Raw genomic sequence first — 143802 nt, forward strand, 5'->3', positions numbered from 1 at the left:
CCATTCATTAATGGCATATTTATATATGGATGTTTATGTTTATAATCTATAGTATATGTTGTGTATATCTACCATCTTACAACATGTTCTGAAATGTATGAATACCCTTCCATAATGATAGGCCATACTCATGTTTGCTTGCTATTATTATTAGTATTATTAATAATAAAAATTAGTTTTTTTTTTTCGGGAAAATGAAACCCTTGGATTTGGTTTCATTGGTCATAAGGCCAGGTCAAACTTTGAGAAAATGGTCGTAACTGCCAGATTTTTTGTGTATGGGCATAACTCTTGGCATGAAGCTTAATGCAGGTACTCAAAGTTAAAAGCCTGCTCTGAAACTTAGCCAGGCTCAGTGGTCTATGCATGGCTGATCTGCAAATACTCCAAATACTTACTAGTATGTGCAAACAAATAACTTCCTCTTAGAGGACAATAAAGAATCTATCTGTTCCCAGGGCTTTCCATATCCTGATAGACACACCCCACTTCCTGTTTTACCTACATTATTCAGTGTGCTATTGAATGGTATATGTTATTCAATGAATTTTTAAAGTAAGTTCTAGCCTAGATATAGGCCACCAGTTGTCTCTTTTGGTTCTTTATTTTTCACCCCTGCATTTGGTACCCTCTGCCCCAGACAGATGGCACCCTACATGGCTGCCCTTGTCCCCTATGCCTTGTGTTACTTTCCGCTGCATGTGTTACAACAGAGTCTTTTGCTTTAGCCCACTGAGCCATCCGCTGTCAGTGATGATTCCACCAATCAATCGTTTCATCAATACACGTGGCCCCTTCTTCCCAGTGGCTCACAAAGCCACACGCGGGTTTGCCACTCTGTGCCTCCACTAATGGAGTTGGCCTCTATGACGCACAGGATGGCAAACCAACTGTGTTGTGCCTTCATGGGTAATACTGTGTTATTGATCGCCTCCTAGCGGTAAGCAGATACAACAGGTTGAAGGTATGCTGTGGTCTGTTAGTTGAGTGCTCCTATAGTAAAAGCCACAAATTGCATACAGTCTCTGTTTCCATCATTTATTTGAGTCATGGATATAACAGTGGCAATGAGGATGAGATCTAAGAACAACAGAAAGAAAATGGACCACGTGTGAGTGAGTGAGGATAAGGATTCAAAAACACAGAAAGGAAAAAAAGCATACTGGTGACAAAGGGAACCGGGTATCTAAGTAAAGTGAGGCTAGTGCTGTTAGCATCATGGCATCCTTCCAAATCGGTAACATTGGGGGAAAACAAGGAATCGCAAGATTTCGACTCATATATTGAGAAGAGAAGATTTTTGACAGAGCGTGATTTAACTTTCATGACTGCTTGTGACATTGTGAGCTTGAACACAGTGGAATTCTTGGAAAAGCTGAGAGAGGTGTCACAGGTGCATAACGTGTTCAGCCAGAAAACAAGACGGGAGCAAGCAAGGCGTTCCAATTCCAGTGGCAGCCGCCTGGATGGATCAACAGCAGACGTGAGCAGACAGCTATCGCTGCAGGGGCAAGCATGCAGCCTGTGTCTGTAAGTTTAAGACTGAAAAATGTAATTATTGTTTGAAAATGGGACATATTGCATGCATGTGCAGGAACAGAAACTAAACTCTGAGAACACAGTACACAGGAACACAGACCTTAATGATGGGGACAGTGAAAATTAACTGTTTGGCATTTACACAGTGTGCACTGCTATGGATGGGAACGAAGGCACTGAAATAGTGTTGGACATTGAAGGCAGCTCAATTTGGGTGCATTTAAACACTGGAGCTGCAGTGATATTAGAGAACCCTAGCAAATCTACCACAGTGTAAATGCAACTTGATGTTAACCACATTCACAGGAGATGCCATTCCTTTTAGGGGCCAAGTGAACGTAGCAGTACAATATGAGGCGCAGAGAGAGACATTGCCACCGGTCATAGTAAAAGGTGATCGTCCAGCACTGCTTGGGAGAAATTGGTTGAATAAGCTGAAACTAAAATGGGCAAATGTATTTGTGGTGGAGACAGGAGGTGACATGGAGCCTGAGGTGTTGGCGGTGCTGGAGCACCATCAGTCAGCGTTTGATGAGGGGCCCAGCACAATCCGTGAATTTAAAGCACACATCAGAATCAAACCAATTGCAAGCCACTATTCAAGAAAGCCAGACTCCTGCCCTATGCCTTAAAAGAGTATAGAAGGAGTATATATGGAGTATAGTATGATTATAAGGTCACCATCAACCAGGGTGTGGCTGAGGAAACCTACCGCTACCTAATACAGAAGACCTGTTCACAACATGGGAGGTAGGCTGTTTTCAAAGCTGGATCTGTCACATGCGTACAAGCAATTGCAACTGAGTCCAGAGTCAGAGAGGTACTTGACAGTGAATACTCACTGGGGGTTGTATCGGTACCATAACCTGTGGGGCCATATGGGGTCTCCAGTGCGCCATCAATCTTCCAGGGGGTAATGGATCAGGTGCTACAGGGCCTGGATGGAGTCACCTACTTCCTGGATGATTTCCTGATAACAGCAAGCGCAAAACAAGCCCACTTAAAGATATCGGAATAGGTCTTGATCAGACTCGAGAAGTTTGGAGTGAGAACAAAGTGAGCAAAGTGCCAGTTCATGAAAAACAAAGTGCAGTACCTGGGGCATCTCATTGATGGAGAGGGGCAGCACCCCGCAGAGCAATGTGAACGCCTCAAGGCCCAATAATGTGACTGAGCTGCAGTCCTACTGAGGTCTCATAAATGACTATGGATGCTTCCTGAAAGACCTAGCCACACCACACCACAAGTAAGATGCTCCTTGGGAGTGGGCCTGTGAGGCAGGCTTCAAAAAGGGAAAGGCACAGCTATTGGGAAGTAAAGAAAAGCCAATTGCATTAGCGTCCCACACCCTGACTGAGGCAGAAAATAAATATACCCAAATCGAGAAGGAGGCACTAGCGATTGTTTTCGGGCTCAAGAAGTTTCACCAATGGCCTACACCTATGAAATAGAATACCGCAGATCAGAGAACCACGGAAATGCAGACGTGTTATCACAACTGCCACGAACAAAGAAGGATGACACTGTTGGAGAGCAGGGGATCTTCTATTTCTCTTATGTGAACAAGCTGCCAGTGCAAGCCTGTGAAATAGCAGAAGGCACCAAGAAAGATCCGGTTCTCAGCAAAGTGCAGCATTACATCTTGGAGAGGTGGCCCGTTTAACTTCCAGATACCTCACTGAGACCCTTTTTCAACAGAAGGACTGAGCTGTCAGCATATCATGGATGTGTCCTCCGGGGGATAAGAGTTGTCATTCCATCCATTGACAGACAACGACTGCTGAATGACCTACATGAGGGACACCAGGGCATCTGCCATATGAAAGCTTTAGCTAGAAGCTGTATGTTGAGGGCTCAAATAGGCAATGAGATTAAAAACAAAGTGTAGAGCTGCAGAGCTTATCAGGCTGTGAGAAGTGATCTGCTTGGAGGTGGCAAAGGATCCACATTGACTTTGCCGAGAAAGGACAAGCAACACCACGGTGGTCGTGGATAGCCACTCAAAATGGCTTGAAGTGGTCCACATGACTTTGACAACAGTGTTCAAAACCATCAAGGTCCTTTGCAGACTGTTTGTATCTTATGGATACCAGAGGAATGTGTGAGTGATAATGGACCTAAATTCACCTCAACAGAATTCCAACAGTTCCTGAGAAACAATGGTGTCAAGCAGCTTACCATCCTGCCTCCGATGGGGCAGCTGAAAGGTCAGTGCAGACGCTGAAGACGTCTTTGATGAAGCAGGTGCTGAGTGATGATCTTGCAAGCCCAAAAAGTTCACTGCAGCACCATCTAGCAAACTTCCGGCTCATGTACCATAGTACACCACATTCAGTCACAGGGTATATGCCAGTTTAACTGTTTTTGAAACGCCAGCTGAGAACCCGGTTCAGACTTCTCAGGCCAAACCATGCTCATGTTCATGGAGGCACAGTCGGCCAAACAGAAAGCCCACCATGACCGACCCTCATCTATCCTGCTAACCCTAAATTGTGGTGACCCGGTCCGAGTGAGAAACTTCCATGAGGGCAAGTTGAAATGGAGTCAGGCTACAGTGGTGAAGCATCTGGGTCCAGTGACCTACCTGATTCATGATGGTCTGTGAGAGCACATTGTTCATATTGACCACATGCTGTCATCCAAGGAAACTGGGGACTGTGCCAATGGTTATGAGAGTGACCCCGCTCACCTACTTGAGACAGAGCTCACATCTCAAACTGTGAACTCCAGGGGCTTCTGAAGGCATCGAGATGGATGAAAACACAACACCAAAACAGCCACCAACATACACACACACTCCCGCATGCACCACCAGTCATGAGACAGGAGGTGACATCTCACAGAAACCACATGCACCACCAGTCGTGAGACAGGAGGTGACATCTCACAGAAACCACATGCACCACCAGTCTTGACACCTACAAATTACCCTGAAACACAGATATACCCACAGAGATACCACACTGTACCAAAGACACTGGACTTGTAATTGATCTGTTCTGTTATAAAAGGAGAGAGAAATTGTCCTGGTGATTCAGAAGTTCTGAACAAGGGGATTAAGTCTTGGTGACAAATGTAATGATGTCATGGCTCATGACCTTAAAGTTAAAGAAGTTAGTTCTGTAAACATGAATGGAAGTTAATGATTAACAGGCTGTAATGTTGAATTGCTTTAATTCTGTCAGTAGTATTAGAAGAATTTAAGGTAATGAGATGTTAAAGCCACAGCAGAGTTGTTTCAGATAGAATTTTGAAGAAGAGGGACTCCTTAATAAAAAGGGGTGGAGGGTTATGTACCTTCATTGGTAATACTGTGTAATTGATCACAGGTTGAAGGTATACTGTGGTCTGTTAGCTGAGTGAGTGCTCCCACAGTAAAAGCCACAAATTGCATACGGTCTCCATTTCCATCATTTATTTGAGTCACAGATATAACAACAACATTTTCCTGAAACATTAAACTAAGAAGAAAAACTTGGAACAAAAACAAATGGAAAGGAAAAAGTGGGAAGTACAGCAACACATCTGGAGATGTTCTGTGACCGCCCTGACTTCAAGCTGCAAAGTAAGAGAAGCAGACCGTTTCTTTTTTTTTGGAGGGGAGAAGAGGGTGGGGTCTTTTTTTATAGAACATTTTAGCACTATTAAAAACACACAGACCAAATCCTATTAGGAAGAGACTTTTCCCTAAATGATGACTTGGTGCATCAGAGGCCATTATTAACAGGCAAAAAATGCAAAAAAACAAGGGGCGTTACAAGGCTTGTCCTGGGCATATCCCCCCTTAGTCACTACACAGCTCTGACCTGCCTAAGGCTCTAGCTCACAGGAAGCTCTTTTAATTTAAGCCAAAGGATGCAGACGTGCAGTTCTGCTTGGAGATGGAGGAAGACTTCTCCCTAGCCAGTTTCCAGAGGGAGGAATGGGGTAATTAAAAAAAAAAAAGGTTTTAAAGATTTTTCAATTAAAAGGCTTTGCCCCACAAATATACTCCAAATCAAGTGGGACATAGACCACTCAGTACCATTTCTAGTCCGAGGGGTAAATTGAGTCTCCTGGCGCACTCACTGAGGAGGCCCCTAGTGAAGGGGAGGAGAGGTGGTGGTGGCTGGGGAGGGGAGGGGGGGAGGCTTTTACTGGGACTGCGACTGCCTTCAAGCCCTTCTCACATCCCAGCAGTTCTTCCTGTGTGGCTGCGGGAGTCCTGGCGCAGAGCACACCGCCAGTGGAAGGTGACCCACTTTAGAGGTCCTGCCTCCCCATTCGTCTCTGGAGACATTTTTGGCCCCATTTCAAGGGTTTAAGGTTCACAACTGGGCGGGGGCAGGAGGGAACTGAGTGTGTGTGTGTGTGTGTGTGCGTGCGCCTGCATGTCATGCATGCGGTGTCTGACAGAGCCCTGCTGCAGCACAGCGATTTCACCCGCGTGTTTCTGACATGACGTGGCATCACGTCTCAGAGGGGCAGCGAGACAGGGAGGGACCGCAGCACTGGGCTGCTGTTTGCATTAAGGGTGTGGATTAAGAGTGATTTTATATTTGAAACTCCACTTCTGTCTGTGTAAATAATGACTTTCTGCAAAGCGGTCTGTGTTTGATTCAGGGGAACCTCAAACTAGGGTCCCTGAAGAAGCCCAAGTGGGTCATCCACAAAATAAGAAAAACAAGGTCCCCTTCGAAAAATATTTAGATTTCATATCAAAGGTTATATCTTTTTTATATTCAGATAAAATGGTTTATACATCCTTGGAAGAACTGTGATCATTGCTATTAGAAAACATTTTTCCAATAGGTCCATTGTGATTTAGACATGCTTCCATATACTAATGTATGAAATAAACCCCGCATACAGTGAGCTCCATAATTCATTCAACAGTGACACATTTTTTGTTATTTTGGTTCTGTATTCTAGCACTTTGATTTTGAAAGGATACAATGACAATCAGACTGTCAGCTTGAATTTTAGGGTATTTTCATCAATATCGGATGAACCTTTTAGAAATGACAGCACCATTTGTACATGGTCCCCCTATTTTAAGGTACTACAAGTATTTGTTGAATTGGCTTCACAGATGTGTTTCGCTAGGCAGGTGTATTAATTTGTGTCATTGTGAATAGTGAATGCAGATGAGAGCTTTTGATGTCAAGTCTTGATTCTAGACTTTGCAATTACCTTTGGAGATTGCTGTTGGGGTGTGACAGCATAAGGAAGACAGCAGTGACAATGTAAATTAAGCTGGCTGTTATAAGGCTCAGAAATTAAAATCAATCAATAGGGAACATTGCAAAAACCCTGGGTATGCCCAAGTCAACAGTTTGGTTTATTATTAACAAGAAAAAAACTACTGGTGAACTCAATCATGTCAAAAGACCCGGTAGATCAAGAAAGACCACTGTAAAGGATGACCGGAGAATACTCTCTATGGTTAAGAAAACCCATATGGAGAAGAAAATTAAATGTCCATTATCCAAAGCATACCATCTCATTTGTGAAATATTGTGGAGGGGGTGTTATGGTTTGGGCCTGTATGGCTGCCAGTGGAACAGGCTTACTTATCTTCATCGATAATGTGACTGCAGACAGAAGTAGAAAAATGAATTCTGAAGTGTACAGAAAAATGTTATCTGTTCATATGAAACCAAATGCCTCTAAACTTATTGGATGGAATTTCATCATGCAACAATGATGACAATGACCCAAACCCTACTGCTAGAGCAACAAAGGGGTTCTTGACAGCCAAAAGGTGGAAAATTCTTCACTGGCTAAGTCAAACACCAGATTTGAATCCAATTGAACATGCATTTTACATGCTGAAGTGGAGATTGAAGGCAAAAAAAGTTCCTGAAACAAGCAGGAACTGAAGATGGCTGCAGTGCAGGCCTGGCAGAGCATCACCAGAGACGATACAAGTGTCTATGCCTTGCAGACTTCAAGCAGTCACTGCATGCAAAGGATATGTCTATCCATCCATCCATTATCTTAACCCGCTTATCCTGAACAGGGTCGCAGGGGGGCTGGAGCCTATCCCAGCATACATTGGGCGAAAGGCAGGAATACACCCTGGACAGTCCATCGCAAGGCACACACACGATTCACTCACACACTCATACCCATGGGCAATTTAGACTCTCCAATCAGCCTAACCTGCATTTCTTTTGACTGTGGGAGGAAACCGGAGTACCCAGAGGAAACCCACACGAACACGGGGAGAACATGCAAACTCCGCACAGAGAGGCCCCCGCCGACCGGGATTCGAACCCAGGACCTCCTTGCTGTGAGGCGGCAGTGCTACCCACTGCACCATCCATGCAGGCTACAAAGGATATGTGAGCAATATTAAAAATGATTACTTTATTTTATCATTTACTTTATAATTATGTTAAACTATCCAATATTTTTTGATGTTCGACAATGGGGGGAATATGTACAAAAGGTTCTATCATTTCTAAACGGTTCATCCGAGATGGATGAAAATGCCCTCAAATTAAAGCTGACATTGTCATTGTCTCATATCCTTTCAAAGTACAAGTGTACAGAACCAAAATAAAAAAATATGTCACTGTCCAATGAATTATGTCTGTATGTTGTGTCTTGGACTAAAGTATAAAACATCAACCATAAGGTAGATTAAAAGTCTGCAAACTCCTGGTTAAACGCAAGCGTTTTTTTGTTTGTTTTTTTAGTAGGTGCTAAAATATTGATCTGCGTAACTGGTTGATGTCTTGAATATTCAAGTTATTGGTTTGTCTTATCCATTCTCTGCGGTAATCCTGCTATATGTGTGGCAAAGCCAGTTAGATGTTATCTTGAAAACCTATGTGATGGGTGTGTATCTGTAGTTAATCTATTTGAATGTACTGTATATACATTTTCTGCACTAGAACCCCCACCACACACCAGTTGGGGAGAGTAGATGCATTTGTCCCCACAAAAAATTGCTAACACAACTAGCGAACACCACACAAAACGTCAGTCAGATTCAACGGGAATAATCTGCATTATTTAAGGAAACCTGAGAGGGTGGACATGTAATTAAAACGGTGCAAGAGCGCACAGTTGAAGTAAACGTGCGTCTGATAATTAGTTAAAGTAAGGCCTGGAGTCGCTCCAGACACGCTGGATGGAGATTGAATTGGGTTACACTCATCTTTAGACAGGGTCAGGTTCCAAAATGGAATTTGCTCTTTGTCAGCTGTAGCATAGTGCCCAATTGTAACACTTAAGCTGTCTTAAAAGGTTACCAATGGTTGTTATTGACTAAATAAATAAATAAATGAATAAATCATCATCCATGTGAATGTCTGATTCCATCTTTGACATTCGTGTCAAAATTCTGAGCGCAGATCCAACTTCAGAAGCTGACGCTTTAGGTTTCGTGAATAAAAAAATAAAAACAAATAGTATAATATGCCAATCACACACGAATTACGGAAGCCAACTGTAAAAGACAGCGGTGTTTTCAGTTTCTGCCTGTTAATGGATACTTATTCTCACCTACCGATCTCTGTGGGCGCTCACACCATTAAGAGGTGGTGTTGTCCACAGGATAAATCTTTCATCTCTACCCACGAGAGAAGCTATTTTGCTTATAGTTCCAACCGGTTGACACACTAACGATAATATCCGTAGCATTGCAGACTAACTCGTTTATTCGCCTGAGTGTGTGAAGTCCAGAATATATTTTAATTGCAGGAACAAACCTCTCACACAGAAAAACTGCCATATATTAAACTAAATAAATAAATAAATAAATAAATATTGAAAATATTGCCCATTGTAATATGTTAGTGGCTTTTCATACTAGACATATATTGCAAAATATACATATTTATTCTGTGTAGAGCTAGGCTACTTCAAGGGACATGCGTCCATCGTCTGCGTCGCAATTGGGACGCAGTAAAAATAAACCTAATTAAACACGTTAAAAACATGAAGTGGGATCGCTTGTTTGGTGGAGGAGCACAAATCCAGCGACAGCAATCCAGGTGCAGAACCAATCGAACAACTTCACCGACGTGCTTTGTTGCAAACCACAAACTTTGAGTGCACGGCCCGCCGCTAGAGGGCGATATACGATTGTTACATAATGTCAAAAATGGAAAAAAATACTGACGATCTCTTACAAAACATGAGAATATTCGTTTAAAAACTCTAATTAATATAATATATAGTGCGTGTTAGTGTGAAAAACGCAGCATGATACTTTTTGTTTTTGTTTGTTTTAAGTGCAAATATTGACTGGGATGCTGATGATGCTGTAGTGGGCTGTGTGTAACATCCGAGTCTGGATGGTTTCACATCGCAGTTTTCCAAACTCTTGGAATTACATGGGGAAACAAAAACTGTTCCAGTGTCAGCAACTTCAAACTACATCTTGAACTTTTTTCTTTCATGGTAGCGGTACCATAATTGAGAGCATTTGTTGCTGTTCAAGACATTTACAGATTTTCATGAAGCTTCTGATTTCAAAACGAAAGGGTCTATACTAGCAGGGGATTTGCATGCCTATACATTCATTTCTGCATCTTTTGTTCTTCGTTGATGGCGTCTTTGTCTAAGACAGCCAACAACAGGTGGTCGTTCTTGCGCCATCTACCGTACCAGTGTGGATCAAAGATTCGGGGAACTTATTCAAAATACAGTTTGAAAAATGTCTTAGCTAAATTTCATACATCACATTTCGCTGAAAATCTTTCCGCCCGACTCTGGCTGTAAACAGACGGCCCATGAAGTAAATCATGACGTTACTGCACCCACGTGTTGTAGGCGGGTCTGAACTCCAACCCCTGTGTATCATTTTGCCGGGAATGAAAATACCACGTGTCTTGCACCGGCCCTATGCTGTTGCGGAGAACACGCTTCCATTGAGCTGCATGATCATAGCTGTAAGATGGCGGCGCGGTGGGGAGTTGGCGAGGAGAGTTTAACCACCGGCAATATGGAATTTTTCACGACATATTCCCTTGAGGAGGTACGTTATTGTTAAAAAGACGTGTATGTACTATTGCCGAGACACAAGACAGTTTTTGCTGTTTGTACAGATGACGGTTATGGGCTTTGGAACGCTGTGTACTTTCGCGAGTGACACGTGGATGCAGTAAGAAATGCATGCTTGCTGGGAAAATGGAAGAAAAAACGGACACGCTTTGTGTGCCGTGAGTGCTTTGAAAAGCTTAACGTCAATGCTTCATTTGTCAGAAATGCAGCGTTAACTGTCAATACGTGTAAAATGCCTTACAAATGCTGATGTGTGCCTTAAGGATATGTCCGTTGTCTAATTAAGGCAATCGGTTAACATAGTAAGCTAGTTTTCCTGTTTACCGATAATCATGGGAAAATATGTTTATTTAACTCGATCTCGCATATAGCTAGCTAGATAATCTGCTTGCTTGCCAGTGTTGTCAAAATGAAAGTTTTCGGCATGTTTGGGTCACATTTTGATGCTCATAGACGCTAGAGAGCTTACTTTGCTAACTACTTTATAGCTACTATTTTGATTTTCTTCCTTTACCAGAAAATGGCTTGGTTTCCGTGACTTCATATTTTAAACCATTGGGCATTTGCGATCTATTGGAATGTAATTTTCAAAAAATCATGCTTTTTGAACCGAAGTCATGTTATTAGTATCATATTCCTTGTTCATAAAGCTTGCTTCGTAGCTTATGGTGTGACTCATTTGTGAGGAAGCAAGAAGTGACTTCCTGTTAGTCCCACATTCAGTTTCCATGTTTTGATTCGGCATGAGACGTGTTTCGATTAATTTTTTTTCCTTTAGTATTGAACTTTCACGGTTTTCTGTTAATGGCATGCATTTCTAAAACTTTCTTTATCAACGAGGCTTATTTATTTGCTAGCTTTTCGGCTACGTTTTCAACAACACTACTGCTGCTGGGAAAACGTGGTTTCATACATTGACTATTGTAACAGTGCGAGCCAACATGTGTCCATACATTTGTGTAACACGCATCTCAAAAATGTCCTTCATTGCACAGAAACGCTGGTTTACGTTAGTTTTAAAAAGCAGAGTGAACTATCCCTTGGAGTTGTCCATAAATGTACGCACATGTGTAAATGTAATTAATTGGACAGAAACCTACACAAAACATACATTCAATCTGAAATGACAGCTAAAAGAAGCACAGAAATGGAATCATCCCTTCGTTTTAAACTGCTTGTTTTCATGCTGCCTCTTGTTAGCTGGGTTCAGGTTATAGCTCCGTGACGCTGACGGAAGCGTGCTAATGTTGCTGCAACACGTGGTTTGAGTGTGCATGGTGACCAGGGTTTAATTTCTGTGAAGTTATGTGATATAAAAGGCAACTTATTGCTGATTTTAATAAAATACGTTTCACATTTCATTGCATATAACTACCGCACAATTTTAATTAATAACAAACTGTTCCCAGGCCACTTTAATGCTTCTAAATGGCTATCAGAACTGCATGGGCCTGCCAATGGTAGTCAATGCTGTATTTTGAATTCAATCTATGACAGCGTCTTCCTTTTAGCGGGCCATGGAAACGGCCGAGTGATGCGTGATAAGAAGGTCCATATGGTACAACTGGATATTTTATCTGTGGTTCAGCTGAATTGAGACGCAAGGAACACGTGCCTGATTGACAGCATTTTTTTTGCACGTGCTCACATGTCATTAGCATAGGCTTTGCGTTTAGGTTGTGTGCGGTCTACCACCCATTTGTTTCACGAATAGTTTTGTCATTTGAGGGAAAAGGGAATTTGAATGTTTTACACCGGTTTGTTTTATGCTCTGCTGCCATTATGAATGTTTTGTCAATTGCATGGTTATTTGTTTGACTTCTAGAGAGCATTCTTATAAGAACACCTGCATTTACAAATGTACCATATACTCTACCTGGATGGCAGGTATCCTGGATTAACAGCCACAAATTGGATTAACAGTTATGGATTCTATAGGACCAAGGATACTCCTCTGCGTTCCTCACAGAAATCACCACAGTAACTACGGACTCAGTTCTACATACCCGTTGGCTTCATATAAATAGTTTGCCTACAACTTTGTTGCCACATAATAAATACCTAAATGTATATTTTGCACATCTTGCTGTATTCTAAAGTTTATTGTATAATTATGGTATTTATTATGGCCAATGGTCTTTAAAATGTGTTTCATCGGTGATTTCAATTTGCCATGCTCTTTGGGTGTAAGCCAACATTACATTTCATTTAATGGATGCACTTTGCTTGGAGTCAAATGAGTGTATCCATTGGGATTATGTGACCAACTGTAACAGACCCCCACAGACCTGGCTAGCAAATTTCCCAGAACAGTGAGTGCAAGTGCCAAAAATGGAAAACACTAATTGTAAGTTAACTTGGGTAAAGAATAGGCATTTTATAGTTTATTTTTAGTCCAAATTAATAGCTACTTTGGCAAGTATACAAATCTTTGCTTGATTTGCACTTGAAACGGCAAATTCACCAAGTGATGCAATTTTTATATTTCGCCAGTAAATATAAATGCACACTTCAAACATTCAATTTGAGGCTCTATACTACAAATGTAATGTGCATTAATTCCTAATCATGCAGAATAATTATTGCGTATCATCAATGTCTGGGCGTCTAGGACAACAATTCTTGGCTTAAATAATGGTTACTTTTATACTTATGAATTCCTCATCTTCCTATAGCTCTATGTATTCTGATTCATTTAAGTGCTTCATGCTGCTACTTGATCTGCTGTTATTTGGAACAACTTTAGTACTGTATGCAGTGGTCCGAGGCACACATCTATACATTCATATACTTTATTATATGTAAAACATATATACTCTGTAAGAAGGGGGACAAAAGGATACATTTGTTAATGTATTGTGGAGCAAAAGGCACATTTTCACACCGGGGCAATGTTTCTGTTCTAGCAGTGTTTACTTTGTCGTACATGGTCTATGTTTCGGTGCATTTGATAAATTTTGATACTAATAATTTCTCCTCTAGTATGTCCTTACGAATGTACAGAGTAGCCTGTAAGTTTTGTATTTGAGTAATTTATTTGTCTTTTTTTAAATATATAGTACTGAATCTGGCCCCTCTCGGGACCTTTCAGAGCTCAGCTGCTCACTTGTGAGCCATGCATGTCTGTACAGGTTTTGATCTTGCTCTGATGCAAGCCTTTATCTGGGAGCACAGTTCATCAGACTCCAGGTTTAATGTGTGCTGAGCGTATAAAAGGAATTAACGTGCGGCCTCCCCTTCGGCGCGAAGGAGCCATGATGTGCATTTTAAGTGTCTCACCTGTCTGTGTGGATGAGACCAGCAGGATTCTACGATTGTTGGAGATGAAGTCCACTCTCTAGCCAGGTCCTTCAGTTTAGTTGGCCAAGTCTCAGTCCGTTATTTGTCGGTGGTTGTTGTATAGATTATTGCTGTCTTGTCCAAACCAATTTAATATTTTGAGTAGCTTTCGATATGTTGCAGCCATGTGCATAGGGAAACACCTGCCACAAGAGCTGGAGGAATGAATACAATTGTGTTCACTTCTCTCTCTGATTTCTGGTTTTTGGAATCTTATTTCCCACAACAATATTGCAACAGTCTGCCCAGGTTTGTTGTGAGAGGCAGGTTTGAAAAAGTAAACCTTCCTGTCTGAGATGAACACAGCCGACAATGGTTCAATGGTTGTTGTTTTTTTTCTCTCCCCTTTCTCCCCCCCTCCACCTCTTTTCTTTAAAATCCTCTCTGGAATGAGAACGGATGCTGGAGTGCAGTGTCGCACACAAAAAAATGGCTCTCCTGACCGATTTGGTTACTGATGCCCTGTCCAGTTACCCATACTGAACCTGGTTCTTTATCTGTGCCGTTCAGGGCCACCTGTCTGGGGAGGGCAGCGGCCTGACCCTGGATGCCCGGCTGGACTCTGCTGATGGGCTGGAGCCCTTCCACAGCTGCCTGGATCCATCAATCCTGTCAATCTTTGAGGACTCTGTTACAACTGGAGAGGTTAGAATCCCACCCCTTCTTAGGCCACACCCTTTTTGGACACGCCATCTTTAATTAGAGGTCCATGCTTAGTAACTTAATTTTTTTTACATGTATATTTTAGTTGTTTGCAAATATACATGTAAAACACATGTAGAACATGTTAAAATGTGATATTTCCAGTATTTTATTTTTGGTGTCTAATGATGCCAATTGCATGTAATTATTGTGGCTTTTTTACTCACTGTCACACTTGTCACTATGTCATGGGTAAAACTTATCTTTTTCACTTTCACAAGTATTTGGTCCTTGGAGTGTGAGAGGGTTGCAATACGGTTTTCAAGCTTTTGTTTTGATGCAGCTGATGTATTGTGGCTGATGGGATTGTTTTAACCGTGCTTTCATAGGCGAGAGGCCGATTGGAAGAGGAGAGTGAAGCAACGCTTCTCACGGCTCTTACGGAAATACTCGACAATGTTGACGACGAGAACCTGTCCCCCTTTGACACTCTCCCGGACTCGGAGCTGTTCTCTGGCCAGAGGGGTCGCGAACCGTCTCCGGTGAGTGCCCGGCTGTGTCCAAAAACCAGATTACTAAGCCCAGCATGCTTTGTTTTGTCTGTGCTTAAATCTTTATAAAGCTTAATTTGAAGTGGCTAGTTATGAAGGTGGTTTTCAAATACAGCATGTTAATCCTAGAACAATTTATACGCTGGTAAAAATAAAAGAAAAAAAGGTATTTTACAGCAAACTAAATGGACTCTTTACATTCAGGTATAGGTGTATCAGTGGGTTGATGTTGCTGTGGCCTGGCTGTATTACATTCTGGCTTTTTAAACTGAATTTAAACTATGTGTCTGTCACATTAGGAGTCATTACGATTTATTGCGGTTAAAGAGTCAATTGCGGGTTAAACACTATTGTCCTGTGTAAGTACCTCACTGAAGTAGAAATGTTAATGCTAAGTCTGCAGTAAAAAAAACAAAAAAACAATAGCATTTATCATAAGAAATGCTAGTATTATGGAAATGGAAAAGAGTCTTAATGAGTTTGTCTTGCATAATGATGCACCAAAGATGCTGTTTGAAGTCAGGGTTTTCGGTCTGTTAAGTGGTGTACGCTGACCTGGTGTTGCCCCTCCATTTCCCGTTACAGCTGAGAAGGCTCTTGACTCTGGCCCGGTCACCTCCTGGCAGAGAACCTGTACGCAGCCCCAAATCTCCCACCCCTACCCCGGCAAAGGTGAGTGCCTCTCCCCGCTTGTCTATTTGCTTGCTGCTGAGCTTGCTATGCAGGGTATTAATGCAGATTAAGATCGGCTCCTCCCATAATCCCACACCCCCTGCACTTCCTGATCTCTCGGGCCTTCACAATGGGCTCTTTGCTCCCTGTTCCACTACTGAATCCTGACAATAGCCCACTGGCCTGCAGGGTGGGGCATAATTGGCTCTATTTTCACCGCAGCTCAGAAGGTTTTAGTCTGGCACATTTTCTTGTTGCATCCCACTGGTTACCCCCGGCTGTGCATTTCTGTGCACTTCTCTTGGAGTGTTCTTATCTGCACTCTCCCAGTTGTTCCCTGTTCCTGGAGATATTCTGTCCTGTAGGTTTTTGTTTCAACCTTAAATTGGCAAACCTGATTCTACTAATTCACAGCTCAACAAGATCTCTCGCTGTTGAGTCTGGTTTGCTTTGGCTGGAGTGAAAACCTACCAGACTGTTTGGGTACCACTGGCCTACTGTATGTCAGTCCATGACATTGCAGTGAGTGAGAAAATCAAATCTAGGATATGAATGGACTATAATAGTAAAAGAATGTTGTTGGCCTTTTGCAGTTGGAGAAAGTCTCTGTGGAGTGGGATCAGAAGACCAGGGCACCTCTGAGGGTGCCAGACGTTGCTCTCCAGAGGAGCGACGGTGAGGAGGAAGAGGAGGAAGGGGCCGGGAGCCTAACACCGAGTTCAGAGGGTCCCTCTTCCCCCGACAGCACAGAAGCAGGAGGTCTGCTGTCCCTGGACCAGGATGGGAGGTGTGTGGCCATGTCCCTGAGCGACCTCGTGAAGCACATGCACACGTACTGCCTGGAGGTCAGCCTGGAACCGGGAGAGGGCGACGGGCTGCTGCCGGAGGGGGCCATCGTGCTGGAGGTGGTGGACCAAGGCGAGGAAGGGGAGCCGGTCTTGGCGGTGACGTCGTCCCTGGGCCTAATGGAGGCTCTGACTGCAAATGAGGAAGCAATGCCCCAGCAGGAGGAGGAGGAGGAGGAGCAGCAGGTGGGGGGATCGTCTTCTTCGGCGAAGGAGAACCGGTCCCTCCCAGCCCCTGTTCCGGAGGCGAACGACGATGAGAATGTGAGTGAGGAGCGGCCCAGGGTGGAGGCGTTTGGGAAATACCCCACGGGCCGCAAAAAGAAACGGAAAAGTGACGAGGGTGGCGGTCCGGTCCCTGAAGGGCGAGTCCTTAGGAGCGCATCGCTTGCTTTGGTGCAGGGGGGTCCCACCGTGCCCCAGGAAACGGGCCTCAAAAGGAAAGCCATGCCCGGGACGAAGAAGAAGAGGGTGTCCTTCGCACCTGTTTTGACGTCTTTCCTTGAGTCACCAGTCGACAGCGGGTGTGGGAGTGAAAGTGTGGAAGCCCCAGCATTGGAAAAGCAGCAGCCTATTTTGGAAGACTGCAAGTTGGCTCCCGCACCCGCGCCAATGTTGCCAGAGATTGACATGCAGCCTTGCGAGGCACCCTCCATCCAGAAGGAGGCGCCAGTATCCCAGCCTCTTGAGCCCAAGCAGGTGGCACTATCTCAGCCTGTTGATCCCGAGGAGGTCCCAGTATCTCAGGCTGTTGATCCCAAGCCCAAGCCCCTCAGCCTTCAGCAGTACCGGCTCCTGCGGCAGCAGAAGAAACCAGCTCCAGTAGTGAAGCAGGAGGACCAGAGCACCAAGTGGCCCTCCCTGCCTGAACCCCCAACCGAGCTGCTCCCCATCCCCTGCCTGGTGGAGCCCCAGCCACAGCTGGCCTCCAAGACCACCACCCCTCCCACGGAGCCGGTCTGGCAGCCTGTGGGCACCGAGGCCCCGCCTACTCCCCAGGCCCTCCTGATCCCTCTCGCATCACTGGGCTCCGCCAGTAAGGCCGCTGCCACTCCTGCGAAGCCTGCGTCGGTCCCCAAGACTCCCGAGGTGCCTCAAGGCCCAAATCCACCACGCGAGCCCTCCGCTCCGCTGTCCCAGAAGCTGGTCGAGCCCAGCTCTTGCAAGCCACTGGAGCCCTCACGCCGAAGCCCCCCTCCAATCTCCGAAAGAGCGCAGTCTAACGGGAACGCACCCACACAGGGCGTCAGCCACCGCCAGGGGAACCAGGAAGTGAAACTTCAGCAGCCCCGCCCTTCCACAGGGACAGTACAGCTCAGTGCCGTTGGAGTCAGGCATCAGGCACAGCATGCGCCTCCACTTCAGGCCTCTATTCAGACACCCAAGTTACAGGCCATTCCCATTCCCGGGACGAAGGCTGTCCCAGCCCAGCAAACAGCTGCCCCTGCCCCCAGCCCTACCCCAGCCTTTGGCCCCTCTGCCCCAGGGAGGCCCCAGCGTGCAGCCCAGAAGAGGCTGTCCCCTGTCCAGATGCTCATGTCAGGAAAGAGAAACCCCAGGGCCAGCCAGGATTCAACAAGTGAGATTGGTACGTGTTTGCATTACGTTTCCATTTTACACTGAATAAGCTTTTTGGACTGACAAACCCTGCTGGCTTGCTAGTGTCCTGATGAATTTAATACATCTTGGCTAAGTAAACACCATCAGCTAACCTTAGGTCACAGGCCATGTTTACTCTGTGCATCAGTGTTTAGTCATTGTATAATTAATAGGAAATTGAGTAAAAGTGTGTTCATGTTGAGTGCAGAAGCTCTGCTGACATTTCTTTGAAGACACAAATGTATCTAAGAGGGAATTAAATATACATTTCTTTCTGACAGTTGGTGCTAAGTCAATGTACTCTTGGCCGGTTAAAATATACGGTCTTGACACTTTAGACGGTGCTTAAAATTATGAGCCTGGATGGGCTACATTGCATACATTGTATGGGAATGACTTCATGTATATGTGCCTTGTCTTGCAGGAATTGAAGCCACTGATCTAACAAGCCTACTTGAGCAGTTTGAAGAGACGCAAGGTGAGTGTAAAGTGTTATTTTTTGTGTAAGATCAGTGGACTGTCGTTAAAGTTTGCTTGTTGTGTGTGGGAAAGATGCATAACGTTGCAATACTGTTTTTGGGGTGCTATGAGTTGGCTGACGTGCCAGTCGTAATGTATTGCTCATTTGAGAGTTTATTCAGAAGCAGGGCCTATTGGATACCGACAGAGTATAGGAAATGTATTTAAATATGTCGTTCTGTCTTTGACGTTGTCTTTTCTAAGTGTTTCCTGATATTTTAAATTCTGTGCAGAAGACGTATCGGAATGATTTAAAGTTCTTGTAATACAGGTGCCAACCAGAGATGGCGCTCTGACCTTGTGCTTTGGTGTGTTGGACCCGCACAATGGCCTGTGAAGTGAAAGTGAAGTTTGTCCACGTTCCCAGTTAATAATTAAGGAGCCTAGTCTCTCTTGCTGATGTGACAGAATGCCCTCTTGGCTTTATTCGTCTTGGCGCGTGGGCGTGACTGACCTGAACTGCGCTGAACTGTGCTTCGTTCTTTATCTCCTTGAGAATGTGTGCTTTTAATTGCTTTATGATTTAGTGAGCATCGGGAGATTAAGCTTGTGAAGGGAAGTCAACAGGGAGCTGGTACTGAAGGGCACTGCGGTTGCGGGGCTGACGTGTCTATACCGGTGCAGTAGGGCGGCTTTGTGTCTTACACCTTGTCCCGGTGACGGTTATCTAAATTGCTATGCTTCTGCGCTGAAATAGTTTTGCTCGAAGACCTCGTTTGACAGTGGTTTCTTGCTGAAGGCGTGTTAAGTGTTATAAAACAAATTGTACACTATTTGCAAAAGCATTTAGCCATTCGTTTAAGTGGTCGCAGCTCCTAATTAGATGTAGTTGCTTAGTTTTTGCGAATTGAATGTCTAATGGCTTCTTTAATATAAAATTGATCATCTTCAAATAAGAAAACAAGGTAAACGATCTGCATTACTTGTTTGTTTGTGGAAGCCTTTGTTTCTCAAACTCCGTACTATTCCATCTGTTTGAAATCCCTTTGAGCATTTCATTTCCACAAAGGGGGTTGTCAACTGTTGTATAACCCAGATCAGTGTGCAGTTGACTACTGACTTGGATAAACCTTTCTAGAGTTCGACTCAATTGGAAACGAGCATGCACACAACCAAATCAGAGGGATAAAGGAGAGGTCGGTAATTGGCCCTGTCTCTTTAAGAGAAGATGCTGAGCGGCTGAAGTTCATGGTCACGTGATCAAGGGGGGGCCACTGCTTTTCTGCTCAGTCTGCAATTCCATTGGCCCTTCATTGCCTTTTTTTTTTTTTTGTTTTGTTTTTGTCTGGAGGTTCCATGTGTCTCTGATATCCAGACCCCAGAATCACAGCAGCTCTGCCCTTTCAGAGTGTGTGTGTGTGTGGTGGGCTTTCAGCTCGGCTGAGTCGGGCCCCAATGTGCAGATAGGGGCGGTCGCTGCTCCACTTTGTTCTTCACAACAGGCTTTGGTGGGCCAGTGAACTGCTTTTGGCGGGCCTTTTGGCTCTACTCCAGCACCCGTCAAATGAACCAATGAATATGAGGTTAAAGTGCAGTCTTATCTTTAATTTGAGGGTTTTTATATCCATATTGGGTGTAGGAATTGCGTCCCTTTTTATACAGTGTTGTCACTGTATAATAGTGTTTACACCACAAAGTGATGGTCTTACTTCCACTCTTGTACAGGAGTACTAAGCGGAAAAAAAAAAAAAAAAAAGTCACTGTCCAAATAACTATGGACTGCACTGCACGCATTTTGATATTGAAACCAAATTTCATGCCCCTTGAATCTCCTGTTTCAGTCTGTCCAGGTCTGATTTCTATCCCCCCCTCCTTCCTAAATGCACTCTGTCCTGTCACTGACTCCTCATGTGACCGGGTGTCACCCCAAATGCCCCCCTGGCCCACACACTCATGTGCCTTCACTCTCTCCTTTCCAGCCAAAGAGGAGCAGAGGGTGCCAGTGCTCTGTAACAGAGCAGCTGCTGTAGGAAGCTCCAGGTGAGTTACCCTACAGCTTTCGCCCCTGCAGCCCCCGCCCCTGCGTGAGTATGCGGCTTGCGTTTTTTCGCCACGAATTACCGAGAGCCGGAGAGGTGACCCAAAACTCCGGAAGGTGCCGGACATCCAAGGAGATACTAATGCATGGTTTTATAATACTTTCATAGTTTTATAGTGTCATTGTTAAAAAAAAAAAAAAAATTGGTTTCAGTGTTATTATTTAATGAAGTAACATTATGCAATGGTTTTGGAAACTGACAGTTTATCATTTTGTTTTACCTGCATTTACTTCAGAACTGTTACGGTTGTGGGTTTTACAGTTTTAGGTGTGTCTGTGCGTGTGTGTGGTTGGCCTAGTCATGAATTACTGATTAGATCCCATTTGCTTGGTCGTGGTAGTGTTTTTATACAAACGTATTCTGTCTTGTGCTGTATATACTGTGAGCAGCACAGAATTCAGTGGGCTCACCTTTTTTGTCTCAACAGTTTGGAGAGGCAACCGGACAAAAAGCCACTGGAGCGTCCACGCGGACCTGACCTAGGGAGCACCGCTGGTGAGTTCTGCTTCCTGTCCTCTTATTTTTATTAAAAATATTATGTTTTATGGGTTTATTCTTAAAGGTACAATAGGTAATATGTTTTTTGTGTTAAAACATTGTTACAAGACCATACTAAATCCTTTCTGATCATTGAAAAAGGCTCACTGACATGTTGACTCACCCTCTGCCTGTGTTTATAGCCCTTAAGTTTGGGTTTCAAAATATACGGTTGACGGGCTGACACTGTACCAAAACATTGTATAACTGTACAATAATTCAATCTCATTGGTTGAAAATTGGTTCTAATTGCCACTGACCACCCCAATGGCGTTTCAACTTCAGCACGTTTACAGAGAAGGGGGAGGGATGAACAGTGTTGTGGTTTGACTGTTAGATGTCTGAAATTACGTATTGTACCTTTAATGCTTATATATATGGAACTGTACGCTGGTACTTGCGGTTTTTGTACTCGGTGCTCTTGCTACAGTGCGATGCATCTACATTTCCGGAAACCTCTCTTATGCAAGAATTAACGTTGGGGGGGGGGGGGGGGGGCATTGTTGCGTTTCCGTAGCAAATGATGAGTTCTGGGGCCATGTTGTTCTCGGCACAGATCCAAGACTGTCTGAAGTTCTGCTTTTTTTGGTGTCTTCACTGCCTGCTCTCCTCTCTCAAGGCCTCACCCCCCCGGCCACCCCTCCGCACCAGGTCTGGAAGCCCCTGACCCCCGTCACCCTGCTGGGGAAGGCCAAACAAGTCGAGGGCGCAAAACCGTCGCCTTCCAAGGCGGCGCAAGACATCAGCCCCCAGCTGCCAACGGAGGGCAGAGCGGCCAACAGGTCCCCAACAAGTGCCACTACCCCCTTCACCCCAAAACCCGCGGCCCTCAAGGAGCCGTCGGCTTTCACTGATCACGACTACTGCCTGCCCACGGAGAAGAAGGCCGCCGAACCCCCGGAGGGCCAATGTCATAGCGGGAATCCGCAACCAGGCCCCGCCATCAAAGCCACCCCTCGCACAATGGAGACCCAGCGCGTTGCCACCGTGACCCTGAGCAACGCCATGCCCGTGTCCGCGCCGGCCAAGTTTGTCAGCCAGCCGCTGGACCACAGGACTCTGACGGGTTCCGTCCTGCTGTCCCCTGACAGCTCCCCCTGCAGGCCGGAGGCTGCCCCTGCCCTGAGTGTAGAGCAGCCCAAAAACCAAAGTGGGGGAGCCCTCCGCTACTCGGAGAGCCCCACTAGCCCTCGGGGCAGAGAGAGAGGCAGAACGAGGAGGCAGTATCGCGGGCGGTCCTCCAGCTCTGAGTCCAGCAGCTCCGGGTCCAGTTCGCGGTCGTCCTCCAGGTCCCGGTCCCGGTCCAGCTCCGGGTCGACCTCAGGGTCTAGATCCCAGTCCGATTCCAGGTCTCCTCCCCGAAAGAGGTGGGTAGACTGAAGCTCTGGCTTTTGTTGTTCGTACGGGCAAAATGCTATTGTCCCTCCAAAATGAGAATTTACAATAAAACACTAGTTGTGTTCGAAACCGCATACAACTTGTACATTATTCAGGCAGATTTTTCATTGAAATGTGGTACAAGTATTAAGCCAAGTATGCAGTTTTAAACACACAACTGTAGGGGCCAGGTATGACCATAGTGTGCTTGTTAACCTGTGGTTTGAGGCTTCTTTACTTTGGTGTGACCACTGTCTGGTCTATACTCCTGTAGGGTTCAATTGTGTGGGCCTGTGCTTAAAACCCCCTCCCCATGCCTTTCTTCCTCCCCTTTGTCCATGCTGCGTTGTGTGAATTTAAAGCGTGTGGTTTCTGTCTTGTTTCTTTGTTTTAATGTGATTGTAATCATTGTTCTGACTGATGTAGCCTTTTGCCCCCTCTCTCTGCTGTTCTCTCCCCCTCTCTCTGCTGTTCTCTCCCCCTCTCTCTGCTGTTCTCTCCCCCTCTCTCTGCTCTCTCTCTCCCCCTCTCTGCTGTTCTCTCCCTCTCCCCCCTCTCCTCTCTCTCAGGTTCCGCTCCCGTTGCTCTGAGAGCAGTTCCAGCGGTTCCTCCCGCTCCAGCTCGCACTCTCCTCCGTGCCACCGGTACTCCTACTCCAGCTCACGCTCCCGGTCCTGGAGCCGATCCCGCTCACGCTCCTGCTCCCCGCCAGACCCGCGCCGCCAGTGGTGGACGGGGAACCGCAGGTCCGTAGTGCTGGAGCCAGTGTTTTTTATACATTATTCATTATTATTATTTAGTTTCCTGAGATCAGAAATTTTTTTTTTTAGGTGCTAGTTAACCATTTCAGTCCCAAGAGTGCCATATGGCTACTCTCGATCTTTTCAACCAATCTTTTGGCCAATCAAAACACTTTCTTTTGAGTCCCTATTAAATGCCTACTAAGTTCTCAACTTCCTCAACCAAAGCCAAAACCCCTTCGGATTTGGGTGGAGCTGCTTCATATTTGGCTTGAGACTGAAAGTGTTAAACTAATCAAAAGGTCAGGTTATATTTTCAAAGGGTTGCGCGGTGGCTTTGTAATCATAGCTATCCTTCACAAGCCCAGATTGAGTCCCACAGCTGTGATGTCAAGCCTGGGATTTGCCATTATTATGCTAACTGGGAGTGATTTTGCACAGGTGGGACACGTTTAGGTTGCCAGGGAAAGGGTGGGTTATATCGGGTTACTATTGCACTGACTTCTCCCAACGGACTAGCAGTTACACTCATTCTGATTTGTGCTAGCTCCCCAGTGCTCTGTACTGGCCTTAACCAAGTCACAATTGTGGATAGCAAAACTGTTCATTCCAATTTGGTTAGAAAAAAAGGTTTTAAAAGAAATGCCACTGTGCTGATTTGAAAGGACACTTTGGGTGCCTCAACAATAAACACCTGGGGAAAGTCTTTAGTCTGAAACACGTTAATTTACAAATGGGACGTGTAAGAGACCTTGACTTGTGTAAATACTTATTTTCATACCCGTACAACCCGTACAACAGAATTGTGTGTAGATGACAGTTGTAAAGCTGATGTATTGATGGTCATCTAGATAAGCCATTGGTCTATTGATAAGGGTTGGGTTCTGATGACAGAGTCTCCTCTAAAAGATAAGGAACACACCTTGAAAAAATGTAAGCCTCTCTGTTCTGGACAGGTTACTAAAGCATAATATTTGGAGGTCTCTATTCAATAAAAACTGTCAGGGATCCCAGGGTCCTTTAAAAAAAATTGTTTGAATGGGGTAATATTTGGTCAGTGAAATTTTGGAGGTGCTTAATGGATTGAAGAGTTGTCTACAGCTGTCCTTATGGATGTGCATGTAGCTATCCAATGGAAATAGTGTGACAATAGAGTGACAAACTCAATACAGTGTGACAGTAGCGTGGTTTGGCATACGTGTTTTATTGATACAATCTCAATACATCGTGTCCTCTGTAAGATTCTGTTACATTCAATTTAAGTCAGGTTCCAGGACTTGGTTCCTTGAAGTGCAAGACATTCCTGAAGTGATGAGCGGAGTGGGTGCCGCCGCTCATGAGTTAATGTCTCTCCACAGCCCGAGCTACACACGCAGATATCACTACAACCCCAGGGAGTGCTACCAGTGGCAGGATGTAAAGGATCGCAAGGAGAAGGCCATAGTGAGTATCATTGAGCACTTTTATGACTGGGATTGTCGCCTATCTTTCATAAACATGAATGTTTTTTTTATTTTATTTTATAATTAACATTAACATTTATGGCATTTGGCAGACGCTCTTACCCAGAGCGATTCGGTTGATTTTAGACTAAGCAGGAGACAATCCTCCCCTGGAGCAATTTAGGGTTAAGGGCCTTGCTCAAGGGCCCAACGGCTGTGCAGATCTTATTGTGGCTACGCCGGGAATCAAACCAGCCGTGTACCTTAACCACTACACTACTTAACCACTACACTACAGGCCATTAAAGCTGTGTGGAGTCGGTGTGGTGATTAATGGGCATTCCATCCTAAAATGATCCCGCCTGTTTCGTCTGTTGGGAACCACCAGGTCTTTAACTCCAGTTAATGTCGGGTAATTTCATTAAAAAGACATCGGTTTCTGTGAGGTTTCCTGTGAAAGGGCAGGACGTAAATGTGGCGTGGTTGCTTATTGGTAAAGACCCACTAGCCTTACCCCCTCGCCATGTGTTCTTTGTAAGGTGAATAATGGCGGTCACTGCGCATTAGTCCTCTGGTGTAAGTGCTTGCAGGTGTTTGGGGCGAGTTGATGAGTTGTGTGCGGGATTTGTCGGGGTTTGAAGGGGGAGGCACTTGAAATTGACCCCTCTTTCCGATGCCTTTGATTACAGGAAGAGCGTCGAGTGGTGTACGTGGGAAAGATCCGGGGCGGGATGACTCGCAAGGAGCTAAAGGAACGCTTCTCGCAGTACGGGGAGATCGAGGAGTGCACCCTGCACTTCAGAGACTTTGGGTACGTGATCTCCCCCCCCACCTGCAGCTGGAGTACAGCTGGCACTTTTACATGCACTTTTCCATCCTTTATACCAGTGCTATGCAACTCCACATGCTGCTCTGCAGACCCTGCGGCCCACAGGACGTGGAGTTGAGTAGTGCTGCTTATTAGAGATATTATATGCCTAGTTTCTCATTACCAAAGCTTCACCTTAATGTTCAGCAGCAAAATATTTCAGCAGAACGCATGAGGTTGGGTGGGTCCTCAGATTAACATGGTTTCTGCATTGCAGGGACAACTATGGCTTTGTGACGTACTACAGCACGAAGGACGCGTTCAACGCCATCGAGAACGGCAGCAAGCTGCGCCAGTCCGACGAGCTGCCCTTCGACCTCTGCTTCGGAGGGCGCCGGCAGTTCTGCAAGTCCAACTATGCTGATCTTGGTGAGTCCGGGTACAACTACCCCTATGGTCATCTACAGACGCCATCTACAGACACCGTTATCCCTCAATGTGACAAAGAAAAAATAACATTTTTCATCTTTGTTTTTTTGCTTTTACAGATTCCAATCGGGATTACGACCCAGCACCTACTAAAAGCAAGTATGAGGCACTAGACTTTGACACTTTACTTAAACAGGCCCAGAAGGGACTGAAAAGGTAACAGGAAATGCCGGAACAGGAACAGGAAGAGGAGAGCTAACCATGCAATTTACCTCAGAGCTGCAATGTGGGCTCACACCTTCAGGCACTGCCTGTTCCCCCCCCCCCCCCCCCCCTCTCCCCCCTTAATGTTTCTTTTACAAAGCTTACACCTTCTATTGAAGTGGAAAATTTGTAAGAAAACCCTAAATGGTATGAAAAAAAACTGAATAAAGTAATAATAAAAAATAAAAAAAAACACTTAAAATGCTATTGAAGAGTTTTTAAGAATGAAATTATTTAAGGATTTGCATTTGATAATTTGCATTCCGAGAATGGTATGCAAGTCTCGTCTTGTTAAATAAAGTAAAAATTTAAAAAAAGAAATACTTTAAGTTGGGAAAAAAATGGAAATGATCCTGCATATGGTGGAAAGGGGGTTTTGCAAAAGTGTATTGCAAAACATAAATAAAAAAAGTCTGAAAAGTTATTGTTTCCTCTCTCTTTACTGTGTTTTTAATGCTCAACCACATGTTTTGAATATGAATCTCAAGTGGTCCTTGTCAGAAAGTGTAAAAGATGAGTGGGCTGTATAGTGCCCAACCTAGTTGGGAATGTTTACACTCCCGAACTGATAAACATGCACTTTCCTTCCAGCCTCATGTTGCTGTCAGCTACTGCTTTTCACCCACAGTCCACCAGCTGAGCTGCGTAGTCGTTGCACTGAATAACTGACTGACCAAGACGCATTACTGGTGTGCAATATCGAAGGTCATCATGGGCACCCATGTGCTACTCTGGCCTTCCTGGCTAATCTGTGAGATCCAACAGGGCATGGTACCAGACAATGGGGCACCTTTGGTTCAGTGTATTAACAATCAGTCACCCAGCAGTCCCAACTGTTGTACCATGATCATGATACTTGACCTGAATTGCGTCAGTAAACGCCCATTTTTAAGTCTCCCATGATGGAGGCTTCCGGTAAATTAACCGAGATACTGGTATGACTGAATTGTGTGTATTTGATTAAGAATTTTAATTGCAGTTAAGCTTAAGATAAATTTGGCTCCCTGAAGGTGGTGATAGTATAGTTCCTTTAATCTTCATTAAATTGTGTAAAGGGATGCTCATGTGGCGATAACATTTTTTGATGTCTTGGTCTTTAAACTGCCTATTTAAAATGGTTTGTTTTGAATTGCTCTGAGAATTTGTTCATGAAGAAAAATATTTGAGGCATGTTTGATGTGCTGGCTTTACAATGGCAAGTTGAGGATGTTGTAGGCGTGTGGTCTAAGGCAACAACAGGCACTTCAAGTCATTCAAGTAGCATTGTTCTTCAAGGTTTGCTTTGAAGTTGCCGGAAATGTATTTTCTTGCCTTGGGCCACAAACTTCTGAATACCCAATGTCTGCGGCGCCAGCAGGGATTATGGGCCCCATTGAACGATCTTGCATAGGCAAGGCCAGGGGTCGGCAACCCTGGTCCTGGAGAGCCGCAAGGTGTGCTGGCTTTCGTTGTTACTTGCCATTAATTGATCAATGAAAGCCGTTGATTACACAGTTAACCTACCTCACCTGGTTTCTGAAGTGGTCGCTTATTTTAAGGTGGAGACGAAAGCCAGCACACCCTGCGGCTCTCCAGGACCAGGGTTGCCGACCCCTGGGCTAGGCCCACCATCCCATGTTCTAGTATTTTTTTGAGGGCCCCCGTCACTGAGGTTCCCCTGCCTGCCGATGAAAACTGAAATCTCGATAATGCTTTGTCACACACAACACGTGTGTCTGGACCAATCAAATCATACATACATTTCACAATTACTTTCAGTTACCCTCTAATGACACAAGACCAGGGTGCCTAATCATGTGTCATGGAGTTTGTGGGTTTTCATTCCAACCAATCGTTACGCCCACTGATAAATTCAAGCCTCTCTGTTGGAAGATGTGTTAATTAGTGAAATCAGCTGCTGTAGTCATTGGTTGGAATGAAAACCTGCATACTCTGCCCCCAATGGCACATAATTGAGCACCCCTGCTCAAGACAATGTTATGTTATGCTTAACATATACCCATTGTTAAGGTAATTTTCTCTCTTGCAGCGAGTACATTTTTGCTTGTTTTACATACATTTGACACCCACTTTAGCTTTATTGTATTTATTTGAGAGGATTCTGAAGAGATTAGTTTTCCTTTTAGGGATTTGATCTCACACCATCAATAGTTTTCCAGGCTTTATATGTGATCTTAACATATTTTACGTCACGTTGCTTTGAAAATATGAACATGATTCAAAATTTGTATTGCCTTTTATTTTGTACACCTTTCTATCACCACCCACGCAGTCCAGTGCAACGTCTGGTTTGAATAGAAACGCTACCAATCCATTGCGTAAATATTTATTTTTTATTTTATGACTATGAGATACAGCAACATCCACAAGAAAATTAAGAATCAGTTTAGTTTTCTCTTGACTTTATTAAACCATCTACTTGCATTTATCTAATTACAAAATATTAAATGGTCTAGTCCGATCGTCATGGGCTTGGCCATATTGTGTGCACTTCATGAGTCTGCGCAGTCTTTGTAAACAGGAAGAACTGTAAGGAAGTTGAATCAGTTGAACGAGAGAGTTCTCGTTAAGTGGACGAGTCAGTGATCTGTCGTGCAGCTGTACAGTTCCACATTGGAATAGTAAACAAGCAGCTTGGCACGTAATCCGATAAGATTTTATAACCACCCAAAAAAATCGCGTTCAGCAAGAGCGTGATATAGCAAGCACAAAAGAGTCTGCCTCTTGTTGTGTATCCAGGTTTATCACTTACTCGTTATAACAGTTTCATGTTGCAGCTCCTATACCGTTTAGCGTACCGACAACGCACTGCGAGTACAGTACAGTAAAGGTTCAGGAATTCGAGACTATGGAGGCAGCGCGGCGTGAGCAGGCGGAGCGCAGCGGCACAACCGGGAGTCGGACGTTTATCAGCGGAGTGGTTGAGGGTGAGAGAGTCGTTACTTTCTTTTTGTGTGCGTAAATATACGATCTTTGTAGTATTATATGTTGTAACCCTGAGGGTACAATGTCTTCTGTAGAAATAATAATACATATTAGTGTCCTCCTAACATTTGTGTTAAGCTTAGTTTTTTGCGTTTATCTGGAGCAAATCTCTGTTTGACACAGGTTTCTATGGGCGACCTTGGACTATGGATCAAAGAAAAGAGCTTTTCCGGAAGTAAGACTTCTTACTTATATGAATTCAGTATAGTTTACTGGAGGTTGCATCCCAATCTGAGCCTGAGGGGCTGATGCGGGGACAGGATTTCCTATGGGATAGGATCCTCAAACCTAGAAACCTGGCCATTGAAACCAATGTAAATATCATGCAACTTACTAGTTTTCCCACATTTCTGCAATGAAATAATTGCAAATGCACTACACGCCAAAGAAGAAATCTGCTTTGTAACTGGAATGTAAGCCTGTACACATATACAGGAAGGGGCCAATCTTGCCTATTCTAACTAAAATGCTGAAATTAGTGGTGAATATGAAATAAATCAAAAACTATTTAATAGCCAAACTGTCACATGTTTGGATGAAGACAGAAATTTTAATGATATTCTATCCAAGCATGAATAGAATGCATCTTATTTTTATCTTACTGTTGGTAATTTTCCAGTCAGTATCAGTGTAAATACTGCATTCATTGTACAACATACAAGACTAATGGCTTGGCATTAGTCTTCAACTTTATTATACAGCCAAAAGAATACACGACTCAGGAGTAAGGGGAAGCCACAAACAGGGATTATTCATGTGATCCTTTTTAATAGTCGTTTCTAATGCCAGACCGCAATGGTTGGCACAATCCATCTCCAGAATATCATTATTTGATTTCTAAGGGCGCACCCCTAAATGTATACAACCAGCCTCTTGTATCTCTTGCTCTGATCCCTTAGGCTGAGCTGTATAGGTATTACAGACAGGTAATGGCTTGCCAGTTAACCGGGGCAGTTCTCTGCTGAGCAGTGAGGCAGGGGATTGAAGTGATGAGGTCAGTTTTGTAAATGGTAAATGGCAGGCATTTATATAGCGCCTTTATCCAAAGCGCTGTACAATTGATGCTTCTCCATTCACCCATTCATACACACACTCACACACCGACGGCGATTGGCTGCCATGCAAGGCCCAGGAGCATTTGGGGGTTAGGTGTCTTGCTCAGGGAAACTTTGACACAGCCCGGGTGGGGCAACGAACCGGCAATCCTCCGACTGCCAGACAACTGCTCTTACTGCCTGAGCCATGTCGCCCCACAAGGTCAGTTATGTATCTCCTCCCAGGACTCTTAGACAGAGTCATCACTGGCATGGTCAAGATTCAGCCCTGACCGTGGACCACGTCTCTCACTGTAGAAGAAGGGGTGCTACTGCTGGATACACAATACACCACTGAGGAGCTCGACCGATACAGGATCTTTCTTTCAGTGATAGTACAGTTTCCTGATTCAGGCATTTAAAATTTATATGCTGTGGTTCAGTTACCAATACAAAAAAAGCAATACATTTTAAAAAAATTAAATGGGGGGGAAGGGAAAAAAGTTTTTGCCATCCCACTTATCATAGTTTTAATAACTATTATAAAGTAATTCTAATTTAATTAAAGGCTTTCTGTGTCTGCATCCATGTGCTGTAAATAAGCTTTCAGCAAATTTACTTGATTTACACCTAAACTATTGTATTTCTTAGGGAACAGAAATGGGGATTGAACACATACTTATATGCTCCAAAAGATGATTACAAGCACAGAATGTTTTGGAGGGAGATGTATTCACCAGAAGAAGCAGGTGAGAAGTGATGTCATAATAATGTCAAATTCCAATGAATTCTGAACTAAATACTTCACATACAATCTTGTCACACTGAAGTACACCATATAAAAAATGATTAGGAATATAACTTTAACTGTTTCACTGCACATTGAAAACCTGGCTGATACACTTTGCTGCCGATTAATATTCTTGCCACAGAACCAGTTAATCCTGTCCTGGTGATCTTGCATTAATAAATCATCTTTATCTTTTGTTTGTCAAGGTGTACTCCTTTGAACTCCCTGTTTCCTTCGTAATTCAAGGGAACTTTTTAATGAGCACATTATGTGGAACACTGTTTAGAAGCAGTAGAAGCATGTGTAATTTAATGTTTGGCAAAGTGCCTCTAATGTACTGAGTTTGACTGCCTGCTATTGATGAATTTTTGATTTTATCTTCACTCCCATCAAAGAGCAACTTCGGACCCTCATTGCTGCTGCAAAGGAGCATGGTGTGGATTTCATTTACGCCATCTCCCCTGGGCTAGACATGACCTTCACCAACCCCAGAGAGGTTGGCACACTGAAGAGGAAGCTGGATCAGGTATGAACAGGGCAAAAACACGCACAGGCTGCAAACAATGGTGCTAAAATGAATTCCATTATTACCTTCTTTGGAATTTGTTTAACATTCACATAAAGTCAACTTCACATTTAAGACATCAGATGAGAAGATTGGGATCAGTCCCACTTCCATTTTGTCAGTTGGCAGAATTTGGCAGAATAGTTAAAAACGGAATCAAATCAATATTTTTTGTGACCACCCTTCGGCATTAAAACTGCATCACTTCTCTGAGATGGCCAACACTGTCCTACAGTTCTATAAGGCAATCAGCAGGGAGGTTGTTCCAAGCATGTTGGAGAACTTGCCACAGTTCTTCTACAAACTTTGGTTGGCTCCTTTTTTCTGATCTCAGACAGCCTTGATTAAGTTTTTATGTAAAAAGTCAATTGCTTACAGTAATATGTTGCTTTTTAAAATTAAATACAAAAATGTATCTAAAATTAAATCTTTTGGAAAATGAATATTTGGAAATGTCAAATGTGTTACTAACACACTATACTATCACACACAAAAAAATAAGCATATATATAATAAATTCTAGGGTGCCTAAGACTTCTGCACAGGACTGTATTTGGGTGCTCAATACAAAGTGCTTGATGATCAATTTTCATATTAAACAGTGGTTAAAAATGACGCACGATGTACACTGAGAAATACCGAGAGTCTGGAAACAAAGATCCCACATTTCAGTTAATGTAAGGGGTGTAGGCTTCCAACGTCAGACATATACGTATATTACATTTCAGTCTTAACACAGGACTATTTTAGTTGAAAATATTGAATTGCCCAAATGTGATCCATTACAAGCTCTTATACACAGATTAAATCCCCATCACTTAAGAGCTGCTCACTGGATGTTTTTTTTCTCTCTCAGCATTCTCTTCATACTCTAGAGACGGTTGTGTGTGAAAATGCCAGATCAGATTTACCTAGTGAAGTGTTCACTGAGTGCATACTTTTTTAATCCTGCAGGTGTCTGGCTTTGGGTGCAGGTCGTTCGCCCTGCTGTTTGACGACATTGATGCCGAAATGTGCGCGGCAGACAGGAAGGTGTTCAGCTCCTGCGCTCACGCCCAAGTTTCTCTCACTAATGAAATCTTTCAGCACCTCGGGGCACCCAAGACATTTCTGATCTGCCCTACAGGTAAACTTCAAAGAGATCATTAAAATCATTACACAGGTATGAAACGTGGGTGGAGGCATATTCAAGGATACAGTCATAAGCACAGTCTCCACCAAACAGCCGAGACGAGACAAGACAAGAGAAATCTTGGAACGACCGTTTTTAGACTAGGCAGTCCACACCAAAGCGCCGAGTAAACAAATAAATGACTGTTTCCAGGACGACCTGAGTTGACTGTAACGTTAATAGAGATTCTGTCTAATGTGATTGACTGAAATGCTGTACTGTGCAGCGCCAATGCTAATAGTCTTAACTATTTAACCAATTTAGCCAATGGTAATAGTCTAGCTATTTAGCCAATTTAGCCAATGGTAATAGTCTAGCTATTTAGCCAATTTAGCCAATGCTAATATATTTTGTTCCCTAATGTAAAAAACCCACATTCTGAGCATGAAAAGCACCACCAAAGCAATATAGTTAACATGTATCTGGTCAGGAATAGAGATCACACATGAAGAAAACTCTGAAACGCATAAACCATGAATTCTTGCTGTTGAGGGCCTTAATATTGATGGTAGAGATATGAGGGCCAAATGTGCAATGACATTATGCAAAATGCAATTAACTCTTGCTCTGATGCAGAGCAACTTACAAAAGAAAGCACATAAATATTTTATTTGGGTTTCATAAAGGCAGCCAATGTAGTGCCAGGTGGTTATGGTTAATACCTATGAATGAGACGCCTCTCGTCAGGAAGTTCTTAATACATTGTTGTCATGTGTTCCATAAACTATAAAATGATTTCACGATTTTATGCTTAATAATCCCTGAGCAAACTTTTTTTCACTCTCTGAAAATTAGATTACTGTGGGGCATTTTGCTCTCCCAATGTTCGGGAGTCACCTTACTTGCGAACCATTGGTAACAATCTCCTTCCGGACATTGATGTGCTTTGGACAGGTAAGGACAGAACAGCAAATGTAATTATTTCCGGAAATCATTCAATAATCACATTAAAAGGCTGGCTAAAATATTACAGTATACTGTGTGTGCCATGCTCCAATAAGATATTTGAGGAGCACATCATTTCTTGATGAATGACATTTCAAGTACAATAATTGAAGCCACAAATGAGTGTCAGTGTCATTGGTGTGAATTCTATGTAATCTCTGTTTACCTCTTTATTGAAAGGGCCCAAAGTTGTGTCAAACACTATTCCTGTCGAGTCCATCGAGGAGGTGTCTAAAGTTCTGAAAAGGGCACCGGTTATTTGGGACAACATCCACGCCAATGACTATGACCAGAAGATGATCTTCCTGGGCCCCTACAAGGGCAGGTCTACAGACCTCATCCCCAGACTGAGGGGGGTCCTGACCAACCCAAACTGCGAGTATGAACCCAACTTCGTCGCCATCCATACCCTTGCCACTTGGTGCAAGTCGCACAAAAACGGCATACGGAAAGATGTTGTCATGGGTAAGCAAAGCAACCTCTTAAATTGAGCATTTTCCCATAAGTTTCACAAATATATTTAGTGCCCTATAACATATTTATGACACTAACTCATTTTTGTCATTTTGTTATAACCTTATAATTCTCAAAATAAGGTTTTCTTACCCCCTTGGTAAATCCTGAAATTAGTAGAACTCTCTCGCCTCAATATTTTAATAGAAATAAGATTTTAAGAGAAGATATGACTTAAATACTTTTTGAGGCTGACTTATTTGTATTTGTTTTTTTGCAGTGTATGATGTCTGCATTGATATTATCCATCTCAGTACGGGGCTAATTGTTTTGGTTGTGTAACTAATTAGGAGAAAAGAGTTCAGGGCAGTAACTGTAAATAAATATGGTTCTTTATTCTGTAGAATGGAAATCCTTTCACACAAGAAGATATATGTCCACAGTCCCATAGAGGCAGTCCCCTATGAGCATGTATATCATTCATGTTTACCTTAAGCATTAGCGGGTTATCACTCGTTATGCTTCACTGGTCTAGAGGTACCCTAAATACGGTTAATAAGGCTTGATTTATTACTTCTGAGAGAGAACTCGGGAAGAACTCCCGTCTCCATACCAGGCCCTAAACTACCGCATTACTTTTTATTCATTAGAACTGTGGATAATATTTATATAGTTGTGGTGGTAATTCATATAATATTTATAATAATTATGTTGGTATAAATCCAGATGGTATAAATCAACATTTTAATTCTGCATAAATCACATTCTGCTAACCATATTGCGCATGCTGTTATGTTATGAGTCACAGTGCATACGGATGTTTGATAAATGAATAACACTACGAGTATTATTAGCGTGTGTGTTCCCCTTTCTCGTCCCTTGGACAAAATCTCAGGGGCTGTGGCTACCATGAAGGGGTGATGGAAGAGCTAGGCTTCATCAACCCCACAGTGGGTCAAGCTCCCAAATCGTAATATCTCATTTATTTAATTCACTCCCAAGACCACTCTCCAAATCACAACGCGATGATTGTTTTAAACCAACGAGCCACTGTTAATACATGATGTATGGCTCCACCAAAATGTCTTTTTTATTTTTATTTCTTATTAATCCTGCCACAACTTCAGAGGACATCATTATTTTTTAATTTCAAGTGCAAATACATTACACTAGGTGAAGCCGCTCTGTACCACCTACCCACCTACCCTAACACCTTGATGGGCTCCACCTATTGATGGTGGGGGAGGCATGAGCGTAGTGGTTAAGGTAAATGACTGGGACAGGCAAGGTTGGTGGTTCGAATCCTAGTGTAGCCACAATAAGATCCGCACAGCTGTTGGGCCCTTGAGCAAGGCCCTCAACCCTGCATTGCTCCAGGGGAGGATTGTCTCCTGCTTAGTCTAATCAACTGTACGTCGCTCTGGATAAGATAATTGGCTGAATGCCAATAATGTAATGTAATGCATCACTGCCATAAAGCGGATCTCTGTTCCTCCGCCAGCAGAGGGCGGCAGTGGCAGGGAGCCGGGGAAGGAGGAGGCGCAGGAGGAGGAGCTGTACAGCCCGCGGCAGGCCCTGCGGCTCGCTCTCACAGAGTGGCTGGAGGAGTTTGGGGAGCCCTGCCAGTACGGTAAGAGAGCGGCCATTAATGAACCGCTGCCGCGCCGTCCCCATACGTTCCTTTGTGTGTCTTTAACAACAGTTAAAAAGGAACCGGGGTGTCCTAGGTGCGGAAAGGTCGTCTCCCAGCTGGAGATTTAGTGGCACTTCATGTGGGAAACAGGATGTGACAGGACAATGTGCATCTTCTCTTCTACGCAGCCCAATATTCACTGATTATATTCACTAAGAATGTTTTATCCATTTGGCTTTTATCTATTTGGATATATCTGACTGATATATATGAATATAAACTCACTGAGCACTTCACTAATCATACGAGTTAGGAGCTTCAGTTAATGTTCACATCAACCATCAGAATGGGTAAAATTGTGATCTCAGTGATTTCGACTGTGGCATGATTGTTGGTGCCAGACAGGCTGGTTTGAGTATTTCTGTAACTGCTGATCTCCTGGAATTTTCACACACAACAGTCTCTAAAGTTTACTCAGAATGGTGTGGAAAAACAAAAAACATCCAGTGAGAGGAAGTTCTGCAGACGGAATTGCCTTGTTGATGAGAGGTCAACGGACAAGGGCCAGACTGGTCGAAGCTGACAGGAAGGTGACCGTAATGCAGAAAACCACACATTACAATAGTGGTATGCAGAAGACCATCTCTGAACACACAATGTGTCAAACCTCTAAGTGGATAGGCTACAGCAGCAGAAGAATTAAAGTCTAAAAAATAAGTCTAATAAAGTTCTCACGGAGTGTATCTGACTGAAGCTTGAAATCAGTCTACGAATTTGCAGTGAAACTGGTTTAGCCAGTACACAAAAGCCTCATAATTGCATGCGGATCACTGAGCACCTGGTATGTTGAAGGAAACAGCCCCATGTGTCTACTGCCATACTCTTTTTGAAATTATATCTTTTTGGCCCTGCACCTTCCCAATAACTTGGGCGTGCATGTGACCAGGTTTTGTATTAGCTGTTTTAGAAGGTTCCCACAGGTCCTTCAAAACCTTGAAAGTGCTTTTTTATTTCTGTGGAAAATTCAAGGTGGAACATTCATTTCAACTTCAAGTACTTGGAGTTTGCACAAAGGATAAAGAGTAGATAAAGGTGCTTAATTATTTATTAGTTTGGTGACTAAAGCAGACCCTTCAGCCCATGGAGACTCATTATTTTGGCTATGGTCTATAAATTATTTAACTCCAACCTGGTACTGAGCACCCCAAGAGTGCTGCAAAAGAGTAATGTCTAGAGTACCTAGCTACTACCTCTGCCTTTGTAATAATTGCCATCCTTACCTTCCTATCATCCAAGCCCCTATAACTGCCTCCCCTCTTCTAATTACCACTTCTAGTACCATTACCTACTTACCCAAATTCTTCCCAAATTTGACCAAAAAATCTGATCAAAGCACTCCCCATTTGTGGAATTTTGGTATGACTGCCCTGCTGAGAAAAAAAAGCTATGTTTGGTTGACCAGCTACCAGCTCAGACAAGGTACCAGCACTCGCTGGTTGACCAGCAAGACCAGCTTTTTATGACCAGCTTGACCATGCTGGTTGACCGGCTCATACCCAGTCAGACCAGCTTATGGCATAGCTGGATTTTACAGCAGGGTGCATTTTTGCAGGCAAGGGGGCGCAAGAGGAGCCCATGGACACGGATAAAATGGGCAACAGCGAGGGCGGCGTGGCTGCCATGCAGACGGACGAGGAGGCAGGCCCCTACAGGCCGGGGCCCGAGGAGCAGCCCCTATACACGGCCGAGCCCCTGACCCTGGGGGACTTGGCTCTGATGGCCGACCTCTTCTACCTGCCCTACGAGCACGGCCCTCAGGCAGTGGCCATGCTGAAGGAGCTTCACTGGCTCAGGTCCAACAGCGGCGTCCTGGGTCAGGGACCCAAGGACCAGGAGGTGAGGCTGTGCGCAGGGGCCAGGGGAAGGGACATTCCACTGTAACTGTTAACATCACTATTCAACCATGTTTATGCACTGCAAAAACCAGAAATAATGTCAAACAAGTACTCTAGTCTTATATTTAGACTTATAATCGTATTTCTATGATTTCGTTTTTGATAAATGTGACGAATATATTGCCACTGAGGTCTGACAGTTTAACTCATTTCAAGATTTGACAATGGGGCAAGGAGCAATGGGGCAATTTAACTTTTAAGCAAACAGTAACTTAAAACAACTTTTAGTTATTATTATAAGTTGTTGAGACTATGACTTGTTAAGTACTGTGTGTTCATGGTGCATGGGATGGTATCTGTGTACTGCAGGGTGGTTTGCTAGCTAGTAATAACTGGTTCATTGTTGCTGTCTTGTTTGCATGTTTCATTTGGGTATACACAAATGTGGATGAATATTATTTTTACATGTTATAAGCCGATAGAGTCCATTGCATTCCAAAACCAGTTAGTTAAGAATAAGATAATGGTGAAGGGTAGTCTGAAAAAAAAGAAAGAAACTTTAGAGATAAGAGAAGGTATCATTACCATTGTAAGGAGATAATGTGGCACACATCCAGTGAGGCACAACACCTTCCCAAACATATGACTGAACAATACAAATAATTTTTAGCATGAACATTTGCTTGGAAAAATACCAAGAGGATTCAGGCAAACTGTATAAACAAAATGGAGGATATGCACTTCTACATGCAACCATTAGGTGGCGACTTTGATCACTAAAACTACTCATTATTCTAAAAAAATGGAAGGGGAGGAGGATATCTTCGGGGAAATTCTAAATGCAAAGAAATGCTGATATACGTAGGTATTTTCAGTGGCTGGTAGTTATAGTTAGATTCCAGGAATTGTGATGGTCACATTTGTAGGGCTATAGAAAAAATCTATGATAAAAACTATAACAATTACAGTTTGTAAGTTCTCTTAAACAGTGGCTACTGTGTGTAGTGTCCTATACAAGCATTCTCATGCACATGTTTGGAGAATGAAGCCTGTCATTGGATAAAGCCAGTCTTTGTGTTAAAGCAATAGTGTGATGCTGGGTCTGCTGGTTTATATTGTTACCCACCCCATCTCAGATTAGCAAATCGGAGTAACATGCAGTCCCGGAACAGCCTTGTGCTTTAGGGCTGCTTGTGTGCTGAGCTGCCACTGTCATGTTTCACAGGTTGTGGAGTGGCGGTCCAGGGCCAAAATGTTTGAGGAAATGTACGAGGCAGTCAGCAAGATGTACACCAGAGTCTGCAACTCGGCCAACAGGAACCTGGTTTATGACCTGTACCCCTATATCTTGGAAATAAAGAGCATCACATCCGTGGCCAAAGAGTTTGTGAACTGGTTAGGTGGGTTCATATCGAGACTTTCCTGTTCCTGTTTCTTAGTGTGGTTTGTTCTCTTTCTCCATTTGACCCAGTGCTCTGTTTTTTTAGATTATTCATGTTTCTGAGAAATTGCTACTTCAGTGTTTGAAGTGAGGTGTCACAGAAAGAATTGCCTTTGTTTCTTTTCTCGTCCTGGAGTGAAACGTTTTGTATTTTGTTTGTTTTGGTCTTTGTCGAACACGTTGGCTGGGATGCACATACCTCTACCTAGTTGTCACTCAGTAAACAGTCTTTAAACTTATGTGATGCAAATAAGTGGTTATACGTGACATGGTTATACGTGACGCACTCCATAGCTAAGCTAAGCTAAATTATTTGTATTATAGTAACATCATTTTATTTTAAACCATTTTTGGAGCAACAGGAAAAGGATATGTTGTCCCCCAGTGTTCGCCCCTCTCTTCCTTCTAACAGAAATCTCCCAACCCCCTTTCCTATGCCCCCTAAGCCTCGCCTAACCTTTTTCTTTTGGATCTGATCTCCACAGGCTCTCAGACCAAGTCGCCCGCACAGTTCTTAGGCGGAGACCAAGAGCCCTTTTCCTTCAAAGGTGGTATAACGGGGGAGTTCCAGGTACTCATTTGAAATTCACTAACGATTATCTACAGAAGTGAAATAAATGAACGGAAGACTGCTGGCTTGCCGATTTGTGATTTAGATCGATGCCTTTTTAAAATATCGAATCTGAGAGCAGATAGATGATAGTCAGTTCAACCCCACCCCTCTTTCTTTCTGACAATGGATGGCAGGTACTCTTATCAGTGTTTAAAATGTACTTGATTTAACACTGAACATTTTGCTTTGCATGGCTTCCAGTGAATTATCAAAGTAGATTACCTGTGCTCAAATTATGTTGCTTCACAACAACAGAACAAGGGTGTGTATCCATTACACCTCAATTCTTTACAAGAAGACATATAATGAATGCACATAACCACACCTTTTCTCGCTGCATAGTCAATTTCATTCATTCATTGTTCATCCACAAATATCTCCATGGCTGGAAACTCATGAAGTGTGGCATCCAATTTATTGCCCTTTAGTTTTCCAGTCACAAGATCTTGTAAAGTAAAAATACAAAATACGCCCTTTGATCTCTTCTGAGTGTAAAGTGAAGTTGTTTGTCTCTCATCTATTTGCTCCTGGTGACTTTATACTGACTTGTGTACCTCATTGCTCCTCTCTGCTGGAAGTGCTAATGTCTTAACGGGGGGGGGCAGATAAAGGTTCAAGGGGGGTACTTACTTAGAAGCTTTTCAAACCATGACCTCTAATCTCACAAATGTATTTCTTATTTGTGAAATCTTAATTAAATACAAAGGATAGATTGTTGTCATAGCAACTCAAGTAAAATTACAGAAAGCAAAAGCTTTCTTAATTTATCGGTCGGTGGAGCTTCTGTTATTTACCCAGCTCTTGGTATAAAGTGGTTCACTGGCATTAAAGTACCTGTGTTTGAATGTTGAGCCACTGCAGTAATGGAGCAAGCCAGTAACTGGTCTTCATTGGGTGGTTTTTAAATGGCTGTTTAAAACTGTCTGACTGAAGGAAGAAAGAACTGGCCTGTTCTTGTCCCATGGAGGCTTATAAGCGGGAGAGAGCTTTGTATCAACCACCTGCTGTATTCTTCGAAACCACTTTGCTTGTCCCAAATGGGATTTCCCTAAAACTGTAACATGACATAGAATCCTTTATCAAAATGTGAACATGCAATGGTTTTTTTGTCGTTTGTTTACAGCGGATGGTGCCAAACGATGGGGCTCATGACCTTTTTCCCCGGCCAGTCCCAGCCCCCAGAACGTACTCCGTGAGGCCCTACTTACCCATGGACGAGGTTAGTTTGGGGTTTTCTCTTCTGTGCCCTGACAGTGTGGTTTTTCATTCACTCGTGTGACAAACCGACTCTCAAAACATCTGGCCGTTCAGAGGCTAATAAGAAAGTATTTTATTGAAAAACAACTAACAGAGAATTGGTTGTGGTAATTTAACAGTAAACCACATTGTGTTCAACACAGGAATTGTAATGTGATTACACAGTCTGTTGTTTGTGTGAGTTGGACATACGTTAGGCAGACACAACATTTACAACTCCCCCCAGTTGCAAAGAGCCCCCCCCCCATCCTCATCCTCTACCTTTGTGTACCTTCAGTATGTACCATTCTCGGTGGGGCCTTGAGTCTCCCCTCACAAAATATCCCCCACCGTCCATGGAGGTTTGCTCCGACCTTTCCTGAGTTTCAAACATGGCATTCCTCCTTCCAGGCTGCAGTGAATAAGATGATCAGAGACCTGCACAATGAGGGGGCGGCCAGCCCTGCCACCCCAGGACACTCATACTCAATGGGAGACAGGTGAGAGTGTGTGACAAACCCTGGTAGAGTCTGTGTAGGATCCCTGCCTAATTTACATCGCTGTTCTCTTGTCTGCTCCTGGGTAATTCACTCTCGCTTATCCAGGACTGTTGAATCCCGGCGGTTTTGTGCGAAATCCCAAAACTGATCCAGGATCAGAATTGTATATCCACCAGGTCATTGTTCCTCTGTGTAGACTCGGGGGTCCCCATAGTAGCCCACTGTGGTGCACCGTTTCTCCCCAAAGGCTGACAGAGGGAGCGCTTGGCTTCAACCCCGACCACGGCTTCATCCTGGAGGACGGAGAGGGCATCTGCGGCTATGCCCTGGGAGCCGCTCATGCCAAAAAAGTCCTGGAAAAGGACAAGACGAGCCGGACCCCGACAACCCAGATGAAACATGGGAAGTCTGATGCTGAGAAGGGTGTGACTGAGGTCAGTTGCCTACCTTGCCAGGTTGCCAGGGGCGAGGAAGGGCAGTAAAGTAATCTGTATATGGGAAGCTGCCAGTTTAATATTAAATTATCCTGAACATGATACAGACTGTGCGATTAGTACTCAGAAGAAATATACGAAATACTGACAATAACTTGATTATTAAACTGAGACGACTTGCATTTCATCTAATTATCCACAAAAGGTTTTTTTTGCCATTCACTTAGGTCTGGTTAAGAGTATCTGATAAATGCGCGTAATGTAAAAGTAATCTTCTGTGGGGGTTCTGTAGGGAATGATGAGGAACCTTCCAGAAGCATTCCTTGCACGTTTCCCCAGCCTGATCAAAGCACAAATCCACACCATGGTCATAGATCCCAGCGGGGCAAAGAGAATGATGGGATGCCTACTCTCTTCACTGAAATCCAGTGGTAGGTGACCAGTGGGGTATGTTAACGGCGTATGTGAGGATGCATTAAGAGCTGCCCACCCACCCGGCCACAACCTCCCCAAATCAGTCCAGGCCCCAAGAGCTCTTGTGTTTGCTACTGGGCCCTCCACAGACGGCTTTCTAGGAGATGCGATTGTGCTGCATGACCGTGAGTGTGTAAGAGGACCAGTTTGAACCACTGAACCCTGGGAAGGGGCTGGCGCCGTCTAATCTGCGTGGGTGGTCTGGTCTCGCCCCCGCAGGTCCTGCTAACCACTCCGACGTGGTCTGCAGAAAATGAGAAAACAACTTGAAAGGCTTTTTATGGGTTTTTTTCTTATTTAAAGTAATAGCGCTACATGTAGCTGGTATGGTAGCAGTAGTAGTCACGCCAGGAATGGTCATAGAACTCCGGTCTGTCTCGTTGTCTTGCATCACTCACTGTTGCTTTTAATGTAGAACAGGCCCTGTTAATATCACATCCTTCTTTATGTCCTTTACTAGCCTATTAAACTTTCAATGGATGCAAAGTTCATTCCCTGACATTCTAGCACAAAGAGGGTCTGAAAATAGCCCACAAAACACTATTGTAGCATGCACTTCTATGCTTCTGAGTTAAGACAGTTTCCATTGTTGGTGTGCTAGCTATGATGTTTCTGTGTAAGCTATGAAGTCTATTTATAAGATAATAAATGGTAATGTTTGTAATATACATTTGTGGTGGCACTAGTTTAGTATATCTATTGTAAGTAGATTATCTGTGTTTTCTCTCCCTCTCTTTTGTTTGTTCAGGCTCACAAGGTGCTTTCTGTGCAGTGAAGCAGAGCGATACAAGAATGCTGGACCTATACAGAGCACTGGGCCGCTTTGAAGAGGTTAAAGTCGAAGGAGTCCAAAATGATGTGATCATAATGGGAAGGAGCCTGTGATGGCATAAATGCACACACAGGAGATAGATGTTAATCTGTGGTTTTAATGTAAAAAAATAATAATAATAATAATAATAATAAATAAATCTGAAAAAACACTCAAATTACTACTGGCTCTCCGTGACATTGAAGAGCTCAAGAACTCAGGGAGAGAAAACAAAATGTCTGCTTAAATTTTATGATGCTTTCTTAATTTGGGGTCCCCCTTAATGGCTCCAGATTGAGGAGAAATGCTTGCACAAGCATTTGCCTTCTCAGCTCTCATTATGTGAATCAGCGGGTGCTGAATTCATGGGCAGCTTAATGCTATCTGGATGTTTTTGAATAAACAGAGAACACATTACACACATCAGCACTATACGCAGGGAATATGATGGATGAGACGAAAAATAAGTCAATGAAAGTGATCTGCAAGGGAAAGTCAAACTGACATAAGAAAAACACTACAATTTGAAAGATGACTGATCAAAAATACATTTAATTACAAAATTTGAGGCGCAGATATCTGCATTCCTCCACTAGTACAGGCAGTATGATCATTGATTACTTAGTTTCATGGATGTATAATTCATGAAATTGAAGTTCTGCTCAAGTTTAAGTGTGCAAAATGTACTTTTGTAAGAGGAATAAACATCTATTTTCTTGTTTCATCTTCCATTTTCCTTTTCTACATCCGTTCAGTCCCTTTAAAATGTCTCTGTAAAGAGCAATGTACAATAAAATCACCCTTGAATAGTATATTACTAATCAATAATTGGGTATAGGTTGTGTATCGGCTGCACAGATTGTTTGAATACTTCAATGCAGGAGATTCATGTTTGTTTATTGATGTTTCAGTTTAGAAATGTTTCTCTTAACTGGACAAGATTTGCTTGACAGCATGACCCTGTTAACTGATGAAGCAAAACGTTAGTTGTAGTAATTATCTCCTTTACTATTTCAGTAACCTACATTGAGGTTTACATGGATGTAGAAATGCAATAAAAAGATCTCTTATCTCTTATTTTCTCAATCAAAGGGTTGTTGGTGTTTTGTTTTTTTCCACTGTCAGTGTGACCACCATTATCCCCTGTGTATGTTTTCAAGGTATTTCATTTAGGCATATCCATATCTAGTTTCTCAAGTAGTTCCTGACAGGCCACAGCAACAATCGATGGAAACCGTTCAATTTAGGATTACAGACTATTCTGGCAAACATTATGCGGTGCAATACTGCGGAGCATCGGCAACTCACGTTATTTCCCTATTTCACTATTATGTTTGATTTATGTTATAGCTCTTTAACGACATGGGATGTTTTTATGGTGAAAATAAGACATCCTTTTCATAAAAGTGTGTCTTAATCGGAACATAAACCCCATATTACTGCCAGTAATGCTATCTGTTACTTGTAATGGTTAGGGACCGGTTTGAGTTCACCAAAACGTCAATTGTACTTCTATGAACTTGGACCTTTTACGTATATTATACATCCCGTGGCTTTGTCAAAGAACAACCATTGGTCGAATTTACATTGTTGTTCATATTACCTTGTCTAACTTTGTTGTTTTTGTTGTAAAGCGTACGGATCAACGATCTATATCTGTAAATAATATAATTTAGTGACGTTCCCCTAGGGCCTAACATTTTGACGAAATACTTTCTGCGACGCGGCAGCTTTCCTCATTGACTGTCGACAGCGCAATTGAAAACAGCTAACGTTAGCTGATTAGCTAGCAAAATTCAATTTCGGATTCAAAATTGACTGTTAAAATGTCGTTCATGGAGGATGAATCGTCAGAGAGTGGGAGGGCAGGTCGAACAAGAATGGAAAGCTATTTTTTCAGTAAGTTTCCCATCCCGCAAACTTATGTTCTGTAAGTTATGATTCTATCTTGCGTTAGCGCATTTAGCCAGAGGTAACACACGTGGAATTTTCTTGCTACGTCCTGTCGTCGTTAAATGTTGCGATTGCTTAGCCACTTCAATTGGTTGGTTATAAACAATCTCAGATGCGTTATTTCATATGAGCGATGTGATATATTTATACACAGTTAAAACATGTTATTTGTTTGGTAGGCTGCGAGTTGTCCTCGCAAGTCCCGTTCTACACCTTTCAAGGAGACGAAGATGAAGATGTAGAACATTATTTGGATATCCGGACGGTGGGTAGTTTATATTATTCCTGATTTTTTTACGTCTGAAAAACTGTGATGTATTGTTAATCTTAACAGAGTTTGCGTTGATTGTGGATGAAAGAGTGAGAACTTCCTTTCTCTAAGAGTAGCAGTGTGCTTAGCTTCTACCCTAAGCAGAGATGTTATTCTTTCCTGATTTTTCAGGCAGAGGAATTATGTATGCAATAAGCCCATGCATGCCTCGTGAGTTTGTACTCTTTCACAACTGATAGCAGGGTAGAACGTTCCGCAATGAAGTCAAATAATAGTCGCCCCAAAAATACATTTTATAATGATCACTGTTTGGTGAAGCAAGGTTCTTGGCTTGAGTGACTACAGATATCCAGGTGAACCCTCGACCTTTGATGGATGGCTAATGTGTTAAATATGGGCTAAGTCTTCCAGTTAGATTATTACTACAGTAATGCAGCTGGTATATCTAATATAAAAATGAATCTAGTGATTACTCTGCTCACACCAGGTCAAGGAGTAACCAGTTGTCAAGTGACTAGAAATTATCTCCTTTTACATGTCCACCCTCAGTTTTTTTGGCCCTTTGGTAGATATACAAATTTAGGGACTGCCTAGGGACGCTTCAGACCTCACAACTTACCAGTCTCTCCTGGCGGCATTCTCTTCCGCTGTCACTGCCGCCAAAGCAAAATACTTTCAAACACAAATTCAGAACTCCGGTTCTAACCCCCGGAAACTTTTCTCTATTTTCTCCTCTCTCCTCAATGCACCGCCTCCTCCTCCTCAGTCCTCCTTTTCTGCTGATGACTTTGCTGATTTCTTCGATGAGAAGGTCACAGTCATCCGTAGATCTTTTACAACCACCGCCCCCCTCACTGTGCCCTTCCCCCCCCTCTAGGCCCATCCCTTCCTTTTCCACTTTCTCCCCCCTTACAGACTCTGATGTTTCTCAACTCCTGCTCTGCCACCGCCCTACAACCTGTGCCCTTGACCCTATCCCCTCTTCTCTTCTCCAGACTATCACACCTGACATTCTCCCATTTGTCACCTCCCTTGTCAACTCCTCCCTGTCTTTCGGCTGTTTTCCGGCATCCTCTAAGAGGGCCCACATCACTCCGCTGCTAAAAAAGCCTGCTCTGGATCCCTCCATCATCCTGAACTACCGCCCGGTATCTCTTCTTCCATTCCTTTCTAAAACTATAGAACGAGCCGCTTCTACTCAACTTTCTTCTTTCTTTTCTAACAACAACCTGCTAGACCCCCATCAGTCTGGCTTCAGATCGGGCCACTCGACAGAGACTGCGCTCCTCTCCGTCAGTGAGTCACTCCATGCCGCACGAGCAGCCTCCCTCTCCTCTGTCCTCATTCTCCTAGATCTCTCTGCTGCCTTCGACACTGTGGATCACTCCATCCTCCTGTCTGCTCTGTCAGCAACGGGCATCTGTGGCACAGCCCTGGACTGGATTGAGTCCTACCTCTCTGGTCGCTCCTTCCAGGTTGCCTGGGCTGGTTCGGTATCGACACCTCGGCCCTCGCCACAGGAGTTCCCCAGGGCCCTGTGATCACTGCACATGGGCTATCCTACCACTGCTACGCGGACGATACCCAACTCTTCGTCTCGTTCCCGCCGTCTGATACGCAGGTTTCAGCCCGTATCTCTGCTTGCCTGAGGGACATCCAGAGCTGGATGGACAACCACCATCTAAAGCTCAACCCAGGCAAGACTGAAATGATATTCATCCCTGCTAAAACCTCTCCCCATCTGGATCTCTCCATTTCCCTCGGGGATACCACACTCACGCCGTCACCCAGTGCAAGGAACCTCGGTGTGGTGATGGACAGCAGACTGTCCCTCTCCGAGAACATTGTGGCGGTGACCCGGTCATGCAGGTTCTTCCTATACAACATACGGAGAATCCGCCCCTTTCTCACCCCCTACTCGACCCAGCTCCTGGTCCAAGCGATGGTTCTGTCCCGCCTGGACTACTGCAATTCCCTCTTGGCTGGCCTCCCAGCGTCTGCCATCAGACCCCTCCAACTCATCCAGAATGCAGCAGCTCGTCTGGTCTTCAACCTTCCCAAATACTCACACGTCACCCCCCTGCTTACTTCCCTCCACAGGCTGCCTGTCATGGCTCGCATCAAATTCAAAACATTGGTGCTAGCCTTCCAAGCAGTTAAAGGGTCTTCTCCAGCTTATCTACAAAAAATCATCAGACCCTACACCCCTGCCAGACCTCTTCGTTCAACCTCCACAGGCCGCTTGGCACCTCCCCCTCTCCGAACCTCCACATCACGCTCACGACTACTGTCTGTTCTGGCTCCACGGTGGTGGAACGAACTCCCCGTTGAGGTCAGAACTGTAGAATCTCTCCCCACCTTCAAGCGCAAGCTGAAGACACACCTCTTCAAGCAGCACCTCTCCCCATCCCTCCCTACCTCCCTGTGAACCTTAATTGTTGTCTCTGTGACTTGCTTTGTGTATCGGTATTCTTAGTTGGCTAGGTAAGCAGTGTTTGGATGGTTAACTTTGGTCATTTTTGCTGTTTGTTTGTTTCTTTGTTCTCAAAAAAAAAAAAAAAAAAAAAAAAAAAAAAAATGGCCCTCGTCCTTATCTTTGTTGTACAGGTAGCAATTGAAATTGTACTTCCCTCTAGGGTCTTTCAGCGAACTTATCCCTGGTTATGGGTATGCACTTTGTTGTACGTCGCTCTGGATAAGAGCGTCTGCCAAATGCCAATAATGTAATGTAATGATTGAAAAGTTCCATTAAAAAAAAAAATGGACATGGCACTTTGGCCAAATGGAATATCCATGTTTGAAATTTGGAAGGCGGACCATACCTACGTGTGATGGAAATGTGTTTCTTCAACCAAGTCCACCTTTTGCAGGTCTGTCTGGGAACTGGCGCTAAGGAAGAGAGCAATGTTGTGGAGGTGACAGCCCTGAATCACCGGGGGAAGAAGGTTTCTGTACCGGTGGCCAACCTTCACGTTTCCTGCCTGCCCATGGTACCTGTTGTCTCATGCCATTCGCACAGTCGTCATGGCATAATGACCCCACTCTTTCTTATCTTTAGCCCCTTGTTGTATTTTGTACTTTAATATAGGACTTGAATTTGTATTTGTCATGGTACTGTAGTTCCTGAAGTTTTAGATGTCTCAGTATGTAGCTACAGCTTTGGCCTATCTACCTTGTGGACTAGACTTATGTTCATGGATATGCAATGGATCATGTATGAATTGTACCGTATCTGAACTGTTCTGTTTATTTTGGCAGGTGAGCATGGGAGAGTTTGAGGTGAAGGCCCCTGTGACTTTCAGGCTCAAGTCTGGAACGGGACCCGTCTGTGTGAGCGGATTTCATCTTGTCGGTGAGACTAACAGTGCCCCCTAGTGGGATGGGGGAGGGGGTATGCTTATCGTACTGTAGTGCGGGGCTGCCCAACCCTGTTCCTAGGCATCTACCTTTTGTTTTTCCTAACAAAGCACACCTCATTCAACAGCTAGAGGTCTCATTGAGCTTGTTAATTGGTAGTTGAAATGGAAACCTACAGGCCGGTAGATGTCCAGGTGCAGGATTGGACAGCCGTGCTCTAGAGGCACAACACTTATCGCAGTAAACTTGCCGAAAAGCAGTGGATGATGAAGGAAAGAGTCAGGTAGGTCCATGTTGAAGAATCTGTTTTAATCACAAAGTACACTTGATGATAAAAGATACGCCACTCTGATAACTAGCTTACCATGTTCAATCTTTTGCTCGCATTGCAAACCTTCGGAGTTTCTGTAAGGTGTATTTCTTCACTTTGAAGGAGGTATGCTACTCACTCCTATAGGCTTCAAGTCTTTATGCAAAGCTAACACGTGATGCTAACGTGGAAGCCGAGCCAGTGAATGTACAAAAATGAAAATGAAATCAAACATCTTGTCTGGGAAAATTATATTTCCCAAAATCTTGGTGTATTCCTTTAAGGGTATTGATTAAAAATTGGTCAAGACCAATAATCAGTTTAAGGGGCAGTTTTCCTCCCTGTCGATTTTCAGCTCAGCTGCTTCCACTTGTTATTTTGTTTCTGTGGCCCTATTCGGACAGGACTAATTGACCGCAATCTGGTGACGTTGGATCTTTTTTCCCTTATCATCCCAAAGCACGGTCCAACAGTCTGCTGGATATCATGGAAGTTTTATACATTTTTGACTGCCTGATGATCCTATTATCATTATCAAAAAATAAATAATTAAAATAAATCAATGAAGAGATTGCTGTCCTGCAAATTAGCCACTGTATCGGCAGCTGCCTTTATACAAGAGTCTGGAACTCTGGACTCACCACTCCCACCTCCATAATATTTCAGAGATTCCAATCCTGTCTAAAACGGTACATTAAATGACACACGTCCCTACGTTGTAATTGTATCTCAGATACATTTGGGAAATGAATTCTGTGCAGGAGGATTTTGTCCTCTTTTAATGTAATTTTCCTAGTTTGAGGTGCAAAACACTGTGGTTCTTGCCTAAACTTTTGTACCATTTACTTTCTCCATATAATGCAACTGAGGGTATATCCAGTTAAAATATGCTTGGTAGGATTGGTACAGATCACTGTGCAACCAAACTATTCCACAGCCTGTTATTAATCACACTGCAAGAATAGCATTTCTGGGTTGTTAGATTTTTCGTTATTTTACAACCATTAAGGAACAGTAAATTGCACTCATACGGATTCAAAAAAATCTCTCTTTATTGAAATCTGAAAAAATGCTAAGAATTCTCAATAAAACATTGTGTGATACTGGAACAGCTACTGCTGTTTATGAAAAAATAGTTTTAATTAAAAATGAATTGCTGCCATATAAAAAAAGAAAAAAGAAAAACAGGCATAGGCTAGATCCAGACAACTTAACATTGACATATTTTTTTTTTTAATTACAAAATTAAACTTTACATGTGCAGCAGGGAAACGAATAACAAAAATGTAGGCTATATCTATATCTGATAAGTCTATCTGCCCTTTCTTTAAAAAATTGTCAAATAAAACTTTGCATGTTCAACCACAGTAGTGGAGACCAGAAAATGCATTCAGGCCCCATTCACATGCACAATTCTGTGAAGCCAGTACTGGAGAATATTAACCTTATAGGTACAATAGGTAATTTCAGACTTCTAATGGTCAACAGAGGAATTGCAGCGACAAACACCCTCAACCCCCCTGCCCCCAAATTTGAGAACTATAAACACAGGCAGAGGGTGCTTTTTCAATGATTAAAGGGATCATGTAAAGGGATTTACAATGTTCTTGTAACAAGGTTTCAAGCTTTTAACACAAAAATCTTACCTTTTGTACCTTTTAAGGTCTGGAATTGAATCCTAAGATTCTAGCGCTTAAGATATGTCACCTAGGAGGGGGTGCACTCGGTTTATCCTTTTTGAGTGTCTCCAAAACATTGCTTGAAAGGCCCAGGCAACCTCTGGAGGGTGGTGTGCAAGTTGGGTCTACAGTACAATTCCAAAACCACACTGGCTATTCACATTCCAGATCTCACAGCAGTCCTGTAAAGTTGTTGTTTAAAGGGACCAAGCATTTGCGCAAGGTATGTAGACGTTTTTATCACAGTTCAGCATCGGTGCAAAAACCGCCGCAGATGGGGCCAGAGCATGATTTGGCTTCACTAATGATATACACGAGGTCACCTTCCCAAGCTTCAGTCAAAACAGTGGAAGACAGGACATGAATTATTCAGTTTTGGGGTGGGGGTGTTAGACCCATCACAGTGTTCTTTTATGATTATGGTAAATGCACAAGGCAGGAGAATGGCAGCAAGGTACCTTTGATTTCCCTCAACCCCCACCTCCCTTTCCCCAGCCTTTGAGGATGATACAGACTCTGAGGTATCGGAGGATTTGGAAGAGATTGATGATGACATCATCCCCATCAAGCCAGCAAAGAAGAAGCAGAAACTCTGACTGATGTCTCTGAGGTACGTCTCAAATTACTATTACGATTTTCTTTAATGGTGCCCATATGTCCAAAACATGGCAGGAAATTGTGGCAGTAGGATGTATACTAGATTATTTTGTTTAGAATCCAGTTTGTAAGTTCAAGTTTTGTTACTAGGATTCGTTATTGGTAAGTTGTGTGTGTAATACATTTCTTATCATGCAGTTCAAGCCACACCAAGGAATGTGGAGGGTCTTCAGTGAAGGAGAAATTGAGTTTTTCCACAGTTGGAGCCAAGTACCTCTAAAGTGGTTTACATTTTTAAATTTTTTAGCATTTTAACACATTTTACAATTTGGAGTACAAAGTCCATCTTCAGCCACAGTTAAGAGAAAAAATAAATACATTTTATAGATTGAACAAGAGGGTAACTGTTCTGCTCTCTGATAGCAATGGACAGTCCATTTTGTTGTTACCGTGCAACTTCAACTGTGTGTGTATGTACATATTGTGTGCTTTGCATGCCTTTTTCTTTTTAACTGTGACAAACAGACAAAGGAAAGCATGTGCATTGTCGAGCTCCTTTGTGGTTACAGCACCGATGTAAGGGATTGGTGGATGGGGGGCTGGTTTGGGTCTTTAACATTAGCCAACTGGAGATTCATCAACCAATCTTGTATATTTATATACATTATGTGAATAAAATTTTGTGCCATTTTCAAAAAGATCTTTTTTCTCTTCACTTGCCTTGGCAGAAAGGGTTTAGTTACATATTGCTCCACAGACCCAACACACTTTGAGTTTATGTTCTGAAGAATATAATGTGAAATTGGGGAAAAAGGGGTGCTCTTTCAAACCACCCCTCCCCAAAGGTCAGATATACCCATCATCTGCTTCGTGATATTACAAACACCAAGACCATCTTCCATTTGAATGAAAATTAGACCAGAGTTTTTATTCCCCCCTCCCCCCCCCCCCCCCCCCCCAAGTCCCCCATCTGAACAGCAATGCACTAGTCCTGTAATGCCTGCATCAGACATTCAGAGGGTGCTCCCCTCAACTAGGCCCCTACCTTAACCAAGGATTATATTATGTTTAAACAGGTGAGGCCTGTCTTCTAGCAGCACCGTGTTGTCACAACCACTGACAGCTCATCCATCTAGTAGGCTGTTGCCATGGCTGCGTATGAGGTCATCGTGCCCATTGTGTACTCCCAACAGGAAGCTCACCTTTAATTTCAGTGGTAGGTCACAAATTGTTCACAGTTCCTCAGGTTATATAATGGGAGTTCTTGGAAGGGAAGAAAGGTGGTTTTCTTGCATATGTCAGCGTGATCCTTTATGAGATCTGGGAAAGGTCTGATTTCAGCGTTACGTAATGCAAAGCAAATACCCGATCCTCTTAAGTGCTTTGAGATCAGTCGGCAGGAACCAAAGCTGGCCTCAAGGGGGAGCACATGAGATTGTGCTGTCTGGCTGGATCCATTTTAAATAACAGTTGCCCCCAATTATTTCCTAGGCAGTGACACGGCAACAGCAGCTACCAATATGCAATAAGCGCAGCAGCTCAACCACTCCTGATTCTACACAAAAGTGGCATTAGATCAGCTTACAATGGCTTTCCTCACAAATGCAACCCACAAAAACATACAGCATACATAAAAACAAAACAAAAACCCATTTAAAAGGCACCAAGGGTCTCAAAAAACTAAACATACTTGCTTGGCTAATCATTTAATATTTCTAATATAAAGTCATTTAAAACCTTTCATACAAGATCACAAATCATTAACAGCTGTAATCTTGGTTTCTGGACAGAGCAAGCTTTTTTTCACCCTTTTTTACCTGCTAAGTAATAGCATTTTAGGTAAAGCGTCTGCTTGGTGTATCCCAAAACCGTTTACCTGTACGTATTTTTCAGTGCCCTGATAATGTTGAATCAAAGAAGAAGCTACTGTTTGGTAGCCACTCCCCCAATCAGTACCCATTTTGACTGGTCCTATCAAAGGCCTGTGCTACCATTTGCTCAAGTAACCAAGGGGACATATCCCACACATTCTGCCTGGTGTTGAAGCCTGGAGAGAAGGGTTCACAGACCCTTGTTGAAGTAGACGTAGCGGACACCTTCACCGTACTGGGAGACGATGGAATTCCTCAGCTCAGGCTCCAGATTAGCAACAGCCATTGAGCTGGAAAAACCAGAGTGGTGGAGGAAATGTTAACCTGTGTTGAGGAAGAGGAACACTACCCTGTACACCATGTAAAAATAAAAAGCAGTTTGTGATTCTTACCATCTCTGGGGAAATAGAGAGCAGGCAGCAGGCACCATGAAGACAAGGCTGCAAAAGAATGTTTATTTTTATTTTTATTAAAGCCAGTCATGGGCTTAAAAGAGGGAAGGATGCAAGGATATAAAGGAGCTACTCTTCACACAAATGGAGACAGTAACAGCTAGGCCCTGCTCTGTGGATACAGGCCATACAAGGGCACTGTTAACCACACACAAAGGCTCCTCTTGACTGTTGACCCATAAAATTTGACCCTTAAAAATTGGGGCTCAGTCCAATCTATCTCCAGTTCTATCTCCTTGGTCCTCGACTGACCCAGAAATCGATCGAGGTCCGGCATCTTTAAGGACATTCCAATACGTTAAACGCTTGTTGAAGGAGCAAAGAGCCAAGAGGCCCCGAAAGTATTCTTGAGCAAAGAAACAGGAGCGCATTTTTTGCAGAAGTATTTTTTTGGAATGTGTCAAATGATCGACCTGTGGACCCACCTCTCCCCATTGGCCACGTCTGTAAATGACGGGTCTTCGAACTGATGCTTGAAAGAGCAAGGACATTCCATTTGCCTAATACATTTCGTTGATTCCTCCGTCCTTGCTTCCTTTCCTTGGAGGGTGCGAGGAAAGAAAGCAAGAAGGTAAAAAAAACCTATTGGAAAGAGCCCCCTGTCCCTGTCACCTTCAGTGTGTAGCCAGCAGGAGAGAACACATTTGACAACAAGCTTGAATGTAAGGGAAGACATTTTGGCCAGAATCCACCCTGTCATCCATTTTGAACTGGTAGGGCCTCTACTGTTAAGTGTTTACTTGGTTAAAAATACCTCTCCATTTCACAGTAGAGACTTTGACTATCTTGCCTCATACATTAATTAAGAGGACAGATCTTTACTTACAAGACTCCCACCATCATCACTTGCAACGGTCCATGGAGATAGGTAATTCTCTGTAAAATAAAGCAAATATATATTAAAAAAACTAAATGGATGAAAGCCTTAAAATGTCTTCCATTCTTTAAACAAGTCTGAATAATTAAAGTTTTGGCATCTTGACTACAGAAAGAGCCATCTTTCCCTTATGGTCTATGACGTTACAAGACAAGATTGTGCTGGTAGCTGTCCTATAGGACAGTGCTGTGTTAATGGATGGGGGAGTTGGTGGATTGCACTATGCTAGTGTACAGAGCTGTGGTACTTAGTAGCTATGCTAGCAAATGGAGCTGTGCAAGTGGCTATGCTAGTGAATTAAGCTATATTAGTGGACATTGCTGTGATAGTGGCTATGCTAGTGAATTAAGCTATATTAGTGGACTGAGCTGTGCTAGTGGCTATGCTAGTGAATGCAGCTATATCAGTGGACTGAGCTGTGCTAGTGGCTATGCTAGTGAATGAAGCTATATTAGTGGACTGAGCTGTGCTAGTGGCTATGCTAGTGAATGAAGCTGTATTAGTGGACTGAGCTGTGCTAATGGCTATGCTAGTGAATGAAGCTATATTAGTGGATGAGCTGTGCTAATGGCTACGCTAGCGAATGGAGTGGTCTTGAGGCACAGGACTGTAAATCACTGTATCAGAGGGGAGACAGTGCTATAGTCTGTGCAATGTTAGAGGTGCTATAATGCCCTTGCACCGAGGCCGTTTTCAGCCACAGACGTGATCAATGCTGGAGACGGCACCGTGGAGAGCAGTCTGACTGATGGGCTTCGGATGAGGCTCATATTGATCCAAGTCCCTACTCCCTTAAGACCAGCTGTCTCTCTGTCTGTCTCACCCCCTCGCTGCTCGTCTCTCACATTCGCCTTATTGGCATGACCTGATAAATGATTTCTTTCTTTCTCTCAAATTCAAATTCTTTATTTGCACTGTACTTGCGCCAACGTGTTGAAATGCCTAGGTGACGTAAACAAACCGCCCCCCCCCCCAAAAAAAAACAAAACATAAAAACAACATGGGTAAGCCTCCCACCCCTCCCCCTCCGATAAACCTCTCTCTCAAATTCACTTTATTGGAAACACCATAAAAAATAGTGTCATCAAAGCAATTGATTTCTTTCCGTCTATCTCCCCCTTTCTTTCTATCCCTCCATCCTTCCTTGTTCTCCTTCACATCTTTCATCGGGAGCCCAAGTGGAGAGGAAACTCATTTCACAAAACACACTTTAAGGGTTTCCCCTCTACTCCGCAGACTCACCTGCATCCATTTGTACTTTTCCATTCTCTGCATTATAATGGGCAGGATGACTGAAATGAGAAGAGGAAGAATAATGACCGTCTATCGAGGGAAGTAAGCCGGGGAGGGCTTCATTCATCAGGCAAATGAGCTCCAATCACGGGGAGCCACTGTCTCAAGAGCCAGTCTCTACAAACACAGAGTCTGCATAGCTAACGTCCCCCACGCCAAATAGAGGGGGTGTCGCTAACGCTAACATCTACTCGGCGCCAAACAACGCGTGGGTGGCAATCTCCTCATCCAACATAAACACACTCCTGAGAAACCTGACTGACGCTGACGGGACTTTTCTTGGCCTTCTCCCTTTTCCGGTGAAGCCGCCGTGCCTCTGGAAAGCCGTGGCTTATCTGATGGAGGCTCATAAGGCGGGGAGAGGCCGCGGTCTGGCCACAGCAGATGTGCGTGAAGTGCGCTCGTGTTACACAATAACTGCGCAGCCCAGCCGGCTCACTGTGGAGTGAAAAGATGCAGTGGCTGGCGGGAGCCATTTTGAAACGAAACGTACACTCTCCTGAACGGACAGGGAATGCTTGCAGCCAGGACAGGGGGCCAACAACTACAATAGGAATACGTTTTTTAAATGTACAACTGTGACTTCCACAGATTTAGAGCAGTCTGTGTGGTGACTTGAAATAACATTTGTATTGGTAGAGTAATCCTTTGTTTCTGGGAAATTCTAGATTCAGCAGCAATTCACTTCATTTCTCACGAATAAAATCCTGAACCTACAATAGAACTCTGTTAAATTACTGTTAACCACTATAAGTGTGACGGAAGGGTGCATGGTAGTGTATTCATTAAATCCTCTTTAAGTTGATTGAGAACGTATTGTCTTTTTGCGTCAATGACCCGGCTCATTGTTACTCTTCTGGATGATTATTTGGCACCATCTGGGAATCATCTTTCACACCAAACAGGAATATGAGGAATCATAAATAAGGTAATATTGCACTTATAAATCATTATTAGTGTCCTATATATGGTAACAACAGACTTTATAAATCACTATTACGGTCTTGCATAACGTAATGCTGCACTAATAAATCATTATTAGTGTCTTACGTAAGGTAATGCTGCAATTATAAATAATTATTACTGCCTTACATGGGATAACATTGCATTTAACAGTTCTTTATTCTGCTCTTAAAAGGTAATTGTCAGGAACTATGTACAGTAGACTCATTATTGCATTTGCAATTTTTTCTGCAGTTTTTATTTTTTTTATTTTTTATTTTTTGCACTCCTATGATATGCATGTAAAATGTTAATATATCTGCTTTGCAGGTCTCTCTGGACAAGAAAATATTCAAAATAAATTAACAGAAATAAAGATAAGGTGCAATGCACGGCAAAAGAATGCTTAGTGAATGGGAATGGGCTATCACTAGCAATCTAGAGCAAAAGCAATAAACTAATAATTATGCCTTGGGAGCTGTAGTGTCTCTACTGGAGAAGGGAGCTGGGGTGGGGGATGGGCTGATGCGGGTTCATTCCCAGAATGCTCTGGGCCTCCCCTCTGGCCTGCTGACCCCTCTGTCTGCACGGTCGCGGCAGCAATCAACACTCACTCATGCCTGGGGCTGCCATGGTTACGCGAGAGATGACCACCTGTGTGATGCCCTTCACGGCTGCTCTCTGCAGCGGCGAGACGGAGGGGGAGGGAGAGAGGGAGAGGAGAGTGAGTGGGTTACACACAGGAAGATGGGAGTGCGAAGAAGGAGAGAGAGGGAGAGTGTTTACGGGGAGACAGGGAAGAGAGAAGGAGAGAGTGAGGGGGAGAGAAAGAGAGAGCGAGTTAGATGGGAAGAAACAGTAACATTAGGACAGATATGGTCTTGATTAAAATGGCCGTACGTTGCATTGAAGCCGGTCGTTTAGATGCTAATTAAGTTTGGCCGAGTGCTCCCAGACCCTTGCCCACTCACCTGGGAGTGTCCCAGCTTGTTCCCGTTCTCGTCCGTGACCGCAATGCCACTCAGGATCTCCCTGAGGGGGGGGAGAGAGTGGAGTGGAAAGGGGGGGGGGTGATACAGTGGCACCAGCTGGAAAAGCCCCCCCCCTCTCCCACCAGTGCACTCTGACCTTGGGGTCGGAGTTTGAGGGTGGCCTCCCCCCCTCTCCTCTCTCTGCCATCTTCTAGCCCCAAGCGCCACTCAACCTTCCCAACACCCATCTGCACTTCCTTGCACTATCTCTACTTCCTTGTCTCCTTAGACCTCCACAACCCTACTGCCTTATACCCCCCCATCCTACCCCATATTAAAATGTGTTATAAAAACACTGTAAAAGTATCAAAATGCACAGTCCCAAAATAAATCCACGTAATCCGCATGAGGAAAATGTGGGTACGCTCGTTTGCACAGACGTTGTTCAGTTCATTGGAGCAAGCCATCCAATCAGAACACACTCGCTTCACCCTTCCCCAAAAATGCTACTCACTGTTGCCTCATCATGGGGATGTTGACGCAGTTAGCGGCAGCCACAGCAGCGAAGGGAACCCATCGAGCCACCAGAGGGGGAGCTTTCTGTGGACACAGAGAGCGGACGGGGCTCGGTCATCCTATGCCACTTTACAACCTTTATGGCAGCTTTCAATTCCAGCCCAGCTCTCGCTAAATTAGGTACGAATGAGACGCCGATTAAATGTCTTTATTCAACATCTTCATGTTAAACCTGTTGTAATTCCCTGTAAAATGTGGGGCAGCAACTAATTGCATAAAAGCATGCAGAAATGGTCAAGAGGTTCAGCTGTTTTTCAGACCAAATGTCATAATGGGGAGGAAATGTGATCTAACTGACTTTGACCATGGCATGATTGTTGGTGCCAGACAGGGTGGTTTGAATATCTCAGGAACTGCTGATCTACTGGGATTTTCACACAGAACAGTCTCTAGAGTTGGCAGAGAATGGTGCGAAAAACAAGAAATATCCAGTGAGCAGCAGTTCTGTGGGCAAAATAAGAGTTTTGTTAATGAGAGGGGTCAGGGTCAAAACTGACAGGAAGGTGACAATAACGCAAATAACCACACATTACAACAGTGGTATGCAGAAGAGCATCTCTAAACACATAATGTGTCAAACCTCTTAAGTGGATAGGCAACAGCAGCAGAAGACCAATAAGTCTAAAAAATAAGTAATAAATGCCTAAGAATTCAGAGTGTATGTGTTGATATGAATGATCATTCAAAGGGACTTTCGGGCAGACCCATTAGTAGTCCTGGGCCCCATTAAAGAATCTTTCATTCTTGGTTGAAGTTGAATAGCTCTCTGTATTACTAAATCGTGTGGCTATGTGCTCCAGTAGACTCCAGCAAGGAGAAGGTCGCTGACAGGAGTGATGTACCTTGGTGTACAGGTTCAGCCCAACAGCTGTGGCCAGGGCGGTGGTGGTGGCTGTCACATAGGCCACCCCAATTTGTCTAAGAAAGGGGAAGAACAGGAGAAAAAGAACATGAAAGAAAGAAAAGAGAAAGAAAGGAAGAAAAAAGGAAAGAAATCATGACCAAACAAAAACACAGAATCCAAATCTACACTGCCAAACAGAAAGAAGAAAAAAAAAGTCATTTAACTTTCTTCACACCACCATTAACTTCCTACTCAGGAAGGCACACATCTTCCACAGAGGACAAATAAAGAGGGAAAGGACAGGAAAGGAGAGAGAAAGATAAAGTTGAGTACACACTGCAGTCACTGGCACTGGTGAACTATGCAAAACTGTGCTCCGAAGAGCAGATAGACTAACTTGATATCACATTGAGCAAACAGCGTGCAAGCAGTGAGATTAAAAGAGCAGGCCGCCTCACAGCCTGTAGCACAAAGTTATGCGTGTCTTTCCAACCCGAAAGTGGAAGGCGAAGGCCAGCACCTTATAAAAACTTCCTTGGTTACTAATTCCTGCCCTCTACACCTCATTGTAGTGAGCATTGTGGCGAAAATGGGTGCCGTGCATCAATGGGTGATACGCATTGATGGCAGTTGAGGGGACTTTCCCCTCCCCTCACTCTAAAGGGCAATCTATTAGTTTAACAGACCACATCAAAACCAGTCTCAGTTATGGAAGGGTTTAACAGACACTGTGCAACATGTCCATCAGCCCCCTTCTTGTCAGATTGCAGTAAGTTAAAGGGCAGAGAATGCGTGTTGTGCTCGAGTGTGTGGTGTGTGTGTGTGGTGTGTGAGTGTGTGGTGCTTGCAGGCTTACTTGGGTGTGATGGGAGAGGCAGCATTGCGGTTGGTGTAATTGACCAGGGCGTTGAAGGACTGGTTAACCCACTGCCAGAACACCACGGCTGGAACCGTCCTGCAAGAAGCACCGCACACGGAGATGGCTTAGTCCTGACATCCCACCCCATAAACTACCAGCTTACTGTTTCCGGAAAGTTCTGTTCTGTTTGTCTAGGTTCCTGAATGCTTCTAGAAAGTTACATTTCTAATACATATGACCATTGTGACCACTGTGGAAAAAAAACAATAATCTAGGAAGTTACCAATGTTCAGTGAATCTGGCATTGTACCTATATTTGGAATATGACAAAAATAGTATATTTATAATTATGTTTGAATGCAACTTACCTCAAACTTTTTCTGTGACCCTGACAGAGCTTTTTTGGAAGGATAAATATGTTCTAAGATAGTCTGGAGAATGTTCCAGTCAGAACATTATCTCAGTCACATCCAAAGGGGAACCCAGCATTCAGAAACATTTTGTGTTGCTGGGTTCCTTTTGCTGATACAAATGCACCATGAAACAGCATCCTAATGAGGACGAAGTGCCTCTATCCATTATTCAGATATAACCCCAAGAGATTACAATTTCATTGCTTTAAGCAGTATTCGAATACTTTGTTCCTTAGCAGAAATATTCAGGGAAATTGGAACTTCTGTGGTTTTGAATAAATATGCATGAAGGAGAGCCATTAACAACACTGCCTTAATAGCCATTTCATGTTATTCATTTTTCTGACTGAGACATTGAGTGAATGCAGATCTCTCTGCAGTGAATCATTATTTACACAAAAATAACGGGTTTCATACATTGCTGGGAGTGAGGAGGAGATTAATCAATCAAATATTTAGTACATTGATATTCCAGGCCTTTAGTAGACACCCTTATCCAGATCGACTTACTCAATCCACAGTCTTTTACATATGATCCATTTATACAGCTGGATGTGTACTGAAGCAATTCAGGATACGACGGCCTTGGAGTTTCAAGTCCAGTTACCTAACCACTAAGCTACGATGCCATGAGAACCACCCTAAATGCTAATATATCATCAATATACGATAAACATCCCTAACAGCTTGCTTGTACCATACTGCACAAGTATGACACAGCGCATGTGATGATTACTCCAGATGTCATAAAGCTGTTTCACGTAACACAAAGACTGTGACATTACCAATCTAAACAGGGGCAGCCTGTAGCCTAGTGGTTAAGGTACATGACTGGGACCCAGAAGCATAGCTGTCGGGCTCTTGAGCCAGGCCCTTAACCCCACATCGTCCCCTGTGTAGTCTAATCAACTGTAAGTCGCTTTGGATAAAAGCAAATGACAAAAAAAAGAAAGTCTGAGACCACTAGTGAAAATGCTTCCATTTTGCATTCGTCTTCTAATTTAATACAAACTTTTTCATTTTGAGTGTAGAGTTGAATCTTGAAAATTACATTCATTTCAGAATTTTTTAGTATTTGGTATGTCGATCTTTGGATGTAATGGCAAAGTGCACTTAAGCTGGCATGGACTCCACAAATTTCAGCAAAACCTGATGATTCATGTTATCCCTGCATTATTTGACAATGGTCCAAAGTACATTTTGTGATGTTACTGAATGCTTGGCTTTTGTCAGTCTTCAAGTGCCCCCATAAATGTTCAACGGGGTTGAGGTCAGGTGATTGTGGATTGTCCAGCACTCCTTGCACTTCTTTGATCTTCGAGTAGTTCTAGCACAGCTTTGAAGTTACTTTAATTTGTTTTAACTTTTTTCAAAATCCTAAAACTTCCTGTTTATTTCCAGCATTACGTGGAAACCCCCCCCCCAGATTTTCAATGTGGTCTCAGACTTTTGAACCCCACTGTATATATTAAATAATTAAACAGAAACAGAGCCTGCAAAAGTAATCCCGACTACCCCGCAAAGCCGCGACAACTCAGATTGCCCTGGCAATCTGAAGCCTGCCAACACAACACCACGCAGGTTTAGCTATACAAAAAAGTGCTATGCTATGGCTCATCTGTAGAACTGCAGCATGAAGCCTGCCAACACAACACCAAGCAGGTTTAGCTATACAAGTGCTATGCTATGCTATGGCTCATCTGTAGAACTGCAGCATGAAGCCTGCCAACACAACACCAAGCAGGTTTAGCTATACAAGTGCTATGCTATGCTATGGCTCATCTGTAGAACTGCAGCATGAAGCCTGTCAACACAACACCACGCAGGTTTAGCTATACAAGTGCTATGCTACGCGACGGCTCACCTGTAGAACTGCAGCATGAAGCCTGCCAACACAACACCACACAGGTTTAGCTATACAAGTGCTATGCTATGCTATGGCTCATCTGTAGAACTGCAGCATGAAGCCTGCCAACACAACACCATGCAGGTTTATCTGTACAAGCGCTACAGCTCACCTGTAGAACTGCAGCATGAAGCCTGCCAACACAACACCTTGTGATTTTAGCTGTACAAGCGCTACGCGACGGCTCACCTGTAGAACTGCAGCATGAAGCCTGTGATGGCCATGCCCCCGGGCACCTGGAAGGACATCCTGCCGATGAGGTTCATGCGGTCGCCTGTGTCGGGGTGGAAGGCCGAGTCGTACAGCTTCTTGGCGTAGTGCAGCTGCTCCACGGTGGTGCCAGGGGGGAGTGTTCCCGCCCTGCGGAGCACAAGCCGGGTCACATGACCTCCCCTCGCTCAGACGAGAAGCGCAGAGACAATGGCATCAAGCAGGCTAACTTCCCGACAGCGCGCCGTTGTGATGCCATCAGACCAGTGACTTCATCCCGATGACATCACCAGTGTGTTCAGCTGACAATAGTGATAGTTACATATACAGCATGGATTCTAAGTATTTGGACAGTGGCACAATTTCTGTTATTTGGCTCTGCACACTGGATTTGACATAAAACAAGTCAGACTGTCCGCTTTAATTTGAGGGCATTTGCATCCATATAGGATGATCCCTGCAGGAATTACAGCAGGCATATGCACAGATAGACCTCAAAGAGGCCTTGAGCCCGACAATTGCCCTTTTGGATGGTGGTGTTTATACTTTGTATTTTATATTATATATGCATGGGTCCACAGTTTTAGCGTCATGCATAATCGCTCTGGCGAGCCCTTGAGTTGTCTTGATCAACAACGGTTTCCCACTTGTTATGTATGCACGTTGCTGTACTGATACATATCCGTAAAGAACAGGTAACAAGACTGTGAATTTCCTACTGTGAACGCTTTTGCACTGTCATAAAACAAATCACTGTTGAAACAACACTTCGGCTGCTCAAAATAAAATAAACCATTTTATATCAAGTAGTCGTATTGACCAACTTAGAGTTAAGTTATTCCAGGTTAAGTTATTGTTTACTAGCCCACCCACAAGCTAGTCTAGCTAATTATGGTCAATAATAATGAAATACAATAGCCTTAACCAAAACGTACAAATATGCAATGTTTAAGCATGTAGCTAAGTTTAGTGATGTTGTAAGTGTCTCCTTTTCTTTAGTAATGCTACGCACAGTAGTCCACTTGTTTAGCTGGTTGTTCCAAATGGGTGGTAGTGGCACATCACTAATTTTAAAAATGCAATGTTCCACTACCACCTATTTGGAACAACTGGCTAAACAAACGGACTTTGGCATGTAATTGATTACTCAGAATGTAAAAAGGGAAATAAGATTCTGCAAATACACCTAAATTAAAGGCACAAGACACTGGGAAATTGGTCTCACTCGATTAATCAGCATTGACGTAAACAAATTTAACAAAAGTGTCTAGTGTCTGTGTGCCGTGCGTGCATGTTTGAGTGATCATGCCGTGTGTTTTATCCTTCCTTGTGATGCTCAAAACATGTTAATAAACCATGCAGCTGAAACTGTACTGTAATCCTCAAATATAAAATAGACATAGAACAACAGAATAACAGAAAACAGAGTAAATCAGGCATTTCAGAGTAGCACATCTCATCTAACCATATTTAAAGTTATACTTGTAGTTTTTTGTCTTAGAATATTATAAAAAATATTTCTGACTGCACACAGTAATGGCTAAAGAACTAAATGATATTGAATCACCATTCCCATGTCTGTCGGTGGCTTGTTTATGCAATGCAATGCCTCTGCCACCATGCAGTTTTAGCCTATTCTTTTTGTGCTCCTGGTCGGAACACTGCACACTCATTAATTTGCTTTCATTTAGCAAAGCAAGAAGTTCATAGTGAGCCAAAAAGGTCAAACTACTCCCAGGTCACTATGCACTATGTGTGTGACGTGTTTGTTCATTTCTGCTGTATTGTTGTGCAGAAAATACAATCTGTGCATGCATGAACATGTCAGAATGAAAGTAAGATGAAGTGTCACTTTAAGGAATTATGTTTCAGAAGACTCAAAACAGGGCCCGTGTTAAGTACATAGTGTGTGATTATGAATGTGGTGTTGGCAAGGCAATATCGGAAATAGTGCGGATGTGGAGGGTGGCCTCTTTTTCAATTAAGCCCCTACCACTAAAAATGTCTCTGCATGGCCATCAATTACAGCCCTTTTTATTCAGTTCCCCCTGTTAGAAGACCGAAAGTAATCGGACAATTGGCTGAGCAGCTGTGTGTTGCTACGTCATCATGCACAAGAAAGCTAATAAAAGGTCTAGAGTTTATTCTAGGCTGATATTAGGCATGGCCTAATGATATAATAATACACAGCTGCCCAGGAAACAGCTTGATATAAAGGTTTGCAGTAGAATAATTCTTGTACCGAATTATACTGTAATTGTGTTACCGCAATTAGAAAGCCCTGTCACGCAGCTGGGCTGTGCAAACCCCACCCAACAGAAACATTTGGCCAACAGCATCAGGTCAAAAACCGCCAACTGATTCAGACCTGGACAGCATGCACACCACGCATGGTGAGAGGTAAATGCTGATTTACACTGCAAACAGGGCACAGTTCAGGTAGTTTTTGCAAACAGCCAGATCAAACACAGCCAAAGAACAACACGGCTGAAAGTTACTAATAAACGTGCCCTCAGAAAACAGTACTCCCACGCTCGCCAGAGACCCGAGTTCCCCTCCAACTCATTTTCAGACAATGACACCCAGGTTAATAAGCAACTCCCTAATGATTGCCTGGAAATCATTAGCACAAATAACAAAATGGGAATTAATTTTTTTAACTACGGGGGGGAGAGACAAGAGGGGGCATTCTGGTATAATGTGGGGTCATGTTTGTGAATTGAGGTTAAAGGGAAAGGCAAAGTCAAAAAAACACCCTAGCCCTGAAGTGAAAAGTGGGGGTTTGAGAAATCAAATATTTAGTCTTGGGAATTGCATTCTAATATCGGAATATTAGCATCCCTGACAGCTTACTTTCGCCTTACTGCACAAGTAGGAAACTGTGCCTACGATCAACAAAGCAATATGTTGCTGCTCTTGTGATTTGACGCCCCCACAATACCTGCAACTCTCTACCAGGACCTTGGCCTCGTCCAGCTTGGCATCAGGCAGCAGGGCGGTGCGACAGTCGGTGATGTTGAAGAAGTTCTTCAGCCGCCCCATGAAGGTGGACTGGTCCCAGCGGGGGGCATCGATGTCAAAGCTGCTGAGGGCCATCCTGTCCTGCCTTTGGGAAGGAGCGAATGCCATCAGGAGTCAGACACGGCTACCATTCCCAAGTCCCCAAACACGGCTATCATTCCTCAGTCCCCACACGGCTACCATTCCCCAGTCCCCACACAGTGCATTCACAGTTTTAACAAAAATATGTGGAAGGTGCAATATTAAAGCGTTTTTGGATTCTTTCCGCCCACTTAAACACACAGGCGGAAAATCACAGAGCAGAACAAAAAAGAAAATCAGGATGAAGACTGGTGTTTTATGATATGAATTGTGAATTGATGGAAATCATGCTACAGCCATAATACTTTACAATACAAAATATTTTGCATCTTAAACAATCTGTCCTAAATTGTCTTGCAGCTATTCAATTTGTTTTTCTGCGGGATCTATAATTTACGTTTTTTCAACCTTTATCTTCAACTCCCAGAGAGCTTTCAAGATAATGAGGAGACGAGATTAGAAAACAGGAAAACAGCATGAATGGGCCTGGTGCCTAGCACTAGCTAATCATAAAAAATGGAATAAGCATGACTAGGAGAAAATCTTATATGCGCTCATGCCCCAGTGGCCGGGCACCAGCAAAGCTTGACCACCCTCTACAATGTTTAAACTCAGTCACTTTGACCTTATTTCCACTTCTCACATCAATAATAAAGAAGTGGTCTGTACTCAAACATGAACTTAATAACTTTGTCAGCAAGATGGAACAAGTCAGCACCAATGTTTCACTGCAGAATGTAAGAGGCTGAAGCACACCATTTCTTTTTTTTCCCCCTTGCACGTGACAATATCGTGAAAAAAGTTAATCTTTTGCCTATTAGTTGTTTATTCCTGAATTGGCTATTACCCGGATAAAGGTTCCAAGAAAGCCATTGCAGCAAATGAGTCATGTTGGGTGAATGTGATAATGAAACTCAAATTCCCATATCACAAATTCCACACCTTGAAAACAGGTCCTATGACCACTTGACTTAATGCCATCTCTAAACTGGTCTGACACGAAAACAACATCATTCTCAGGCAGTTTGTTACTCTTCAAAAGAAAATAATGACTACCAATTCAATGTTCTACATCTAAACTTTACCGTACAGAAAAGTAGATTCGAATGAAAACTGCAAAAGTGCTATTCATTCGCAGTCACACAACATCTTACATCTCCCAGACTCATCTTACAGATGGCTCAGTCTCCTCCTTCTGTGGTACAGAGAGAAGAGAACAGGGGATATTCCACATAACCCGGAGATCAAATACTGCAGAAGAACCACTGACACCGAAAAACAAAGGCCTCTGCTTCTCAAGCCTGCATACTCCCTGGCTTTTTTCTGCTTTAAAGTGGCAAAAACGAGGCCTCCAACAACAGTTTGAACTCCTACACACTGCAGAGCGGCAGTTGAAGGAACTTTTCAGTCTCTTGAGTTCATGAAAGCCCCCGTTCCTGCGAAACTTTCAGTTCTAAAGGCATCCCAGATGTTGAGATCAAATCAATTGCAGGAAACGACGTTGACTGACTGAGCACGTGGTAGAGGTGGAGACCAGCCCACCCAGGAAATGTGCTGATCTAGTTAACGCATGCAGTCAAATCAGCAAATGAGCCCTTTCTTAAGGCTCTCACAAAACCTGATAGACAGGACTGTGCATTTTCCTTATGATGCAGCCTTGGCTTACTCCAGCTGCTGCTCTGTGGCAGGCCACTGATGTAAAGTCATCATGCGCACAGCTTTCAAAAGCTATGAGAAATGAGGGGGTGATCAATAGGCAAAACTGCAAGCACGGGTCTGTACTGGCTGGGAACACACAGGCCTCGCCTGTCGCTGAAATCTTAACAGGATTTATATTTAACTGGCGAGAGCCGGTTATGTTAGAACAGTCAGAAATGCCCTTGTGTCAGCTCTCTCTGTGTTTGAGAAAATAACAAACGGCACATTCACCCATACGCTGCCGTGACTGCTAGCGGGAGGGTTGCGCTGCACCCATCTCTCTCACATCCCTTTTTGTGTCTCTCTCAAGGGTAAATTCACTCAAACTGCAGTAGGACATAGCCCGTGTGCTTGACAGGGGTTTTTATTGCTCTGCAGGTGAATGTCAAGGCTGGGAAAATAGGAAAGTCTGCACATTCCTCAGTATGTTCTCCGCATGTTATTCCCAGGATGAGCTTCCATTTTTAACCAAAGAGACCATCATGAGTTACAGCCCTACAATTTGAGACATTCAAGCACACACAAGTAGCAGAACAAACCAGACCTGTTTGTAGCTTACTGGAATCACAGATAAACAAATACTGACAAAAAATGAATTTAACAAAGTACAAACAAGGTTAACTTAAATGACCTTGAGTCCTTCTGTGAGGCTGGTCTTAATGTAACTTCACCAAGAATGCTATGGCGTTGGGAGGCCAGTGGTGGGGTTCTGATGAGATCTACCACTCCCTGAAAACATGGCTCACCACAGAACAAAATGTCATGTTCTCTGACAGAGAAATTAAAGAGGGGACTGTCCAGTGATAAGCATGTATTGGGAGGGATGTGCCTTTGGGTGACAGCTTGCAAATGGGTTCAAGCAAGTCCAGGTAAGTCGTTAACTGTGAACTGGCGAACCCCTGAGGCCTGCAGTCTTGCTTGACAAGAGGCGAGAAGGTAGCATTTTTCATTAACACAAAACTGCAATGGTTGCAGGTTTTGCCCCAGAACATTAAGGGAGAACTCATAACCAGTCTGATTCAATGAGGAGGAAAAAAATAACTGCTTAATGCACAACTACAATGATATTCAAAGGCTGATAAACTTTTCTTTAAGTGCAGAATTACATAAGCTAACGGACTGGTGTGCTGGAATTCAACAAATGAGTATTATGCAGGATCCCAGGTAAATGTATAAGGAACAGTACACATAGTGTAAATTCATACTTTAAAACGAATAGGCATGTCATTTTTAACTTTTTTTTTTTTTTACACCCAGTTTTTACACATGGTTGTCTTCAATGGGCTGACACCGCTGATGTAAGAACAGGTTATTCCAAGCCACAACAAAAAAGGGGGGACAAGCGTGTGTGAAGTTTAGCATTATAATACCCTTGGGAGGAAGTTGTAATCTAGACCACTTGTCCTTAGATCTTCCCCTGTGCTGTAGCAAATGCAGAAATGAAGGCGATAACAACCAACAACGTAAACGTAAGGCTAATTTTACATTCTGATGATGCATACTACTCGCAAGGAACTAGTGACACGAGATATCATGCATCCACCAAGACAGGCTCAACAACAAACATATGGAGCACTATATTCGAATCGCCCCGCCTTAAAACAAAAAAACTGGTTGGAAACGTTCTAACATATTTCATCGCAATTTCATAAATAACATACTGTACCTTTGGCGAATCTGCTTAGGGGAGAAGTCAAGGTAGATGAACAAATAAATTGGTTCAAACAGGAATATTCCAAAAGCGTGGGCAGGCGGAGCTGGGGAGGGCGCACGTGGCACTTCCTTTTCCAATCACACAGAAGGGGATGCTCCCCTTAGGCTGACCTACCAAATCTCTTACCCCCAAATAATTATCCATGCACGGTTAGCGAGATAGTCCCATAAAATTACAGTAACGTTACGGGCCAATCAAGATTTCAATTTCTTGACTGAGTATGATAAAGAATGAAAATTATTATTTAAATCGGCAAATGGAAACGTTATAGCAAGCTAACAAATACAAAGTTTACAGTAATAGATTTGCGTTTCAGGCTTGTCAGTGTCGCTCTTTAGCTAGTGCTGTGTAGGCTTCAATATGACAACAGTTGCATAAATGAACGATGAGACGTCAATGTGTGAACGTCATGTAAGTAGAGCGACCCGACGTTAGCTATTCATGAAGGACGGCGAGGCACCTTTTATTCCTACACGAAAAATAAGACGCTGTTATGATATATAGCTACACTACAAAACAGAAATGCTAAATTCCGGAACAGTGTTACTTTGCAGTGCTCTGCCTCGTGGAAAAGAAAGGCATTGGTTTCAATACTACGTCATCAAAATATGTGCTTGGGGAACTACGCCTGTCGTATTCTGTACGTACACAATTTGTATAATACGTCACAGGCGCTTAGTAACCCTTCACGGCGTCTCAAGTCTTTGGGAGATAAACCGAGATGGTGAGTTCTTTTGTTATAATTAGCTAGCGAACAGTTTGTTACATTGTCATGCCACAGGTATTATTGCCAGCTGTTATAAATAATTGTGTTTTGTGAACTGCGATGCATAAAGGTAGATCCATATTCAGGTATCCAGATAACGGCAGCGGCTATTAATGAGACAGATTAGCTAGCTAGCCAGATACATTCACGTTGGCTTGGTGCGAGGGAAAAACATTCGGGTTGATTGCTAAAAAGACGCAATGCCCCCTCAAAATATGTTGCCATAAGATCACATAATCCATTCGATCTATAATGCAAATTATCTTCATTCATAATCAAAGGGATCCGCTAATGTTAGCTACCTGATATTTAAATGTTGGAGAAATCTCATCTCGTTCGTATGTGTGTTTATGGCCCGTTAAGTTTGGCTTTGATGCTGCTGCTGCTGATTTTACCTTCGCATCGTTCTGTTGCGTTCTGCTGGGTAACCACAGTCAACTAGCTAGCTAACTAAACTAGTGTCTCGTACGCTAGTTATGTTAGTAACAGTTTTTATATTCTTCTAGCTAGACAACTGGATTAATGGAAGATGAAATTCAGAGTGAAAGATGGGTTGTATCAGTTCAGGTCTTTCGCCATTCCAGGCATGCACTGTTACTCATGAGTATGGTGTCGAAATTATTCCCTTCTTGGTTTACAAGGAGCCAAGTATGGACATTCCTGCTCATTTAGGTGAAATAATTGTTACAGAAAACTGCATGAGACATCGTTTACCAAAACTGGTAAATTACGACCAGGACTCATACATTCAAGTCAAAACACTTCTTGGATTGTGTGTTTGTTGTGGGATATAATAATTAATAGGAAAATGTCACACATTTGGTAATGCATTCACAAAATGCAATAATCAAGGAAGGAAGTAAAGCTGCCATAGATGTCAGACTAAACAGGTCTACAACCCCTTAAAGCACAAACCAAACAAACAGGGTTGCCAGGCAGGTTTCAGATCGCGAGCCAAAGTGACATAATCTGTTCAGCAAAAAACTAAAGGCATGACCGCACAGTCTAAAACAATCATCTCAACAGTCCCCCTTTGTTTTGTAAAAAGTCCAAAATACCACATTACAGGCTGTCATCTTGCAGTTTATAACAAATGTACTATTGTGCGTGATGGCAACAGTTAGCTACAGAGGAAATGGTGTGACTTTATGCTTGTTGAATTGGGGAGTGTTAAAAGTTCTGTGTTCACATTGTCGTGTGTGTAAATTGGCGGTTTGCCTGCCGCAGGGTCTGTTGTCCATCCTGCGCAAGCTGAAGAGCTCCCCAGACCAGGAGGTCCGCATCCTGTTACTGGGCCTGGACAATGGTGGCAAGACCACCCTCCTAAAACAGCTGGCCTCTGAGGACATCAGCCACATCACCCCCACACAGGTGCAGCCCTTGCACACACGTTCACTTGTGCGCACACATTCATTCCCAGTTAGGTGCAAACAACACATTCCCCAAACAGCTGGTCTCTAGGGAAATCAATCACAACACCCTCTCCAGGGGCTGCACACAACCCATACACCTCTGCACAGTAAGTTATTAATCTGCCCCTGTGTGTACCATAACTCAACAACTGCCTCTTAGCTGATGTACACTGTGGTTAGTGCTGCTGAACTGCACTGAACATCATAACTGTGTGTCTGTGTGTGACTGTATTGGGGGAGGTTAGTCCTCACATTGATTCATGAATGCCTGTGCCATGTCAAATCTCCTTGTATTAAACCTGGAAATGAACACCTATTTAATTAGCCGTGTTGCCTGAATGATGTAAAGTGGAACAAGATGGCTGGACTATTAATTCGATTTTTTAACTTCTGAATGACACAAAATGGCTGCCTGCACATTTTGGTCCTGCACAGTCACGTAGCCTGTTCTAGACCATGTTCAACCCATAGTGTATGCCTGGCTATTCAGGAACACTCAGGGATTGCTTGGCCAAATGGAATGGTAAAATGTTATTGGTTATTCTTGAAGGGGTAAGTTTTTACATTTAAATCTCATTAATTTCTATGTGCATTTGAAAAACACTGATGCACAATATCAGGCACACTGAACAGCTACACATGTTTGGTCTACTGTAAGTACACTCACTGAGTACTTTATTAGGAACACCTGTACACCTACTTATTCATGCAATTATTTAATCAGCCAATTGTGTGGCAGCAGTGCACTGCATACAATCATAAGAATAACATAAGTCTAATAAATACCTAATAAAGTGCTCACTGAGTGTATATATCCATAGGAATGCTGCGTTCAAGTGGTTCGAGTGGCTTGTCAGGTCGGAGTGCATTTCCCTTTCTGTTGCATGAAGCAGTTTGCAGTGCAAATACACCCCCTGGATCAGATCCCACTCCACTGTAGTCACGTTCCGGTCCAACTCTTGTCCCTGGCACGGAAGGACTGTGTGCTGTTCTTTCTCTTTTCCCACAAAAGATTTTTATCGTTGTTGTTCTTCATTACCCCATTTGGATGCCCGTTTGCAAATGTGAGCTCCAATGATAGATGCAGTTTCCCTGTCAGCTGAGGGGCTGCATGATGGTATTTCCTACATAGGGCTAATTCTGCACCCAGCCACTATTTCATTTCACTATTTCATGGTCCACCAGCTGAGCTACACAGCTGTCGCACAGGACTTCCTACAGTGCTGGTGCAGGCAGATTGCAAGTACCTGATTGGCTGGAAGACTCCCTATTTGTCACCAGTTGTTAGTCGTTAGAGAAGGTGACATCACCCCTCAGAGCGAAAACAAGAACATGATTAGTTTCCTTAGCTGAGGACTTTGGTCTTTAGCACAGTAAGCTAATTGTATTTTGTGTTGCGTCGTGCCAGAGGTGAAGGCTGTGCTTTGAGACGCACAGCAGGCATGCCTTGTATAAAGCTAGCATTGGATGAGGGCTCAAGCGGCCTGCAAGGTCTCCCATAATTCTTCTGCTGAGGTGCAGCCTCTAGGAGACGTGTTATCAAGAACGCCAGTTCGCTGTTGCCAGAAGCAGCATGGAAAAAGCAGCTGAACCTTAACCCCACCAGAGGGATAAGGTCAGGCATTCTGCTGACCTCTTGGTCCGTGTTTGTTTCAGGGTTTTAACATCAAGAGCGTTCAGTCTCAGGGCTTCAAGCTGAACGTTTGGGACATCGGAGGGCAGAGGAAGATCAGGCCCTACTGGAGGAACTACTTTGAGAACACGGACATGCTTGTGAGTGGCACATTCTACACTGATGTCACAGCAACTGCTTCCTGCTTAACTCTTATCAGCTTTGGCTCCCTGTGCTGATGATCAAAATCTTCACCATGTGCTTTATTTCAGATTTATGTCATTGACAGTGCTGATCGAAAGAGGTTTGATGAAACTGGACAGGTACACTTTTTATTTCACATGTATTTTTACCCATTTCATTAAAAGATAAAATTGTGTCTTCAGACTTCATGTAGAGCACATTTACATGTAGCGGATCCTAAATCTCCCACAAACCTGTGTCCACAGAAATAATTCATTTTAAAGAGAAATGAGAGAATACTGTTTCTGCATGTGTGTGCGCCATTCATGTAAACTCGCATGCATGCATTCTTCTGTGTGTGTGTGTGTGTGTGTGTGTGTGTGTGTGTGTGTGTGTGTGTGTGTGTGAGTGTGAGTGATGTTTGCACCTCGTGTTGGTATATGTTCACACCTCTCCCCACACTCTGGTTGCCAGGAGCTGGCTGAGCTGCTGGACGAGGAGAAACTTAGCGGCGTTCCGGTTCTGATCTTCGCCAACAAGCAGGACCTGCTGACGGCTGCTCCGGCCTCCGAGATCGCCGAGGGCCTCAACCTGCACACCATCCGGGACCGCCTGTGGCAGATCCAGTCCTGCTCCGCCCTGACCGGAGAGGGCATCCAGGTTAGCCTTCTCTGACGAACAGTTAGCATCTCTGTGGTGGGCGAGGAAGAAATCGTAAAAAAGGCGATGAAATGGGTTCAGTGAGAACCCGTTTGCCTCATTGGCCATTGGCTGTTCCTCTGGAGCAGTGGTCTCCAACCCTGGTCCTGGAGAGCTATTGGGTCTCCTTGTTTTTGTTTTCACCTTAAAATCAGCACCCTGTTGAGACCCAGGTAACCAGGTTAGGCGAGTTAACTGTGCAATCGACTGCTCTAATTGATTAATTGAGTTCAGAGTAACAAAAAACCAGCAGATCCTGTAGCTCTCCAGCACCAGGGCTAGAGGAACCTCCGGTTCACAGTGATACGTATGCAAGCCTGTCGGCTATGAACTGCCCCTTCCTGAGTGACGTGGCCAGTTATACACATCCCAGGGCTCCTCTGGGCAGACAGCTCTCGCATGCTCAGGGTTTATTGCCAGACTTGTGAGTCCCTCAAAGACACTGAAACCCAGTGCCTTTGCAGGAAGAGTCACCCAGAAAGTCCCCTTCTGAACTTGAATGCATTTCAACCTGTCACAATTGAATGTGTGATGCTGCAGAGAAGAAGTGTTCTCAGTTATAGCACCCCCCTGTCCCCCATCCCCCTCGTACACCGTGTGACGTCCCTGTCCTGGAATCCAGAAGGTCTTTTTTTTTTATAAAAAGGTCAGACTGCTGATTTCCCTAATACTGTTCCTGTTTTCATTGTCTGTGACCCATTTCAGGAAGGCATGAACTGGGTCTGCAGGAGCGTCAACGCTAAGAAGAAGTAGAATCGTTCCTGTCATCACTCCAGTTTCTCCCCTGGCGGATAGGCCGCTGATTGTACAAAAATGAAACTAACGTGGAGCTCATGGACACTAAAGAATTCACCGGCTTGGAGCAAGGATGACGCAAACTTAACCTCAGCTTCTCAGTCTCGGACCATTTCCACCCCCTCCCAATCCCAATCCCAATCCCAATCCCAATCCCAATCCACGTTCCTTTTTGTCCAGCTAGGTACCAACCCCAAAATTAACATTCCTGGACCCCCCCTTCCCCCACGCACCCCCATTGCCTGCCTTGCCCCTCTAATATAGGACATCTTCAGACTCCTGTGGTACTAGTCTGACTACTGCTGTTGAAATATAAAGACCATCAAGGCGTTGGTTTCTTTACTTTTTAAAAGTTATATCTTAAGTGCTCATAGCGCAGTCGTCTTTTTCTTTTCTTGTGCCCACTATCTTGTGACATGTCTTTGCAGTTTTCCTGTTTCAGTAAAAAGATTATTTTTTGTAACGGTGTCTGTGGTGTTAAAATAACAGGGATGATTGTGCTTAAATATATGGAGTGTCTTCCTTATGGGGAAAAATGTGGAACTGGTATATTTACTGGAAGTAATATCTGGAATATGGAATATATTTGAAATTTCATAATATGTAGTATTACAGATATGTAATTGCACCTTTATGTAATTTCCAGTATACCATGTTGAATGTATCTTGCAGTGTATTTGAGTTTACAATGTTTGGTACAAGGTATGTATAAAATGACAAATACGGAAAGTGATAATTATTGATATCAATAGGTACTGCATTTCTTGAAACATATTTGTATTCAGAAGTTATTCATCATAGATATTTTGCATCATATTGAATCATATAACATTAAGCACTTTTTGGATGAATCCTGAGAAATCATTCTCACATTTGTCTCAGAATGAAAATGGAAGCAAAAAAAAAGTCCCAGTTTGGGAGTTTTGGTTCCTTTCAACGAAACTTACATTGACAGTTAAACACAGATCTTTTTTTGTTGTACAAGAATATGTATCTTTACCAGACAATTCGACAGAATGTTTTTAAATTCAAAAGCATTCCATTCTATTACAGTTTTTTTATTTTTACCCCTTGCCTTTACTTGTTGTATTGCTTTTAGTTTCTTTAATCAGGCCAAAATTTCCAACTGAGAAAACAAGCAGTACTCGTATACAGACTCAATTCTCTGTATAATTAGTCATTTTTAATGAGAAATTTAGTTGCTTTTCAGACAAAAGGCTTTATTATTTTGGAACTTTTTGGCCTCTAAAATCGCTGAAATTAAAATGGTTCCAAAATGTTTTCTTTCTTTGAATATTCGCACCATTTAAGGCTATCCCAGAATTTGTTGCAGTTGGAGACCAAAACTGAGATTACAGAGGCTTTGTAAACAGCAGGGCCCCTTTAGGGCTGGGGGGTGGGAGGGGGGGACCTGCCTTTTTGAAGATTTTAATTTGCTCTGAAGGTGTGAGATCTACACAGGAGAAAAGAGGCACCTCCCCCTTTTCCTTTGTTCTCCTGAATGCACCCACCTTGGCTCCCCTGGTAGAGGCAGGAGGGTAGAGTGATTGACAGGTTGAGCAGGCTTAAGCAGCTGGTTATGTCAGCAGATAAGTGCTGTGCAGCGTCCTTTGGTGGGGGCAGGGCTTCTGGTTCCTGCAGGCCCGTTGCTGTGGCAGTGTTGGTGTTCGCCACCACCTGTGAGTTGCAAGCGTTAGGAGAGGGGGAGGCCTCTTGATCCCCCCCTGTCCCTGCCCCCCACAATGATGAGAGCGTCACTAGCTGAAATCTGGATATCCAGCTGTGTGCTTGTGTGTGCATATGAGAGAGAGAGAGAGAAATTGTTGAGAGTTGGTCCATGTGTGTGCATGTATGTCGATTATATGCACCATTAGATGGAATCACTCCAGTGGCCTCCGAACACTAAATAGACAGGATTGTTCCAAAGCCCAAAGCATTGTGGGTATATTTTTCTGCTGAACTCTCCAGCTGTGCAGTGTTCTGTTGCCCTTTCCTCCTGCACCACGTGGGTCAAAACCAAATTCCCAATCCGTTTTTGATTAATCATACATTTTGACATCTATCCATTTTTATTTTTATTTAATTGTAGCATCAAAATTTTTGTTTGTGACTTGAATTCAATGGTCATATCAGACCATCATGGCGAGAATATACTGTAGGCTGGCATGGGGATGGTATTTTAGATTTATTTTAGAGTTTTTTTGCTATTTTTATGTTATTCATAGACCTGTCTATGAAGGGTTGAGTTGCAGAGTCAATTTGTGATTTTTGCACTCATAAACTGGGATAAATCCTTGCCTATGGGATCGCGATTAGGTGAGATACACTCACGCAGAGGTATTGTCCCTGTGTGATAACTCCCTTTATTCAACCCGTTGACAAATTTCCGTAAAAAGAGCTCTTCAAAATGCCATCAACATCCCCTCCCCTATCCTGCTTCGATTTATTGAAGAAAAAAAAGGTCTTTGTGTGTTATCTTTTGTGGATTAGTAGGGTTGTGCGACAGAGAGCGTGGGTGTTCGTTGGAGCTGGGCAGAGATCTGCAGGACGGTGCTTCAGCCCTGTGGGCAGCTGGGTAATCGTTAATCGAGTGGAGGCATGCAGTTAGAGAACACTAATAATAATTTGTTATTTAGCTGATGCTTTTATCCAAAGCCACTTACAATTGATTAGACTAAGCAGGGGGACAATCCCCCCCCTGGAGCAATATGGGGTTAAGGGCCTTGCTCAGGGGCCCCACAGCTGCACTGATCTTAGCGTGGCTACACTGGGGCTTGGACCACCAACCTTCCGGGGATCATGCACCATAGCCACTAGGCTACATGCTGCCGGAAGAGGGCTGGGCCTCCACTGCAGCCCCTTCAAAACTTCCACCTGAGAACAGTCCGTTACGCGGTGCAGATGAGGGGGTGGGACGGCTCACTGCGGCCCATTGTGGGTTTAGCGCTGCACTCTCTCTGCTCCGCCGTCATTGACTGGGTACCTTGCCCCATACCACAGCGGCTGATCTGAAGCAGATTACCGCCTACTAGCTGCTGACCTACCAGCTGCTTATTGGCTCCCAGCAAGGCTGTGTGGACCAATGAGATCAATGCATGCAATTCCTGCATCACTGTTGTGTGAAGGCACGGTATGTGACCTGTGACTGTGTTTCTCATAAAGCACAGCATGAATCTAATGGTTTTGGAATAAGTGCATGTCACTTACTGAGTGCCTTTGAGGCAATAAATAACAGTTTGGCTTAGCTATCCACTCAGCAGCCCCTGTTCTTCTCTGTGATTTCTACGCACCCTTTCCCAGGTACACTGGTCCTGACGGCCACATTCCTGTCAGAGCACCATCTAGAGCAGTGTAACCATGGCAACTCTTGTAGACAGAATTGGGGTTATTGCAAGTGGGTATCCCAGACCCATTCATCCGTGTACGTGCTTGAACCTCCAAAACGTCTTTCTGTAGGATATCTTTTCATGGTCTGCTGGACTTTCTTTTCAATTTACATTGTATGCATCTGTGTGTGTGTGTGTGTGTGTGTGTAAGCGTGTGTTTATGTCTGTGTGTTTTTCCAATATAGTATTAAATGAGCTTACCGTGATGTTTTATTTTTAGTTATTACTTCTGCTGTAGTTTGTTAAAGTGTACAAATAGATACAAATAAATATTTGTTTGATATGAATAAAATAGCGTTTTTAACAGCTGTCATGCTTTGATGTGTGACCACGTGTTTGAAGGCATTAACGTCACTGTGGTGTGCTTGGCATTTTGGCATGGAATTCAAAGGCATTGCTCAAGGATCCAGAAGTGTGGGCCAAGTGATTTGGAGTGACTGGGGAGAAGTGACTCTTCGGGGATTCCTTTAATGTTTCCAATGAGAGCACAATTCTCTGTTTACGGTCCAAACCTCAAGTCCTTTCACTTCTGTTCTTTCCTATTTCTTTTTTTCTTGTATTTTTGTAAGTCCCTCAAAAACCTCAGGTCAGGGCACAGTGTGTCCTGTGGCCTTTATGAGTAAAATCTGAACAAACACTGCAGTGAGAAGAAGGCTTTTGAGAATATCTACATGCCAGTAATCCTTCACACAAGCATACAGTGTGCTGTTTTAGATATGCTCCCATGAACTAATGGAGTTAAGGGGTAGCCACTGCTTATGTTTTGAGGTGTGGGAGCTATCTACAAGCTGGTCATTTTAGTGGGTTTTGAGATTTAAGTTGGAACTCCTGGTCGTATTGCAGATTCCTAAGATGGAGGAAGGTTGGGTGACAGACAATTTGATTCGTAGGAGGGCTTAAGGTGGATGTATAGCAGGGGTGCCCAATCAAGTGCCATAGAGGGCAGATGGCAACCTGCAATTCTCAGCCTATCACTACACCAGCTGATTTCACTAATTAACACACTTCCAACCAGAGAGGAGGGAACTAATTGGTGCAATCAGCAGGTGCAGTGATAGGCTGGAATGGAAACCCGCTTACTCTCGACCCTCCATGGTGCATGGTTGGGCACCCCTGGTGTATAGAACAGCTACACTTTCCAATAAAACGCACTCAAAATGTACACGCACCTGCGACAATACATGCAGTGTTTTTGTTTACAGGAAGTTACAGTATACAGCAAGTTTTGCTCTTTAAAAACGATTACATTTCATGCTTGAACATACATCTGGCTACATTTTAATAGTCTGCTAAATGAATGTAATGTAATATAATAAAGGTTGGCTCACAGAAAATATTAGCCTGTAATGTGCTCATTAAATCAAAAACACAGGAAGTTTGGGAACTCCTGGTTGAAAAAAAAATACAGCAAGCCTGGACTGTAACACCCCAAGGGTTTTCTACAAATCCCGGTGAGCTATTCCACATATATTAATAACTCTGTGTGGGAAAAAAATACTTTCTGGTGCAGTGTGGTCTACACTAAACCTACACGAGTACATTCCTAAAACATCTGCAGTATTACTAAGCATTTTATTCTGCTTCTGAAAGCTTTGTGTGGATGTGAAATTCCATGTTGTTCATAGTAGTATTGAAGTACTGTACCAGTTGTTGTTTAACTTCAGCCACAGGAACTTGCATTCCACAGAAAGGCAGGTACAGCACCAGTTTAGATACTGGTGCAGGTACATACTGCAGAGCTAAATAATTGGTAGTGCCATCATGTTTATTCAAATAACAGGAATAATGACTAGAAACTAGCGGAGAATGTCTGTCTGTTTAACGGTGGGTCAATTATTACTATATTGCCACGTCCAAGGCCAAAACTCCTTCATTGAAGACAACAAAGACAGTTTGCCACAGTTGGTATAGCAGATCAATGAGAGGGAATGTTGGATCTAGTTTCTGTGGTTAGATACCATTTCCTGGCAACTGTTTGCAGTTTGGAGTTCGCTCTCTCTGATGGCTGGATTGGTATGATCAAGAGTGGAATCTCCTGGGTAGGTCAGCAACAAGGGGAGTTGAATTCCAGTCTTTGAGATATAGAGTCTAAGAATCCTTGCTTGAAAAAGCTGTGATGATGATTTCAATGGCACCAGGTAGATGAGTAATGTTACTGGGGGAAGGTCACTGAACTGAGATTTGCACCATGTTGCCTGCCACGCTCGCACATTATTAACACATCCACATGTTAAAGCACACTTCAACTACTGCATATGGAAACAATATGATCATAAATTAGCAACCTAAATAAAGACAACAGCTTTGCAGCGCATGGGTGTGTTTTTTTAAAACATTTCTGTTAGTCGAATATCTTGGGCTTGGGTGTGCACCTTTTCTTTTTTTGTCCATACATATTTGAAGTAGCAGATTTTACGATTTCAGCCGCGCCTTTGTGCTCAGTGAGTGCATGTCTGAGTTAACGTCTGTCTGTGGCGATTCCTTCCCAGCATGCAAAGGGCACATTTCAAGGAGTCTGAACGGTGGCTGTTTGCTGGTTTGTGTTCTTGTACGTGCTGATCTGCCTCTCGTGTGTGCTAGTGCTGTGTGTGCCTGGAGATGTTGTCTTTGTGCCTCTGTGTAACAATCAGTTTGTGTGTGCTTACCGCATGCTTCTCTGTGAGTGTGACAGCATGTGTGTTTGTTCACATCTTGCTGCAAGTTTGTGTTTCTTGCCTGTGCTCTCGTGAGTGGGCGAGTGTGTCAGCTTGCGTTTTTGCAGTGTACTCGTCCCCGTGTGTGGAGAGCCAAGCCCCGGTGACTTGCAGCTGTGTGTTGCCGTGGCAGCCTGCGCTTGGGCCTGCCAGTGAGGCCTGGGCGACAGAGTTTTTTATGGCTACGTGTTTCCACTGGGAGTCAGGCAGCTGTTTTGCAGCTGCTGTTTGCGTAAAGCTAATCCGGTGATGTTCACTGATACATTGCACCTCTGTTTGAAAAACCCCTTGGCTTATCAAAGTTTTCCTCAGTTCTGAGTGATGCGTCACTGTAAACAAATGCAGAACAGATGGTCAAGTATCTGTGGACGGTACACCACATCATTCTTTTTATTGCTGCAATACTTAGCTTCCCTTCATTTCAGCATCTAATACAGTCTTATCCTAAGTAAATTACACTGATTACATTATAACATGAAATCAATTTATACGACTGGATATTTTCCTGAAGCAATTCAGGTTCAGTTCCTTGCTCCAAAGGTACAAGAAGCAGCACCCAAGCTGTGAATTACACCCACAATCTTTGAACCCAAGTCCCTAACCAGTATGCCACATTATTGCCCTAACAAGACAGCCATATATTTCCACTGTAGAAGCTGATATACTGCCTTCCTGCCATTTCCACCAGTGCTCTCCAAGGGAACAGAAACAGAGCTGAAGGCCTCTGCCTGACGAGACAATGATATCCCATCATGCAGTGCACACTATGTTGGAAATCCGGTTGTGAAGGTTGTGATTAGCAGTCCTCGACAGACCAGACGAACTGTCCGGCAGAGCTGGTCTCACATTTCAGTCCTGCAGAAAAGAAAAAGGTGAGTTCTGAAGCGGGGTTAGAATGCTCAGAGTGCAACTTAGAAAGAAAACCACACACGCAGACACACACACACACACACACACACACACACACACACACACACACACACACACACACACACACACACACACACAAGCACATTCACATTCTCACCTACTCACCCACAGCGTTTGCAACCCCATACTCCTCTGGCCCTAAGACGATTCTGGCTGATCCCTCTCAGCTCCGAGGATTGGAAACACAATGTGCTGGGTGGCAGAAATTCTAATGCTGTGCATTAAATAGATTAAACGGCATGTGATGACTATTAGACATTAGGTTTCAGTTGGGCGACTGTAAGTAGTAAAAACACCCCTCCTATCCTCCCAGTGCATGTCTATATATGTATACTTGATGGACAAACACGTACAGTATGATTATAAGCAGCATAAACATTTTTAATGGACAGTGAGAGAATGACAGGAAGTCAAATCTGGGCCATCTGTGGCGAACAGGCATACGTTGTATTATTAGATCTAACAAAAACAAATGTATGTTAGACAAGGTTTATGTTGCAAAGAATGTTGCACTCTCAGGTAATAAAGGTGCTGTGGAAGTACAAATTTAATGAATATACCATGAATGGTACAGTATTGTTCTTTGGGTACTGGGTACAAATTAGTGATTAAACCCATGGCTCAGGGTACAATTCTATTCATTGATAGGATACCACCCCAGTGACAAGCTTTTTTTCCAGAGTGTATTTTGCCATGCTATAAATGTATTCCTCATGATAAATTTGTGCTTGACTTAGTAAACATTAACACAGTATTTGCATACGGGTATTTTCTGTCTATTTCTGTCTTATTTCATTCTGATTCCTACAGAAACAAGTCAAATGGAGAAAGAAGGTGAGGAAGGGAGGGGTATAGAAAGAAGAGAGACAGGGAAGAAGAAAGGCAGTGATCAATTCCCAGAGCGGCGCACAGGTGTCCCTATCGTCTGACTGGACAGGAAGGCAAAGAGAGCTGTGGATTGAATTCCATCACCCTGCAGTGTCCTGTGGTGTGGGTCACAGGGTTCTCAGCATCTCCCAGCAGCCCTGAGTTTGTGCATAACGAAGAAATGGGGCATGAAGGGAGTCTTGCCTAACTTTACAAAAAAAAAAAAATGTATGGGCATGTGGCGTTGGAGATGACATACGCATACTCTGAACTCATACAGGCACACTTACAGCTGGAAATTTCCCGTGAGTCGCAAAACCCCCCACCTCCTTGCTGTGAGAATAATTTCACGGTCCCAGGGAGACAATATCTTTTGAAATATGACCGCTGTTAAAACATGGTAGTGGAGGAGCCTTGTTCACTCCGAGAAGGCTGCGCGAGGCTTTTGCAATCGATCCCTCTGTTCGCACTAGACTCCTTCCACCCACGAGCAGGCGGCTTCCAACACAATAGCGTTCGTCACATTACATCAGTGGTCCCTGGAAGGTTAGCAAAAAGGTTTCTTATATGTAGGCGGATTTAAGGACACGTAGAGAGTCCAATATAAGGTTGCAACTAGTGATAAGATTTAAAAAGGTCCAGGCCACCAGGAATAACACTATACTGGCGTTTTCAGGAATTAATTTCAGAGGGGGGTCGAAATTCGGAACAGAATGTAGGAACGGACAACAGTGTAGTCCTAAGAAATGTGTAAAAATACAAAACAATATTTGTGTGGCTAAGGCTAAACACGCCATCTGTAAATGATTAGGCCTGTAACAACTGGATTACCTTTCATGTCCTGCGGAGTGCGAGTGACAGATCACCGATAACATTGTACATTTTGCGAGGCCCTATTAAAGAACACAGACCCCTTCAACTGTCATCTCCTCGGCTGCGCCCTCAACCCCCTGGTTCTTCTTTCATATGAAACGTAGCGTTCTCGTATATTCTAGGAAATTTATGCCGGTCCCTTTGTTCTGATTTGTAAACTCTTCGAAACAGAAGATAGAGAAAAAACGTACGAGGGAGTGTCACGCCTAGATCTAGCGCTTCCCTAATACACAGCTGTGTGTGTCATGCACAATGCTTCCTGGACCTTCAGATTATTTTGCAGGCCGCCGCGAGAATTGCAGCTCGCTACATTATCTCAGAGAGAATTTGGAGTGCAGCACACGTGAGCAGGCGCCAAGCAAAGACGTTCATTTTACGCACACTGGTCCAGTTAGGCACTTGCGTTGCAAGAAATGTTCACTCCGTTCACGATGACATCCTGGAGACTTTGACTGAAACCCAGACACATTATTGAGCCCACGTTAAAAATGCACCAGAAACCACACCTAGAAGCCATTACCTTAAACATTTACACAAAGGCTTAAAATGGAATGCCACATCCACTTAAAACAGCTGTGCAACCATGATCTTGCAGAGCTGCAGGGTCTCTTGGTTTCTTGTCGTCATTCTTCGCTTGATAATTTATCTACAGTTACCTCACGTCACCCGGTTCCATATTCATAAAGCCTCTCAAAGTACGACTGCTAATTTACCTTCTAGCCCATACGAATAATGTTGGAACATAGAGGGGAAACTCTACTTTAGATAAACACTTTTAATCAGAGACACTTATGAATGTGGGCCCTAGTTTCCTGTGACCGAATTGGTTACTGATTCTAAGGTGAAAACAAAAACCAACAGACCCCATGGCTTTTCATTACCAGGGCTGCAGACCATGCAGAGTTTTGACTCCAGTTGTAACAGACTAGCCTTTGAGGGCCACAGTGTCTGCTGGTTTTTGGTGTGTGTTTAAGAATTCAATGACTAATTTAGGTCAGTGGTCGCTAAATAAAAAGGCAGACCCCTTATTTCCAAGGCCAAATTTTGGTTATGATTGAAAAGAAATCACTCTATGCTTCTCCGGTAATTGAGTTTGAAAATGTTCTTATTACAAAAAGAAGAAAAAAAAAATATAATATATAATATAATAATATATATTATATAATATAATAATAATAATAATAATAATAATAATAATAATAATAATAATATATAATATATTATAATAATATGGAGTTTGTAAGATGTCGAGTCACTCACATGCAGTCTACCAGTGTTTGTTTTTCTGCACGAGCAATATGACATTGCTCTTTCATGAGTAAGTCAATCATGATTGGCTTATGGAAATGGAAAATTCTACCTGAGGCATATTCTATAATATCATATCAAGGTTTGATTAGATTTAGCTTTCACACACCAAAACTTGTGTAGCATTTCACTGGTACAATGTGCTCCCGGGTTGGTTTTAGCTGATCTGTAGTCCATTTCCACAACTGGTGAATAAGCAATTGCAGAAATCCTCTAATTACAGGAAGCACACTGGTGGATGAATGCACAAAGAACAACTGTGAGGTGATGACATCATAAGTAATGCAAGCCGGTTGGTGGACTAACATGACATTGATGTGAAAATACAGTCAGTTCAAAAAGTATTGGATCACCAAGGCCAATTCCTTTGCAATCCACTGAATACATGTGGGGTTAAGATAAAAATATGAACAGAATTTCCTGGTATTTACACCTAGACTACTAGACATACTAGACACCTAGACATATTTGGTATCAGACCGCCCAATTTTTAGGTGAGCAAACACATTGGAACAGATAGTATTTAAATAAATGAAAGTAAATAACACTTGATATTTCGTAGCATATCCCTTCCTTGCAATAACTGCATCAAGCCTGCGACCCACTGACATCACCAAACTGTTGCATTCTTCTTTTGTGATGCTTTTCCAGGCTTTTACTGCAGCCTCTTTCAGTTGTTGTTTGTTCTGGGGGGTTTTCCCTTCTCTTCAGGAGTTGAAATGCATGTTCAATTGGGTTAAGGCCTGTTGATTGACTTGGCCAGTCTAAAACCTTACACTTTTTCTCCCTAATGAAGTCCTTTCTTGTGTTTGGACAAAATTCTCCATAAGGTGGCATACAGAATGTTTTTTAGACTTCTGAATTCATCCTGCTGCTACCATCATGAGTTACATCATCAATAAAGATTAGTGAGCCCATTCCAGATCCAGCCATGCAAGCCCAAGCCAAAACACTTCCTCCACCTTACTTCATAGATGAGCTCTTATTTTCTGGATCATGAGCAGATCCCTTCTTTCTCTACACTTTGGCCTTTCCATCACTTTGGTAGAGGTTAATCTTGGTCTCATCAGTCCAACTTCTAGAACTTTTGTGGCTCATCTTTGTTCTTTTTTGCAAACTCACCTTCCGACTCCTACTACTGATGGGTGATTTGCATCTTGAAGTATAGCCTCTATATTGCTGCTCTTCTTCGAATGGTTGATTGAGATACCTTCACCCCTGCCCTGTGGAGATTGTTTGTGATGTCACTGACTAATGTTTTGGGGTTTTTCTACACAACTCTCACAATGTTTGTCATCAACTGCTGTTGTTTTCCTCAGTTGGCCTGTTCAATGTCTGTTGCTCTGTACGCCAGCAGTTTCTTTCTTTTTCAGGACATTCCAAGTTATTGTACAAGCTATCAATGCTTGTGCAATGGCTCTGATTTATTTTCCCTCTTTTCTTTTCAAAATGGCTTGCTGTTCTCCCAAAGACAGGTCTCTGGTCTTCATGTTTCTCTTTTCTAACACCAATACATTATTCACAGGCAAAACCCAAGTAGTAGAAATTCTGAACTATTTGTTGTTTAACCAATAAATTTAACAGGACACATCTGGGCAACAAGAAACACCTGTCAGTCACATGTTCCAATACCTTTGCTCACCTAAAAGGTGGGTGGTCTGAAATAAAATATATGTTATAAGTTGTTTAACAAATAAAAATACCAGGAAATAAAATGTAATCTCAAGTATATCATTTGACCTCAAATTCAATTGTCTTTAGTCTGTAGCAAAAACAAAGGAATTGACCTTGCTGTTCCAATACTTTTTGAAGGGACTGCATACTGTGCAAATACACCCATGATTTGGCAGAACTTGTATAGTGTGAAACCAAACTAGCAATTCTGACAACTTCTGGTCTGAGAAAGGAAAACATTTGAATCATTTTGAAAGATACCCCTCTCTGGAGGAAATAATCAAATGGGATCAAATGATTGCTCAGGAATGACTCAATGCAACCATGCTTCCTCAGTGTATGAGCACTATGCTCAAACCATGCCTACTCAAAATGCATACCATTACAGAGCAAATATTTCCACTGTTTCAACACTGTTGCATTTTGATTTGCCATCTATGAATCACCTATAAATTTGTCACAATGATGAATAACCAACTAGAATCTGTCTAAGAGAGTACATGGGGCACACACAGGTATAGATTCACGTGACATTAGCAGGAGGAAAACATTTTGTTTTCTGGTATGGTGGGTGGATTTCAGTTGTGTTTCAGTCATTTACAAACCAAAGCTGCCATTCCCTGTCCTCAGTGTGGGTGGAGTAGGTGGTGAGCAAAATAAGAAAAAAAAAGAAAAATGTTCATGTGACCTTTTTCAAAGTCTCATTTTGACTTTTTCCTTCAGATTAAAATTCTCGGCCTTACCTATGAGCAGGTCCCAACATTGCAAGTTCCCCCAGCGATTGAGAGGAGCGCAATGCGGCAGGCCAGCTATCACCCTGGTGAGAGCAGGAAGCCAGGCATGCAGCTCTTCAACTTTATACTCCCACTAGCCGAGCTGTGGAGCCACCATGTTAGGTCTGTAGACCTTGCTTAGTGTGAATAGCTAGACTACATGCGCCCGATCAATGAGACAGGAGGCAGGGCCCGAAACCCTTTCCTTCAGGGCAATGGCCAGCGTCCTCAGGGATCCCACCCACAGTCGACACTGGCACAGTCCGGATTTGATTCCAGGTCCTGGGGCACATCTCTTCGTCAAGGACAGAAGCTTCAGCTGGACGTTCCACCCAGAAACCTTTATTTTTCTGCTTTTGTACCTCTGCCAAATTCAAAATCAAAAGCAAAGTTTTGCCTTGGACAGGCCAGCCAGTCGGTCACCCATATAATTACAGATTTTCCATAATTTACAGTCGTGTTCCAAGATTATTTTCCTTTGCTGGTAAACCTTGCTCATTTGTTCTGGAAGCACTTCAGAGTAAAACCAGTGTTTAAAGGAATGTTTCTGTCACTTTATTGTTGAGTGTAAAGTCCACCAATCAGAAAAAAGGACCGTTCTGAGGGCAGTTTTTGACCAGAAGAAAACGGTAAATAGTTGCGATGATTATTTTACCATTTATTTGAAACCACAATTTATTTGGAACATTTTTTTCTTATTTTCCCAAATTACATGTCCTTAAATTTTGTTTCACAAAATATTTACAAAAAGATCTTGTATACATTTTTTGTCAACCAGCTTTTTTAATACTTGCTTTTTTAAGCACATTGACCATTTTTAACACAAGTTGTAGCAGTCCAAGTCTATTTTTCATATAAAATGAATGAAAAAGCTTCACCCATTCCCAACATCCACCATCCCCCCCAACCCCACCCTTACATACACCCCCATTTTAACCGCTTGCAGTTTTGAGTGCTCATAAACTCTTTCCCACATGCTTACAGCTACAAACAGGAAGTTGAGAGCTCATGTGCTTGGTGCAGGAAGTGACATCAATCTGCAGGAAGTACAATGAAAGCATCCATCTCAGATGCTGAAGCAGTTTTCTTATTATTATTCTGTCTGTTGTCCATGAGGAGGTTCTGTGCATTCAATGCAGACTGCTCAAACCACGATCCAGACTTTCCTTTAAAGTTGGGAGCCTTCGTGAGAAATCATAAACCTTTGAAGATTTTCAATCCACAGTGTTAGGATTCTCTTCACGGCATTTACTTTGCAAAATAAAACAAAAAAAGAGGCCCCCTCCCCATCTTCACAATCATAGCAAAATAAAACAAAATGGCTTCAGAAACCCCCCTCCACAAGAAACCAGCAGCGTTTTCTCTTGGGCTACTGGCAGATTCTGTCCTGCTGGGTGGGGCCACGTTGGTTAACTGACTGAAGTCTGGAAAGGCCAACTCCCGGACTGCATTGAGCCAGACCACCCACCAACAGGAGGATGCCTGTGGCCAAAAAAAAAGAAGAAGAAAACCCCTGCAGGGATGTTTTCAAGCAACAACTTCCCTAAACATATCTCAGAGAAGATGAAGAACCCACAACTTTTAAAATGAAAAATAATAATAAAAATCTCCGGATCCAGACTTGTGACGTGCCAGACACTGCGTGATCCCGAATCTTAAAACCGTCTCAACTCGGGGGAGGAAGAGAAAAAAATCCGCTTGGTTTAAACAAAGGCCGACCACCCCCACTCGCCATCCCGCGGAAAAGGGGGCAGGGAGGGTGAGGAGGGAAATGAAACAAACCCCAGTTTCCCCAAATGAAACGACCTTCTGTGGGTCCACAGAATCTGCAGCAGTTCCAGAAAACCTCTGTCTCTTAAGTTTCATTTTAAAATAATGAAAAGAGCCAGGATTAAAAAACGCCTTCCCTTTTTAAAAAAACTAAAAATTGGGGGTGTGGTGTGCGGAGTGGGGGTCGTTAAGAAGGTAAGTGATGGAAGAACTGGGAGGGAAACCCAAAGAGAGGGATTGACCTCACTCATAAAGACAGACAGACACACACACACACACACACACACACAAATATATACACACAAACATAAACGTCCACACGTTATACTGACAACCCTGTGTGTGTGTGGGTGCGTGTTAATATGTGTTTGTGTGTATGCATTGCAGGAAACTAACTTTTTAGGCCACTGGCTGCAGTGGATGGTGCATTCCAAAATTCACCCAGTCAATTTTACCATTTTGCCAGACAACTAGACAGTCCCTCCAGTTTTTTGCCAATCAGAAAATTAATTTGTCATTTTTCCATATACATCTCACATAAAATGAGGAAAAAAGCAATGTAAAATCGCAAATCACATGTGCACTGTCCATTTGTTAACCTGCCTATTGAATCTCAATCGTGTGCAATATTGAACTATTTATTATAACTAGTGGGCTTGCTTGCTCTCTATTAATATTAGAATGATGAAAAATATTGTAAATAATTTGGGTTAAAGGGTTAAGGACAGACTCAGCTGTGCTTCATGAATTTCAGTGTTAATCAAAAGTATTTCATATCTATTTGTAAATGGATTAAAGCATCTAATAAATAGCATAGCTACAAAATTTGCTGCGTCTAAGTGAAGTCCAAGTTCAAAGGAAGTTCATATTTTGTGTAGAAATATTTAATGCCTAGCCTATTGAGACACAAAAATGACCAAGTTTAGGCTACTCCATGCAAATTGCCTGTTTTTATCATGTATTGCTATTTGAATTTTGTGAATATAAATTTAGCGAATATGAAATTTCTGTAAAAATGGTGATAAATTAAAAGAAGAAAAAGAAAAAAATGCACATTTTGGCACAAAAATCTGGACAATACCGCCACAAACTCAGTCATTTCACAAGAACAATCAGAAAGAAAATTCAGAATCCTGTGGGGACTGACTAGTGGTTACCTGCCAAAGAGGCTGGTAGAGCAGACAAACTCACCAGCCACAGGTAAAAATGACCAGCATTTGGCCGGCGTTCCTACCCTGCGTGTGTGTACGTGACGTGAGAATGTGCCCCTTCTTTCAGCATAACTCCAAACCCACTTCCGAAACAAAACAAAACAAAAACACAAAAAAGGAAAAACCCAATAAATCCCCCTTCCCGGCGAGGCGCGGAACTCCGGAAGGTTAACTGGTGACGTAGTGCTTGGTGGAAGATTGGCCGTAGAGGCCGTAGAAGTCGGGGTGCCTGTGCGGTTGTGAGTCCATCCAGTCCCGCATGGAGAGGCCCTGGAGCGACTGGGGCATGGAGGGGGCCGAGGGCAGCGGGTGAGAGTACTCCTGGGAGCTCACCGTCCAGGGGAAGGAGCCCGAGCGCGGGTAGGGCGGGTGGCCCCGGTGGTTGGACACGGAGGGGACCCCGGAGCAGTAGCAGTTGTCCACGGTGCACATGAGGATCTTGCGGCCGCCGTATTGGGGCAGCACCGTCTGCTGTGAGGAGGCGCCGTTGGGGTAGTGCGAGGGCGGGGGGAAGACGGGCCCCGGGTGCGGCCCCGCCTGGGAGCCCACCATGTGCTGGGCCGAGCCGCAGGGCCCCACGGGCTGGGAGGACTGGCCCTCGCCCGGAGCCGCGCCCTGGCCCAGGTACTGCTGCTTGGCCCCGGCCCCTGAGGATGGCTCCAGGAAGCCGGCGGCCCCGCCCTCGGGGAAGGCGGTCGAGTGCTTGCGCTTCTCCGCCCCCGATCCCCCCAGGCTGCAGGAGTACGCCGGAACGCTCTGGAGGAACTGGGCCGGGGCGCTGAACGGAGCTGGGGACACACGGAGTCCGTCAGACAGACATACAGACCAACAGACCAACCAAATCCTTACATAGCCAGGGACACCAATCAAGGATTGACCTTTTATGTCATTTTGGGTAACGCTTCATTTTAAGTCCTTGCTGTAAGGCTGACATAACACTGCCATACACATGACATAACGGCTGTCACAAGATGACATAACAGGTGATGATGTAAAACTGGTCATAACGTTTACCGATAAAAGTATGACAGTTTCATATCATTTGACATAAAAAAATAAAATAAATAGTCAATCCAATTCCTTGCCCATTTGTCTCCCTTTGTATTGTTTTTTCTTTCATTTTTATTGTCATTTGTTCTGATACCGTCTGACTTATGTCTTGTTCTGTTTTTCTGCTTTGGCAATATGCTTATATTCCAGTCATGCCAATGAAGCACGAATGAGCTGAACTGAGAGTGGGACAGACAGAGAACGTCTGGCACACAGAGTCAGGCAGGGAGACGGAGGTTTGGATAGACGGCAAGAGAATCAGACAGACAAGTTGAGAGAATTAAAGAGAGAGAGAGTTAAGAAGGGGAGAGAGCGAGAAAGAGACAACAAGCAGGACTGACAGCCTTAGCCTCTCAAAAACAACATCTCAAGGAAAAAACCGGTACCATTGTGCGTAACCACTTAACGAGGGTAGATTGGTGCGTAAAACCGATGACTATATTATGCTTTAGAAAAAGAACACAGCATTGCACTTTGCAAAAGATACTAGTATGCTTACTTCTATTGTACTGAAAGCAGTAGGGGAACAAAACACACACGTTTTGGCAAACAGACTTCCTCATTGTGTTCTGTTCCTCTGCTTTCAGTACGATAAATAAGTACACAAGTATCATTCTTTTTCTAGCCGCTTGTTAAAACTTTTAGAGTTTGGCCGTACCTTCCACCATTTTCCGCAGGTTCTTTTCTCTCTTGGAGATCTCAGACAGGAAGAGTTTGGAGTTGAGGTGACCCACTTTGTGAGGAGGAAGGGCGCTACCGACGCACGACTGTGACCTGGAACCAACAATCCGGTTAGCGTCACATGCAGGGAGAACCAGAGACGAGGAGAAAAGACTCAAATGTGACGTTGCTTGCTTACCTGTCCATTAATATCTTCACAGATTTTGTGTTCTGTAAAAAAAACACACAAAAAAACATTACGCACAGTTTTTCCTGCGTACTCTATGAAACACACGTATGCGTGCACAAACATATGCCTTATGTCGGACAATAATTGAAATTAATTAATGAAATTCCTGATTCATAACCATATAAACAAACAAGGCCGGCTAACAAGGCTACAGCCTGAACAGAAGAGCAGTGGAGGGGATTTATGATCAGATAACTGAGTAATATGCAAGGGACAAATTGTGTCTGGTAGGTGTGTGTTTGTGTTTGTGCTTGTGCTTGTGCTTTTTGGCATGTATAAGTACACAATATAAAAGTGTATGCGAGTGCTTGTATGTCTTGGAGAGCAAGCCTGGAAAAGAGAGAGTGTGCATGAGTGCATGGATACACATCTCAGAAGAAGCAAGGCAAGTGTGCGCGTGTGTGTAAGTGTGTGTGTGTGTGTGTGTGTGTGTGCACGTGTGCATGCACATGTGTATGTATAGCAGGGAGCTTCGGGGAGTTCGCTCCCAATAACATTTCCTTCCAGCAGCAGCTGAAATTAGCAGCGCTAAGAAACAGCAGCAATAACACAGGGGGCCGTAAGAGGCTCCATCCAGGCCTGTTATTCCGGGAGACCACTTAAAAGGCCCTCGCAGGGTGGTGCTGTGGGAAAATAAAATAAAACCAGCGGAGAGCATTTGCTTGGCCGCGCCTGGCTTTTATAAACCAGTTGTGTCATAAGCCCTGACTCACTGAAACTCACAAATAGGCCAGTTCCACTGGGTTCATCTACACTCCTCTAGTACTCTCCGTTTAGAACTACCCGTACACACTCAGTGACCATTTAATTAGGTACACCGGCTGCAGATAACTAATCAGCCAATAGTATGGCAGCAACTCAATGCCTAAAAGAATGGAGACATGGTCAAGAGGTTCAGTTGCTGTTCAGAACAAACATAAGACTGGGAAATACATGTGAACAAAGTGACTTTGACAGAAGGTGTACCTAACAAAGCGGTCACTCAGTTCATACTCAGTGTATACTTTTCTCCCTGGAAAAAAACCCTTAGCACCCTTTAACCCCTTCAGTCCCAAGCTCAATATGAAGTGGCTCCACCCAAATTCCAAGGGGTTTTGGCTTTGGTTGAGAAAATGTAGTGTGGTTTCAATAGGGGCTCAAAACAATAGTGTCGCAGTCATTTTGATTGTTTGATAAGAGTTCCATATGACTCTTGGGACTGAAAGAGTTAAGGAAGTGCTGGATGCCACACTGGCTGCTGACTCACTCTACCGCGGAGTATTTTGGGGGGGGGGGGGGGGTTGTCAGGGTGGGGTCGCTACGCCAACGGCACCTTCATGAAGTTGATGTCCTCGGCCTTGTCGAACACCACCTGGACGGAGCTCAGGAGCTTCTTGGCCTCCTGACGCCGCTCGTTCAGCTGCCGGGCCTGGGCCGAGTTCTCCTGGCAGAATTTGGACCGGGCCTTGTCCAGAACCTCCAGCGTCCGCCCCAGGTCCTCCTCCAGGAGCTGGTGGACCTTCTGGTACTGCACCCGCACCTCCTCCTTCAGCTGCTGCACCTTGTCCTGAGCAGGGCCGGGCAGGGCCATGTCACCATGGAGGACCCAACCATCGCATGTACACACGCACATGTAGGCTCACACACACGCACATGGGCACTAGGACTGGGCGATATAGCCATGGCGGTACAGCGAATATATTTTTTTTTAGCGCAATAAGTACTACCTCTGGCAGTGAGCGGTAGGTTTCGTTCCTTCTTTTTGATTTTAATCATAATTGATATGGTAACACATCTCCAAACTTCAGTGAAATGCTTCCGGGGAGAAAAACTACTGAACTATTAGTTTTGAAAAACACATCGCTTACATTTCATTACATTACTGGCACGGTTTTGCTCTTTATCCTTGCATGATTAAATAAAAAAAGACTGAAAGAAATCTAACACTGCATGCCGGAGGTAGTTGTTACTGCGCGTACAAAAAAAAAATTAAAAAATTTAAAAATATATATATATATATACTGCAACGGCTATATCGCCCATCCCTAACGTACACACCCTTTAAACCCTGCTAATGCAAACACACACATGCACACCTACATGCTATTCACCCAGCTGTCTCAAACACACTTAACCCAGTTCACACAAATAAAAATACACATACACACGCACAGGCACAGAAGGACACACACACCCATTTGCAAATACACTATTTGCTCGCAGGACGACATAGCATCCACTTATAGCGTGACACATCAATGATATTCAGGCGACAACACATTTCTCCACCATGGAATCATGCAATCAGAAATAAAAGCATCACTGTGTATATGTGGGGTGTGTGTATGTGTGTGTGAGTGTGTGAGTGTGTGTGTGAGAGAGAGAGAGAGAGAGAGAGAGAGAGAGAGAGAGAGAGAAGAGAAAGAGAGAAGGGGGAGGAAAGGCTTGTACCTCAACAAGACACTTGTCTGACTCCAGCTTGTATAGCTGCTCCTCGATGTCCTGCACTCTCTCCTCTATCTGGTCCTGCTGCTTCATCAGAATTTGCTGGGAGGAGGAAGAGGAGGAACAAGATGAGATGCCAGAAACACTATACTTGACATGCCCGACACCACCCTGAATGCGTGCGCGAGAGTGTTTGAGTGAGTAAGACACAGAGAAGAAATGAACGAGTGGAAACATAACAGAGTGCCTAATTTTGTCTCATCACCAGAGCACATGCAATAAGCTCCCAACAGACAGAAACACAAACACACAGGCCAAAACACACACAAACATACCAAAAGATACACACAAAGGCTCTGAACACTAATATGGTACTAATACTATAATAATACTGAATAGGTTGACAATGAGATCACCGTCCTTATCCAAACACAGAAACCAGACGATCTAGAAAACACACAGATGCAAACCCCCCCCCATTAGAGGCACAGAAAACACACATAGGCTCGAGCAGGCTGAAAATGGGAAAAAGATTATCCAATCACAATACGAGCGAAAAGGTGATTTATTGCAGCTGACAGTGGTTCGGCAGGCCTCAGCATGAATTAGCATTTTTATGCGTGGCACAAGAGGCAGTGACAAAACGCCCCTCTCTCTACGGCGAGCCAACTGTCCCGTCTGATGGAGTGAGCCGTACGAGTCGGCATCTGAAAGCGTGCCGCCCCCCCCCCCCTCACCCTCACCCCGCCCAAAACAAATGCCAATGACGCGGCTAACCAATGCCTGAACACGATAGCAAACCAGGTGACGGGTCAGGTGAAACAACACCCAAAAGAAATGCGAGGCGTGGCGTTATTCATAAAACATTAACGTTGTCTAAACCATGCTATTTTTTTTTCTCCCTCAAATCAACTGGGGGGGGGGGGGGGGGGGGGGGAAGACAAGTTGCAGCAGTTTTTAAGAATTCCACATATCCGTATATTAAAACTGTGGAACATTATCCTTCTTTCTGGAACATGTATTGTATCAAATTTCCACATTCTTGGCAGGTCTCTTTAGGCCTTATGGCACCCTCTCTTATGGCCATAGTTATTCTTTCAAGAAACAAACAACAACAAAATAACCCGACAGAAGGCACATTCGCAGTGCTTTTAGGCCGTTATGGATGAATCCTGCAAACACTAGACTGGGCTCAGCAGTGCGATCCAAAATTTCCTGTGAAAGATAGATCTGAGGATCTCTATGACAACCAAGTCTTTTTAATCAAGGAGAGGGATTTTAAAAAAAAACAGCTGCCAATAATGAGTATGATTCATAATTCAGAATAGCCCCTTCTCCTGTTTGATATTGATATCTTATTTTTCAAAGCTTCAGTTGAACCCCATCCACCCCCCCATCCACCCCCCACCCCACGTCCAGTCTGGCCCCCCAGACCAAAGGGTGTCAATCCCTTCCACTCAGTCCTAAGACTGGAGCACCACTATTAATTAAACCGTGAATGCCATCTCCTTTGACTTAAATAAATGCTATATGTAACAGGCAACCTCGACAGGGAGTGTAAGGTAGGGGGATGGATATACCTGCTGTCATGACAACAAAGTGATTTATTTATGGCTTTGCTTGTGTTTGTGTGCATGCGAGTGTGTGTGAGAGAGATAGAGAGAATTTCTAATTGTAATTATTGTAGTATTAATTATTGTCCATAGAGAGAGAGAGAGAGAGAGAGAGAGGTGGGGGGCTGGGGAAGTTGGCTGTAGGGTGACAGCTCTCACTGGCCATGAGGAGATATTCCTGTAGCCCCTGGCAACTGGGTCGTTTAGAGGGCAGGGATCTGGGGCCAGAAGCTCGGCTATCGGAACCAATGACAAACGTTCAGTGTCTCCCATGTCATTCCTGACACCATGGTGCATTCACAGCCCCATACATATAAAATGACTCACCTTGCCCCCTGCCCTGTTAATGTCCCAGCATGAATGCTAAACAACCCACAAGCTGCCATTTCGAAATAAGGCACTTCTGCCATAGCAGCTACGGTTGTCTTCAAAGTCATTCAAAACAGCTGGAGAAAAAAAACAATGCATACCAGCAGCAAGATATCTGCTCTCCGCTTTCCTTCTTGTTTGCTTTATCTTATCCGGTTTCTTTTTTCTTTTTCTTTTTTGAAATAAATTATCATATTGATCTTTTTCACAATTATAAGCCATTTTCTTATAACCCATTCCATAGTCTAACCTTCCATTTCAATCAATTTACCTGGCAATATGTCGTGCGCAGCGACCTCGGGCTTTTGGAACGATGCTACAGAGCGTAAATAACATGCGTATATGTTCCCCGAAGCCCACTGCACCCTATTGATGTAAATACCGCGACAGGACTTCAAAGGCCTTGTCATTCCCCATCATGGGAATACACGGTGACGCATTTGTGATCAATCCGGCCTCGCAGGACAGAACCTGTGTGTTTTATGCCGACAGGACTGACGAGGCCTTCCGCTGCGCACGCGTAGTGGAGAAAGCAGCAATCAGACATGCGATTCGGCAGCGAACATGCGAGAAGAGCCATTCGGATAGGAGACGGAAAACAAAACTCTGGAGAATTATTTTAGTCATGCAGTGCAACGGCTGCTTAAGAATCGGAAGGGGGTTGTCAGGTGGAGCGTCCGACAAGCGTAGCTCACTGGAAAGAAACGGCTGACTGTACGCGCTTCGGTGGACGCGCGCGCGATGGGACGGGACTACAAACGCGAGCGGTCACTCAAAGGGAGGATAATAAAAATTTAAAATCTGTAAGAAGACTTTAGCTTGAGTGTAAGTTACATGAGCAATACTAATATTATCTACCGGCCGGCGTGGGGATGAATGTCCCTTCCCTATGCTCCGTTATCAAAACCAATATCAGTTTGGAAAGAGAAACTAGATTTCAAATAAAACGGATCTTTTTTTTATTTATTTATTTTATTTTTTCTCTCGCATTGAAAACCTTGGCTCCAATTTAGTTCCAACCTTTAATCTCTCATATAAATCTCTAACCCATCAGAGGTGCTAGATAAGCTCCAGAGCGGAGTTATCAGCGTGGTACTTAAGAGCTCCATGGCTGCCTGTGACAGTTTCACTTCTAAAAGCAGAGAGCCAGAGCTGATCTATTTCTGCTGCTTTGCTCATCTGTGCGCTCTTGTGACTCAAAACGAGGAAGCCAGCTCTTTTACAACCTTGAAATGAGACAGCAAGAAGGGGAACAGGAAACATGACACCATTGAAAATGATCCCTTTTTAACTAAAACGATACCTGACCTGATCTGAAACCATTTCAAATATCGGCATAAAAAAGAAAAAATAAATCACTTTTGAGAAATATCCACATCACACATGACTCATAAACATTTATCTGTGAGGAGAGATTTGGAAATAATTATATTGGGATTGTACAGAACAATAAAAGCATAAGCCGTTCTTACGCTGGAATTGAAGACAAACAGAAATATGCATGTCATGGGGGTGAGGTCTTCCAAACCACACTGAAAATACATACGCAGGCTACATTAAAAACTATAGACTGATAACATTTCAATGACGTTAAAACCCTAACTCTACAAGGTTTTTTGCTGTTACAAAAGCACCACTGCCTGTAATGTTACACCCACTATATGGACTCCTTCCGCACGCTGCACCCTCAACACTGCTCTGGAACAACACCCTTAACACTCACATGCCAGGTGCAGGATCAGAATTAGCTTGACTGATTGACTTTGTACTCTTTCACTCTGTCACTTTCAGTCCCACACCCAAGACAGCAGATCTTAAACACACACTTTTACACAAATTACCCTGAAACTAGCCTGTGCATTCAAGAACTGCACAATTGTCAATTTACAGAGAGCAGGAAATCCGTTCCAAAACAGATATGGGTTCAGTTAATGAAACAAAGAAAGAAAAAATGAAATGTGAACTCTGCCCTCCCCCCCCTTCAAGGTGGTAGGTCCTGGACTTGGGCCCCTCTAGGCATTCTACATTAAATGGTCACCATGACTACAGAACACAGGTGTGTGACCCTTTACACAAGAGTGGAGAAGGCCCACACATGCTGCTCACTCACAGGCAACTCAACACACACTACAGCCAGAGTGCTCTCTAACACAATGATGAACTTTAATAATAATACTAATAGTAATAATAATTCACTGGCTGAAAAATCACATCCAGCAACAGTTATTGTACATTGAAGGCCTGCTAGCTTATGTCCTTCTGCAATGGAAATAATGTATGCGCTAGAAAACGCAAGCAATGTTCAAGGGAAAAAAAACAAAACCAAAAAAAGACAGTGTGGATGTGCACGCTTCTGCACGTGCATGTTAGAGGTCGCCAATCAGGCAAACAGGCAAAAAGGTTGAACACGGGCCGGGGGTGATGTGGCAAAACCAAACCTTGGGCTCGATGCCATAAAAACACCCCCGCACCGACAGAAAGTAGCAACACGAGATTTCACTTTCCTCAGCTGAGATCTACATAAAAATATGCAGGCTGGGGGGGGGGGTGCAGTCCGAGAGGCGGCTCATCTAAAAATCCCCTTTCCTGAACTCCCAGGCGGAAAGGAACACCCTTCTTCAGAAATGACGCTGCGGTTTCGCTGGTCCGTCTCAGCGTGACGGCACTTGCTGACGGTACGTAAACACCAGCTGCTGAAATGCAGTCAGGCCTGACGGGGTGGCCATCTTTGTGTAAATCCCTCATGCAGGAACCAGGACTGTATGATGTAGCACGTCGCTCCTGAGGCGACTGGTCTCAACCCCGGAAGCTTGTTACCTCAATGACACAACGACTCTCTTTTCAAGGAGTGTGGCCCTACCTTAACGGCAAACACACACCTGCCAATGAGCAAACGCAGGTCAACGCACAAACATTCATGTATATATGGTGTGCGCGCGCGCACACACACACACCCGCACACACCTGCACACACACACACACACACACACACACACAGACACGTATACACACATACATGTGCGCCGGGCATACGTGACAGAGTGCACAGTTGCCTACAGACACAAATACCTGACTGTAGACACAATTGAATGCCGTGCACAGAGATGCACGTCCTCTCACACCACACACGCAGTCCTGGGAGAAAAGAGACGGTCCTTTTCATGCACGGCTCTTTTTTGTTTTTGGTTGCTAAGAGCCCGTGGGAGGCCCAAGCGTCAGACCAGCTCTATGGAGAGCACGGTCTATGTCACTCCTTTCTCTCTCTCCCCCCCCGTTTGCATTTACGCTGGTGCAGAGTCAGGTTCGACCCGGGGTTCGAGAAAACTTCATTTAAACTCCATCAGGGACGACCGGAGTAGCTTTCGACTGCCGAAAAAAGGAACGGGCGGGCGTCCTGTCAGTCTGTCTGTGGCAGGAAGCTCCGGACAAAGCAGCGATGCAGCCCTCAACCCCCCCTCCCCCCAAAAAAACCGACCATGTCGAGAGGGGAGACGCATCACTCGAGCGAGACCCTCCACCCCCGGGCGAGCTCGAAGCTGCCGAGGCCAAGCCCCGCCCACCGGCACATCTCCCAGACGCTTATCGTCCGCGGAGAGAACACAGAGGCCCTTGTGGGAAAGCAGCGAAATGATAAAAGCAGAAATTCATAAAAGGTTAAGAATAACAGGCCCGGGCTCGTGTGTATTCCAGCTGTGTTGTCTTCGCCATCATTCACTGGCACCTCTTTACCTCGGTGCCTGTGTCGCCCCTGTGTTACAAATAACACTAGCAAAAAAATACTAGCAAAACATATGGTCAGAATTTATATTACAGTTATAATACATGGCATGCTTTGAAAATATCTCAATATGTTTTCCCCATAATATCCCATTCTGGATTTGAACATATGAAAACATCCACCACATTTTCTCTCTCTCACTAAGAGGGAGAAGCCTGACGCATTAATCAGCCTCCCTCAGCTGAACGTCCTCATTTACATGCCAATGGTGATCATTTTCTTTTCACAGCGTTAGCAAAATGTTTTTTTCCCCCAAACCAAACAAAGTTTCAGTTCAGTTTTGCACCTCCTTTTACCAAACACACGCACACAAACACACACACCATGAAGCTTTGAAGTGGGAGGATCTAAGACTGTGACCTAATTGTAGTGACTGTAGGATGCAGGCTGGGCAACAGGGCCAGAGGCTGGAACCTAATACCAAGTGGGGGTGTAATATAACATCTATGCAGGCAGGGCTGGATTTATCTCGGGGGGGGAAAGGCCGGGTCCAGATTACTGTCATCTCTGCCCTCGTCTCTTCCGCCACGGCCCAGCCGCGGGTTGGGCGAGTCCATCTCGGGCCTCGCTCTCGGCTGCCCGCGCCCTGCGGACATTCGGAAGGGCGGCAGGCGGTCCACTCCTCCCTCAGTCTTATCACGGAATGCCAGACCGCTTTTCACCGGAGAACAATATTTCTGTTTTTTTTGTTTTGTTTTTTTTACAAAAAATAATAACACAAAGAAAAACCAAATAAACCCCAACCTAAACAAAAAAGGGTACGAAGGAAATTAAAAATGCTTGTTAATGGTCAAAAGTAAAAAAACAGAAACTGCTGCATCACTTACAGCCCCATCTGGCACAGATGCCACCATTTCCTGTTTTTTGGGGAGTGACTCTATTGAGAGCTCTACCCAGCCCCGGTCCATGCGCTGGCTAGGTCAACGCTCCCAGGAGACGGAAGCTGAGTCAGAACAGATTAGGGATAGCTACATTAGAGAGAACCTCCTGCATTTGCCATTCACCATTTTAAAACTGACATCACTCCTCTGCTGCCGCTTTGGTGGATGGGCTCACACTGGGCCTTGTGTTTAGGCTGCCGACCTGTGTGTGTAGGCCAGGGTTTCAAACAAGCGCTGCAAGGGGCCTCACTATGTAGGCAAATCTCTCAACTGCATCCCCCAACTACAATCACACTCTAGATTAGATTCAGGAGGAACCAACTGTCAAACATAGGGCAGCCAGCCAGCCAGTTTCTAGCAGTCCGACAAGAGGCTAAATTTGTATGCAGGATGGTAAAAGCACAACACACACACACACACTAAAATGTGTTATGGCAATGTATTTTAAATATAATGGCTCAGGGTCAAGGAAATATTTTTTTAAAAGCAACAGAAAACAAACAAAAAAACCCTTTACACTTGTGTCAGACAATATACCGAATCTCTCGATTTTTCCAGGCTTCTTTGGGTTCTGCACAAGGACACACCTGTGTCTGGGAGATAAGCACAGAGAGGCTCCTGCATTGTTCGAGACTCTACCCATTTGTTTATCCTTCCAATGGAAGTGAATAGGAAACGAGCTGAAATGCATCACAATTGAAAATTCATATACCCAAGGGAAACCCACTCCAATTCAATCTTTTACCAATTCAACTTAGCACACTGAATCGACTTCATGACAACAAGGAAAGTGGAGAAAGGGATTGGGTATTGCTTACGGTTTTCACGGGTTGCAATACGTGTGTGTACTTTTAGTTAGTTGCCAGCACCATAAAGGTAAAAATGCACAATTCACAAACTTTCAAACGTCCATTCTACCCAATACTCATTGCGCCAGCCTGAAGATTAATTTAGGGAACAGAAGGAGCGGAAGTCTGTCGAAACCACATGCATCTGGGGGGGATATTTCACCAGCGAATCCAGCTGGTGAAATATTTCTATGTCAAGTGGGAACCCCGAAGAAAATACGTAAAATGTATGTATATAATTGATAATATACCCTTACTACGGGTGATGGTGACTACGGAGTCAGAGCAGCAGATCTACCACAACACAGTAGGCTAGGCTATATGTGTGACTACTTTTATAATGCTTGGGGTATGCTTTGGTAGAGTTTACTTACTCTGATGTCGTTGCGCCGGACCTCCACGTCGCAAACGTCATGGCCGTTGATGGCAGCGCATCTGGAGAAGCAGCAGTACTGGCAGACGGCCACTTGCTCCGCTTCACAATGATACAGTCTGTATTCATCGTGCTGAGAACAACTCCAGGCCCGTACATCCTCGGCCTCGACTAGCAAGTGACCCGGATTGGAGGAAGGTTGCTGAAGGTGTGTCTGAACGTGGGACTGGCAGCATGGTGCATTGCAGCGGAGACAAACTTTCTGCGCCGGGAGCGGTGGCCCTCGCCGACAGAGGATACATTGTAATATTGCAGGTGGTTTGTCCACATTCAGTGCGTTAAATTTTTCTACGATGTTTGATAATTTATGATTCTTTTCCAAGCTTGGTTTCTGGTTGTAGGCGTGGTTGCACTCCGGGCAACGCACCATACCCGTATCTTTCGACCAGGCCTCGCTGATACATCCACGGCAAAAGTTGTGTTTGCAAGGCAGCTGTATGGGTTCAGTAAATACGTGCAAACATATGGGGCAAATGAGCTCCTCCTCGAAGCAATTTTTCCAGTTTTCAGCCATCTCAACTCTTCTGAGAAACTTCCGGCTAAATTTCGCATTAATTGGCTAGCTGACAGAATGTCCTTTAGAGAAAAGAAATTTAGAAAAAATGACGCCTTCTGACTGTCGTTAACCTAAGTAATGTTCCAGTTTTACACGAATCGACAGTCCAAGCAGGACGGGTTATAGTCCAACTGAAGTAGGCTAATATGTCGTGTCTTTATTTATGAATTATCTAGGCTAGCTAGCTAGCTACTCAGTAAAATCCTCGGAAGTCCATTCAGGAAGGCTGATAAGAATTCCTCATGAAGCCACGGGGGCGCTTCTTCCACTCTTGAGGTCGGAGGAATCAAATTCCACAGCAGAAAACAAAACCAACCGACTTCGATTTGATGTCTAATATTAATTGATGTGCTTTAATAAACGAGTCTTTCGCCCTGTTGTAGGCTACTGTACACTAACGAGAGACGTAGCCTAGCTCTTCAACCCAGATCAAAAGCTTTTGCGAGGCTACTAAATTTTTCTCCAATGAATCCCCAACTGTGACGAAGTACAATGCTGCGCAGGCATCCAAGCAGCTTTTTAAGCTACATTTGTGCTAGCAAAGGCACAATAACTGACGAAAAGGAGCACATCAAAATACTCGTTGGTTTTAAAATCCGTACAGATTAGGCTAAATCTCTGATGAAAACGAACATTCCAAATTTCGAGATCCGATTTCGGAAAAAGGACGTAGCTTGCCAGCTAGTTGCCTCCCTTTTCCCGAACGATGGGTTTCCCAGGATGTCGACACCTCGTATAGAACCAACAACATCAAAGTAAATCTAAAATCTTCGTCGACGAAACAGTAATGGAATTCAGAATAATCTAGAATTAGCTCATTACGATGCAACAATTACGTTCAGCGCAAACGAATAGGAATTAACCGTAGCTACATGAATGCTGATGACACCAACCCCCACATTTTCCCTGGCTCAGCGCGTAACTATGTATCAGTGATCCCTGTCATTCTTATTTACAACAATGCTGGGAAGAAAACCGGCACATTGTAACAAAATGCATAGTTATTTATTGTCAGAGTTGTTTTTACTTTTTATAGGTGGGCCTATTTTGAAGTTAATCTCTCTAGACGCGAATACGCTTGCGACTGCTTGTTATCTAACAAAAACAAAACAAAAACAGATCTTTTTAGGTATAATCGGAAACGTATGACCTTAGAAAACTACCCTTAGCCCTTAAATCATGTATCACGTAGCAGCATCAGTCGGGCTCGATTCCCAGAAATAACTAGCAACAGTACAGCTATGTTTTAAAACAACGTAACCTAGCTATTAAAATATCCGATCACATAAAAAATCGATCTGTACACAAGGCCTCTGCCATTTCTTTACTTATTGTGAGTTAACATGATTTTATAAAAGTATTTGATTTCCAAAAATAAACATTTAGAATATATTCATCGTAAGTCGATAGTCTATAACATACAGCATTATCTATTCATTTCTAGACATTTTAATTCCCTCCCAGCATAAAAGGAAATGGACCTGGTTAAACGCTGCTTTTAATGACGCTAGCTCGACAGGCAGATAATGTGTATAAGTAAATGAACACAGCTCCTGATACCGTGATCAAGAAAACCTATTAACAGCACAGATAAGCTACGTTCTTTTCCTCTGTTCGGCCCCCTTCGGCTCTGGTCTGGCAGCTAGTTCGCACCTCACCTAGCTGACACAATTACCTATCTGTCTTAATTTAACTACGCGAAATAATTCTCCAGGAGACAGTGATTTACTATTTTACCACCATTCCTCTCCTAGGAATACACCTTTCCGACTGTACAGTTACAAACAATAGCCAGGAAACGAAGTGTCCAATTTTGATGTTTAACTTGTATAAAAAATAATTGGTACCTTTTTTTGCTCTTAAAGGGGACAGCGTCGTTTTGCCCTTGTTATCGGTTGCTGTCATCAGCCATTTTGTTTTCTTTTTAAATGGGTAAAAAGCGCCGTTTATGTTTATTTTTCAACCTCCTCTCGCTTGCTTTCTGTTTATAAAAAATAAAAACGAAAATAATCAAAATGCTTCACAAATTCTCCTGCGCATATATTTCCGTTGGACACGAGTTCTGTCATAAATCCAGTCGACTCTCTTTATGGTTTAGTCCAGTCCGCATGAGTTATTATTTATGATTTTTTTTCTTTCTTTAAAGCAGGCTTTGACGAAGAGAGGAATGCAGGCACTGAACTGCGAGGCTCAATACAGCTCGCATTAACACCTCCCTCCCCGGGTCACGTGATATGTCCTGAATTGATACACTAAGCCAGGAGGAGTTGAAGAGGCCGAAGGGGCGGGGTCTAAAATTAAACGGGCAAGGCTTTCTTCTGGCAAAATCGTATGGATTTCTCCAGGAATGAGCAAGGGCATTTAAAATGAATTCATGGTAATTCTCTTTTCCCCCTTTGTTCTTACCAAAACTGAGAATTGCACCACTGTCCTAGTTCCTATGGCGTTGGTCTTCAGCAAAGTATTTTCTTTCAAAAATTGACTTAAATAAAATAAAAAATAAAATAATATATAGTGATCACTTGTTTCTATGTTTGTTTGAGAGCTTCAAAAGATTACTGGTTATAATGTATGGTTTGATGTAGAGTAGATGATAGTAATCTCATTCTCTGAAAGTTTTCTGTTACCACAGCTTTTATTTTTGTCTGAAGCTGTATATTTTTCCTGTGAAACCCACATAGTAAAGATGAATGCAAGCCACGTATACACAATACATTGCTTTGAATGTGTGTGTGTGTTGTATGTAAAATGCATTTCTAGACAAATATAATATTCTAGCTGCACATTGGAGTATATCTCACATTATAAACCCCAGATATGCTGAATGTTCAAAGGAATACAGGCTGGCTAATGGCACCTTCGTCTTGTTGGAAAGATGTTCAGGCCTCATACCTTGGTGCTGCAGTTGGGGAGACATCAATAAAAGCAAGGTGCTTATACAAGACATTATTAAATCAGTGCATGGAGGAGGGGGAGGGGGTTAGACTGAATTCTTAAAGAAAATGACACCTACACTCAATAATACAGTTTGGACAAGAAATGAGCTGGAAATTTAAAAGGGCAATACCATATAAAAAACAAAGGACTTTAAGGTGGTGCTTTTTTAATTTTAATTCTTTTTTTTGTTGTTATTTATAAACAATTATAAACAATTGTTGTAAACAATTCTTTAAAGCTGCATTGCAAAGGAGAATGAGCTATTTGGATGCCGTTAAGACAATACCAAAACGGAAATATATACAGTATACATATGGCACTGTATTCATTAAATGGGTCCCTCTGAGTGGGGTTGTCATGTCATGTTTTGTCTTCTCAGCATCTGGTCAGCGATTCAGTTCCAGACACCTAATAATTTACAATGCAATATGTGTACAGGGACTGCTGCAGACATTGTCTGCAGGGTTTTTCTTCAGTGTGCTTCAATCGCACAGGACTGTCGTCAGAGGCGCTCGAGACTCATCCCTACCTTTCATAGCATGAGTCCCATCACTGTGACCTCAGTGTTTGTCTGCAGGAGATTGCAGGGGGTGTTGTTCCTCCCCCTCCCACCCACCATTGACCAGACCAGACTCATTCCCTCTCTGCACTGAAATGGCAGTTGAAATGCCTGACCCTGATGCTGTTTGCACAGGGAAGCAATACCGGCCCTGGGTGCTTTTTTTTTTTTTTTTCTTCAGTCCATGTCTTGGAATGTCTTTCCATACCAAGACAACCATGGCTTGCCATTGTAAATATTTTCTCTGACCATTTACCCTATCCCCCTACACACAGGAGAATGAACAGTCTGCCTTAGGTTTAAATTTTTTTATTTATTTTTAATTATTATTATTATTTTTTTACATTTGCTCTTGAACTGAACATGGTTTGTTGCTTACACTGCTGGTCACTGAAAAGGAAACGGCCAGATCACAACAAATCTTCAATCATTCGTTTCACATTTTATATTTTTATTATTTTATCTGATCAGCATTCATTGGCAACATCAGGTTTTTTAAATGTATTGCTGTAATCTACCGCCATAGTAGTAGATTACTAGCTCTAGTACAGTGGTTCTTAACCTTATTGGAGGTACTAAACCTTGCAAGCTTCATCAGTGCATTCACCGAACCCTTCGTAATTGGAAAAATAAAATATGATTTCTTCAAAACATAGGTATATATTTTATGACCCCTGCCGAACCCCTGAGACTGTCTCAATGAACCCCTGGGGTTCGATCGAACCCAGGTTAAGAACCACTGCTCTAGTAGTTTCAGTTCAGCTCAAGGTGAATAGACCTTGTAGCACTAGTAGCAAAATTTAATTTAAACTATTAATGTTGTGCATTTTAATTACTCATTTAATTGCTTCTTATATGACATTGAGAATACCAGAAGCAACTTCAACTGGAAGGCTACCCTATGATATGGTTTATTTACTTGTCCTGTCATTTGCGATTTGTGTCCCAATGGGTGTTATTCATTTTCAGTACCGTTCATGGTTGTTCATAAAAACAAAAACATTACATAAATGGAGAATTGTGACACACACAGGCCTCCTTCCTGTAGCCCCACTTTCCCACATTCGCATGTGGCCTGCTTCTGTAGGCAGAACTGTGATTAGAATCAGTGCAATACTGGTATTCCCATGCAGATAAGGCAAAGGGTTTGGTAGGTTAGAGGAAGGGGGGTTTTGGTTTGAAAGGGGTGGGCTATTTGGTGGGTCAGTTCCCTGTACCCTTTCACCTCCATGAAGACTTGGGTCAGAAGTGAAATCACGGGCCCTCTCTCCGATGGCTGGTATAAAAGGCGCCGAATCACCGAGCTGAGCTCATTACCATTCGGTGCAAAAGGTCACTGTCATCACAGGAAGGCAGACAGAGCGGTCTGTGTCACGCAGATGGAAAACACTGAACTGCAGGAATTAAGCAGTGGCAGCACCCTCTGGGTGTGGTTCAATGTGCTTATAAGCGAAGCGTTACAAGTGACAAAAAGCTGCCAGCCATCCAGAGCAACGCGGAACAAGCCAAAGATCTTGATTTTTAATGAAACTATGCAACAAGGACCGACTGTGAGGCCATTCATAGCAGATTAACAGCCAGAAGTAGCCAGAGGAAATGGAACACAATGAAATGAGCGAAATGACAAAATTAAAAATATAGGCTACTAATAAATAGCCTAGATATGTATATCTTAACTCAGATGTTGCCCCTTTAAGACACAAGGCACGTTTGTCTTGACTGCAAACACGGCTACTTCCAGGATACACAAAAGCAGACAGTCCCTCAGGAAGGTGTCGTATTTCTCGGAAGTTCCCTACATGTCATAGGCAGGTACGGTAGGGATTTATTGGAAGCTGCGTGACCATTAATCACCCCGGGTTTACTAATCTCAAATAACTAACAAAATATTTTAATATGTAATTGTTCTAGGAATGTGTTGCCCTGATTAAAAAAGTCTACCACTTGGTCGATTTGAAATGTTACCAATTCATAACAACACAAAAAGGACATTATACCACCCAGATTCTTTCCTTGTGACGTAGGCTACATAATTGCACATACCCGGGGGTTGCTAAACAGTAGGCTACACGCAGAACCGATGGAAGTGAGTCATTTCCTGTGCAAAGAGTTCATAGTTCTTTAGTCACCAGTGAACTCCTTCTTGCTCTCCCCTTCCCGAAAGAGGGAAAAGAAACCTACATCCCGGACAAAGAGAAGTGCTGATACCTCAAACAAACATTTACGCGTAAAATAGGCTTCAAAATCAGCGGCTATGTATTCATGTCTTTAAAATTATGGTCGATAAAGCGCTTTGGAAGTCTACTTAAATGTGCGGGAGGGGTACATTTATTTTGGTGGATGAGGATGACTGACTGACTCATCTCGTTAAAGAATAATGTATGAAGCTTGACTTAGTCAGGAAATATGTTGTGGGTTATTAAATGAATACCAAGGAATAAGTAAATCTGAACAGTGGTTAAGTCAGATTTAGGCATGATTTATGTCCAACATACATTGGGCTCCAGACTTACTGGTACCCTTGCTAAATATGCGTAAAAAATATTAATAAATAATAATATTATTTTCCAACTTGTAGTGTGCTTTATTAATGATTCAATGGAATCAACCAAAATCTTACATTCTTCAAATAAATAAATAAATTTCCCCATAAAACAGGTTTTTGGCACCCCGGTTTAATACAGCCATGAGTCTTTATCATTTGTGATAAGGTTAGGGAACACATGGGCCATTGCAGAACATTAATGTTATTTTCCTCTTTTTCCACCAAATATATCAATGTGTGTATGGCAAAACATTCAATTTTGGTCTCATCTTATTATAGCACTCTCTTCCAGTCATAATTCCAATGATGTTTCGTAAACTCAAGATGCTTGGTTTTGTTTACATTACATTACATGAATGGCAGTTGGCAGAGGCTTTTATCCAGAGCGATGAACAGTTGACTAGATTAAGCAGGAGACAATCCTCCCCTGGAGCAATGCAGGGTTAAGGGCCTTGCTCAAGGGCCCAATGGCTGTGTGGATCTTATTGTGGCTACACCAGGGATCGAACCGGCAACCTTGTGGGTCCCAGTCATGTATTTAACCAGTACGCTACAGACCGCCCTGGTTTTTGAGTCTTGGTGGCCCCAAGATATCTCTACAATTTTTAAACTGTGATCCTTGGGTTCTTTATGGCCTCCCTCACCATCTTCCCTAACATCCATGGGTACAACATGCAGTTGTGTCCTCTTCCTGGTAAGTTTGCAACCATTGCATTGGTTGATTCCATTAACATGTTTTATTAATGCCCTTACATTACGTGGTATGTTTAACCATGCATTTTTTTTGTACCCATTACAAGACTTGTGATTGTCAATTACCATCTGTCTCTTCTGAATTGACAGTTTTTTGGCTTTTCCCAGGCTGAGGGATGACAAAGGGATTTTGCATGCTTGGTACCTCATTTCTATACTCTAGTGAAACAGGAAGTCTTGAAATGACACAATATATTTCATTTAGACTGAGATGAAATTAAATAAAATCATATTGACAATTTAACTTAATTTTATTTAAAATCATTTTTATGCCTATGGTTTTCATAAAAAAATTTGATTACTTAATGAACCATAATAAACATCAACATTGTTTTACCATATAGCATATAGATTATTATCTTTGTGGTTTATTATATGGTACCTTTTTTCTTCACTTCTATTAAGGGTACCAATAATTCTGGAGCACACTGTAATTACCACACACCCAACCATTTAGTAGCCTATGTAGAAATTTGTTTTGAGTGAAACATATATTGCATTACATTTTTACATTAATGGCATTTGGCAGACGTTCTTATCCAGAGTGACATACAGTTGATTATAAGAAAGGTAACTGTGGCACATCACAAAATTGTATGAGTAATAAAATGCTATAAAATGGAACCAATCTCATCTCTCTCTGTAAATGTAATTTTTTTCCACCTTCAGCATTAGCACCCACTTAGGCAATGATTAGGAGTGTCATTTTGAACCACAATGCTCATGATGCATCAGTTATTTGTGGGTTAAACTTAAATATTTAGAAAATGGAGGATGTCCAAGTTAGGGAAGTAGATTGGTATTTGTCTAGATAAAACATTGGAACATGGATAAATATTGTTAAGCTTGCTAAGCCATGAACAGTGTTTCACTCAATATTAGTCATACAGCAGTGTCCCCAGTACTTCGCTGCATCGTTGTTTTCGTGCTTGGTCCAGAGGTAAGACTGCCCCCTACTGGCCCGCCAGCACCAACTCAAGCAGCAGTTTAGTTTTCATAGTTTATCTCCCATCCTAGTGCTTACTAGTAGTGACATTTGGTTTATTTACATTTTATTTAAAAAATCAGGAAAGGCCACATAAGACCTCATTTCTGGCTTTCATGATGGGTTCACCCTACCCTACACTATGACTGCTGAATCATGGCCTGGTGGCTTCTTGAACCTCTAGCCTTGAGGACTTTGTATTGTATTCAGGGATCCCATCGGAACCTTGTATTGACTACATTTCATGTAATACATATGCATCGTGTTGATAAAAGATACATGTAGCTGGTCATCACACAACCTTTCTGCACTTTTACTCTAGGCCCAGCTCTTCTCCTTGGATGAGAGTAAGTGCTATGATTGCAATGCTTTGGGTCTATCACAGGCTATGTTGGATATGCAGGCTAAGTTTTCTGTTCTTTTGGCTCTCTACTGAAGCACATTGGATTTGAAATTAATTGGAAACAATGAATATGAGGTTAGCGTGCAGACAGTCACCTTTATTTTCATCCACATTGGGTGATCCGTGTAGGAATTACATCCCTTTTTATACAGTCCCTCAATTTTAGGGGACCAAAAGTAGTTGGACAGTTGGTAAAAGAACGCTTTCAGTAGATAGTCTTGATTCTAGGCTTTTGATTGCCTTTTGAATCTATTATTGCTGCTCGTCAACATCAGGACCTGAGTCGTGCCAATGACAGTCAAGAAACGTAGGCCTATTGTTTAACCTATGTCTCTGACTGTTTCCTTCTTATTTCTTATTTCAGTAATAGATACTGAAAGCTTCCATATACCTGTACTAAAGACGTGATTGAATACACCTGACTAATCAGAAACAGCAGAAAAGCCAACAATTACTTTTGGTACCCTAAAATGGGGGGACTACATATAAAAAGGGATGTAATTCCTGCATGGATCACCTGACATGGATGGAAATAGCCTCAAATTAAAGGTGTCAGTCTCCACTTTAACGTCATATTCGTTGTTGTTATTTGAAAACTAATGTGGAGAGCCAAAAGAACATAAATTGTACCACTGTCCAAATACTTACGGACTGCACCATATATAATAATTCAGCTGACATTTATCTTGAGCCCCCTGGGTGATTTCTGGGTCACATCAGGCTTTGAGGGCCACAAAATTATATGCTGGAAATCAGGGCAGATTCTGTGACACGTTAGCCATCCTCTTCTGATGTAAGAAGTCTATGATGGAATCAAAGGCTTGTTGCCAATGTGTTAAAAAACGCTAAAAGGCATTTGCACTCCTCTGTGTCCCAACTCATAGCACCTGATTTTTCTTTGTATGGTCACAATACTACTCTTTGAACCCCTAGCTTGGCTGAGTTTCATGCTCTCCATGAAATAGTCTTTTTGTTCACAATGTCATTTTGAGGCATGTAGGCAAGCTTTTCATACTCTCCATCCATCACCTGTATATGTAGTTAGTTTGAGGTGACTTCAGTTTCCCAAATCTGCCGTTCAAATACTTTTTTTTTTATCTTACTCCTATATAGGTCCTTATTGTTCAGATACTAAAAAAAAAAAAAAAAAAATTATGCTCTGCACAATACCTCTTCTTCCTGAAACAAGTAAAATGGACACCAAGACCTTTAATAATAATATACATTTTTTATTGAACCCCGTGGGGTAATTTGGCCTCTGCATTTAACCCATCCTAGTTATTAGGAGCAGTGGGCAGCCACAGTGCAGCGCCCGGGGAGCAATGTGGGGTTAAGGGCCTTGCTCAAGGGCCCAATGGCTGTGCGGATCATTTATTGTGGCTCGACCGGGATTCGAACCACCGACATTGTGGCTCCCAGTCATGTACCTTAACCACTACACTATAAGCCGCCCCTTTAGCACATGCAAAGCATATTAGCACACATGAAACCAATAATATGACCAATGGCTGTCATTGTATTTGGTTTGCACCAATCGTTGGTAGTGCCATTAGTTTTGTAAATGGTAAATGGTAAATGGTTGGCATTTATATAGCGCCTTTGTCCAAAGCGCTGTACCATTGATGCTTGTCATTCACCCATTCACACACCAACAGCGATTGGCTGCCATGCAAGGCACCAACCAGCTCGTCAGGAGCATTTGGGGGTTAGGTGTCTTGCTCAGGAACACTTCGACACAGCCCGGGCGGGGGATCGAACCGGCATCCCTCCGACTGCCATATGACTGCTCTTACTGCCTGCGCCATGTCGCCCCCAGGTTTTGTGTGTTCGTAATGGTTTTGCACATGCTCAATAAATATCTTAATAAATCAGACCCTAAATGTAGAAACCCTTTTAAGCAACTACATAAAATAAACTAGATTCATTATTTGTGTGTTATGTCCATCCTCTTGGCAAAACAAGACTGTTCTCATTGTGTGGTACTCAGGCATAAAGTGGAATTTCTTTTTTTTTAATATCAAAAAATGATACTAAAAAGGGAAATTCTGGACTACAAGTGGGAATGGCACAGAACAGGCCTTGCATTGTTATGTGGTGATGGATCCATTCAGAGGAATGTTTTGGTGATCCTGTTATTACCATTCAATGCTGGTGCTAACCATATTGGGTTGAAACAACAGTGGAAATTAAGTTCATAAGCTTTGAATGCACTTGTTAAATCTTCAAGTAAATGTTACTCATGCAGACATACACTCAGTGACCACTTTATGAGGTATTTATTAGACTTTATTTTTAGATTTATTGGTCTTCTGCCTGCTGTAGCCCATCCACTTCAAGGTTTGAGGTTATGTGTTCGGTAATGCTCTTCTGCATACCATTGTTGTAATGCATGGTTATTTGAGTTGCTGTCACCTTCCTGTCAGCTGGAACCAGTCTGGCCATTCTTCTCTGACCTCTCACATTTTTTTTGCACTGAACTGCTACTCATTAGATGTTTTTTGCAACCTTCTCTGTAAACTCAAACTACCCTGCCTGGCACTAATACTCATTCCACAGTCAAAGTCACTTTGATCACATTTGTTACACGTTTTGATATTTTGTCTGAGCAACAACTGAACCTCTTGACCATGTCTGCATTATTTTATGCATTGAGTTGCTGGCACATGATTGGCTATTTAGATATTTGCATTAACAAGCTAGTGCACTGGTCTACCTGAATGTATTCAGGAAAAGGACAGAGGCACTTAAAAGATTTGGTTTGAATCCCAAAAAAATAATACAAAAATTCTTCCTCAAACTGCTAGTTTAGATACAATGCAGATTAGGCTATTTTTTTGGAAGCTTTATTTACTAGAAATGTTCCCGCTAGTAGTGAAAAATAATGTGAGGATTATAGTCTTTGGCTTCAATAACTCCAAAGTGGGTGAAGCCAACACATATTACCAGTGACACAGACTTGAACCAATAAAATTATTTTTGCTACAAAGAGCAAAGTCATGTTACTAATTGAAGGAATGTGACCACTTTAATGAAAAATCCCACTGGTTTCCAGTTTCCCACTCCCCGTCAGAGGTTTGGGACTCAATTGAAGTGTTTTCACATACAGTCACAATAAAGCATGCTTCTAACTGCTCATAAAAAACCTGTGTGAACTGGAAAAGGATTTGATTTCCAGTCTTTTCCAAAGAAGGCGGATTTGCAAAATGGATGATATCCAGCCAATCATGCGCTGTTCCTTGGGGCCGCCAGCCACAGCTGGCACTGGCAACAGTATGGATTCAATATCAGACCGTGGGACCCATCCGCACACTGGAACCATGCCTTAATAGGATGACCCAGCAGGCACGTTCCCCAAATGGGTGTTTTTACAGCATTCAGTATTAATTAAAAGTGGTACAGGCTTGGAAAGTCGTACAGTAGCACAAAGCAAAGGAACTGTTTGCTGTAACCACTGGGCAACAGTTACCAATTAATTTGGACTGCCAAGGTCGTAAAGCCCCTCTTACACTGAGCCATCTGATGTGATCTGACTGGTGGGTGGGTATACTGTGGTAGTTGAAAATGAACAGGACAAAGTTTTCCATGTAGCATCCTTAACGCTGGCCGGGAACTTTCAAGAGAACTTTAGGTGTGTGGGACAAATGGGGTGCCGGTGAGGTGTCTGCTTGGTGTGTACATGTGGTGGTGGTAGTGTCTTTAGCTTGACACTCATTTCCCAAACCCATTAATTTGACAAGAAATTAACAAACGTGACGAAAGAGGACAACCTAAACAGTACAAAATGTTATTCAAATAAGAGCCAGTGTTTAGTGAGGGACAGGATAAGAGTTGGAAACACAAGACTGTTAAAGAAACAAGGGCTTCCAACCTGGCTCCTGAAGAAGAGGTGGGCAATGATCAGTTTCTGGTTTTCATGCCAACATCTAGCCTTAATTACTTATTAGCTGTAACATTTACTCCATCTGACGTTTTAATGTCAATTCTTGATATGCACATGAATGACAGCCAAAGAGTGTTCTTGTGTAGCTATATGAAAAGTTTTACTGCAGCCCCCTGCAAAAGTATAGGAACAGCAAGGTCAATTCCTTTGTTTTTGCTATACACTGAAGACAATTGAGTTTAAGGGGAAAAGATGCACATCAGATCCAAATTTCAGCTTTTATTTCCTGGTATTTTTATCTAGACTTGTTGAACAACTTAGAACATATCACCTTTTATATCAGACCACCCAATTTTAAGGTGAGCAAAAGGATTGGAACATGTGGCTGACAGGTGTCTTTATTCAATTAACCTTTCGAAGAAGACTTAGAGAGCAGCAATACAGAGGCTATACCACAAGATGCAAACCACTCATGAGTTGTAAGAATTGGAAGGCGAGATTACAATTTGCACAGAAGTACAGAGATAAGCCACAAAAGTTCTGGAACAAAGTTTTATGGACTGATGAGACCAAGATTAACCTCTACCAAAGTGATGGAAAGGCCAAAATGCAGAGAAGGAAGGGATCTGCTCATGATCAGAAACATATAAGCTCATCTGTGAAGCACGGTGGAGGAAGTGCCATGGCTTGGGCTTGCATGGCTGCTTCTGGAGTGGGCTCACTAATCTTTATTGATGACCTCATGATGGTAGAAGCAGGATGAATTCAGAAGTCTACAAAAACAATCTGTCTACCAACTTACTGAGACATGCGTCCAAACATATTGTGAGGAACTTGATCATGCAGCAAGACAATGACCCAAGTCACACTGCCAACACAACAAAGGACTTCATTAGGGAGAAAAAGTGGAAGGTTTTAGACTGGCCAAGTTAATCCCCAGACCTCAACCCAATTGAACATGCATTTCACCTCCTAAAGAGGGTGGCAGGGTCAATGGGTCACAGGCTTGATGAGTTATTGCAAGCAAGGTGTATGCTACCAAATATTATGTGTTATTTACTCTCATTTACTTAAATACTCTCTGTTCCAATATTTTTGGAACCTAAAATTTGGGTGGTCTGATACCAAAGGTGCTATGTTCGAAGTAGTTTAACACATCTAGGTGTAAATACCAGGAAATAAAAGCTGACACTCTGAACTCTTGTCTCGTGTTCATCTTTTTATCTCAACCCCAAATGTATTCAGTATATTGCAAAAACAAAGGAATTGGCCTTGCTGTTCCAATACTTTTTGAGGGGACTGTACATACACACTGGCCCTCCAAGACCAGCATTATCCATCACTGCTGTAAAGGTACTGGTCCCTCAATCTGGTATCTAGTGTCAGTGCTAGCTTTGGCAGACAGCCCCACAGGGTGGCAAATAACTAGCCGTAGCACTGCCTGAAGTTGGAGGGATTTCAGTAAGCAGGACATTTGCTTCCATCGTGCTTCAAGGCCATCCTCTGGTTTATCGGTCTGCCTGCTCAAGCTGCACATGAACTATCCTCTTGCAACTCTGTGGGTTGACCTAATAGACCATGTAGTGGAGACCAGCAGTCACGCACATCATGTTTTCGATGGGGGTGACTTGCTTGTCTGCGATTTTGTGAGCCAGCACAGAGGCTCACAAAGTCGGAAGGCACATGTTAGCAATGTTAACATGATTAGTCATTCCATGTTAGGAAGAAAATAGGGGCTACATAAAAGAAAAAGAACTTTGGATGTTTTAAATCAGTGCAAACAGTTCATGACCGACTGACCATGACATTCTGTAACTGGTACCTGGCATGGAGACAGAGGAAAATATGTAGCTTTGGGCTTTATACAAGAGCTTAAAATCATGTAACAGCTAAGCGGAAGGATTTGTTTTCACTGTCAAATACAGGTTTGGAAATGATTCAGAATGTGTGTTGTCAAATTATAAACAAATAACACAAGTAAAGAGCCTATTAATGTCCACTTCATTAAACAAACATGATTATGAAAAGCAAATGCAGGTAATTTCAGCACTGACATGGTTCAAAAACATGGTTTGAGTGTTATGGGTTTTTCACACTGGGAGATGTATGGGAACTGTACATCCTGAAAGGGTCTGATGACTTACAACAGCAAGTCACTGGAACCTTTGAGAAAAGAGCTGCGATGATTTCATCATACCCACTTCCCCCACCCCCCAGTGAACAGCGGCAGAGATGTCTTCAGAGCGCCACCTTTCCTGGAATGAAGGTGGGAAGGTCAACACCTGGAATGTGTGTGTCTCAAACTCCCACTCCTGCCCATTCTTATTCTCCAACCTTCAGAAACACCTTGTTCATCTTTAAGATCAAAAGACGACATGGAGAGGAAGGGGGTGTGAGAGAGTCTGCTGCTAGCGTTTGACAGAATGAGAGAGCAAAACAAGTTTCTTGGAATGAGACCTATACTATACTTAAGTTGACTGCAGAACTGGGCCAGAAAGGGGGGCGTTGTAGACGTGTTTGGTCAGGAGAAGAAATCCATTCAGGGTTTCAGCTGGACTTTAGTGTCTTCTGGGCGCCCCAGGAAATGCAAAAAGATAAAATAAACACCGATTAACTGGACCTGTTGAATTAGAAAAAAATTTTGAAAACCAATTTTTACTCCGCTCTCCAAAATGTAGAATGCTCAATCGCAAAACCACGCTGCTGGTGCACGCAGACTGCAGGAATCCTATCGACCAGAGATGTTATTGTGCAATTACAGTGACATATTTTCCAATTGTAACCCCACCCTCCCTCAGCGACACTACAGCTGATTCATCACTGTCCTATGCATCAGAATGACTTCACTCCTGACATCACTATGCTGAAAGTCAGTTTTTCAACATGGCGAGGCACCTGGCTGGGCCTCAAAGTCTGTTCCATCAAGAAATAACAAAAAAAAACTGAAAAGAAAAAAGCTGCTAAACAACAATCCCACAGCAAAAAGTCTGTCTTTTGTCTGGTCTATTTTACCTTTGTATAATGAGTCTTAAAGGATCAGTTTCACAGAAACAGATTGAGAGGATGCTTCAGGTGGCACAGGATATTTAAATTTAGGGACTTGGGTGGCAGGGAGGATAGAGAGTGAAATGGGCAAGGAGGTGCACACTGCCCAGATGGAAGTGATCAAAGCTACCTATAATGGTGACAACACAAAGAAGTTATTTTTAAAACAATTTTAGCAATGGTGGCTTGGGACAGCGAGGAGTGAGGGAACAGGGGAGGATGTGTAGAAGCAACAGTCTTGTTGAAATTAATTTTTTTTATAGATTACAGAGACATGGCTTGGGAATTCATTCATTCATTCATTCATTATCCTAACCTGCTTATCCTGAACAGGGTCGCAGGGGGGCTGGAGCCTATCCCATCATACATTGGGTGAAAGGCAGGAATACACCCTGGACAGGTCGCCAGTCCATCGCAGGGCTCACACACCATTCATTCACTCACACTCATACCCATACCCATACCCATACCCATGGGCAATTTAGACTCTCCAATCAGCCTAACCTGCATGTCTTTAGACTGTGGGAGGAAACCGGAGTACCCGGAGGAAACCCACGCAAACACGGGGAGAACATGCAAACACAGCGAGGCCCTGGCCGACGGGGATTCGAACCCAGGACCTCCTTGCTGTGAGGCGGCAGTGCTACCCACTGCACCATCCATGCCGCCCGGCTTGGGAATGAGGATGGAAATTAATGTAATACCGAATGATAAACTTATTACGAAGGACAGATCCTGTAAGAGAGTTGGGGGTGTGGCTCTCTATGTAAAGAAAAATGTCAATATGCAAGAAATTTCTGAAATTGACCAGTTCATGCCTAGTGAGGATATTGGATTAAACTCATTGGGGAACATGAAGAGGGTCTTCACAGGACCCATACCGACCGGAGTGTTACCCCCGCCTGCTTCAAAAAGTAGTGTGATTTCAATGCTCTTTAAAAATCAATTACCCAAATCTTAATTGGAAATGGACAAGGAAAAAAGTGAGGAGGAAGTTTTAGATGTTATATATGACCTTTTTTGGCGCAGTATGTGTCAGGGTGCAGGACAGAAGAACCATGCGCAGACTCAGGGATAAGTAGAGTACGGCAGGCTTTAATAACAAAGGGTAGACAAAGAACATGATCCAAAAACAGGCATATGGGTATATCCAGGGTAATCAGAAGAGTAGTCAGAAAAAAGGCAGAAACACAAAGTGTTTCTACTTTCACCTGTTTGGACTGCCTTCCTGTTTTTGAACTCTGCCTGTTTCCAAAACCAGGCAATGATCAAAACCAGAAAATCCAAAAACCAATGCACAGAAAAACAGATGGGGAAACCAGGTCATAAAATACAGGCTAGAACCAGGGGAAGGAATAAACAAGGACAGATCTGGATAGAGGAAAAAACTAGCAACAAGAACTGAAAAAGGACAGGTTTAAATACAACACTAACAAGCACAAAATGTGAAACAGGTGAAACGAATGAGAAGAGACAGGAAGGAAATACATATAAGGAGTGGAAGGCGGAGACACAGGTGAAACAAATGAATGATTGAATGAACAGGAAGACCTGAAAGGAATGCGGAAAGAGAACAGGGACATGAGACACAAAATGCAAAGGAAACACATTAGGAAGGGGAGTGAAAACACAGAAAACACAATGGCAAAAGGGCACGGATGTTACAGTATGTCAGTTAGCCTAAAATAATTCTGACAGAATTTGCATTATTGAGGTAATGGAGCCACTTGGGACAAGCAATCATTCCACAATGAGTTTTGATGTATTTTGGCAAATTAAGAGGGCCTCCTCTTCATTCAAGTCAAAGCTTGCCAACTTTAAAACGATGCGATCAAATGTAAGTGTCATGATCTGTTTTGTGAGTTTATTTCATTGTTTATTATCCTTGATTTTTTGTAATTCATTATTTCTCATATTTATCTTTCATGGTAATACGTATGTCTTAGTTTTGCCTGTGATTGTCTGCCTCACCATGTGCTCTTGTTTTCCTTGTCCTGACCCCGCCCTCACCTGCCTCTGTCTGCCACTCCCCTCAGTTAATTTACATAATCATTGTTTTGATTGATTCCCCCCTGTTCCTCGTTGTCTCCTGCCCATTAGCTGCTTCCCTCTGTTATTTAAGTTCTTCCCTTTTGTTCAGTCGTTGTCAGATCGTGCCAGTATCTGCCTGTAAGGCTGGTGAGAAACGCGGTCAAATTTTTGCTCTGCTTACCTTTGCGCCGTTCTGTTTGTAGAATATTTTTGTTCCACATTCCCTGTAACTTCTGAGCTTTGGATTTTTGTGTTTTACTAATTCAGATTTTTGGAGAATATTTTTGTTCCACATTCCCTGTAACTTCTGAGCTTTGGATTTTTGTGTTTTACTTTTTCCTGTGGTCGGCCGTTGTGCACTGTCTATTTTTGAGGACTTAATAAACCCTGTTTTTGCGCTCCATTCCTGGTCTGCACTTGGGTCCTTTACCGGCATCATCATAACGTAGAACGGGTGCAATGAATGAAAAGTGGGGCAGGTTCAAAAGGGTGATGTGCTCAAGTTGAAAAAGACTTGGGGGTAATAGTTGATCAGAGCCTTTCAGGATATACTCAATGTGCTGTAGCAGAAAAAAATACCAACAAGATGCTAGTATACACAGCCAAGAGTTTTGAGTATAAATATAAGGATATTTTTGTCAGGGTTGGGAGGTAGTACCGATCATGGCCACCAGGTCCTCTTTAGTGCCAAGGGAGCCTACCTCCCGAAGGTATTTAAAGCCCTCTCTGACAATCGGTCGACACTTTGGTGTTAATTGTTCGCTCTGACACCAAGCTGGTATGCATGCGGTAAGACTCTGTGTTTGAATGAGTCAGGTATCGTGCAGGTTCGGGTTTCTTCTCATTTAAAAAAGAAAAGGTAAGGAAGACGCTCAGCTTGTTGGTGCTGTGTGCACGGCTGACGCCTTCCGAAAGGTTCATTGTTTTTTTTGGGTTTCATTTACAGCTCGTGTGAGCTTGCGGGTGAGTGACGTTGTCCCCGGTATATGTATTTTGGTTTGTATTTTTCCTGAGCTGCGTCTCAAGGTTCTTTGTTTTCGTGCCTAGGTTGTTCTTTTATTTTGTACCCGGTCTAGGGTTAGCAGTGCTCGTTTTTAGCACTCATTTTTGTTGGGTTGTTCGCCCTGGTTTTTAAGGGTCGCTTTATTTTCCGGTAGCCGTTTTTTGGGCTGTTCCTTTTATTTTGGTCGGAGTTATCTCCAAGACATTTTCTGTTTCCTTTCCCTTCCGGGGTTTTGTGGCGAACACGTTCGCTTATGAGGGATTACCCTTAGTCGCTCTTGGCTCTCCGCCAGTCCCCGACACTACAATTTTACTCACATTTTATAATACCCTGTGGAGTTCTGAGGACCATACTACAAGATGCACTGATGCACAATATGCACTGGAAAAGGTTCAAAGAAGGGCAACCAGATGGGTTCCACGTATAAAAGAAAAAACAAGTGAAAGCTTGACAAGAGAACCTATTGGTAAATCTTGAAATTAGTCAAATTGGGCAATCTTTGATTTTAGTTAACACAAAAATAGTTAAGATTGCCTTTGTTTGTAGCAAAAGTGTACTCCAAATCTTTCCACTTGAGCATAATTTATAAAAAATTAACAGCAAGTTTTTCTGCCCACTGACTCTAGCAGACTGCTGAGGGACTTTTCCTGCTCGAGCTGAAACACAAAGAGTCAGGGGCTGTCTGTCCCATCACGAGCTTCCGTCACCTGTTTGTGCGGCGGAACTTGGCAACACCGCTTCTGACGCAAGTGTCCGTCTGGGCTGCATTCTCGGGGAACCGTATCGCGCAGCGTGGGAACAGGTGACTCTCCTTCTGTCCGCCACATGGATCAGATGGAAAAAGTACCCCTGCAAACCATCCATCTCCCCCTCCCATTTCACTGCCGTCTTTACCATGAACTCTCGGTGGCGGATGAATGAATGGAATGGCACGAGGGTCAACTCCCTGATAATTGCATGCTCCATTTTAACGGACAGTAGCGCGGCAGGTCCATCTGTACCTGCTCAGTCCACCTATGTGCATAGTCTGGCTAAGTGGCACGAGCAGCTGTTGGAAGTTAACTGTAGCACATTTATGTAGCAGACTATTAGTCCCTTTCTGAAACCAACACGGGCACAGAATCTCAATGTGTGGTGACAGCAGGCGCAGCTTCTGTTGCCCTGGTTGGGGGGGGGGGGGAATGAAAGCATCAGAGATGGGCTGGGGGAATTAGGGGCCTGGGGGAAGAGAGCTGGTGTACCTGTAATCGGGGGCCTTGAATTATCCCGCTTCTATTGCGCAGATGGGACTTACAGAACCGCCCCCCCCGCCCAAACAAAAAAAGTATCTTCTATCTTCTCTGAAGAGAGCTGATATCTGTCCCTGAGGGGCGTACTGAAGATGAGACCTTTGAATCTGGGCCACACGAGCACCACAGTGGCCCCCGCCCCCCCCGGGCTCATTCTGTCCATCACAAAGGCCCCTCTGTCAGCAGTGCTTGAGTTTCCTCTCCTCCCGCGGAGACCTCACGGAGTTGCATCTATTCCCCCACTTTTCAGAGCCAGCGCTCACACCTGTAGTCACACACTAAGACACCGCTATCCCTTCCCCCACTTTTATTATTTTTAGCCTACAACCCCCGCACTTCTGAATTATTAATTCAGCTCATCCACATATTACAAGTCAAAAAAACAAACGAACAAATGATCACCCTTCTGCCCGGTCACATGAGAGCAAGAAGCCATCAGATTTACTGGGACTGCTTAGACCCACTGACACAAGTTGTTTGTCGCAACCCTTGGGCAAAAGAATGCATTATGTCTCTGTAGGCCCAGATGCCTGTCTCTGGAAAATGCCCAGTCGCAGTGGGCCCCTACAGATAGCAGGGATGAGTCATCGCGCACAAGAGACAGCCTGCTCTATTGAAAGCAGGAGCGTGAGTCTCTACAGTGTCTCGATGCTCACCTGGGAAAAGCGTGTGAACAGACGGAGCCAAGGGAAGAGGAGAAGAGACACCTACCTGCAGACCCTCCCTCCCTTCCCATGAAAGGGGAGTGGTGTGGGACCGATCTGTGGTGAGGCTGTGCAGGATTTCCAGTAAACAGTAGGAGGCGGCACCTTTGATTGAAAGACACCAGGGTAACCGCTGAGTCATAGTGCTTATATGGTCAGTGAATACAGTCCCTCCATATGACACCCTTCCTCCCTGGGGTATCTAATTACAAATTGCGCACTGCCCTGCGAGATGATCTGTTGCAGCCAATACTGGTACAGTCAATGTTCACGACCAGATCAACTGTGGGGCCGGTCAGCTACAGGACAAAACCGCACAGCTTGCCTATTGATCAGTTTGTACTTCTGTAACTGCTTTGCGCTTCCTTATTTCTATGCCTCATAATGGCTTCGTTGACCTTAATTGGCACAACACTGTCCCTCATATTGACAAAAACCAAACAGACTCCAAAAGCCTAGAATCAAGACTAGATACTGAAAGCTTTCTTATAACTTTGGAAGCAATTGAATACATTTACTGATCAGAAACAGGTGAGAGGCCAACTGTCCAGTTACTTTTGGTCCCAGTCCTGCATTTTGACCTCATATTCATGGTTTCATTTCAAATCCAATGTGGGTCAAAGGAACAGAACTTGCACCACTGTCCAAATACTTATAGACTGTATAAGGTGACTTAAGACACACCACTATATTGAAATTATGAAGTGAACACTGCTCTCCAGTCAGTTACAGTTCCCTTAATAGCCTCACATGTCTCCCTATCTTGCCTTTTTTGAGAAAGGTTATTTGCACTGGGACACGCAAGGTCGGTGGTTCTAATCCCGGTGTAGATAAGATCCGCACAGCCGTTGGGCCCTTGAGCAAGGCCCTTAACCCTGCATTGCTCCGGCTCCAGGGGAGGTTTGTCTCCTGCTTAGTCTAATCAACTGTACGTCGCTCTGGATAAGAGTGTCAATAATGTAGTGCGAATGAAAATGCCCCACCAGACACCAAGCCAAACCCGCTGGTGAAACATGCTCCCGTGTTCATGAGGCTTCTCCCTCACGTGGCCCCTTCAGTTGCGTATCTCTAGAAGCTTCCAATGTTCACACGCCCACTTCTCACGTGTGAAATGCTCGTATTTGGTCAAGCTGTTCAGCCACTTTAATGCTCTACTCTCGTCTATTCAGCTACACACTTGTCTGTTTGCCCTCTATTCAGACAAAGCATTTGCAACAGGCATCATACTGTAATACAGTAAACAGGTCTGCTTGAACATGTTTTGAAGAAGGCCTACTACCTATCCAAGCACACACTCCCCCTCTCCCATTGTCAAAATATGGGTGACCGGAGAGGAGAAATGGCAAAGTCTCATGCTGGTACCTCACATACACACGCACTCTCGTCCGCTCAAGTGCATGAGCAGTAACTGGCCAGAATTGATCTGGTGCCACGCTGTACCCAATAAACCCCCTGGGAAACACTTCCTCCCCCATTAATGGTTTGCGGACAATTGATGACCACTGAGAAAAGACATACATTTCAATGGATAATGAGGCTGGTAGCACTGAAGATCAAGTTGAACAGTACCAACACTGCACAATGGTACACAATGTACATCTCTAAACTGGGCCGACTTATTTACGGTCAAATGCAAAGTCAAACAAATACATCTTCCTGTCCATCTCTGGCTCCATCTTAATTGAGGGCAAGACACTATTTAACTCTTTGCTGGCTGCTGCCTTGCTGGAAGTCTATGAAGTAGGCCAGGGAAGATTTGTACCACAGTGGGGATGGGAGGCAGTGGGTAAAAACATATTTATGCATGTACCACACATTGCATTACCACGGATAGGAAAATAAATAATTTTACAGCAGAAAATAGACCATTTCTGCGGTCCATGTTTTGTACAAATGTCCATCACTAGAGTATGAGTATTCTGCAGGCAATACCAAAGATTCCAAACACATTAGTAAGACATTATGCTTTAGGTGCCCTGACCCAGAGAATAGGTTTGTTCAGCAACCATATCTGTAGTAGTCCTGCACAGCAGAAGCAAGGCTAGTTAGGCTAGGTTTGGTTAGTACCTGGGTGGGAGTGTAGAAATGCACCAGTGCTTGATCCTGATTGTTCCCGTCACCCTGGCCAGCAGTCCAGTACATAATTGGTTGTAGGTTTGAACACATAGTCACAGGCAAATCCGTCAATCGGGTAGTCTGCCTGCACTAACTGTTCATACTATGTGATCTGGTGCCACGCTGTACCCAATAAACCCCCTGGGAAACACTTCCTCCCCCATTAATGGTTTGCGGACAATTGATGACCACTGAGAAAAGACATACATTTCAATGGATAATGAGGCTGGTAGCACTGAAGATCAAGTTGAACAGTACCAACACTGCACAATGGTACACAATGTACATCTCTAAACTGGGCCGACTTATTTACGGTCAAATGCAAAGTCAAACAAATACATCTTCCTGTCCATCTCTGGCTCCATCTTAATTGAGGGCAAGACACTATTTAACTCTTTGCTGGCTGCTGCCTTGCTGGAAGTCTATGAAGTAGGCCAGGGAAGATTTGTACCACAGTGGGGATGGGAGGCAGTGGGTAAAAACATATTTATGCATGTACCACACATTGCATTACCACTGATAGGAAAATAAATAATTTTACAGCAGAAAATAAACCATTTCTGCGGTCCATGTTTTGTACAAATGTCCATCACTAGAGTATGAGTATTCTGCAGGCAATACCAAAGATTCCAAACACATTAGTAAGACATTATGCTTTAGGTGCCCTGACCCAGAGAATAGGTTTGTTCAGCAACCATATCTGTAGTAGTCCTGCACAGCAGAAGCAAGGCTAGTTAGGCTAGGTTTGGTTAGTACCTGGGTGGGAGTGTAGAAATGCACCAGTGCTTGATCCTGATTGTTCCCGTCACCCTGGCCAGCAGTCCGGTACATAATTGGTTGTAGGTTTGAACACATAGTCACAGGCAAATCCGTCAATCGGGTAGTCTGCCTGCACTAACTGTTCATACTATGTGGGGTACTCAATGGCTCAACTCCTCAACTCCACATGACGGCTCAACTCCTCAACTCCACATGACGGCTGAACAGCCAGGTGGAGGACTACAGAGTGATTTACAACGGCTGGTCATGAGCACTTCGGGGGAGATTAGCACCACAGATTAAGAATTAGCACCACAGATTAAACTTAGTCCTGGACTAAACTGAGTTCTCTATGGAGAATATCCATTCAAAAGAATTTAGTCCAGGACTAGGCTTTTTCTGTGAAACTGGCCCGTAGTCTTATGATGAGGCTTAAACACCTTCTCTCACGTAGAAGAAATGAGCTTGTTTTAAGTTTAACAAGTGAAATTGTCTCACCTCCAAATAAGATATTAAGTCAAAATATAAGAATTAAATAAATGATTTGTTTTTCTGCAGTGAAATAATTTGTTAGAAGGAACTTACTAGAAATCCAGGAGTCAAAGCTGGGCCCTGGCATCACAGTTTTTAGCCACGGTTATGTCATCATCTCACTATGACTGGGAGTCTGCAGTAACAGGATATAATGGGACTTGTCCAACCACAAGGGTTGGGTGGCTTAAATTCCTTTAAGCAATAATCTAATGTACACAGGCTACCAGTTGTCATTCAGAGGTATGTGACAACTGGCACTAATAAGAGCTAGCCTTCTTCTGCAGTTGGGTGTGGCCTGCAGGGTCTGCAGGTGAATCATTTGCATTGCCAAATGCAACACGGTCTTTAATATCATGTACCATCTCTCAATTGAAAGAGAGATCATATCAATAAATTGTATTGTAAAAACCTTTGCTCTTCCAAAAGACCAAAAAATACAAAGCTTAAACTTTATATAAATGCAATTAAAGTTCAATTAAAAATAGTAAGATGCAGGTCTCTAGGCAACAGCCATTACATAAATCATTCAAGGATCTCAGAGTTCAAGCACATAACTGCACATGTGCATGTGGTTCAGACCTGGGTAAACATGCTCCATGGCAACACCACGCAATCCTCAAAAAAGCAAGGTCATCTATGAATAGGAGATAGCATTAGAGAACTTAATTAATGCATAATTAACATGCTTACATCCCCCACAAAGGTGGGTGAGTCAGAATGGAACCACTGGAAATACACAGGGAACAATATTGTGATCGGCTTTCTCTAAATTTTACATTTAAACATTTTGGTGTTCATTGGTTTTAAACATTAATTTTAGTCTTATGATCAGACGTATTCATCTTATATTACATATTACTTTTCTGCTAATAAATAAAAATATTGCCAATGAAGTGAGACAGTTTGACAGTTTGTCAATGGGGTAAGACAATTTCCCTTTTACAAACAGTAACTTAAAACAAGCTAATATTTTGTGTAAATGCAGTGTACATTAGTATCCACTTTTGCAACATGTTTTATGTGGAAAAATGGTCAGTATGCTACAATTCTCCAAACTAGAAGATTACATTTTATTATGACTCCCAGTATGACTATGACATCATTCCACAAATCAGGGCAGATGAGAGCTCCAGAAACCCACACACTACAAAAACATGTCTTAACAAGGGTCTTGTAATGAGACTTAATCTTATTTTTAAGTAGAAATATGACCTTGTTCTAAATTACTTTTTGCTTGACAAGTAAAATTGTCTTGTTGTTTTTTTTATTGGCTGTTGTATTGTTGTACTCAGGGTATTCTAGCTGCCAACTGTGGTATGCTTGTTTGGAAGTTGATTGTACTCTTCAAGGGTTCTGATTATCTGTATGTTTACACTAGGACTCAGAACTGTACTGTCCTCCCAGGTCCTCTTCGCACTTATACTTGTGTTTGATTTGCACTTCGTTGTACGTCGCTCTGGATAAGAGCGTCTGCTAAATGCCATGTAATGTAATGTAATATCTTCCCGCATTGGCAAATCTTGAAATGAGTAAAACCATCTCACTTCATTGGCATTGGCAATCTTTTATTTAGCAAAAAAGTAAGACCAAAACGAAATACAAGACAAAATACTTGCTGTATTTTTGTGTTTTTGAAGCGTAGAATAACTCCTCTGGTTCAATCCTCAAATACACATTTTCACTGTTGGTTGTGCTGGGGGTCAGGAGTGTAGCTCAGTCTGGCCTATTTTTCTCACCCATTTTACTTGTTTCTTTTTGCAACCACTTATCGTATTTCACTGTTTGCAGTAGCCAATTGAAGCATTTAGTTACATATTTACCAAATCCCCAAAATTTTGAGAACATATCTAGGAAGTGCTCAGCTGTAACCGCGCCTTTGATTTGGGAGGTCGCACATACGCACCAGCTGCTGCTACTTTTCACTCTGCAGTCCGGCAGCTGAGCTTTGTTTCTGCACTGGAGGTCCGCACAACTGCTGCAGCTGAGACTGGCAGTTCACAGCCACCCAACCCAGCCCAGCTACCGGGGGAGGGAGGGAGGGCTGGAGGGGGGTAGTCAGCCGAACTCCCTCCCTACAGGACTGACAGCCAGCAATGGTGACCAGTTCTCCCTGATGGGCCCCTGTCCAGCCCTGTCTGCTCAAGGAAACCCCAGAAGAAATCCCCCCCCCCCCAGCTTTGATTTACACAAGTCAGTGTGACACGGACCCCAGAAAGCCGTGACCAGGGGCCTGCTCTTCTCCAGGCTGGGCTGAGCTTCAGCAGAGATTCACAGTCATACCCGCCTGCTGTCATGCCACTTTTCCCACCCCGCATATTTTCCTACCTTCCAAACCGTGCAAAGCACAATAAGAGTTTGTGAGGAGTCAGCAACATTTCCCCCGACAGCAGCACATACCTCTGTTTGAATTTGCTTCCCACGGACGTGCCCTTTTAACAAAAGAGAAATAAAGGGATGTTTTTTTCTTTAATTATAAATTACGGCACCGTTACACTGCGAATATGTAGTGGCTGCTGGAGGGCCTTTATAAAAAAGAGGCAATATCTACTGGCTATACATTTCTTACAACAGAAGACTGAGGTAGCAGCCAAATACCACATCATAGAACCACTTCTCTCGTTGTCGCTGCTGTGTGACAGGAGTTGAATGGAAGCATTTAAAAACAAATACTTCACGGTATTATTTGCCGACAGCCTTGCTGGAAAATTGTGTCCTACACCTCAACTTGATAACACCAGTTTATCTAGTTCCATGGGACTAGATTTTTAGAACCCTCTGAAAGTGCTTAATATTCAAGACATTTCCCCAAACCCTCCTATTTTGGTGCACAATAAAGTGTTTGTTTATGAATGATCCGGACAACTTAAAAAGGAAGGCCATGCATTGCAGGGAAGGCCATTTGTGCAAATCCGACATGAGACCCACCAGGCGTTATGAGAATCACAGCAAACTGCACAATGCCACGCTTTGGCCAGCAGATGGGGGAATAAGGCTTTGGCTTAATTATGAAAGGACACCAAATATAAGATATTCAATCCAACCAAGAGGAGCAAAACAGGCCTATTCATTCACAATACATTCTGCAATACTCCACACACACATTTGAAGACCATTGTAAATCCCTTCCGATCATTGAAAAAGGCTCACTGACATATTGACTCACCCTCTGTCTGTGTATAGTCCTTGAATTTGGGTTTCAAAATATACCGTTGACGGACCAACACTAATTGCCACAGTCAAAGGCGTGGGGGGGTTTCAATGTCACAGAGAAGGGGGAGGGATAAACAGTGTTGTGGTTTGAGGGTGTTGTTGCTGCAATTCTGCTCATGATCTAGGTCCAAAATTACCCAAGAATGTTCTTCCCCGACAAAATATTTAGTAAATATCTTTCTTTTATTGGTAAATGGTAAATGTCTGCATTATTGGTTATTTTAGTTATGTCATAAAATGCAACAACATACCACATTTTTATATTGCTGTTACACTGGCAAGCTGATAGTATATACACTCATTCAGGACATTGTTAGGAACACTATACTAACACAGGGTAGGGCTCAGCCTCAATTCTTGAAAACATTCTTTTGAAATTCTGTTCATGTCGACATGATTGCATCATGCAATTTCTGCAGATTTATCAGCTGAACATTCATGCTGTGAATCCCCTGTTCTATCACATCCCAAAGGTGTTCTATTGGATTCAGATCCGATGACTGGGAAGGCTACTGAAGAACACGGAACTCATTGTCATGTTCAACGACTTTTGCTTTCTGACATGATGCATTATCATGCTGGAAGTATCCATTAGAAGATGGGTAAATTGTGGCCATAAAGGGATGCACATGGTCAGCAACCATACTCAAATAGGTTTTGCCATTCAAGTGATGATTTATTGGTATTAACAAGCCCAAAGTGTGCTAAGAAAACATTCCCCAAACCATTTCACCACTTCCGCCAGCCTGGACTGTTGACACAAGGTGGGCTGGGTCATGGATTCATGTTGTTGATGTCAAATTCTGACCCTACCATCTGTATGGCTCAGTAGAAATTTAGATTCATCAGACCAGGCTACGTTTTTCACGTCTTCAACAGTCCTGTTTTGGTGAGCCTGTGCCCTCTGCAGCCTCGGCTTACTGGCTGACAGAAGTGGAACCCGACGTGGTCTTTTGCTGTTGTAGCCCATCCGCCTCAAGGTTCGACGTGTTGTGCATTCTGAGATGAAGGGGTTGGGTTCCAGTTGGTCAGCCCCTTCCAAGGACCCTCCTGGCGTCAGTTGCCATTGTTTGAGGGAGATCCACTGGTCTGGTCCTTCTTTCTGCCTGCTTGTCCACAGGATCTGGCCTGTTGGTATTACTGCGGGCCTTGGAGCCACAAAATGGGAGAAGCGGAGACTAATGGCGAAGCCTGGAGAGAACCCCTTTTTGGCCTATGCCCCAGGCACCTCCACACCCCCCTCTGGTCACCAGTGTTGGGAGTCTCCTGGGCGGGGTGCTGCCCCAGCTTTGCCGTCAGGGTTAGGCAGGCCACGGGTACCCTTGTCCCATGTAACGCAAGCCAAGAATGAGTCTTGGCTTGTCCGCTGGTCTGGTGTCTACTGCAGCCACGGTCACTGATACCGTGGAATCCCACCAGAGCTTTAGGAAGAGGGAAGAAGACAGCGAGAAAATAAATAAATGGGACACCAGCTCATGTCACAATCCCCCTGAAAAAACCTTTGTCTCACGTTCATTGGCAGTGTGCCGAAAGATGTGTTTGTGATGGAGAAACCTGAGCACAAGCCCACTGTAGCTTAAATCTTCCTGTTCTTAGGAGTGGAGTTCTCAGGAGTGAAACCCGCCATGGTGTTCTGCTGCTGGAGTCTGTCCGCTTCATGGTTCAATGCGCTGTGTGCGCCGAGATACCCTTCTACACACCACTGTAAATCCTAAGGGTAGCCTGAGATGCTGGAATCACCACATCTGCCACCAAAAATCCTACCACGATCGAAGTTGGTCAAACAACAACCTCTTGGCCACTGAACACTGCCTTCAACGCATTTCCAACAAATAAACTTAAGTCTTAAAAGGATCACAAACATCAACCGCAAAACAAAATGCACACAACACAGAACGTTTTCTGAAAACAAAATTGTATACGCCAAAGAAAAAAAACCCACCATATGGCAGAGCACGAAGAATAAGTCAATACTCATAGGCCTAAATGTTCTTCTCCACTGAGATATTAGAAACATATACTTTTATTGGTTGTTTTTCATTTACAGCACTTAACATAATCTAGAAAAAGGCAATAATTACAAAGGCGAACGATTTCTACGGAATGGAGAGAAACCGGTGTATAATTTCCTACCTGCTGCAACAGCCGACCGGGTCCAACGCGATGCACCATTCGATAGCGGTTATGCTTTTTAAAGAGACATTGCATTCCCGCCTGTAAAATAGCAAGGAATAAAAACGCTATTTTTGGATGCAGTCTTGATCGGCAAATTATTCTACATAACGTTAAACTAAAACGATTTGTTACATTTAGTTTACAAGACTATTGTCAACTGTAATGCAACACACGGTCTACTGTGCAGTACAGCGCCACACAAAGGCTGCACATAACCTCTGTTGCCATGCGCTGATCTAGGACCAGCTAGAACCTCGAATAGAAAATGCGGTCAATAGATCTATGGAGTCGCTCACAGATGCTATGTTCCATCCAAATTCTATATGAAGATTAATGGAGATCCACTTCCAATCCAACATAACATTTTGGGCAGTCTGTAAAAGAAATCAAGACACCAGTGCCACCTTTACTAATTCAAACTAGTTGCACCGATTGGCTTAAATACCAAATAACTCTTGATCACGCCACAGCTTATAGCTTTTAAAAAGGATATAAGCCATTCAACTTCGGCATATTTTAACTTCTTCAGCTAGTAACCTAAAGGCTATTGACCGCGGACCGGCTTTGCGACAAATGGACCACACCGTCAGTTCGAACATCAAAAGATAGCCGACATCCGATATCGGGAAGCACTCACATTCTCAACTATAATACAATCTATGCATTCGTATAATACGTAGCAACCAACGGAATTTATTAATCATACAGGACTTTTTTTACACACAGTAAGAAAGCCCCACCATAAGGTAGGGCGACAAAAATTAGTTGATACTCATAAATGTTCCTCTCCACGGAAATCTTTAGTAAAAGGCGAAAGATTTGTACGATATGAAGAGAAACCAGAGTGTATAATGTCTTTTAACTTTCATCAGCCGACCGGGTCTAACGCGATATAGGGTTCGTTAACGGTTATGCCTTTTTGGAGACACCGCACTCCCGCCTGTAATAGCGCAAGGAATGAAACGTTAAGAGCTTGATGCGCGAATTAGTCGTCGTAACTTTAAACTTAACTATTCGTTTTTTTTAAATCAGGAACCATGGATTCTGGGTAGTTGGGACTATTGTAAATGGTCGTATAATACACCTCCTGGTGTGCAGTACAGCGCCGCACATAGGCTACGCTGATCCGCAATCGGCTATAACCTCGTGAATAGCCCATAGAATACAAATTTATTTACAAAAATAACCACAGAAGAGATTTTGTATTGGTGAAATTATACGTTATTAAAATTGTAACCTGATTCTGATTCGTCCAAGAATCAGAACAATACGATTGTGGTATAAAGCATTTTCGTTTTAGGGGTTTTTTTTTTTTTGTTTTGTTTTTGTTGCCTTGTTCATTTTCAGTCCAACAACAGCCACCTGCCTATGACATGTTTTCTGGTGGCTAGAAGATCACTGGTAATATGGGCAAAATGTATTTTTCATGGAGATCTATATCATGGCATGGACCCTCTGTTGAGTGGATCTAGCCTTAGGGTCACCAACATATCTGTGCTGGGCCCTTGCCTGTTGTCCCTTAGTTATACTTCCATAGTGTTATTCTGCTAGGGTTTTCCTTATTGCATGCAGGCACCTCTTTCCCCCCTCTTCTGCTGTCCTGCTTCTCTTTTTAAATTTTACCACTTTTACCATCCACTAATCACTGATTTGTTTCTGCCCTCCTCCCCCTGATCCGGGCTCCGACCTGGAGCTGTAGCTCAAGCACCACAACCTGACCCTGGCTTCAGACAGCCAGCTACTTCTTCTTTCCTTGTGCCAAGAACCAGACTTTCCTGGATAAAAATCGATATTTGTCATCTTCATAATTATAATTTTCATACTTATTATTTGTATAATTATTGCTTTAATTTATCAATTTAATTACATTATACATTACATACAACACTACTGTTAAACTACTGTTCAGATGGGCTCCTTCTCTAGGCTTGGTTCTGCTCAAGGTTTCTTCCTGAAAGTTAGTCAGGAAGTGAATCAGTATTATTCCAATCAAACAGAGCATATGAAAAGGTGATGTTAAGCATGTCCTCAGAAGTCGTCTTCAAGACATACAGGGCCGCGTTTACGGATTGTAACTGCCTGCACCGTCCAAATAGAATACACGATCCTGCAGCTGCTTATACAAATTAATTCAATTTGGCCACATTAACGTAAAAACTTCTCCATCTTGTAACTACGGGCTAACAACCGCAGACCGACTTCCAGTTCCAACAATTCTCTGTAGGCTAGCCTAACGAAACACGTTTGATGTTCGGCCGTCCAAAAAGAAGACTCCCGACATAGGAATTTATATTCCCACTCCCAAATAACACCATAAACACACTCATATAGGCTTCATACATTCCTCACACACACACACACACTTTAATTGTAGAGTAGAAGGCCCCACCGCAAGGTACGGCAACAAAATATTAGTTATGTTCCGCTAATGTTCCGCTCCATGGACATCTTATGGAAAATGTATCGCCTATTTTTTTATTTTCTTTTTTTCCCTTTAAAATTAAATAAACTTTGAAACACAAATCCAATAGCCTATTTATACAGGCAAACCAAATGCCCAGCAAGTAAGTCAAACAGAGGCAATAGACCAACAACTTTAACGAAAATAATAACAATGCATTCAAACAAAACATAAGGCGTAATATTTATGAAGAAAAACCAGACACTACACTGCCACAACAGCTCATCGGGTCCAACGTCACATGGGCTTAGATCGTGGTGCATTTTGTAGAGACACCGCGTTCCCGCCTGCAAAAGCGCAAAGAATAAAAATGATATTTTTGGATGCAGACTTGAACCCTGAACAATGAATCATGTCTTTAAACTGAATTATTTGTTTTAAATACACTATTATAAACTATTGTAAACTGTAATACAACACACGGCCTACTGTGCAGTACAGCGCCGCATATAGGCTACACATAAGCTCTGTTGCCACCGCTGATCCACGATCAGCCATAACCTCCTGCATATAATATGCTTAGAGAGACCTATGCAGGAGTGTCGCCCCACTCACAACTCGCCTTCCAAATTCGTTAGGGTCGTTTTCAAAACACCTTTGCCCCGTGTACGCCTGCGAATTGTAACCAGTTGATAAATTAAAATAACATACGAAAACAAGAAAAACTGATGATCATGGTACTGCAAATACAAACAAATACAATCTCGGCATATTTTTTCAACTTCTCCAAGCTATTGCATCCCGCCATATCCCGGTTATTACTAAATGCTATTCATTCGAATCAAATATGGTGTTTTGGGTAGCTGTAAACAAAAATGACGCATCGATGTGCAAAACAGGAGATGTGATGTGTTTAATGGATTATAACAGCGATATACAAAAACATCTCAAAATGCAAACATCGTAAATATGAGTTTGAGCTTCGTTGCCATTCCTCTCCTCTATCCTTTGTAAAACACACAGTAAGTTACTTCAACACTAAAAACGAATCATTAAACAAAGCTTCTATACATTACATTTCAGCCCACATTCGGCGTTGAAACGCGTTAACAACGAGTATGTTCAACATACAATAACTGCACAAACGCAATCTATCTTAGACACAGAAAGGAAGCCCCGCCGTGAAGCAGGGCATCAAAAAATTAGTTGATACTCATAAATGTTCCTCTCCACGGAAATCTTTAGTAAAAGGCGAAAGATTTATACGATCTGAAGAGAAACCAGAGTGTACTGCCCTCTGAACAAAACTACCGACGACCGGGTCCACCGTTCAACCATTCTCGATTGTGGTTACAATTAGCGGGTATACAGTAACTTTCTGTGCATATTCCCGCAAAAGGTTTTGCCTTCCTTTAAAATGTAATCCTCACACGTATAAGATTATCTTCTAGAAATATTAACAACACATTTGCTTTAAAGACAGTACAGATGCACGATGGGACGTTTATGGAAAGCATACATAATTATTATAGTCTGGAACACATTTCCTATTGGCCTCCAATTTTAAAGACAGCTCAGATTACCGAAGCTTGTGAAGCCACGGAAGCAAGACTGTACTGCGCATGTTGAGGGCAAAACATTGGAGCTCCCATTGAACTGAATGGGGAATATCAGACTCATGATGATAAAATAATAATTCCCCGAAACTATTTCGAAACTCGATTAACGATGGTTACATTTAATATGAGAAGCAGATTTGGAACATTTGCAATATGTAGGCAAATAAAATAAATAGCCTACATTTAAATAAATATTTCCCCAAAACAACAATTATTTCACAAGCTGTTACACGTAATGCAACTTATGATAATCAAAAATTAACCGATTACATTTTATTTGCTTGTTAAATCACCTTGGATTTCTCAATTCAATTCAATGTGCAACAAGCTCTTTTGCCCTCAACATGCGCAATAGCGGCCATTTCCAGTTACTTCCTTGGCTTCACCGCCTGGCCCCTCCTACCCTCCCCAGTTCCAATGTACGCTCTGCTTCAATGTTACAGCTCAGACCTGCAATGCCCCAAACAGCCGACATAAAATGTCGCAACTGTACTGACAATACAGTGACAGGAAAAAGTCACACAGGTTCAAATAAATACACGTAAGCGGAGGGCTCGACGAAACAATAAATGAGCTATTCTCACGCTTGCGCACAACAGACAGGCGACATGCAGTCTTAAGATGTCATAGCCAACCAACCAATTGTAATTGATAACGTGAGTATCGGGACATTGGCTTCAAATATATTTTGCACTGCTGGTATTCTTAACTATGTTGTTAATTGTGTGTGGTCACTGTGCTTTCGGGTAATGTAGGACTCTTTGTATAGCAAGCGTGCTGCTAGTAGCCTAACCACACCCGAACGAACTGTCAATATGAAACCTCCCACTACTAGCGTAGCTAGCCTCTGCTATATCGATTTGACATTTAGTAAAAGCAATAACTTTATTTAGACGCCTTAACAATCTAGAAGCCATTTGTCTAAACATAATGTGTATCTATGCAAGTAAGCCATACAGTGGGCTCAATAATTATTATTTGCAAATAAAATTTCACAATTATTGGCACCCCTGGTTTAATACTTTGTACTGAGTTGGCCATTGCAGAACATGGATTTTATTTTCACTTAATTTCTGCGTGGATTTGATGTACGTTTGGAGTCATTGTCTGGCAGGACGGTTTATTCTCGTATATTGTGGATGAATGGAAGAATAACGACGTAAAATAGGGCATGTCAATTCCATTGTATTTGTCTTTATTTTATTTTATGCAAAGCACCTCATTGACCTAACTCTCTATTGACCTGGCCTGACTTTTCCTCGCGTTTAGCAGGCAGAAGATTATCCACAAGGGGGAGCTATTAGCACTCAAATAGATTACATTTGAGGTGCTACGTAGTGGAGATTTGTGGTTCACATCAGTTACACTGCGTGACTTTTTTTTACACGCAATGCTGCAAATTAATTAACCTAAATACCATTACTTTTTGCTTCATAATGTTGCATCCAATTCCCCTCCCCATACTTTAAAAGCACTTGAGTTCCTATCAATATGCCTCATTTTTGGACAAATAATGAAATCACGAAAAAGCTACTGATATTACATCACCTGAAAGCAATGCAAATTATGAAGAAAAAAATACCATGCATGTCTAATTAATATGTGGGATATGCAGAGGATTCCCTTATGCTCCCTGACTCCCAATAAGTTAAACGGACCGGGGAATTACTGCTGGACTGAAGTAAAAAAGAGCTTTTCCAGGTTTTATTCAGTGCAGTCATCCAGCTAACACCATAATCCTGATTTGTGAAACTGGCCCGGGGATGGATTTGATATGATCATCTTGATCCCACTGCAAAAGTGGATTCAGAGACTGGTTTAGAGAAAGTATTGCCTTTATTGTTAATGGAACTGTGTTGTAACTGGTGATAGTTTGGGGAAAATACAGCCTTTGTGCCTTCAACATTCTAAAGAGCCAACACACACACACACACACACACACACACACACACACAATCTAATCAAATCTAAACCTAACAACAAAAGTCTCATACCAACAACCACTCTTTAGTCAATTCTGTAACACAAATAATAAACACAATTTGATCATATTCAGTAAAGTCTTTATTTGAACCTTTATTTTCAGTTAAGTTGCTTGAAAAAAACTGGGCAGAGATATTGTTAGGCTTTATTCTCCCCGTTCAAGTAGACTTATATTTTGTCTTTAAAATTTGCTGTATTGTATGTATTATACACTTGTTCAAAAATAAATAGATGATAATATCAACATTTTTATGTGGTTCCTTCATTTTTACATACTTTCGTATCGACTGCATATCTAGCAGCAGCACTGTGGTTTGAGGCCCATTTGATACCTTGGACCCTTGATGGCTTAAAGCCATTTAGACAACAAAGGTGTTCCATACTGTATCAGCACAAATTAGAGCTGAATCTAGTCCCACCCCCAAATTCCCAAAGAGATCCATTCAAATGTTAAGTTTTAGGATCGCTTGTAGGAGAACCTGAAAATAAGATATCCAGACTGATGATGAATGATGAAACATCATGTTAGGGCACTGAATCTTCATGCTACACGGTGGAAATACAGATAAATAATCTACCCACCTGTGCGACAAATTTACTAACGTTTAACAGAAGGAAAAACAGCACTATGACGTTAGCCCAGGAAAAAAAGATTATTTCACTGTACTTCTACCGTATATTAAGATACATTAAGTAATAATGACAAAATGTGTACGTTTGCCAAACTTTCGCAAGCCGATTTGCATTTGCAAGCAAACAATTTACGCTAACTGCGGACCTATTTTCTACAGGAACGGTATGCGTAGTCATAGCCCATCATCCATTTAAATGTTTAAACAATGCGCAAACAAATAAACAGCACCCTGCAAAATGGCCTATTCGAGTCAGGGTTCACGCTAGAATGTGGGCCTCGGAGGGCAATGGTGTAGGCTACAGTCTGCATTGGTGTAATAACACATGCTGTGAAAATAATAACGACCGATACAAAATTACAAATACAATTACACCTATGAACCACTTGAAAAGGAAAATACACTTACTTACCTGCATCTTTACAAGTGCAAACAATGTCTTGAGTGAGACTTCGCCGAAGTTACTTCTGTGTCCCACGAAGTCCAGCAGCGCAATAGCTGCCTTGTATCAGAATTTGACTGCAACTTGACCTCACTCAAGGTGGGCGGTGTCGCGCTAAGTTCAATCAGCGAGAACGTGGAGTTTTTTTCAGTTACCTAAGCATTTCAAATACAATAGTGTATAAGTCATGTAATATTGCAATATTATGAACCTAATACTTTGGATTTGGAGTTGAACCTGTTAACAGCCGATACAGTGTCGATGTAAACAAAATAAACCAGACCGCAATTAAATCCAAATCTAGCGATGGCTAAATGATTTATACTATTAATCTGTATTTTAAAATAATTAGCTAAGGATACAATTTGCCAGCGAACAGTAGGCCAAAACCAAACAAGCTTTGGCACAGCTAGAGTAGGCCCTAAGCCTGGTATCCTAGCGTTTCAAATCCAATAAGTATAAGCCTTATGTATCCTCTCGTCGGGTTGCTTCACAAGAAAAGTAGACTTAAGGTCTTTCTAAAAGCTGAGTGGTAATTGTGTTACTGGTCATTCACTGTCGTCAACTGCCAGCGCCAATAATCTTTAGCTCCATGCTGCCTTGGGCAAGGCCTCTGCAAATCGATCAGCCCAATTGCGCAGATGTAGGTCTATACAATATTTAATAGTAGCATACCTGGTTTACCACAGCAAGACGATAAACGCCTCCGTAGCGTCTCTTCGGAATGTGCGTGTAGGATATTTAGCGTTTCAATAGCCTACATGTTCTGTAGTTTATGTAGTTTGCTTCTGCTAGACGACAGCGATTTTCGTTTCCAATAGTTGGTCCTCATTGGCTGATAATATACAGCGGCGTGCTGGCGTAATTTCGCTATAAGGAGCAACCAGGGTCACAGAATACTTCATTCTACAGGCATGTCCTGAAGAGGATGGTTGCCATTTGTCAAGTAAAACCTGTTGAAGTATAGGGCAATTAACAGTTTATTTACGATGCAAAAATGTATGAGACACAGGCCTACAGGGTAAAATTAAGCCAGGGCAGTTCATAAGAATTGTTACAATGTGTGTCTTTTCCTCATACTGTAACTAACTTATTATCCATTCATAACCATACAATCACTTTTCAAAAATGTTATGGTTCCCAAACCATTTACCGTACAATATACCACTTGTTTTCAGAAAAAAAAAAAGGTCTAAATTCATTCAGTATATTTCCTATAAGACAAGGGGCAATTGAGTTGAGCTGAATATTAAGGACTAATATTAGAACACTCTTTCCTAGAATAAATTGCTTTCCTAAAACCAAACATTATTTTTTGTTGAAAATAGAACATGAACAAGAGGGTTTATCAAATTAAGGCAGTCCACCTTACCATAGCACAGTGACCGAAAAAAGGTCTATAATAAACCCTGAACAATTATATATGTAACCAGGCAATACCACATGCAGTACTTTCTTTGAAGAATCTTTGAAGAATCTCTTTACTATTGAAGAGGATGTGTCTATTTATTCTTGTGTGTGTGCATGACTGTGGGTGTGTGAGTGTTTTTGTATGTTGTGTGTGCTCTCTCTCCTCCATATCGTTGTCATGATCGAAGATATGATCGATAACCTCAGAGACAGTTAATCTGTTGCACATGTTGGAATAGACAGATGCTCCTGTGGAATGAAATTTACAAGAACTCAAACAAGCTGTATTGAATGATCCCAATGTTGCAATAAATCAAAAAAATGTATTCATGCCATGCCCCCACAAGATGATACTGTGCTCTAGCCTCGTGGCTAAGGTGACGAGGAGGGTTGATGGTTCAAACCCCGGTGTAGCCACAATAATATGAATGCAGCTGCTGGGCTCCTAATCCCCACATTGCTCCAGGAGGGATGGGCCCCTGCTTAGTCCAATCAACTGTAAGTCGCTTTGGATAAAAAGCACCAGCTAAATAATTGTAATGAGTTTGTCTGCAAGAAAAAAATTAGTATGTGGGCATAATATTATGAAGAGGAACAGTTGTGATGACAGAGCAAGGGGTATTATTTTTGACTATGTGTGGGTGAGATAGATAGATAGACAGATAGATAGTGAAAGGGAGAGAGCGAGTGAGAAATAGAGAAAGAAAGAGAGAGGGCGTAAGTTAATTTTTAGTGTGTGTGTATGTCAGTGTCCATATTCAGTGAGACAAATTTAGTTCCCAATTGGTAGTACAAGTACATACTGGGGCGGAAGTGTGACTTTCTGCAGGTATGGCAACATGCCATACTATCGACTGCTAATATTCTCTGCTGGGTCAAATGTGATAATTTTGAATAAAATGGTGACCATTGGTTTTGTTGTGTTTATATGGCTGTTTTTGAGGATATCACAAAGTTTTGTTCCAATACAAAAAACATGATGGTATTTATTACACATCTTAACTTGAAAACGAGTCAGATTTTACCCTAACACAATAGAAGGGTTAAATAAGTGATTTAAAATGTTACAAGATTCTGACCCCTAACAGGTATTGTGTTCTGCATTAACTTTCAATTAGTTTGTGGGTTACCAATCAAATGTAACAGGGTTGTTTCTCTCTGCTGCACATTTGCCCACACTTCATTTTGTGACTAGCTAGTGACTCAACTAAATAAGCAGGTGTCTGGCAGCAATTTCAAACGCAGGCTGTTTCCTTAAACTTGCAACTCAGCCAACCCCCCTCCCCCTCCACAGATAAGCAATGTTGCTGCTTTCTTAAGTGTCTTGCATTCCTTTATGTAGAAAGGCACAGCTTTAACTAATTCACTTAGCACTCCTCTTTCAATAGCTTGCAAGCCAAACCAATGTGCAATAACATTTCTCTCTAAATCTCACTAAATGGTCAAAATTATTTATTTAATTTGCAGTAATTTGCTAATGGGCAAACAGGAAGGAATTCAATCAAGTTTAGTCTTATAAACCAGCATGTGATTAATAATAAGACATTCAAGCTCTTGCATTTGAGAGTCTTCTTTTTCTTGCATTTTGCTATTCGACTATATTGAAATATTAATTACAAAAAGAATAAATCACAACACAACCAAGAAAAGCAGACATCAAGCATTTAAATTTGATTTGATGTATTTGACCATTAGCTGGCCGACAACCTCAACAAGTTCTGTTGCAGGTTGCAGAACATGGCCTTATCTGGGTCCTGCTCCTCCACCCTCCAACAGCAGACCTCTTCACACCTTGCTGCAGCATCAAAGCCCCCTTGTCTACCACCCCACCTGCACTGATGATCTGTGAAGATGAGGTTAAAAGTCTGTTCAGGAGACAAAGGACTAGAAAGGCAGCTTACCCTCCTGTCTGAAACTTTGTGTAGACCGGTTGGCACCAGCCTTGACCAAAATCTTCAGCAGATGACTGGAGCTACGCTTTGTGCCTTCCTGCTTCAAGCGCTGCACAACAGTCCCGGTTCCCCAAAACCCCCAGATAGCAGGGATTAATGACTGCAGGCCTGTCACTCTGACCTCTGTAGTAATGAAGTCCTGTGAGAGACTTGTTTTGGCTCATCTAATGGCTATTACTGGCCCCCTGCTGGATCGGCTACAGTTTGCTTACCAGGTGTATAGGTCAGTAGCATGGCAGTGCACTACATCCTGGCACCTAAACTTCTCAGGGACACACGCCAGGATGCTTTTCTGGACTTCAGCTCCATATTTCTGGAGCTGTTACACACCAAGCTTTCCAAATTCACTGTGCTTCACTCTGCCTGCCAGTGGATTACCAGCCTCCTGGCGTACAGACACAGGACTTGATAAGTTTTTCTTTTCACAGATGCCCTCTCTCGTGTTTTGGCTTTTTCTCTGTGGGAAAAAGTTGGAATAGCAACTGATTACTAAATACAGAAATATATTGCACATGAACACTCACATGGCAATTTATTAGGTTGACTTGTACATCAGCTTGTTAATGCAAATATTTAGTCAGCCAAGTGTGTGGAAGAAACTAAATGTAAATTTTACATTTACATTTTAGTCATTTAGCAGGCAATTTTAATCCAAAGCGATTTACGATTGTGCGATTGGTTCTTCAACAAAAAGCATGCATAAAAAGCATACAGAAAAAAACAAAACATAAAAGCATGCATTGTGGTTTATCAGATGTCAGAATGGGAAAGAAATGTGATGTAAGTGACTTTGACCCAGGAAGGATGGTTACATTGCATGTCATTTGGCTGACGCTTTTTATCCAAAGTGACTTACAGTTGAGTAGACTAAGCAGGAGACAATCCTCCCCTGGAGCAATGCAGGGTTTAGGGCCTTGCTCAAGGGCCCAACGGCTGTCCATATCTTATTGTGGCTACACCAGGGATCGAACCACCGACCTTGCGGGTCCTCGTCATGTACCTTGTTGGGATTGTTAGTGCCAGGGTGGTTTGAATATCTCAGACATTTTCACACACAGTTTGCAGAGAATGGTGCAAAAAAACCCAAACATCCAGTGAGCATCAGTTCTGCAGGTAGCAACGCCTTGTTAATGAGAAACATCAGTGGAGAAGTCAAAGCCGACAAGAAGGTGACAGTACCGCAAATAACCACAAATTACAACAGTGGTATGCAGAGCACATAACACATCAAACCTCTTAGGTTGATGGGCTACAGCAGCAGAAAACCAATAAGTCTAAAAAATAAGTCTAATAAATAACTAATAAAGTACTCACTGAGTGTATATCTCAATTTATTTCAACAAATTTTAAAACTAACATTCTGACAGCAGAAGTTGCTAAATCAACTCTGATACGGTGAATGTTATTC

General features: G+C 43.1%; 6 protein-coding genes and 2 non-coding genes across 11 annotated transcripts; 4 read left to right on the top strand and 4 right to left on the bottom strand.

Moving 5' to 3' along the window:
• The first annotated feature begins 10350 nt into the window (after positions 1-10350).
• Positions 10351-26763, top strand: pprc1 (PPARG related coactivator 1). Its single transcript, XM_061231334.1, has 14 exons — positions 10351-10510; positions 14386-14520; positions 14907-15059; positions 15654-15740; positions 16334-18173; positions 18609-18662; positions 20623-20683; positions 21170-21237; positions 21899-22646; positions 23226-23402; positions 24755-24839; positions 25528-25649; positions 25924-26075; positions 26195-26763. Exons 1-14 carry the CDS (start codon positions 10430-10432, stop codon positions 26293-26295), a joined length of 3864 nt encoding a protein of 1287 aa, XP_061087318.1. The 5' UTR covers positions 10351-10429; the 3' UTR covers positions 26296-26763.
• Positions 26764-28843: 2080 nt separating this feature from the next.
• Positions 28844-44410, top strand: LOC133122527 (protein O-GlcNAcase-like). Of its 3 annotated transcripts, none has more exons than XM_061232538.1 (16): positions 28844-29266; positions 29448-29499; positions 31010-31107; positions 31544-31674; positions 32668-32839; positions 33680-33778; positions 34010-34294; positions 35784-35912; positions 37528-37811; positions 39036-39210; positions 39737-39822; positions 40988-41083; positions 41512-41600; positions 41797-42034; positions 42327-42465; positions 43257-44410. In XM_061232538.1, exons 1-16 carry the CDS (start codon positions 29188-29190, stop codon positions 43391-43393), a joined length of 2289 nt encoding a protein of 762 aa, XP_061088522.1. In that variant the 5' UTR covers positions 28844-29187; the 3' UTR covers positions 43394-44410. The 3 variants fall into 3 exon arrangements, with proteins under 3 accessions (XP_061088522.1, XP_061088524.1, XP_061088523.1); XM_061232540.1 differs by having other exon boundaries at positions 41848-42034; XM_061232539.1 differs by having other exon boundaries at positions 35787-35912.
• Positions 44411-45025: 615 nt separating this feature from the next.
• On the top strand, positions 45026-52184 carry npm3 (nucleophosmin/nucleoplasmin, 3). The gene is made up of 6 exons (XM_061232098.1): positions 45026-45218; positions 45452-45537; positions 48414-48533; positions 48802-48895; positions 51385-51499; positions 51685-52184. Exons 1-5 carry the CDS (start codon positions 45146-45148, stop codon positions 51483-51485), a joined length of 474 nt encoding a protein of 157 aa, XP_061088082.1. The 5' UTR covers positions 45026-45145; the 3' UTR covers positions 51486-51499; positions 51685-52184.
• Positions 52185-53176: 992 nt separating this feature from the next.
• Positions 53177-69798, bottom strand: sfxn2 (sideroflexin 2). Its single transcript, XM_061232094.1, has 12 exons — positions 69167-69798; positions 65642-65806; positions 62680-62850; positions 60169-60267; positions 59311-59386; positions 58407-58492; positions 57893-57953; positions 57536-57602; positions 55929-55978; positions 54636-54685; positions 53750-53797; positions 53177-53647 (listed from the first exon to the last, which is right to left on the bottom strand). The coding sequence occupies exons 2-12, from the start codon at positions 65794-65796 to the stop codon at positions 53548-53550; spliced, it is 963 nt and encodes a 320-aa protein (XP_061088078.1). The 5' UTR covers positions 65797-65806; positions 69167-69798; the 3' UTR covers positions 53177-53547.
• arl3b (ADP ribosylation factor like GTPase 3b) lies at positions 69364-78378 on the top strand. Of its 2 annotated transcripts, none has more exons than XM_061232095.1 (6): positions 69364-69625; positions 71208-71351; positions 73049-73165; positions 73277-73327; positions 73662-73847; positions 74592-78378. In XM_061232095.1, the coding sequence occupies exons 1-6, from the start codon at positions 69593-69595 to the stop codon at positions 74637-74639; spliced, it is 579 nt and encodes a 192-aa protein (XP_061088079.1). In that variant the 5' UTR covers positions 69364-69592; the 3' UTR covers positions 74640-78378. The 2 variants fall into 2 exon arrangements, with proteins under 2 accessions (XP_061088079.1, XP_061088080.1); XM_061232096.1 differs by having other exon boundaries at positions 69368-69938.
• Positions 78379-87830: 9452 nt separating this feature from the next.
• trim8b (tripartite motif containing 8b) lies at positions 87831-105235 on the bottom strand. Its single transcript, XM_061230702.1, has 6 exons — positions 102414-105235; positions 94557-94652; positions 93439-93672; positions 92076-92107; positions 91875-91990; positions 87831-90954 (listed from the first exon to the last, which is right to left on the bottom strand). Exons 1-6 carry the CDS (start codon positions 102984-102986, stop codon positions 90335-90337), a joined length of 1671 nt encoding a protein of 556 aa, XP_061086686.1. The 5' UTR covers positions 102987-105235; the 3' UTR covers positions 87831-90334.
• Positions 105236-132688: 27453 nt separating this feature from the next.
• Positions 132689-132803, bottom strand: LOC133123003 (U5 spliceosomal RNA). The gene has a single exon (XR_009708175.1). It is a non-coding gene; the product is annotated as a U5 spliceosomal RNA (small nuclear RNA).
• Positions 132804-135528: 2725 nt separating this feature from the next.
• Positions 135529-135645, bottom strand: LOC133123002 (U5 spliceosomal RNA). The gene has a single exon (XR_009708174.1). It is a non-coding gene; the product is annotated as a U5 spliceosomal RNA (small nuclear RNA).
• Between the last annotated feature and the right edge of the window lie 8157 nt (positions 135646-143802).

Source organism: Conger conger, chromosome 2, assembly GCF_963514075.1.
Source record: "Conger conger chromosome 2, fConCon1.1, whole genome shotgun sequence".
NCBI lineage: Eukaryota > Metazoa > Chordata > Actinopteri > Anguilliformes > Congridae > Conger > Conger conger.

What these genes read in the sequence shown, in the direction of transcription:
- arl3b (XM_061232095.1), top strand. Translation starts at nt 69,593, where the DNA reads ATGAACGATGAGACGTCAATGTGTGAACGTCAT. An exon ending in GGTTTGATGAAACTGGACAG is followed by an intron (nt 73,328 to 73,661) that starts GTACACTTTTTA and finishes TCTGGTTGCCAG; the next exon opens with GAGCTGGCTGAGCTGCTGGA. An exon ending in TGACCGGAGAGGGCATCCAG is followed by an intron (nt 73,848 to 74,591) that starts GTTAGCCTTCTC and finishes GACCCATTTCAG; the next exon opens with GAAGGCATGAACTGGGTCTG.
- npm3 (XM_061232098.1), top strand. Translation starts at nt 45,146, where the DNA reads ATGTCGTTCATGGAGGATGAATCGTCAGAGAGTGGGAGGGCAGGTCGA. An exon ending in AATGGAAAGCTATTTTTTCA is followed by an intron (nt 45,219 to 45,451) that starts GTAAGTTTCCCA and finishes TTTGTTTGGTAG; the next exon opens with GCTGCGAGTTGTCCTCGCAA. An exon ending in ATTATTTGGATATCCGGACG is followed by an intron (nt 45,538 to 48,413) that starts GTGGGTAGTTTA and finishes CACCTTTTGCAG; the next exon opens with GTCTGTCTGGGAACTGGCGC.
- trim8b (XM_061230702.1), bottom strand. Translation starts at nt 102,986, where the DNA reads ATGGCTGAAAACTGGAAAAATTGCTTCGAGGAGGAGCTCATTTGCCCC. An exon ending in TCCGGCGCAACGACATCAGA is followed by an intron (nt 94,653 to 102,413) that starts GTAAGTAAACTC and finishes TCCTCCTCCCAG; the next exon opens with CAAATTCTGATGAAGCAGCA. An exon ending in CAGACAAGTGTCTTGTTGAG is followed by an intron (nt 93,673 to 94,556) that starts GTACAAGCCTTT and finishes GGCCCTGCTCAG; the next exon opens with GACAAGGTGCAGCAGCTGAA.
- LOC133122527 (XM_061232538.1), top strand. Translation starts at nt 29,188, where the DNA reads ATGGAGGCAGCGCGGCGTGAGCAGGCGGAGCGCAGCGGCACAACCGGG. An exon ending in TGAAGAGGAAGCTGGATCAG is followed by an intron (nt 31,675 to 32,667) that starts GTATGAACAGGG and finishes TTAATCCTGCAG; the next exon opens with GTGTCTGGCTTTGGGTGCAG. An exon ending in ACGGAAAGATGTTGTCATGG is followed by an intron (nt 34,295 to 35,783) that starts GTAAGCAAAGCA and finishes TTCCTCCGCCAG; the next exon opens with CAGAGGGCGGCAGTGGCAGG.
- pprc1 (XM_061231334.1), top strand. Translation starts at nt 10,430, where the DNA reads ATGGCGGCGCGGTGGGGAGTTGGCGAGGAGAGTTTAACCACCGGCAAT. An exon ending in TGGTGGACGGGGAACCGCAG is followed by an intron (nt 23,403 to 24,754) that starts GTCCGTAGTGCT and finishes GTCTCTCCACAG; the next exon opens with CCCGAGCTACACACGCAGAT. An exon ending in ATCGCAAGGAGAAGGCCATA is followed by an intron (nt 24,840 to 25,527) that starts GTGAGTATCATT and finishes CTTTGATTACAG; the next exon opens with GAAGAGCGTCGAGTGGTGTA.
- sfxn2 (XM_061232094.1), bottom strand. Translation starts at nt 65,796, where the DNA reads ATGGCCCTCAGCAGCTTTGACATCGATGCCCCCCGCTGGGACCAGTCC. An exon ending in TTCATGCTGCAGTTCTACAG is followed by an intron (nt 60,268 to 62,679) that starts GTGAGCCGTCGC and finishes TGCTTCTTGCAG; the next exon opens with GACGGTTCCAGCCGTGGTGT. An exon ending in CATGGCAGCCCCAGGCATGA is followed by an intron (nt 55,979 to 57,535) that starts GTGAGTGTTGAT and finishes TTCTCATTTCAG; the next exon opens with TCATCCTGCCCATTATAATG.